This window comes from Myotis lucifugus, unplaced genomic scaffold, assembly GCF_000147115.1.
Source record: "Myotis lucifugus unplaced genomic scaffold, Myoluc2.0 scaffold_153, whole genome shotgun sequence".
NCBI classification, from domain to species: domain Eukaryota; kingdom Metazoa; phylum Chordata; class Mammalia; order Chiroptera; family Vespertilionidae; genus Myotis; species Myotis lucifugus.
The window spans coordinates 199,152-318,440 of NW_005871201.1; the positions used below are offsets into that span (position 1 = coordinate 199,152).

Below are 119,289 nucleotides of genomic sequence, written 5' to 3' on the forward strand. Positions count from 1 at the left end.
CCGGCGCGCCCGCGCCCCGCTCGCGAGGGGGCAGCCGCGGCCCCGCTTGGCCCGGGGCGTCCGTGCCGCCGCCGCGGGGCCGGCTCGGGGACAGGCGCTTACCCGGCGGCCGGGCCCAGGCCGTGCGGCTCGGAGGGAAGCGGGAGGCCGACGGTTGAGGCCGCGAAAATAAAAACGCGGGGGGAGGGGGCGAGGGGCCGGCACTGGCGCTCGCGGACGCGCACCTTCGTGGGCGCGCAGGTGAGCCGGGCCCGCACCCGCACCCGCACCCGCACCCGCACCCGCACCCGCGGCTCCCGGTGGGAACCCCCTGGAGGAAGCGCTGCCACCTGCTCCGTTAGCGCCGGGCGGGAGCAGAGTCTGTCTACGCCCCCGCCTTTCGTTCACTGCAGCCCTGGGACCATGCTCAGTCGCTTCCCTTCCCCACCCCCCGGAAATTTTAAGGAAATACCCTACTTTTCAATGAAACGCCCCTCTTTTTCATGTACCAGGGCTGTGCAGTAAGCATATAGTGCGAGTCACAAAGGCAAGTCACTTAGGAAATTACACGTTTTCTGGAAGCCACATGAAAGGAGTAAGAAGAAACGGGTGGAATGAATTTTAATGTATTTAACCCGCTATCTCCAAAATGGTATTTCAACATGAAATCAATGTAAAATATGAATGAGATGTTTTCTTTTTTTCATGCTAATCAAAATCCAATGTGTATTTTACACTTTCTGCATATCTCAGTTGTGATTAGGCATGCTACGTGATCGATAGCTGCATGTGGCTAGTGGCTACCGGGTTGCACAGAAAATTTCTGTAGACATCATGTGTAAATTAGTGTTTTTGTCAGGCCTGACAGTGCCAAAGTCAAGTAAGGATGAATATTTGTAATGAAAAGGAGGAAAAAATTATTTCTTTGTTAGATTGCAACATCTCACCAAATTGAGTGTAGCCCTGTATTCTAAGCAGGGCTTAATGTTTCTCAATCTTGTCATCTTGAGAATCATTTTAATTAGGAACAAAAACTCATATTAACCTTTTTCTCTTCTTGCTAATACAGAAAACATTCACATCTTCACCTCAATGATTGAGAAAAATGGCCCTAATGAGGGCAATCATGAGTAAATGATTTATGCTGTTGATGGTTAGTAAAATTAATGAAGTCAGGGAAGAAAGCTAGCAAGTGTGGTTTCTTGGTGTGAGAAAGAATGTAGGATTCAAGGTAAGCCCGAGTATTAATGCTTGTGTGATCTTGGGTAAGTTAGGGATTTAATGTCTGAGCCTCAGTTTCCTCAGCTATAAAATAAGCATGTTGTAGCATCAAGCATATATTAAAGGCAAGACAAGATTACAATATAAAAATTAGATGAGTTAATGCTCATAACATTAAAATCCATCCTTTAATGTAGCTGTCAGTCACTTTTTTTTAAAAAAAACTTCATTGTTGAGATTATTATAGATGTCCTTCTTTTTCTCCCCATTGTCCTCCTCCACCCGGTTCCTGCCCTGCCCCAGGCCTTCGACACCTTATTGTCTATGTCCATAGGTAATGCATATATGTATATATACAGATAAGGTCTTTGTTTAATCTCTTTCCCCTCCATCCCTCTTCCCTGAGAATCGTCAGTCCATTCCATTTCCATGCCTCTGATTCTATTTTATTCACCAGTTTATTCTGTTCATTAGATTTCTTATTTTGATTTTTAGATTCAATTGCTGATAGGTATGTGTTTGTTGCCATTTTGTTGTTCATATTTTTATCTTTTTCTTCTTCCTCTTCTTAAAGAATACCCTTCAACATTCCATATAATACTGGTTTGGTGGTGATGAACTCCTTTAGCTTTTTCTTGTCCATGAAGCTCTTTATCTGACCTTCAGTTCTAAATGATAGCTTTGCTGGGTGAAGTAATCTTGGTTGTAGGTCCTTGCTATTCATCACTTTGACAATTTCTTGCCACTCCCTTCTGGCCTGCATAGTTTCTGTTGAGTAATCAGTTGACAGTCGTATGGGCATTCCCTTGTAGGTAACTAACTGTTTTCTCTTGCTGCTTTTAAGATTCTTTGTCTTTAGCCCTTGGCATTTTAATTATGATGTGTCTTGGTGTGGTCCTCTTTGGTGTCCTCTTGTTTGGGACTCTCTGTGCTTCCTGGACTTGTAAGTCTATTTCTTTCACCAGGTGGGGGAAGTTTTCTGTCATTATTTTTCAAGTAGGTTTTCAATATCTTGCTCTCTCTCTTCTTCTGGCACCCCCATAATGTAATTATTGGTACACTTGTAGTTGTCCCAGAGGCTCCTTACACTATCTTCATATTTTTTTTTTATAATTTGTATAAGAGTTTATTTGAACAGAACTGACAACATATGCTGGGGAACAAGATCTCAAATTATCTTCATATTTTTGGATTCTTATTTCTTTTTGCTCTTCTGGTTGGGTGTTGTTTTTTTGCTTCCTCATATTTCAAATCATTGATTTGATTCTTAGAATCCTCTACTCTACTGTTGAATTCCTGTATATTATTCTTTATTTTAGTCAATGTATGCTTAATTTCTGACTGTTCCTTTTCCATTTTTTTTTGGAGGTTTCTAGAAGACTCTTGAGTAGCCTTATAACTGTGGTTTTGAACTCTATATCCAGTAGTTTGCTTTCTTCCATTTCTTTCATTTGTGACATGTTTCTTTGTCTCTGCATTTTGGCTGCTTCCCGCTGTCTGTTTCTATGTATTGGGTAGAGCTGCTATGTCTCCTTGAGTTGGTAGAGTGGCCTTGTGTAGTAGGTATTTTATAGGGCCCAGTGGCTCAGCCTCCCCAGTCATCTGAGCTTGGAGCTCTAGGTGCATCCCTTTAGGGACTGTGAACATAGTCTTGTTGTAGTTGAGCCTTGATTGTTGTTGGTGTCACTGGGAGGAATTGTTCTCCAAGCCAGTTGGCTGTGAGGACCAGCTGCAACTACAGTGGTAGAGCTGCCATACAAGAGACATCCTTATGGAGCAGGACTTGCTTCAGTGGGCTTTGGTGCTCATTGAGTCAGCCGCTTGAGTATGTCACTTATGGATGTGTAGAGTTGTAATCTGGTATGGTCTGACACTGACCACTGGGGTCTCCAGGAAGGTGCAAAGTCAGCCACTGCCTGGGGCCACCCAACAGGAGCTCCAGAAAGATTTGCAGATTCCTCCTCTTTGTATCAGGATTGGAAGTGCCCAGATGAGGCCCAGCTTTGAAGCAAGGCTGGCTGGTGCTGGTGCCGGGTCTTGGGCCTTTTATTGATAGGTTTGGGGCTCCCTTACCCAGCTGCAGCTTGTTTGAGAGATTTACCCTCAGCAAGGAAAGGCCATTCATATGCAAAAGCCACTGCACACAGCTTGGGTGGGATTGCAAATTGGATGAGGCGGGGTCTTAGGGAATCAATCACCAGGGCGGAGCAAACAAATGGCTGTCAGTCAGCTCTGCGACCGGGGAGGTCCCAGCATAGAAACAATGATCCCTGCGAGCTACCTCTGTCTAGGAGAAAGCTGACCCCAAGTTCCTGCCTTGATGCCAGACAATCCAGTTCCTCCTCATATGGGTCTGTGTCCCCCAACGCCTTGCCCTGGTGCTGGAGCTCAGAGGAAGCAGGACCTTGTAAGTTCAGTTTGTGTGCTGGTCTTTTAAGAGGAACAGCCGGTTTTCCAGCAGCCTCTGTGTCACTGAGCCCCAATCCGCACTGGTTTTTACAGCCCATAGTTCTTACTGCCTGCAGGGACTTCTTTTCCCAGCTCTGGGACCCTGCGCTGGGCTTCTGGTGTGGTGCTGGGACCCCTTGCTCCTCCGCAGAGATGATCTCCCCCCCAATTAAAAAAGCGGCCCATGTGGGTGCCGGACCATCCTGTTCCACGCCCTGCACCTCCTACCAGTCTCAGTGTGCTTTCTTCTTTACTTCTCTAGTTGTAGGACTTCCATTCAGCCAGCTTTCCAGCGGTTCTGGATGATGGTTGTTCTGTATTTTAGTTGTAGTTTTGAGGTGGTTGTGGGAGGCAGTGAGTACAGGCGTTTACCTACGCTGCCATCTTCCAGTGGTTCCCCCCGTCAGTCACTTCTTGCTGGACTTTATATATTTTTTATTGATTTCAGAGGGAGAAAGAGAAACATCAATGATGAGAATCATTGATCAACCCATTCCTATATACCCCCTACTGGGGATTGAGCCCAAAACCCAGACATGTGGCCAGAGGGGGAATCCATCGAACTATGACCTCCTGGTTCATAGTTGCTCAACCACTGAGCCACACCTGCTGGGCTGGACTTTTTTATTATATAGGAAAGACCCACAAACTGTATGCTCATGTAGGGACAGAAAACTTGTCCCTTCTCCCCGTCTAGGTTGTTTGGCTAGTCTGATAACTAAGATGACTAACACAGATCAGCAAGAGAAAAACAAACTTAATTTTGTATGGACAGGAGCCTATAAAATTAGGAAACTCCCTGAAGTGACCAAAGGAGGCAGCTTTTATACCTTTTAGACAAGAAGACAATACATTTGTGAAGAATTGGCAAAATAAAGAGGTTTGGGCTTGAGGTAGCAGATTGGTGAGGACGTAATAATTCTTGCTTACGAAGCCATCTCAACCTTAATTCCCTTTTTCTGGTGATAAGGATGCTTCGAACCTCTTGGTCCAGGGAGGGGACCTTCAGGTGGAGGTTTATTTCCTGCTTTCAGGGGGCAAAGGAGGGTTAGAATGTCCTTCTACTGTCTGTTTCTTAAGTAACTTTAACTCAAAATAATCAATATGCCAAGTGGTGTATTCTCTCTTCACTTGAAAACAGTGAGCTTTTGTTTGCACTCATCACCCCTTTGTTCCCTTAAAACTTTTGTGATAGCACCTTTTGTCCACCTGAGATTTTTAAAAGTATATATTTTATTGATTTTTTACAGAGAGGAAGGGAGAGGGATAGAGGGTTAGAAACATCAATGAGAGAGAAACATTGAACAGCTGCCTCCTGCATACCCCCTACTGGGGAATGTGCCCGCAACCAAGGTTGTGGGCCTTGACTGGAATGGAACCTGGGACCCTTCAGTCTGCAGCCCGATGCTCTATCCACTGAGCCAAACCGGTCAGGGCTCCACCTGAGATTTTTATCTGCATCTTTACAGGCTCGTTTTGTTGATAAGTTAGGTGATTAAGATGTTATCCTTTTTATTCTGATGTAACTGTTTCCCTGTTTATTCTGATGTAACTGTAGGTCTAATAATGTATGAAAGGTCCACTTGGGGATTACATGAATGGGATTGGCTTCACAATAATAACACTAGCTAATATTTATTGTTTATTATGTTGCCGCCACAGTTCCAAGAGCTTTACTTTTATCATTTTATTTAATCCCCATATCCTCTGAAGTAGACATTCCAATCACCCTCATTTTACAACAAAAGGGCGCCAAGATATTTTGAGAGCTCACATTCATCTGGGAACAGTTTTAGGCTAACTGCCAGGTGCTAGGTGTTGCAAAACGCCAAGAGGCCACACACACACACACCCCATTTGGGACTCTGAAAAGAACCATTAAAAATGCTCCTCCTCCACAGTTAAGCCTTTCTTATGGATTTATGATGACATGAGAGGAGGACTCAATTCTGAGAGGTTGCAAAATATGTTGTAATCTGGGGAGAGGCCTGCTGTGAACTATGGGAAAGATCTGTCTCCAGGGAGACCGCCCCCAGCTGGCTAAGCTCCAATTCTCCCTTCGTGGCAGTGGCACTCTGGGAAAACTCTATCTTGGCACTTGTATGCTGGATCGTTAATATTTGGTTTATTCAACTGCCTCCTCCACTAAACTAGCCTGAGGGCAGAGGACACCTTTTATTTTTTATTTTTTTTAAAATAGATTTTTATTGATTTCAGAGAGGAAGGAAGAGGGAGAGATAGAAACATCAATGATGAGAGAGAATCATTGATTGGCTGCCTCCTGCACACCCCTCACTGGGGATTGAGCCCACAACCCAGGCATGTGCCCTTGACCGGAATTGAACCTGGGACCCTTCAGTCTGCAGTCCGATGTTCTATCCACCGAGTCAAACCGGCTAGGGCAACACCTTTTATTTTTATTTTATTTTATTTATTGATGAGAAACACACTACACACACATTGATTTGTTGTTCCACTTATTTATACATTCATTGGTCTGTTCTTGCATGTGCCCTGGCATATTGGGATGACACTCTAACCAACTGAGCTACCCTGCCAGGGCGGCAGAAGACACCTTTTCATCTCTACACTTAGAGATTCTAACCCAGTACTACTTGGCACTTCATAGGCTTGTAAGCCCAGCCGGCGTGGCTCAGTGTTTGAGCATTGACTTATGAACCAGGAGGTCGCAGTTTGATTCCCAGTCAGGGCACATGCCCGGTTTTGGGCTCAATCTTCAGTGTGGGGCATGCAGGAGGCAGCCCATCAATGATTCTCTCTCATCACTGATGTTTGTATCTCTCTCTCCCTCTCTGAAACCAATAAAAATATATTTTAAAAAGTAATAGGACTCACCTACAATCGTCCTGCTTTTCTTTGGATCCCCACTATCGCCGAGACACGTTAGTGAGCCAGGGCAAATGGTAAAGGGAAAATAAGACAGAGTTAAATGGCCATGCAGTGTGCAGCCACCTAGTAAATCCTATCTTCCTTAAACCAAGGACACTGGAGAGTAAATAATTTACACTTCTCCCCAACCAGAAGGTAAATAGCTTAAACCACCCTATCAGGGAGAGGATAGCAATCCAACTAATGACATTTATGTCAACCAGACCCAAGGACAGATGAAGTTAAGAGCATAGATCTCATTTTGGCACATCAGCATAAAGCTGATGAGTAGCCTATTGATTCTCCACTAAGACGTCTCCTAAACTCCCAGCCTTTAAAAACAGCCCTAGCTGGTTTAACTCAGTGGATATTGCAGCTTCCTCGGCCCTGGTCGGGGTGTGTGCAGAAGGCAACCAACTGATGTGTTTCTCTCACATCGACGCTTCTGTCTCTCCTCCCTTCCACTCTCTCTAAAAATCAATGGAAAAATAGCATCGGGTGAGGATTAACCAAAAACAAAACAAAACAAAAACCTCAAAACGAAGGTCCCTGCAAGTGCTCTCCCTCCCAGGAGCATGCTGGTTCCTTCCCCTTCCTCTTTCCCCTCAACAGGCACATATTTGCTAAACTCTATGGTTCTCAACCTTCTGGCCCTTTAAATACAGTTCCTCATGTTGTGACCCAACCATAAAATTATTTTCGTTGCTACTTCATAACTGTAATGTTGCTACTGTTATGAATCGTAATGTAAATATCTGATATGCAGGATGGTCTTAGGCGACCCCTGTGAAAGGATCGTTCGACTGCCAAAGGGGTCAGGACCCACAGGTTGAGAACCGCTGCTCTAAGGGCTCCCATGAGACTTGCAACCTGGGAGCAGCAGCTCATCCAGAGCTAAGCCCCTGAACTCTGACCTTTTTGTGAGCCAACGCAGCCCAGCCCAGGCTTATTTCTCCTCCTGTTGCTTCTATTCTAGGCCCTTTCTTGTTTCATTGTCCCCAGCTTTAATACAGGCTCTCTAAAAATCACCCGATTCACTCTGTGAAATCCTTCCTGCACGAAGTCAGGAAAGAACCCCCACACAACCCACCTTAGTTGTATATTATCAAATTTCTGGATGTGTGTTACAGTTATGCAAGATGTTGGGAGAACTGGGTGAAGGGTAAATGAGATCCCTCCATATTATTTCTTACAGCTGCATGTGTACCTACAATTAGCTCTAAATAAAAAGTTTCAAAAACCAAACACATATAAATACACCTTATTCCTTCCTGTTCCATTACTCCTTCCCTGGTCATTCTGTTCACTTGTCTCTGCCCAAATCATCATAGCAGCTTGCATGTTAATATGGATTAGTGGGGGCATCGTTCAAAGAGAGAAGAGAATTAGAAATAAGAAAGTGGTGCTCAGAACATGAGATATAAGAGTTGAATATTTGAGAGAAAGTTCTGGATGGATAATTACAACAGGCAATATTCTAGTAATTGCACAATTCAACTGATTGAACTGAAGTGCTAGCTGGCCAGCAACAAGGTAATGTAATAGCTGGGAATGCTATTTTCAGAGTCCAAATTGGGCATCTGAAAGACAATCAGGAACATCAATGTTTAATGTATAAATGTCAAGTTATGGTCTTTTGCTATGGGCATGTTCTGTCTCCCTATCTCTCCGGCACAGTACATTCATGCTGTTTGTTGGCATGAGGTCAAACCAGCAGCTTCTTTCTGTTGCAGCACCTCCAGGACACTCACAATGTGTTTCTTCCTTCTAGCAGATAATTGTTGACTACCCAACAAAGCCAGTCTTATAGGTGCTGATGGCATATCAGTAAATAAGATGAAATGTCTATCCTCAAGAACAGTGGTTCTCAACCTTCTGGCCCTTTAAAACAGTTCCTCATGTTGTGACCCCCAACCATAAAATTATTTTCGTTGCTACTTAATAACTGTAATGTTGCTACTGTTATGAATCGTAATGTAAATATCTGATATGCAGGATGGTCTTAGGCGACCCCTGTGAAAGGGTCGTTCGGCCGCCAAAGGGGTCATGACCCACCGGTTGAGAACCGCTGCTCAAGAAGCTTACGCGTGGCAAGCAGACAGGCGATAGTACTACAGAACTTTAAATGTTATAATTATGTCACAATGGGCTCTAATGGGAGGGCACCTCACTCAATCTTGGGTAATCAGGAGAGGCTTCTGTGAGAACGTCCCATCTCCAATGAAATACAGGAGTGATAGGTTAATCCAGGCAAATGAATGGGAGGTGTACACAGGGGGACTCGATGCTCACAGCGGCATCGTTTCTCTCTGAAGGAGCTCTGTCCTCCTTGCTTCCCTTGGTATCTTCATCTCCACAGACCCTAATGGTGTACTACATTCTTCTAAAGCAGCGGTTCTCAACCTGTGGGTCGTGACCCCTTGGGGGTTGAACGACCCTTTCACAGGGGTCGCCTAAGACCATCGGAAAACACATATATAATTACATATTGTTTTTGTGATTCATCACTATGCTTTAATTATGTTCAATTTGTAACAATGACAATACATCCTGCATATCAGATATTTACATTACGATTCATAACAGTAGCAACATTACAGTTATGAAGTAGCAATGAAAATAATTTTATGGTTGGGGGTCACCACAACATGAGGAACTGTATTAAAGGGTCGTGGCATTAGGAAGGTTGAGAACCACTGTTCTAAAGACCTCGTCTTTGTTGCTTTTGATAGATTAGGACTCTAAATATTAAATATAGGTTACACTCTCTTTAAGCATTTGTGGGTATAGAGTCTCCTAAATTTCAGAGGGTTTAAATTTTGAAGTGTACCCTAATTTTGAAGTACATTTAAAATTTAAGTGTCCAATCTTAGAACAGTGTGTAATGAAAACTTGCATTTAGGTGAGCATGACTGTTTGGTGGCTGGGAAAGCCAAGGAGGAAGCAGATATCAAAACGAACAAAGCCCTCACAACCTAGTGGGGGTATGAAATCTTTGCAAAAATTTTATACAAGACAGTGGCTAAGAGTCAGAAGCAACTACCTTACAAACTTTGGGACTTAATCCAATTTTCCTTGGGAATACATTGTACTGACTGTGTAGGAGTTTAAGGTCGGAAACAGACCCTTCCAAATGGCACATGTTTTCACCTGGAGCAATGGCACCCAAATTATGTTGGGGAAATGAGCCGGATGAATTTAAAAAATTACCACACGCTTACTATTTAACAGAATAAGTGAAAAGTTGAACGTCATCTTTGGATTCGTTCTCATATGGTGTAATGTTAAGTAAGTTAAATAACCCACTGAACATTTTTTTAAGCCAGTGTTTCTCAATCTTAGAACTATTTTTTTACAGAGAGGGAAGGAGAGGGATAGAGTTAGAAACATCGATCAGCTGCCTCCTGCACGCCCCCTACTGGGGATGTGCCCGCAACCAAGGTACGTGCCCTTGACTGGAATCGAACCCGGAACCCTTCAGTCCACAGGCTGACGCTCTATCCACTGAGCCAAACCAGTTAGGGCTCAATCTTAGAACTGTTGACGTTTGGGGTCATACTTCTTTGTTGTAAAGGGCTGTCCTGTGTAATGTACAGTTTTGGCAGCATCCCTGGCCTCTACCCACTAGATACCTCCCCTTTTTTTTTTTTTTTTTTTTTTAAATATATTTTATTGATTTTTTACAGAGAGGAAGGGAGAGAGAGAGAGTTAGAAACATTGATGAGAGAGAAACACCGATCAGCTGCCTCCTGCACATCTCCCACTGGGGATGTGCCCGCAACCCAGGTACATGCCCTTGACCGGAATCGAACCTGGGACCCTTGAGTCCGCAGGCCGACGCTCTATCCACTGAGCCAAACCGGTTTCGGCTAGATACCTCCCCTTTACAGCTGTAACCACCAAAATGTCTCCAGACACCCTGGGACAAAACTGTCCTGTTGAGAACCACTGACTTTTAAGCTTTGAAGAGAAAAAAAAGCAAACCCCTAAGACACACACACACACACACACGCACGCATTTTAAAACAAGAGCTTAGTTTTCCCCCTCATTTTATTGAGATATAACTGACATGCAGCACTGTACATGTTTAAATTATGTAGCATAACGTTTTGTCTTACATATCTTGTGAAAGGATCTTAGTTTTAATCCTTATCCATTATTCCTGACTCAATGTACCTGCAGTATCTGGAACCTGTCCCTCGGGTTGCACTAATCATGGCTCATTATGATTTTAAAACACCTGGCTGTGTCTCTTCCTGCGTGTGAACTCTCCTAGGACCCGGCCATGTTTCACAGGGACATGACAGTGAGAGTCCATTAGTTGAATGACCTCTGGGCTAGTTAAACACAAGAGATGTTCTCAAAGTAAGGGTTTCTCTGCGATTTATTTCTTTTTGAGAATATGGAATATATGTTTTAGTTTCATAACTTTTTAGAATATATTTTTATTGATTTCAGAGAGGAAGGAAGAGGGAGAGAGAGATAGAAACACCAATGACGAGAGAGAATCATTGGCTGGCTTCTTCCTGCAGGCCCCCTATGGGGGATCAAGCCTGCAACCCGGCTTGTGACCGGACCTGGAATCAAACTGACGACCTCTTGGTTCATAGGTCGATGCTCAACCTCTGAGCCACACCAGCTGGTCAAGATTCATAATTTTTTCCCCTTCATCTTAGATATGCCAATTAAAGTGAAAAGCAGAGACCTCTCTTACTGAAGCCTCCAGATGATTCAGCTTTAGGGGAAACGAGCCATTTTATCCTCTATATTTCATTCCTCCTACTTTTAATCAGAACACACCTGCAGACTAAGTAACAGACCTGCGTGCAGAGAACAGCTCAGTCGTTATGCTTTGGAGTCCTTGAGCACGTCTGCTCAGCCCAGCCGAGGCCTGGTGGGGACACACTGCCTCCAAGGGCACTGGATTCTGCCGTTAGCACGCGGCTTCCTCTGGCCCAGCCTGTGGAAGGCGCAGATGTGTGTTCATTTTCAGGCCCTCACATCTTTCCCGAGGAACTCAACTCTACTTCTCTGGCCAGAAAGGAAATACAAAACGCCCCCATTCCGCCCTTCCCCGCCCCCTGGCTTCCTTCCCACTCCCTTTTTGGTCCTCTCTGGTTACAGAAATTCTGATTTTTTCCTAGAGAGGTGGAGGAACGGCAGGCACCGGGAGCGGAGTTACATTATCCTCTTCTGTGTCCTGGTGGGACGCTAGGGAGGAAATCACACTTTGTAAGCGGCTCTCCAGGGAGAGGATCAAGTGCAGCCCAGAAAACTCCAGCGCCCGGGTTTGGCTCCAGGTTTGATTGACAAGCAGGGGCCGAGGGAGAGCGCGGAGGCGGGGCGGGGGGCGGCGGGGCGCAGAGACAAAGGAGTTTCGGCTGCACCGAGGACAGTGCAGGGCCCTTGGGGGTACCTGGCCGGGGCGCTCCTGCGGGGCATCTGGTGAGGTCGCTTTGCAGCCCAGATCGCTCGCGGGCGGGGTGGTCGGGCCACTGGAGGGGGCCGGGGCGCGAAGTTTAAAGAGGGAAAGTGTCTCTGTGACCTCACTGAAGTTGGGGGTAGCGCGTCGCCGTCACGTGGCCGCCTCTGCAGGGTTGGGGCTGTTCTTCCGGGTTGGAGCTCAGCAGCGCGGGGCCCCAGCCCGGGTCGGCCAGCGCGGCGTCCCCTCGCGGTCCCCGAGCACCGCCCGCGGAAGCCCGGCCTCCACCCGGAGGTGAGCGGGGTGCGGGCGGCGCGGTGCGCCCAGGGCGCAGCTGGGGAAGGGGCGCAGCTGGGCCGGCGCGCAGGGCTGGCGGCGACGACGATCGGGGTCCCCCGGGAAGGAGACCTGTCAAGGAGAAGGGGGCGGGGTGGGCTGGGACCCGGGCGCCCGCTGGCCGGAGAGTGGGGCCGGGAGGAAGAACCGAGCCTGCAGGGCCTGCTTTCTCATCTCTTGCTGGGGCCGGTGGACTCGGTGGACTCGGGACCTGGGTCCCCGCAGGGAGCAGGGGCGAGGCGGCAGCTGTGCAGATCACAAGTCTTGGGGCGTTGGGGGCGCGGCGGAGGTTGCAGGGGTCGTTTCGGCCCTCCAGATGGGAGGAAGGAGGGAGGTCATAGAGGACTCTCCATAGGGGTGCACCAAGAGAGAGGAGGCAGCTGGACGCCGAAATTGTGCTTGAACCTCGATGGGGCTCGGGGTCGGTGACTGGCTGGAGGAATAGGAGGTGGCGAGGGAAAGTTGTGAGTGTGTGTCGGGGCGGCTGCAGGGGGTCCCACAAACCGCTGGCGCGCGGGGAGTGGGGCCGGGCCGGGGAGCTGGGAGAGGCGCGGGGGGCAGGCGGGGGATTTGAACTCCGGGCGGAATGACATTGTGCAGCCCGCGCCAATGGGCTTCGGGCGAAGGTTATAAATAGCGGCCCCGGGCACACGCCAGCCCGTGGCAGTTTAGGTGGCGGGCAGGGGCGGTAGCGGTAGCGGTGGGTTTGGGCGAGGTCACGCTGCCTGCCACTCTGAGCTCTGCAGGCTGCTGCGTCCTTGGTTGGTATGTCTCCCTTTAAAGGCACGGCTTGTTTACGGGTGCAGGCGTCCTTTATTCGCCCTGTGATGCTGGGCAGTCCTTCTGAGATCTGTTTTAGGGAGTCTCGTAAGGACAGGCTCTATTCGGACAGGTGGGGCTTGCGTGGCTACTTTTATTTTTAAAAATATGTTTTATTGTTTTTTTGCAGAGAGGAAGGGAGAGGGATAGAGAGTTAGAAACATCGATGAGTTGCCTCCTGCACACCCCCTATTGGGGATGTGCCCGCAACCAAGGTACATGCCCTTGACCGGAATCGAACCTGAGACCCTTCAGTCGGCAGGCCGAAGCTCTATCCACTGAGCGAAATCGGTCAGGGCTGCGTGGCTACTTTTATTTAAAATGCACCCCAAGGGGGGTCAAGAGGGAAATGGGAGACATCTATAATACTATCAACAATAAAAATATATATTAAAAATTAAAAAAATTAAAAAAATGCACCCCCTTTCTCCATCGCTCCCCTGTAACTTGCAAACCTTTTCAGCTGTTTTTTAATTTTTTTATTGGATGGGCAGTTTAGGATTACTTATCAGCAAGGGTACCTAGGCTGCTTACCTTTGCTGATGGAATTAGTTTTCTGCAAGGCTACACAGCATATCATTTTCAAACGAAATTTCCTGAAATTCCTTGGAGACCATGTTCCATAGATACCCTGGCTTCATGTTGCCTAGCCCTGGCTAGTCACTCATTCAATCAAAAACTGTTGTTGATTTCCTCTGCATTGTGCAAATCACTGGGCCAGAGTTGTAAGTTTTCCCCGTTGCTTGAAAGCCATAGAAGCACCTGGATAATAAAACAGCGGAGAGCTTTAAAGCAGAGATAGGGGAAAGTGTGACAATTACGATGGGATACTATCTTTGGTAACAAGTAACAGCTGTGATTGCCAAGGCCGCACAGTCAATATATTGTGGACTGAGGGGCTTCTGATCCCCAGTTCACCCTCTTAGCCTCTCTGTCGTCCCCTCTCTCAGGTGCTTAACCTCAAGGATTTTAGCGGAGATAGTTACCCAAACAGCTTACATTAAAGGGGACCATATGAATGCCACACTAGCCCCCCACTTTTTAAAAAAATTTTTGAGTTGTAAGTTTTCCCCGTTGCTTGAAAGCCATAGAAGCACCTGGATAATAAAACAGCAGAGAGCTTTAAAGCAGAGATAGGGGAAAGTGTGACAATTACGATGGGATACTATCTTTGGTAACAAGTAACAGCTGTGATAATGTGGTTCAGCTATTTAGTCTCTGAATCTCTTTCAGGGTCATTTGTATTTGATTTAGGCTTAGTGATAGGGACTGCTCTTGCCAATGAACTACTCATGATCACTGTGCTGTATGTTCATAACATGAATCAAGTGGAGTGCTGGGGAGAAATTGACTTCTGAAGGCTTTGGCCCTATTGACAACTGATGCCAGGGATCTGCTTATCATTAAATTACCATTTTCCAAGTAGGCAGGGCAAAGCTTCTAGACCAGCCGTGGGCAAACTACGGCCCTCGGGCCGGATCCGGCCCGTTTGAAATGAATAAAACTAAAAAAAAAAAGACCGTACCCTTTTATGTAATGATGTTTACTTTGAATTTATATTAGTTCACACAAACACTCCATCCATGCTTTTGTTCCGGCCCTCCGGTCCAGTTTAAGAACCCATTGTGGCCCTCGAGTCAAAAAGTTTGCCCACCCCTGTTCTAGAGTCTAGGCCACGAAGTAGGACTTTAGCTTTAAAATATTGCAAAATCTCATCTAATCATTAGGAGTCTAACAAAGGAGCTTTCCTATGCTCCTTTTATTTATTTATTTATTTATTTATTTTTTAAAAATATATTTTATTGATTTTTTACAGAGAGGAAGGGAGAGGGATAGAGAGTTAGAAACATGGATGAGAGAGATAAACATCGATTAGCTGCCTCCTGCACATCCCTACTGGGTATGTGCCCGCAACCAAGGTACATGCCCTTGGCCGGAATCGAACCAGGGACCCTTGAGTCCGCAGGCCTACGCTCTATCCACTGAGCCAAACCGGTTAGGGCATTTATTTGTTTTTAAAAAAATATTTTTTATTGATTTCAGAGAGGAAGGGAGAGGGAGAGAGAGATAGAAACATCAACGATGAGAGAGAATCATTGATCAGCTGCCTCCTGCACGCCCCCTACTGGGGATTGAGCCCAGAACCCCGGCATGTGCCCTTGACCGGAATCGAACTGAGGACCCTTCAGTCTGCAGGCCGACACTCTGTCCACTGAGCCAAACCGGCTAGGGCTATGTTCCTTTTATAGAGGAGCAGACTGAGGCACAGATTCAGGTCACACAGTGAGTGAGTGGCAGACTTAGGCACCTGCATGGGCTCTATGATTGCTAGCTTTGTGTTTTCGAGGATGAGGTTTGGGCAGGCCCTTGTCAGCCCCAAAAGGACAGAGTTTGTTGGGGATTAGGGTGACTCAATAAGGGAAGGTTAGGAGAGGACTAGAAAAATCTCCCTCAAGACAAAAGGTATCTTTTATATACCGTTGTTTCTCCCTTGGTTCTTGGCATAGATTCAGTGCATGTTTTGAATGAATGAGTGTTTTGATTCATTTGCTCAGCCGTGAATGACACCAGAAGAGACCTATGAGTAAATGAGGAGTGTATTTATGGGATTCAGGAATGCCTTAGGACTGGAATGAAATGACATAATGTGGAAACACTTTGAAAATATAAAACCTATTAAAATGCAAAGGATTATTCTTGTGCATTTTTTATTACATGTCTGAACGCATCTTGCATGCTCCCTCTGCCTTAACTTTTTGTTCACATTACTCTCTCCATCGCAAACACCTTTCCCTTCCTTTAAAAAAATTTATTGATTTTAGAGAGAGAGATTTTCTTTTTAAATTAAATCTTTATTGTTTAAAGTATTACATATGTCCCCCTTTCCCCCCCATTGACCCTTTCTAGCCCTCCCGTCCGCCCCAGGCCTTCACCACCCTATTGCCTGTGTCCATGGGTTATGCATATATGCATACAAGTTCTTTGATCTCTTCCCACTAGAGAGAGAGATTTTATTTATTGGTTTCATTTATTGATTTTGTTGGTCTACTCATTAATGCATTCATTGGTTGACTCTTGAATATGTCCCGACTGGGGATCGAACCTACAACCTTGGTGTTTTGGGATGACACTCTAACCAACTGACCTACCTGGCCAGGGCTTTTCCCTTCTCCTTTTTGAACCCTGTTGGAGGACATGATTTCCTTTGATCCCTCCAAGAACTTTGGACTTGCATTACTCTGCTTTGGAGTGTCATTACTTGTTGATTTTTCTTATCTCCAAGCAAATGACCTGTTCCGCTTTGATTCTTCAGATGCTCCTAATGGCTGTGCCTTTGAGACTCAGCCTTCAGTACATGGTTGTTGAATGGAAGGTCATTTAAGAATCAGCACCACTTGGATTGAGGATTTCCATTCTCAATGTTGCAAGAAGTTGCTTCTGGGAGTTGTGGCAGCAGTTCTGAAATGAAAAATGAGCTAGACCTGCCCCCCCCACCCCCCCCATCCTCTGGAAGCAGGAAGAATGTTTATGGAGTCTGCTGGGATTGGGTTCTGGGCACCTGGGGGCCCATGTGATGGCGCAGAGTGTAAATGGTAGTTGGTGGAATCAGCTGAGCTTGACCGATAGAGTTCCAGGTCCCCTGCTTCTCCCCAATTTTAAAGGAAAAGAAAAGAAGGATGTGGGGACATTGGAAATCCCGGGGATGATGGAGGCTTTCCATGAACCCCTGGGGATCTGCTACGGAGGTAGCCCTCGAAGCCTCGTTCAATAACAGCTGAGGTCAGTGACACTTCCCTCAGCCTGGTTAGAGCTGGCAAAAAGTGGCCGCTTGTGAGGACCACCGACAGAAGAGCTCCTATTCCACCCTAATCTCCAAGCACACACTGGAATTTTTCTCTTTTTTATTGGAGTCATATCCCACCCATGTTTAATTTTCTTGAGATGTGCACCTGGCAGATATGAGTCTTGCATTCATCCAGTCTCAGTTCGAGGGCTTGCACAGGATGAGCATCCTGCCTCACTGAATAGGATGCCGTGTTTTCTGTGCAATGTGGCATCTAAACAAGTGACTACTGCCCAGCCAGCGTGGCGCAGTGGTTGAGCATTGACCTATGAACCAGGAGGTCATGGTTTGATTCCAGGTCAGGGCACATGCCGGGGTTGTGGGCTTAATCCCCAGTGTGGGACATGCAGGAGGCAGCTGATCAATGATTTTCTCTCATCTTTGATGTTTTTATTTCTCTTCCCCTCTCCCTTCCTCTCTGAAATCAATAAAAATATATTTAAAAAAATAAAATAAACAAGCTACTCCTGCACCGCACAGTATTTTAGATAATATAAGGGAAATTCAAGGGTAACTTTGATTATACACAATTTTTTGCTGGACATGCAGACTTAGAAATAACTTTCAGGTAAGAGGAGACTGGACTCTATAGCATTTTTTTTTTTAACTTTCCAGCTATTTTAAGAATCAATTACACGTATGTGATCTAGGCTCTGAATTGAATAGTGAGTTTATAACAGTTTAAGTGGGAAAATGGATTTCCACCCTTAAATACCTGAATTGGAAACAAACCTTTGAAGCACCTTCTGTCAGTAAAAGACTTGGCAAAGAAATTCATTGTAGATGCCCACATAGGACTGTTCTATTCCAAGCTCTTCAGATTAGTCTGTTTTTAATGTGTTTTTTTTTTGATGTTCAAAAAAACAAAGTATGTTTTTCTCAGCACATAAATATTTTATTCTCTTTTCTCTTAGTGATTTACCTTCAAGAAAATTGGGGCTTCAGAAAGTTGGGGACTGCTCTAAACATGGCCAACCTCCTGAAAACAGTGGTGACCAGCTGTTCGTGTCCTTTACTTAGCAACTTGGGGTCCTGTAAGGTTGTGCCTGGGAAGAAGGAGTTTTTACGAACATTTCATACGCATCAGGCACTGTGGTGTAAATCCCCCGCAAAACCAGGTAAAGTCTCACTTCACCGCGTGTGACACGAGCCTTCAAGTCGTAGGAGCACGTAGCTCTCCGAGGATGGAAAAAGGCAGACCATGCAGCTTCCAGCCTGGAGCTTGTGGACAGTCAATTTGCATAAAAAGAGCTAATGAGCACTTTTCTTAGGAGAAGTTCCAGGTTGTCAGGACTAATGGAGAAGAAAAGGTAATAGAAAAAAGAAAAAGGGCGAACCAGCGGAATTGAACCCTGGGAAGTACTGTTCACAGTAACCACTTCTCCTAACATCTCTCTCTCTGTCCTGGTCAGTATTGGAGGATTGTACCATATAAGGCGCAGCTGCGCCCAAGAATTAGGAACTAAGTGCATTACTTCATCTGTAGCAGTGCTTTTCCATGTAGTAAATGGCAGCTTCATCTCAGTTGCTTGGGTTAGAAACCTTGGAGTCTCCCTGGGTCCTCCCAGTAGGTGCAGGTCAGCTCTGCCTTATATGGAGAATCTGTCCTCTCCTCACCGCCACCGCTGTTACATTCTGGTCCGAGCCACCATCAGCTGTCACTAGTCTTCTAAATGACCTCTGTGCTTTCTGCCTCTGTCCCCCTACAGTCTGTTCTGTATATGACAGTGACAATACTCTTTTTAAAATGAAAACGTATCCCTCTTCTACTCAAAATTTGCCATTAGCTCTCTAGCTCATACAGGGTAAGAGCTGAGGCCTTTTTGTGCTGTACAAAGCCCCCCTTCTGTTCAGGGGTGCAGGCCAGGAGGAGGAAAGGTTAGAAGGGGGCCCTTCCACACTGAATCAGATAGGTCCCTGTAAGCACCGTACCCCAAGACCTTCCCAGTACTGGCTACTCCCCCTGGCCAGAACACAGACCAGTGGCCATACGTACTGCAAGGGAGACTTGGGCCTTTCGTCTTGCATCCCAGATGGCGACATTCTCAACCAAAAATGGCATTCTGTCTCTAAGGTGGAGGAACAGAATGGGTATGGGGGGGGGGAGGGGCAACCGGAAGTCTTTGCCATGTGGAATAACACCTCTTAAAGTTAGGTTTGTAGGACTGACGTTGTGCATTGACCCCTAAACTCCGGGACTTTTGGACTTCTCACGTCTGCCTGGAATAGATTGCACAGCCTTTCCTTGTCCTCACACGGCGAGTCACTGTTGGCAGGGTACCTGCCCCTGGGAGTCCTCAACTTTGGCTTCAGATTTTAAAACTGTTTCCTAGAAAGCCAGGTTATCCGGTGCGATACAATCATGTATAAAGTAAAAGTAGATGATTGCACTGCGGACATGACCGTTGTCCTTGTGAGTAAATGCACGGGCTCTGTATTCATGATGTATAAGACTTTGTTTATTTTTTTTGTTTTATTTCTGATTCTGGACTATTTCCTGGGTAATTTACTTTTTATCTTTAAAAGATAAGCATTTTATTTTTTTCCTTAATAAAGCCACAATTTCATTATCACATTGAAAAGCATGAAAAGTAATTCCAGTCACCATTCATATTTCCTCACTTTTTTTCTTAATTTCTTTTCTTTTTTTATAGATGCTTTGTTCAAATAACGAGCCAGACAAGGTCCATATGTTGTATTTCAGTTGCTGTGTCCTTAGGTCTCTTTTGATCTATAGTTCCCTTCCTCTCTTTTTCTTTTTCTTTGTTGAAAAATGTAGCTGTTGCTTGTGGAATTTCTCACATTCTAGGTTTGCCTGATTGCATTCCCTTGGTGTTATGTAACCAGTTTCTCTGCACCTTGTACTTTCTGTAACATTTAGTTGGCAGAGGCCAGACTAGAGTCAGGTTTGATTTATTGGGCAAGAACACTTCCCAGGTGATGCTGTGTGTCATCTATTACATTATATCAAGAAGGTGAACCCATGAGTTTAGATGATGTCAGTGTGATCCATCTATCGTGAACTTCCTGCCTGTTTTTCACTCACATGCTATAGCAGCCATTTGACTGATGATGAACTAAATCCATGATTTCAGGGGTTTTAAATTGGGGATAGTCTATCATTCTATCTTTTTATTTTTTTAAAGGCTGCTGTGCTTTGTACTAGAACCTTTACATATATTTCTCTGTTTTTAAAAAATATGTTTTTATTGATTTTTAGAAAGAGAGGAAGAGAGAGGGATAGAGAGACAAAAACATTGATTGGCTGCCTTTGCATGGCCCTTACCGGGGATTCAGCCCAAAGCTCTGGCATGTGTCCTGGCCAGGAATTGAACTGGTGATCTCTTGGTTCACGGGTCAACGCTTAACCACTGAGCCACGCTGGCCAGGCTATTTCTCTCTTTTTTTTGGAAAATGTTATTTATTGATTTTAGAGAGAGAGAGGAAGGGAGACAGAGAGAGAAACATCTATTTGTTGTTCCACCCATTCATGCTTTCTGTGGTTGATTCTTGTATGTGTCCTGAAAGGATCAAACCCGCAATCTTGTCACATGGGGATGATGCTCTAACCAACTGCGCTATCTGGCCAGGGCCTATCATTTTATTGTTGTTTATTAGTTAGAATTTTTCTATGAAGAAAAACGTTCCCTCTATTATTTGGTTACCCCGAGATTGTACTGCAAAGGTGGGATAGTGTTTGATTCTTCCCCATTATTTACTGGTTTTGGTGATAATCAGTTGGTTCTCTTATGTATCTATCCCAGATATAACAAATGATTACAATCTTCCTGGCTTCCAATAACACAAATTCATCGTCTTACACTTTTGGAAGCCAGAATCAGAAATGGCCTCACTAGGCTTAAATCAAGGTGTTGGCAGGACTGTGTTCCCTCCAGAGGCTCCGGGGAGAGTCTGTCTTTACCCCTTCTAGTTTTTGGAGAGCGCCCGCATTTCTTAGCTACGGCCACTTCCTCCGTCTTCAAAGCCAGCAGCATAGCCTCGTCAGGTTACTCTTTGACTCTCACTCTTGTGCCCCCTTTTTTCACATTTAAGGACCCTTGTGAGTACATTGGCCCCACCCGGGTAAGCCAGGATCATCGCCCTACTTCAAGGTCACCTGAGTAGCAGCCTGAATTCCATCTGCAGCCTTAATTCTCCTCCGCCAGGGATTGTGACCGTAGTCACAGCTCTGAGGACCAGGACGTGGATTATCTTTGAGGCCATGATTCTGCCTACCACACATTCCTTCCCCCAAAGTAGACCAGTGAAGCTTTTACAAAATATTTATTTTTTTGAGTATCATCATAAACCCCTAGATTTTAATACCCTTAGGTGTAGTTTACTATGTTACAATTACTTATTATTCTTTCTGATGCTCAAATTGTGCCCTATTTGGCCTTCTCATGTTGTTTCCTGAGTCCTTTTGATGTGATTTCAATTGTCTTTGATACCTTCCTTGACTTACGGTAGATAGGGCCTGTATAATCCGAGATTGTTAGATATGTGAATAGTAGATCAATCCAAAATATTTGCCAGTTTTGTATTATTTTTCTCTCCTTCAAGTAGAGTGTAAGAGCCAACATATATTTGCCTTGAGTTTACTACCAATTAGTACTGCTTATGCAGTGTGGGATCTCAGACTGTTCAAATGCAATGTTTAGGTTGACATAAGCTCTCTAACATCTCACTAAGTTACTCTGTAGAGGTAATTGGATTTATTTTTAATTATATACAATCAGAATTTATGTTGCTGGATTTCCTAAACTTTAGTAAAACTTTATATAGAGGCAAATCCTTCTTATTAAAAAAAAACACCTGTCTATGCCCACTTGTGAGTAAAACAACAGAAGAAACTGATGTACTTTAGCTAAAGCTGGTCTGAGCTGTGTATACATGCTTTAAGGCTGTATTACACAGGCTTTTGGGTTGCAAGGAGCAGAATCGCACCAGCTTGTATTTTGTGGAGAGGGCTTACTGTAAGGACTGGGAAGTGTGGGAGCCCAGGCAGCCCCTCATCTCCTTCTTGGAGAAGTGGGGTGGTATTTCATGGCTCTGACTCATCTTCTGTCCTTGCATCTCTACCGCTGTTCCTAGTGCCGTTGCTTGCCCACCTCCCTTCGATTGCCCCACACTGTGCTCACTGCCCGCCGCTGCACTCTTCTGCCCTCTGTGTCCTTCTTTTTTTTTTTTTTTTTTTTTAAATATATTTTATTGATTTTTCACAGAGAGGAAGGGAGAGGGATAGAGAATTAGAAACATCGATGAGGGAGAAACATCGATCAGCTGCCTCCTGCACATCCCCCACCGGGGATGTGCCCGCAACCCAGGTACATGCCCTTGACCGGAATCGAACCTGGGACCCCTCAGTCCGCAGGCCGACGCTCCATCCACTGAGCCAAACCGGCCTCGGCTCTGTGTCCTTTCTGAGGGTCTCCCCTTCAGCTTCCTGAGAGAGAACCTGTTTGGGTTGGTGGTCACTGGCCAACATAGAGTGTGCCCTGGCACAGCTCCAGTGTAAGTCATCTCAGTGGCTTCTAGGTTTTCTCCTGTCTGACTCTTATCTTTGGCCCGGCTGCTGGTCCCCGGTCTAATGAGTTGTGGCTGAGAATGTCAGGTCTCAAGATACAGAACCTGGAAATCTGTGAGGTGTTACCTGTGGCCACATTGCCAGGAAGGTGACTTCGGGTGTCTAGTAGGGGGTGGTCCTTCAAAACAGCTCATGACTCCTCAGCCTTCCGTAAAAGTAAGGACAAGGAGACGGTAAACCCAAGAGGGTTAATTTGAAGAGTGGAGTTAGCATGTTGAGTGGTCTAAGCTAGTCATGTGTCTTGAAGAGAGCCATTTGGTTAAATAAAATATCTAGAGTTTTCAGGAGAGTGAACCTAAAAACTTACCTATCAAAAAAAAAAAAAGGTCAAAAGGTCTGAATCAGGAACATCATTTTGAACAGTGACTTGTATGTACAGTCTACTTTGAACAGTTTGCCCATATCCATTTCCTGAACTCTGTTATTGAAACATTGTTTACCAGATGTTCTTTTTTTATTTTTATTTTTATTTTGGCTTTGTTTGTAGGAATTCCATATAAGCAACTGACTGTTGGAATCCCCAAGGAAATTTTCCAAAATGAGAAGCGAGTGGCATTGTCTCCTGCAGGCGTTCAGGCCTTGGTCAAGCAGGGCTTCAATGTTGTCGTGGAATCGGGCGCTGGCGAGGCGTCCAAGTTCTCCGATGATCACTACAGAGCAGCAGGTGCTCAGATCCAAGGAACAAAGGAAGTGCTGGCCTCGGATCTGGTGGTCAAAGTAATTATCCTCCAACCCCCCCCCCACCCCGCCCCGTTATGGCATGCGGACTTTTCAAACTCTTTGCATGGAAAAATTAACTGTCTCTGTCCATTGTTAGAGCTTTTCATATTTCAAACGGTGCCTTTTTTTCAAAGAAATGATTGTATGTCGTGAATATTCATGTTCAGGCCGTGTGATCAGGCCACGAAAAGAGAAAAAACGATCTTCCGTTGTACATTGGCTAGGTAGGGACATTTGCACCCCAGGGTTCATACATGTCCCAAATGTGCACAGGTGAGCATCTAACTGCTACTGAAATAGAAGGAAGTCGTGGAGCTCCTCCTGGGACTGAATGTGCAGTGATCTTGGGAGGGAACAGTGTTTTATCTGACGTCAGTGCTATTTTTAGGAAGGGCAGGATTGTCCTGGAGAAAGCAGCATGGGGCCGAGTGGCGAGTAGCCCATTTACTTTAATAGAAAAGCTCTCGGATGTAATAGAAATGGATTGAACTTGAGCAATAAATCTCATATAGGGAAAGGCAGAGAGGCTGTGTTATGAGTCTAGCAGGGATAGATTACTAGAGTTGAACATTAACTTAAGTTCCTAAGCCTTTCTGCAACCAAGGCAGGCAGGGAAGTATGGGTTATATGAGCATGATTATCAGGTTAAAATAAGCTCCTCACTTTCAAGATCAGCTTTTTTTTCCTGTTAATTTCTCAGCAATCAATCTCACACACACACACACACACACACACAGACACAATCCTTTTTTTTTTTTTTACATAAACTCCACTCTCTTGATAGGGTCTTAAGTAGTGGTTCTTGCAGAAGACACAAAACTGTGTGTTTTTTTTTCTATAGAAAATGAGAAGTAAAACGTATGACATGGAGCTAAATTGTAATTTCACTAAAGCTTTTACAGGTGTGCAGATACTTGGTGACATAACTTGGTAGAGTAAAGAAGCTTAGGAAAAATAGAAAAATGGTAACCCATCCAATGTGTATTTTAGGGATGGTAACGTTTTGAGATGTCTCACACAAAAGGCTCCGTGTAGTGCACATACGTTTTGGAAATGCTGTGTTCCTTTTAGGGATTTGCAATGTGTGAGCGTATTGAAGGCACTGGGGATCCTGTGATATGGAGACACTATACTTGCTCTAATAAACTGCTTGACCAGGGGGCTTCTCTTTCTATCCAGCTTGCTAATATCCTGAGGAACCACTGGTCTGAGAGCACATTCAAGGAAACATGCCATTGGCTTCACTCCGATGCCGACAGTCTTAGCCCAGCACTCGATAGGGGCCGGTAGAATCAATGCAAAATTTTCCCCTCATTTTTATTAAATCTATATGATAGATTCTCACTGAGGAGAGACAGACCTTGTCAGAGAGTCTTAGTTAAAGTCCAGAACCCGAAATCATATGCATCCAAGATCAACAACCGAAATGGGAATAACAGACAAAGGTCTCATAGGTCAATTGAGACAAAATGCTGTGAAGTGAAAATATTGACCCAGTATTGGTGGGTGTATTTCCTTTTAACACTTACTCCCAGCGCTGTTTTCTCTATGCTTACCTGCTTGAAAACACTGCTGTGGACTGGGAGCTAAACATTCATTGAAGATTGATTTTAAACTTGGATATAAAACACATTTCAAAACACTTGTAAAATGGAATTTAAAAAATTTGGCTTTAAAACATGGACATTTGGAACCTGCAGGCATGTGGAGTGTGCATTCATTGACGGATCTGATACTTCTTTACAGAACAGACTTTATTGTAGCTTTTTGCTTCAACCCAGTTCAGCAAGGCTACCCCTTTGATTGCATTCATCTATAAATATTCACCTGCGATTTTAAGGCGACATAAATCTATCCATACAGCCAGGAGATTTTAGTTTATAATGTTCTTAACTTCTCAACACCCCAAATGTTTGTGTTTGTCAAAATCAGCAAGAATTGCGTCTTTGAATACACAGCCCAAACTTCCTGTTGATTCGAATGTCTCAATTGTGTCAGAGTGACAGGGTTTGGGAGGACAGGCTGGTTGTAGAACCCGCATATTTTCCCACTGCTCCATAGCTCATTGTCAGACCTGTCGAGGCACTATTTTCAGTCGCATGTGCTCTTTCCTCAGTCCAGGGGAGATGTCATAGATCTCCTTACCTTGTGCAGGAATGTAGTCAGACATTTATTGCTGGAAGATCACTCCTGGAGTATTGTTTCAATCCTGGCACGTTATTTAAATTGTCTTCTTTACTTAAAAGTGTGATAAAGGTATTTGCATTTTTAATCGGTGATTTGGCTTTTTTCTCAGGTGCGGGCCCCCATGCTGAATCCAACATTAAATATTCATGAAGCCGACCTTTTAAAGACCTCGGGAACACTGATTAGCTTCATTTATCCAGCCCAAAATCCAGACTTGCTAGATAAACTTTCCAAAAGGCAAACTACAGTTTTGGCGATGGACCAGGTTCCAAGAGTCACGATTGCTCAGGGGTATGACGCGCTGAGCTCCATGGCCAACATTGCCGGGTAGGTTCCCTTCTGTTTCAGCTGCACAGCAGGACGGCGGTGTCACAGAACGTGCTCATGGTAGCTCTGCTCTCTTGGGTGACTTTACTCGTGAGGATTGTTGGAGAGCGCAGCCTTTGAGAGTGTACTTCAGTTATTTTTAAGGCTTTTAAAATAAATATATATCTTTAATTGATTTCAGAGAGGAAGGGAGAGGGAGAGAGAGATAGAAACATCAATGATGAGAGAGAATTATTGATCGGCTGCCTCCTGCACGCCCCACACTGGGGATCGAGCCCGCCATCTGGGCATGTGTCCTGACTGGGAATCAAACGTGATCTCCTGGTTCATAGGTTGATGTTCACCCGCTGAGCCACGCTGGCTGGGCAAGAGTCTTTTTATTGTTTCCCAGTCATCAGATAGGAAATGGTTCTTCATACTGTACTCGGTTGTGCTCTCCTTTGTAATCTTCCTGGGTAGGAGGCAAGTAGTATTTTCTTGCAGTAAAGGAAATGACTGTCAGATTATTTGTATGAAGAATGGACTGCATTTCATATATGTGCGTATACATGCATAGATTAGGTTGAAATTACTGTTTTTTTTCCAGCTTTACTGAGATATAATTGACATATACTATTGCGTAAGTTTAAGGTATAAACATAATGACTTGATATATATATACTGTGAAGTGATTACCACAATCAGCTTAGTTAACATAAATTGCTGTTTTTATAGGTCAAAAGTGGTTGGATATTGACAGTTTCATGTTTCAGTCTAATATATACACATTAGCAGATTCACCATTTTAATTAGGTTTTACTTCCATACATTCATAAAATACTAGTATTTAATGAATAGGGAAAATGTCTGCACTTGAAGAAGTTCCATCTGGTGTCAAAACCTGTGTTGATAACTGAAGGCTAACTGTGTCCTCTAACCTCTGAGGCAAAGAGGGCAATGAACTTCCTCTGCTGGGAGCACTGATGCATGTGCACCTGTTGCCAGCAGTGCCGTGTGAAGGATCCCAGGGCCCATCCGGCCCAGAGGACTGGCTGTTTGCGCAGTCACGCCTGCCCCAGGGGAGGGACAGGAATAGCTCCCTGAGGGCGGCGTGTTGCTCACTTGGCTGGAGAGGGTGAAAAGTCTGGAAGTCAGATGCTGCTTATGAAATCAGCTCAGCTAAGAAACGAGTTGAATTAGATTTTAAGCATGAAAACTATTAGTGGTGACAATTTGCTAATATGAATGAGGCACCAACAAATGAAAATGTTTTTAAAAAAACAGTGCCTAAAAAAAAAAGAATAACCTGAATAAATTCTGACAGATGAGCTGAAAGTCTTCTTAGGTTTTATATCTTAGGTGTAGCATATCAAATATGCCACAGATTCTACTTTGGGTTCCAACTGTTCACTGTGGATGTAAATGAGACGCAATAAGTAAAAATGACAAGGAAAAACACATGTTGTCCTTCATGTAATATGGCAAATGGATTTTTAAAGACATTCTTGTGTGTGATATAAATGATATACCAAGGAACACAATAAATTTTTGTTATATTTATTTAGTTTGTAGAAGAGTTATGTTATGCAATGAGGGACTTAAATGTTTTATAGAAAATGTACAATGTAAACTTTTAAAAAATAGTTTTTTTTGTTTGTTTTTTTTTAGAGAGAGAGGAAGGGAAAAAAAAGAAAGAGAGAGGAAGGGAGAGGGATAGAGGATAGAAACATCGATGAGAGGGACATCATCAATCAGCTGCCTCCTGCACGCCCCCTACTGGGGATCAAGCTCACAACCTGGGCATGTGCCCTGACTGGGAATTGAACCGTTGACCTCTTGGTTCTTGGGTTGACCTCAACCACTGAGCCACACCAACCAGGCTACAATGTAAACTGTTAAGGGTGCTGTTGATTTTGTCATATGAAATGTACATTTGAGAAAGGTCTTTATCAAAACCAGTAGCTTTAGATCAGTGGATTTTAGCTGTAGAATCTTTTGAGCAAAGGAAATATTATGAGGCAATAGAAGCAATTCCACTAAGAGCAGAGTGGCCTGAGATGAATTGAGGGGTGAGGGGGATCCAGAACATGTCTGTTCTCTATCCCACCCACTGTGGGCTGGCTGCAATTTAAGCCTATGGGGACCCATGGAACACAATTTAAAGAATCACTATGTCCTGAGTTGATACATGCAAAGGGTATAGTTTGAGATGAATTATCTAGTATACTTATCATACAACATGTGATAAGTCATTTTCTAAGTCACATATGGTATACACACATACACACATATGGTTACACTACACTGAAGCCACATTTCTTTCAGTGCATTGATGTTCATTCTGAGTTTTATTATTCTCATCAAAAACAGGCCCACTTAACATTTTTTTCTACCATCAACATTTTCTTGTACATTTCTGTGTAATCAGCTTCATTTTTGTTATTTTTTTTCAGTATAGCAATTGAATCTTTTAAAATACTAACTCCAAAATTAAATTCTTGCAATGGTCTTTGAATGTCTATCATGTTTGCTCTTTGAAAATTTCCATCACTTGGATTCAGAAATAGATGAACACATTATGTAATCTGTAAAATATTATTTCCTGCTTTTAATGTAATTTAACTTAAAATAGTGCATGCTTTTGCACCAATTATTATGTCAAATATTTTATAAAGATATTATTAAGGAAAGGTTTTATTGTCAGGTAGTGGGTGGAGTTTATCATTAAGCAGTTGTATAACAGTCAGATAGCGTGTTTATTACCAAGTGAGAAGGTGCAAAAGTGTAAAATGGCATGAAAATGAAATTAGTGTTATGTGATAAAAATATCCTCTTAAGTAAAAGATGGTATAATTTACTAGTTCTTGTTGCATAGCGTATTTCTTTAGCTAAAAACACTCGTAGTTAGCCAGCGCTTATTGTGACAGGCTGTAGGTAAGTGCTTTGCACGCATTATCTTATTTCGTCTTCATGACAACACTAAGAGAGGCTGTTTTTTGTGTGCCGGCTTTATACGTGGGGAAACCAAGGATGAGTGAATTAAAGAAGGTTGCCCAAGGTCACAGAGCATGTCGGTGGTAGAACTGGACTTGAACTGAGGTCACTGTCTCAAAATCCCATGCTTTCAACCTGTAGAGATCAGGGGAAGTGGTATTTTTGGTGGTCTGAGGCTAGAATTGGAATTTTATTATGTACAAGCATATTGCTAATCTAATCCTTTAATTTTAAAGTTTTCCCTCTGTTCTTATACATACGATGTAGTCACCAAAGAAACTTTGGACACTGTAATAAATAAAACAAAAAGTTTGAAATACCTGTTGTCTCAGCACCCAAAGAAAACCATTGTGAGCGGTTTCTTGTCTTTCCTTCATGTCTAATTTATCACAACAGGCTTTCTGCAGTGTTTGTTAGAAAGAGGCCTGGGAGCGTCATGGATTAGCATATGCCTCCTGGGCAGGATGCTGGGGTTACACTTCTGGCTCTGCCGGTTACTAGCTGAGGGACCTTCGGCAAGTCTCTCTTTTTTAAAAAAAGTATTTTAATTAATTTCAGAGAGGAAGGGAGAGGGAGAGAGATAGAGACGTCAATGATGAGAGAATCATTGATCAGCTGCCTCCTGCATGCCCCCCACTGGGGATTGTGCCCGCAACCCGGGCATGTGCCCTTGACCAGAATTAAACCTGGGACCCTTCAGTCCGCAGGCCGATGCTCTATCTACGAGCCAAACCGGCTGAGGGCTTGGGCCAGTCTCTTCATCTCTGTGTGTCAGTCTCCTCACCTGTGAAGTGAAGAGAATAAGTGAAGAGAATAACCTATCCATACCACGTCATGAAGGTTAAAGGCGTAAGTATATACATAGCACTTGGAACTGTTTTTGACATAGCAGGTGCCATATAAAATGTTAGCTATCATCCTTTGATGATTAGCATGTCATTGGTGACTTATGATGCTATAGGAGGCTCACGTCTTTCATATGATGGAATTGCTCATTTTATGGAATTATTCATGCATTTGTTTCTTTTCTTTTTTTAAGTTACAAGGCCGTTGTACTAGCAGCAAATCACTTTGGACGGTTTTTTACTGGTCAGATCACAGCTGCCGGAAAGGTCCCTCCAGCTAAGGTAGAGAAAACTTTTGATGTTTCTTCATAATACGAATGAATTAAAGGCGAGGGGATGTGTAGTTTGGAAAGACAGCTATTTTCCCATGTTTGTTGCGTGTTAACTTCTCACGGGTGACTTGTGGCAGGTACAGAGAGATGGCGGAGCCTCCGAGCCGCTTAAGATGGCTGGAGAAAAAGCACGTTGATGTTTCCAGATGTTCTAGTCAGTCCTTTTTCTGCTTTTGCCGCACTAACTTGCATTCTTAAAGGGATTTTGGATGACTTGTTCTGTGGAGCCCATTTACTACTATTTTTAAAAACAGTTTCAAGATGCCACTCAGCAAATTCTTTCTTTTTCTCCCCCAGCAAATTCTCAATTTCCCAATGATTGCGACATTTTGGTTCATTGAAAAGATTGTCTTGGTTTCCTCACTTTTTGCCGAATGTTGGGTCATGAGGACAGGAGATGGGAGGTGGTGTAACCGGGATATTTGGCAGGGACACGGGTGCGCTTTCTTTTATCGAGATCGAGAGCAGAGGAGAGGGGCCGAGAGGTGGGCATGGCTGGGTGGAAGAGTGGGTTCCGTGTGACCCCTCAACACTGCGTACACTAACTGAGGGTAAGCAGGTCATTATCCTGACAGAATAATGTGCAGGAGACAGGACCTGACCTGCTGTCATCCACCCGCGGGTGTACCTGTCTGTGGGGTGCTTCCTGCTCTAAAGCACTTTGTCATTATAAACCCGAAGTTCTCACACAAAGTAAATCACCTAGAAGCGTGGTCGGCCAACTGCGGCTCGAGAGCCACATGCGGCTCTTTGGCCCCTTGAGTGTGGCTCTTCCACAAAATACCACGTGCGGGGGCGCATACAGTGCGATTGAAACTTCGTGGCCCATGCCCAGAAGTCGGTTTTCGGCCTGGGCGAGTCTATTTTGAAGAAGTACTGTTGATATTTGGCTCTGTTGACTAATGAGTTTGCCGACCACTGACCTAGAAGAGTGAAAACACACACACACAAAACCACACCGTGAAACAAAAAACAACAAAAAACCCGCCATATCAGCTTTGAGAAATCTAGTTAATTGCTTTAAACAGGCGGGAGGAGAGAATTACAGGTGTTTAGGTGGAGAGAAAGAATACATTCCTTTTCTAAGATTACATCGCTTGATTCTAGTGCTGTTCCCTCTTTTAAATTGTGGAGTGTTCTGTTATTTCTGATTGAGGCTAACTTGGCCTCTCCTGTGATTTTCACTTATTTTATTTCATGTCATTGTTTTAGCAATGACACTCAAAGGCCAACGACCTTCACTGAGAATAGCCTGACAATCAGCGGCTCAGTGGGTACAACTGGGGCGGGCCCTGGAGCCCAGAGCCTGTTTGTTCCTTCTGGTCCCTCTTTGTCACCTTTCCCGTAGAGTCCCCCCCTCTCTCCCCCCGCCCCAACAAACAAACCATCACCGTTAAGAGCAATTTTCATAGGACTTTTGAGACACTGCCCAGGGGGGAGGGCACTGGAGCACAGTTGGAGTATAGTCTTAAAGAGGGGGAAGGACGAGTGGGCATGATGGGTGGGTAGGAACTTATAAACTTCAGTTTCTGTGGGTGGCTTCTCCCTCCTTCCCTCCCTCCCTCCCTCCCTCCCTCCCTCCCTCCCTCCCTCTCTTCCTCCCTCCTTTCTTTCCTTCCTTCCTTCCTTCCTTCCTTCCTTCCTTCCTTCCTTCCTTCCTTCCTTCCTTCCTTCCATAGCAACAAGGAGTTACCTTCCATTGACTGGGAAGCATAATAGGACTTTTCACACCACAGACAGCATTTTCCTTATTTTGTTTCTTAGGAGTCAGGGGAGACTCTAGTTTCTGAGGAATTCTTTGGTTTCCTTGGCTCGGGTCCTCCCAGGGTTAAGGAGATTGATTACATTGCTTTATATTTCAGCTACAATCCATTCAGATTGGTTCAAAATTAGGTGCTTGATCACCTGCTCTTCCTTTCAGAAGCATTTGAGCTCAAATTGGGGTTGGAGTAAGCGGGCTTCCCGAGGTTGTCCCCATCTTTGCAACTTACTTTGATACTTTATGAACATAGTCAGACCTGAGCATTGGCGAGGGGAGGGGTAGCTAGAATGCTGGCTACACTGGGAATGTCAGTGGGAGAAGTTCTGGCGTAGAGTGAAGAACCTGTTAACCTTTTGCACACATACTGTGGATCTTGCTGGCTGTAGCTTTGACACTGAGCTGCTGATTGTCAGGCTATTTTCAGTGAAGGTCGTTGGCCTTTGCCAGCAGTGTTCTTTTGATAAACTTTACGACAGTGGCTTGGGGGGAGGGGGAGGAGGATAGAGGGGGCATTGATGATGATGGAAGGAGACTTGACTTGGGGCAGTGAACGCACAATACAGTGTGCAGATGATGTCTTACAGAATTAATTTTGCACCTGACACCTGTGTAATGTTAACCTGCGTCACCCCAATAAATTCAGTAAAAAGGAAGAAATAAATAAAAAGCGGTGGCCTTCAGTTAGAGTTGTCTATCGTTCAGAACGTTGAGTGAGGGCTGATGGCTGCCACCAGCACCTCCTGGTTTATTTTTGAGCTCTGACTGTGTACCAGACACTGAAGGTACTAGCGGGTGATTTTTCAGAATCCGTTGATAATGGACTTTATTGAAAACACGCCGGTTCTGCCCTCTGTCCTAGATTCTGATAGTTGGTGGTGGCGTTGCTGGGCTTGCCTCTGCAGGTGCAGCCAAGTCCATGGGGGCCATTGTTCGAGGATTCGACACGAGGTGAGTGCTTCACTGGTGACTGCTGTCAAGGTCAAAACCCTTGTTTCAGGTGGATGCTGTGCTGTCCTTAGAGTTTATAAATTTAAGTAGCATGTTGAGAACTGCTCTATAAGCTCTTTAAATATTTCCAGTTTTTCAAAGTGAACTCTAAGTGAAAAAGTATTACTTAGTGGAAGAAAATGTAAGGACCGAGACTCAGTACAGCAGGAATAATTTAAAAAACAAAATAAAACAAAAGACTTGAAAACTAACACCATACTCAGGTTTTTTAAAAAAATATTTTACTTATTGATCTGGGGGGGGGGGGAAGAGAGAGAGAGAGAGAGAGAGAGAGAGAGAGAGAGAGAGAGAATCATCGATTTGTTGTTCCACTTATTTATGCATCCATTGGTTGATTCTTGTATGTACCCTGACCAAGGATTGAACCTGCAACCTTGGTATATTGAGATGATGCTCTAACCAACTGAGCTACCCGGCCTGGGCTGAGATTGGAATTTAATGGGTCTGGGAAGCGGCCTGGGAATTGGAACTGTTAGCAGGTAGCTGCAGCGATTGTTTTCATCAGGGAGGTTTGGGATTCACCGTGGGATGGGTGTTGTTGGGTTAAACACTGTCTATCACAGAGCTGAGATCCGTTGGCTCCGGTTTTCCAACCAGTGCGCAATGCTTGGTCAGCATTTTTTTTTTAAATAACGGAATGTAGTTTTACATAATTTGAATGTGTTGGCTTTTTACATTTGCCATTTATACCACTTACAAGTTGCTTTTTTTCAAACACAATTTAATGAGGACTATGGACAAAAATCACTTCAGTAAAACATGCCCAAGTAAAAGAGTCATTTATTTGGGAAAAGTCCCCACAAGTCAGAACATTTACAGATGAAAACCTCCACTTGAGTGATTTGAATGAAGGCGAATCTTAATGTAGGTCAGAACTCCCATCCTCATTGATAATGGAGCCACAGAGACAATCGATTACTGGAGATGGTAATAGTGACATTCCTTTTGTAATTTGACTAAGGAGTTGGGATTCTCTATAGTTTTTTTTCCCCCTCGAAAAAATATTTATCATAAAAGCATTAACTCCCTTTAGAAAAACATTGAAACAGTCCAATCAGAGACATCAAAAGAAAGTCTCCACTTTTGAATATATACAGTTTTTTCTTTTAAAAAATGTCTGCGTGCATGATCTTGGTTCTGTATTAAGGGCCTAAAATAACCGCTGCTTTCCCTCAACGCTCTCCAGGGCCGCGGCCTTGGAGCAGTTCAAGTCTCTCGGTGCCGAGCCCTTGGAGGTGGACTTGAAGGAGTCGGGCGAGGGCCAAGGCGGGTATGCGAAGGAGATGTCCAAGGAGTTCATCGAGGCTGAAATGAAGCTGTTCGCTCAGCAGTGCAAGGAGGTGGATATTCTCATCAGCACCGCCCTCATCCCAGGTACTTTCACTATGACTTCTTCAGACGAGGGTTGATCACTGTTGAACGAGTGAATTTCTTCAAGTAAAGATTGACTTGCTTCCTAGTAAATGAGAAAGCACATGAGAGGCAGAAAAGACAAAATCACCACAGCCCTAGAGAAAAACAGTCGTTAGTAATTTGGTCTCTTTGCTTCCAGTCTTTTTTCTGTGTATTTTTATCTGTGTTCGTAGATCACAGTCTATGTACAAGATTATATTTGTACATAATTTTCTCTGTTTATACCCTTGGTAAGTTGGTTTTTATTTTATTTCTGTTCTCTTTATTAAGATGCTACCTTTTTATTGTAGGAAATTCAAACGGTACTGAAAATAGGGAGGAAAAAAGTATAGATCGGAAGTTACACCAGAGATGAGACCGTTATTAATATTTTGATGATCATTTTTTCATATGTGGGAGAGAAAGACAGGGGAGCTTTGGCTGTGTGTATATTTATGTATCTTCCAGTATATATATTTTTACTAAAGGATAGGGCACTTTGTCACTTTTAATTATGTCCTTTGACATGTTTGGTCTTTGTAACCAAATTGTGTGCTCTTTGGATATCAGGAATTACTTTCTAGTCCAGTATTACATCCCCTTCTAAAGAGTATTTTTCACTCAATAGATGATGGTGTCCAACTAATAAACACTTATTTACTCAATAAACACTAACTCGATCTAGCAAGATTTGGGAGTGAAGAAACTCTCCACCTTTTATATTCTTAGCTCTTCTCTTGTTTTATATATATAGAAACATCAATGATGAGAGAATAACGAATCAGCTGCCTCCTGCAGGCCCTCACTGGGGATCGAGCCCACAACCTGGGCATGTGCCCTTGACCGGGAATCGAACCATGACCTCCTGGTTCATGGGTTGATGCCCAACCACTGAACCATGCCAGCTGGGCAGCTCTTCTCTTCTTATGTTCTTTCCACGTGTTATTGAATAATGAATACCATGATGAGTCTAATTTTTTTCTTTTCTGAAATCTCATAGGGTTTATGGTTCCTTGTGTTAGAGCCTATTAACGGAACCTCGCTTTCTCTAGGGAACTGGAAAATTAGAAGTTGCTTTGTCCTGAAGTCACAGGAAAGGAGAAGTTCTCTTCTAACACCCTTTCCCCCCAAAATCTGGCTATGATAATCACAAGGGCAAGAATTTGATCATATCCATGAGCTTGTGGGGCATTACGTGCCTCCCAGCTCTTTTTTCTGTCCTCTTGTGTGTCCAGATGAAACCTGATAGGTGGGGTGGTCTTTCCAGACACCCCCATCCCACCTGAGATGGCAGGATAAGCAGCTGGGCAGGGGGCCCCTATGGGCTCAGCCCTCTGAAGAGTCTGTGTGTGTAGAAATGAGGCCTGGAGGTGGGTGCAGAGCAGGCCAGCCAGGGGCCCAGGTGGTGGTTGTGAAATCGTCCAGCAGGACACGACTCGTGAACAGGCAGTGCAGGAGAGCGCTCAGGATTCGTCCTTCTGTGGTAGTGGCGCCTGGCTCAGCTGTTGCACAGGTGGCTTGGGGGAGGGGTGGGTGGCCTTGCTGTGCCATCTGACCTTTGAAAGGCAGCTGCTGACTAGATGCGACAAGTGGCCAGCAGAGGGTGCTAAAACATTTGTTCAGGGAGTAAACGAGGCCCTGAAGCTAGATCTAGTCAAGCCAGACCTTACTAAAGAACAGGATAGTTTGGATACAGTGTATAGAATTATTATTGATCATCAAGCTCGAAGTGAGTGCTAGAACTCAAGACTTCTTTTTAAAGAAAATATATTTTTATTGATTTCAGAGAGGAAGTGAGAGGGAGAGAGAGATAGAAACATCAATGAGAGAATCATTGATCAGCTGCCTCCTGCATACCCCTCCCTCCTCCCCGCAACTGGGGATCGAGCCCACATCCCAGGCATGTGCCCTTGACTGGAAATGAACCCGGGACCCTTCAGTCTGCAGGCTGATACTCTTATCCACTGAGCCAAACCGGCTAGGGCAGTGGTCGGCAAACTCATTAGTCAACAGAGCCAAATATCAACAGTACAACGATTGAAATTTCTTTTGAGAGCCAAATTTTTTAAACTTAAACTATATAGGTAGGTACATTGTTATTAACTTAATTAGGGTACTCCTAAGGCTTAGGAAGAGCCACACTCAAGGGGCCAAAGAGCCGCATGTGGCTCGCGAGCCGCACTTTGCCGACCACGGGGCTAGGGCAACAAGATTTCTCATATAAAACACATACTGACTTTTAGGGCCTGCCCCCCATAATATCTTATTTTTTTTTATAAGTAGTTTATAGTAAGTGTACTTTAGTAGAAAGTCAAATTGTATAACAAGTCTTTTTTTTTTTTAAATCCTTACCTGAGGATATGTTTTTATTGATTTTTAGAGAGAGGGAGCAGGGGGAGGGAGAGAGAGAGAAAGAGAAAAACATCGATTTATTGTTTCACTTGTTTATGTGTTCATTGATTGTTTCTTGTATGTGCTCTGACTGGGGATTGAACCCACAACCTTGAAGTAGCAGGACAACACCCTAACCCATGGAGCTACCCGAGTCTAACAAGTCTGAAAGAAGACTGTTGAAGAAGTTTTTTTACTCTGTTCCTCTTCTGAAGCTACGATCGCCTCAGCACATTAAACGTACAGAGAGGCCAGTGCATTGGTCCAGAGCACACACTCAGAAAGCTGGTCTGAAAAGGACCTTTCTGATATTTTTTTTTCTTTTGAAAACCAAAAAAAAAAAGATCTTTTTAACGATCTTTTATCTCCCTCCAGGACTGAAACCGGAAAGCATGGGTACTAGAAAAAAAGATAGAAAAGATCGTGTAAAGGCACAAATGCCCTTTGAAAAGCAGTGTCCTTGCATGTACCTCTGCATGGGTCACCTGGTGGCATGTCCAACTCCTGAAAGATCCTAGAGCAGAAGTTATTCTAAGGCTTTTCTTGAGTTGGGTCCAGAGGAGATTAAGTTAAATGTCAGAAGTTCTCCGAGTTGAGATTCCTTAGACCAAGTCCTCGTGGCCGTCCTGGAGGCCTGGGTGGGTGAGAGTGCTGAGAGGGACACAGGCGCTCAGGTCGTTTCGGGTTACAACCTAATGGACTCGGGAACTTTTCCTTTCTCCCAGGGGCACATCCGTCAGGGGGCTTGAAAAGACAGTGATCTTGTGCTTGTGTGGGGTGTATGTGGGATGAAATATTTCTGGAGCCAGCTAATTATTGTGCGGCCTGGGATTTTGTACCACATACGCGTTCCATCATCTGGACCCCAGGAGTGGGATGGGCAATCGGTTCAAGGCTGGAATTTCACTTGATTTAGGTGATGTCAGGAGAGGGCCTCGCTGGCTGTCCCATGTTGTGGCACTGTGCACACAGGACAGCTCCCAGCCTTCCTGTCCAGCTCTTGGACCTTCGAGACTACTTAGAAAGTAAGGCAGCCCCGCTCTGGGCATGCTCAGGCTGTGCTCATAATCTTCCTGCTACACCTTTTGAGACACGAGAGCTTTATTGTTGTTGTTGTTGTTATTATTATTAGAGGCCCAGTGCACGAATTCATGCACAGGTGGGGTCCCTTGGCCTGGCCAGCAATTGGGGCCAGTTGGGGCCAACTGGCCAAGGGGAGGGACCACAGGAGGTTGGCCAACCAAGGGTGGTTGGCTGTGGAAGCACACTGACCACCAGGGGGCAGCAGCTCCTGCGTTGAGCGTCTGCCCCCTGGTGGTCTGTGTGTCGTCATAGCGGCCAGTCGAATGGTCATTCGTGCTTAGGTATGTGTGTGTGTGTGTGTGTGTGTGTGTATATATATATATATACATAATGATGATTTTTAGCATTCCTAGTGTCCTGGAACCCTGTTAGCGAGACTTTTCATAGACTTGGACTATTTGACCAGGAAGAGGCTGAATCAGGTTGAAGATCTGATCAGTGAGTTAAGGAGGGGAGAGTGGGAAGGGGTGAGGAGCAAGCGTGGTGCTTTGGCACTGACCGTGTGCAGGCAGATGTCACCTGAATTCCAGGGAGAATGGAGTACTGTGGAGCACAGGCCAAGTCTACCTGCCAGAGACAGTCTTCCATGTAAAGGTTTCCTGAAGGCCACCTCATTGAAAATCATAAGCTTTCCCGCTGCCCCTTCCCCGCCTCAGGTCTGGCCCTCACTGTGTGATTGAGCCGGAATTATTGGAAAGCCTGGGGCTTTGTTTATTAATGATAACTGTGTCTTGGAGCACCGGGTTCCCTGCCTCATTCGGCAAAGGCATCTGAAATGACCAGGATTGGGTCAGGTCACCCCCACACCCCCAACCTTTGCTACCACGTCTGTACTGCTGGGTGGGTATTTATGTAGCTTTCGGGCCTGATTTAGCTTTGGGGCCTCATGTTAAACTAACGTAGTGCTCTCTGGGTCGGATTTCAGTCATGCTGGCCGCGGTGATCTCCTCAAATAGACCAAGGACTTTCGGGCCTTTACACATCGTTCCCTCTCTTTGGAATGTGTCCCGGCTCTGCCCTGCCCCTCGAAAGCCTACTCATTAGTTAACACTTCCTTCCTCCATCTGAGATTTGGTTTCTGCCGCCTCCCGCTGGGTGGTAAGCCCTCCTTCTCCTTCATTCACAGCCCTGTGCCGGTGCCTCAGATCCCAGTGGTTCTCAGCTGCGCTGTGCCCTGTGCTCTCAGCGAGAGTGTTGGCTGTCGCCCGTGGTGGCGTGGTGGCATGTGCTTGGCACACAGCCTGGCACACAATAGTGGCTCAGCAGATGTTGCCACCCTGATGATCCCGGGGGCCTTCCTTAGGTCTTGGTTGGTACAATCCCGTTATTTTTCCAGGGTTATCCAAGGGAAGATGGAGAATGCTCCGTTGGCTCCATTTTGGGTAGGAACACTGCAGAGGGTAACTGAAGACTGAGGAGCTAGCGTTTTCATTTTTCTCCGATACATACCCAGAAGTGGACTTGCTGAGCTGTAAGGTAGTTCTATTTTTAGCCTTTTTAGGAATCTTCGTAATGTTTTCCACAGTGCCTGTACCAATTTGCAGTCCCTCCAACAGTGCACAAGGGTTCCTGTTTCTCCACATCCTTGCCAACTCTTGTTTGTTGATTTATTGATGACAGCCATTCTGCAGGCGAAGTGGTTTTGATGTGAATTTCCCGTGATGTTGAGCATCTTCTCATGTCTGTTGGCTGTCTGTGTATCTTCTTTTGAGACTGTCTTTGTGTTCTTTGCCCATTTTTTAAAATCCTCACCCATTTTTTTTTTAATTTGAGAGAGAGAGAGTGAGTGAGAGAGAGAGAGAGACATCGATCAGTTGCCTCCCGTACTCACCCTGACTGGGAATCAAACCCGCAACCTTTCAGAGTATGGGAGGACACTCCAACCAACAGAGCAACCTGGCCAGGGCTCCTTTGCCCATTTTTGATAGGATTGTTTATTTTTTTGTTATGGAGTTTACGCATTCCTTATATAATTTGGATATTAATTCCTGTTGGCTATGTCACTTGCAAGTATCTTCTCCCATCGGTTGGTTGTGTTTTTGTTTTGTTGATGGTTTCCTTTACTGTGCACAGCTTTTTGATTTGATGAAGTCCTGTTTGTTTATTTTGCTTTTGTTTCCCCTGCCCGAGGGGACACACCCGAAAGATATTACTAAGACTGATGTCAAATAGTTTATTACCTGTGTTTTCTTCTAGGAGTTTTATATTTGCAGGTCTTACATTGAAGTCTTTAGCCTGTTTTGAGTTTGTTTTTGTGTATGGTGTGGGATAGTGGTTTAGTTTCATGGTTTTTATGTATCCACTTTCCCCAGCACCACTGTTGAAGAGATTGTTATTTCTCCATTGTATATTTTTGCCTCCTTTGTTATAGATTAATTGACCTTGTAAGTTGTGATCTCTATTCTGTTCAGTTGATCTATGCATCTGTTTTTGTGCCAGTACCTCATGTTTTGATTATTATAGCTTTGTGTTATAGTTGGAAATCAGGGAGTGTGATATCTCCAACTCCCCACTCCCAGGATTTCTTGGACTATTTGGGAGCTCTCTGAGAGAGCTCTTCTGAAAACCAGCATGGGCTCTCTAGTGATGCGGCCATGTCGTTTACATGGAATAGAAATATAGCACAAAAGAAAAACTTTCCGCACTGATTTTTAAACTTGTTCTTTCAGACGAGAGAAGGATTACAGCGATGCACTCTCCATTTTTGAAATTCCATGAAGATAATTTTGTTTTGATGACTGAGCAAAGTTTCCCCCTAAAGCAGGGGTGGGGAACCTTCTTTCTGCCAATGGCCATTTGGAGATTTATAACATCCTTTGTGGGCCATACAGAATGATCAACCTAACAGTTAGCTTGCTCTATTTGGTCAAACATTTAATTCATTCACCCTTAATGCCTTGGCAGGGCCAGACCAAATGATTTCCAGGGCCCTATATGGCCCTCAGGCTGGACGTTCCCCACCCCTGCCCTAAAGTAAAGGTTCAGATGACTCTGTTCTTTCTTCTGCAAGCATTAGGATCTTCCAGGACAAAACTATATAGAGCAGTGATTTCCAACTTAGTTGAATTATTTAACTTAAAAAAATGATGAGAGAGAGAGAGAGAGAGAGAGAGAGAGAGAGAGACATTGATTTGTTGTTGCACTTATTTAATGTGCCCTGACTGGGAATTGAACATGCAACCGTTGTATCCTGATGACACTTTAACCAACTGAGCTACACCGCCTGGGCCTAACTTTTTTTTTTTTTTTTCTGAGTAATCAGATTCATTTACCATCCTCCTCTTCCTTAAATATATTATTGTATAGAATAGTTGTGTAGAATTTTATAATATTACTTTTACAAAGTTTCCTTGGTTTTGAGAATTGTGAAGGGCAGAGAGAAATACTTACATGTTGCAACATCGTTACCAAGGGTTGGTAATCACCGGCTGTCTACGCACCTCTTGGTAGATTTCAACACCCACAGGGCGACTTGTCATCGAGAGGAGGGTGCCAGAATGGGGAGTTTTCTGTTTCCATTCATCAGTCTTGTCTTCTTAGAGTGTGTTTGAGCACATTTAGTGAGAGACGGGGCTAAATTTAACAAATGTTCTGTTAGGAAAATGTGCGCTACAGAACTGTATTCTGGTTTGGTCTGTTATTTGTCCAAAAGTATGTCGCAACATTGGGAAGCACTGTGCTCCCTGCGGGTAGTCCCCGAGTGGAAAAGGGTGGAAAAGGATGGGGAGGCGGAGGCTGTCTTAGGTGAAGCAGCCCCCGCTAGAGCTAACAGCGAGAACTTCCCACCCTGTGCATTTCTGCATCTCCTGCATCCCCCTTGCCCCATCCTTTCTTGTGCTTAGTAGCAGTTAGCGTGGTCTAGCTGCATAACAACTTAACCCCGAAGTGTGTAATGGCTCAGACATTCTAGAAGTGTACTTCTTGCTGAGTTAACAGTGGTGGATGGTTGACACATTGGTGGGCAGCTCTCCTTCATGTGGTCCCCTGGGGGATTCAGGCGTGACAATGTGGCCATCACCGTCATGAAGCTGTGCAGGTCACTCTGGGCGCTGTCTCTGTTCCAGCCAGCCGAGGACAGGGACGCAGAGGGGTGTGTGTGGGAGGCCTAGTCGTGGCGTGCTGGGGGCTAATTCCAGCAGGTCATAAATGCAAGAAGATCATCAAAAGGTGGGTCAACCTTGAGGCTTCAGCAGGGCTGAAGATTAGTATTATTGCCTGCTGCCAGACAGCTGAGGGCATTCCCCAAACCTGAAAATCTACATGTTATGACCTGCTGCTGGTCAAACAGCTGAACAACTGGATAGTTTACTGCTTACCAGACTTTACCTTTGATATGTGTGTTTGCTTTGCTTTAGGGCAAAAATGTGTGAATACAAAGCCCTGGGTCCGGAGATTCAGAGAGAACTTAGTTACTAAAAGCTAAGCTCCATCTGGCTCTCCCACGTATTCCAAATTTATATTTCATGTCTAGTTTATTTAATTTACATCGCAGCCCCTTCTCCAGATTCCTGAACCCTTCTAGGTGCAGGATATCACCCTGGCAGTGGCGCACACCAGTCCTGCTCACATTTCTTTTGCTAAGAGTTAGTCATGCGGCCAAATCTAACTGTGAGGGAAGCTGGGGATTGTCGCCTAGCTGTGTGCTCGGGAAGAAGAGAACACTTTAGTAGCCTTCCAGGGCTACTAGAACAAAATCCAACTCTACTTAAATTAACACACACAAATTTAAAAACAAAACCATGAATTTTCCAGGGGCACAGTTCAGCCCATAAGAAATGTGAATTTGCTGAGCAGCTGACAGCCTTTTTCCTCCTCCCCACTTTGTCATTTTATCTGGTCGCATTTCATTTGTTCATTGGGGGTCAGATCCTGACTCGGAGACAGATGAGTAGATCGAGATTCCCGGTACCACCGCTTAACACTTGGAGTGCGGGAAACGTCATCTCTGAAAGCGGGTAAAAATTTCTACCTTGCAGAGTTACTTGAGGACTAGATGTAGGAAACACCCACTGTAGGGTCTGGCCTGTAGACTGTTAGCCTAATTCCCTTCTCTTCCATTGGTGACACCTGGTCTTGCAAATTGGTGGATGGAACAAAACCAAAAGACAGAGCCATCTTATATTTTGGCGGGAAATTCACCCCACACCGGAGTGTTAACAGCGAATGTGTCTCTCAGATTCCTCATCTCTGAAAGCGGGTAAAAATTTCTACCTTGCAGAGTTACTTGAGGACTAGATGTAGGAAACACCCACTGTAGGGTCTGGCCTGTAGACTGTTAGCCTAATTCCCTTCTCTTCCATTGGTGACACCTGGTCTTGCAAACCGTACTCGGGACTGAAATGCTCAGCGACGTTAGCAGTAGGAAGTCAGATGTTTTCAAGGACCATGTGGAATGTCGAAGGTGGTCTCTGAGGTTGTCAGGCTCTGGACGTACTCGTGAGGGTGAGGAACCAGCACCCATGGAAGGCGATCTGGCGTGGGTCTCCCTGAGGAGAAACACGGCTGACCTGTGTTTTACCCGAATTTTATGAAGATAACCATTTCATTGAGGCTCTTTCTTTAAAAAAAATATTTTTATTGATTTCAGAGAGGAAGGGAGAGGGAGAGACAGAAACATCAGTGATGAGAGAGAATCATCGATTGGCTGCCTCCTTCATGCCCCCTATTGGGGTTTCTGCCCACAACCCAGGCCTGGGTTCGATTGCCCTGACTGGGAATTAAACCACGACCTCCTGGTTCATAGGTTGACACTCAAACACTGAGCCACGCCGGCTGGACCATTGAGGCCCTTTTATGAATTAGCCTTGTTCTGAGCTAAGTTGAATGGCTTGAGAAATAAACAGTATTATTTCTGTTTTTAAAGATAACCTTTAAATCATTTTGTATTAACTGGTAAAATCAGAATGTGTAATAAATACTCATTGATTAGTTTTTTAGGGATTTTGGTAGCTAATGTACATCTAACATGTATTGGAAGGCACACATGTTATAATTTATATGAGACTATTATACATTTTCTTATTTATGCTATTATTCAAGTGTGAGATTGTTTTGTGAGAATTTCCATAGCTTATAGAGTTGTGGTAAAATTTTGACTTTTAGCTACATGGAAATTTGCTGCTATGAGAGGGAAATTATTAACATAATCAAAGTTTTCTAAATAAGTATGTTCTTTAATTATTAGGTAAAAGATTGTTTTTAGATTTCTTCTTTAATTAGCTCATTAGGGATTTCTCCAATCTGCTAAAATATGCCGTTGACCAATGTGTTTCGTAGGCATTAGTACATTGAGGAGTATCTCCAGGCCTTTGGTTTGTGAAACCCAAGTTTTTGCTGGCCTGGCTTTTTCCGTGGTTCCTTAGACAAGTAATTAATTATTCAGAGAACATTTTCCTCTGGTTCCAGGGGTGGAGCTCACATAGAAAGTACTTAGCTTGAGTCACCATTTGCCCACCAGATAAATTTGTGGGTCTTTTGGGGTTTAACCACCTGTTTTTAGGCAACATGTAAGTATAAATGTATTTGTATAATAAAGGTCATTTGATTTTTTTTTTTTTTTGGATTTCCCATGAAAAAAAAAGTACTCTGCTTGACTTTAGCTTGGGTCAGGATCTCTGCATTTCTGGACACAGCCCTCTTAGCCTTCGCAGTCTTTTTCTACTGAGATGGAGGGGTTGTGTTGGTGCACCACAGGGCTGCCTAAGTCAGCTTCATTAGACCATGCATCCATGGCACTTTCTTGACTCTCCTCAGAGCTATCCTGTGTTAAATTAGGATAGATTAATATAACATGCAGGAATACCTGGTGATGTTTGCTAAAATGATTAGGAAGCTTCTGTTTTGTAACCCATATATTACTATCAAATATTCCCTTGACATTTGTGACTTTCATGAATTGTCCAATTTGGGAGCACATAGTTTCCTTAATAGCTTATTATTATACTTTTTTTTTTAAAAAAAAAAACCCACAAAAACAAAAACAAACCAAGCAAAATGTTTCTCTCTCATGAGTGGTCCTGGAGGTAAACCCTTTGGGAAGAGCAGTGCTGGGATTTCCATGCTGAGCGATTGGCTCCATCCCCGCCCTGGCTTTGCAGCTCACATCCTATGCTTCCTTAAGATTGACCACTCTCACCTGTGGCATGGACTTTAGGGGTCTCTTGCAGGAGTTTAAATTTCAGACGCTGAGTTCCTGAGTGCCCAGAGACGACTGTAATACTCAGAATATAGTTTTAAAAAATGATGATGTAATTTGTACTGTTTTCTTTGGTTTTATTAGGTAAAAAAGCTCCGGTTTTATTTAGTAGAGAAATGATCGAGTCAATGAAGGAAGGTTCAGTTGTTGTGGATTTAGCTGCAGAGGCTGGTGGAAACTTTGAAACCACGAAGCCAGGAGAACTGTATGTTCATAAGGTATCACTCAAAGCTTCCTCTTCTATGAACCAATTCCCACATCTCCAGGGACTTGTGTGAGTGTTTATTCCGTTATGTATTTAGAAAAACCAAAGCCTGAACATTTTAAAAATAAAAAATAGGCACGTTTAAAGCTCCTTTTGAAAGTATATTTGTTTGTGAGGATGTGTATGTATTTATAAAGATACAGAATTTCGAAACGTAGCCTTGCCTATGACTGTGAATTGTCCTGGAAAGAATGGGAGCATACGAATAGGCCTTTCTGACTGCATTTTTGTTCATTCAGGGAGTTACTCATATAGGCTACACAGACCTCCCCAGCCGAATGGCCACACAGGCCAGCACCCTGTACTCCAACAACATCACCAAGCTCCTGAAGGCCATCAGCCCTGACAAAGATAACTTTTACTTTGAAGTGAAAGATGACTTTGACTTTGGTACAATGGGCCACGTCATTAGAGGGACTGTCGTGATGAAGGTGGGTACAGAGATCTGTTCTTTCCTGAGTTTTCATTGCAAACTTGGTTTAGGGTGTCTGTCCACGGAAGAATCCTAGTTTGGAATTGGGACCTATTCTAATAAAGTAGTGATGTGTTGCTTTTTTGCCAATAAAATTGTTTAAAAATGCAGAATGACTTAGCTATTGCAAAGACTTATATACACACATGACACACCTAAAATATGCATAGCTTTTGAAAAACGGAAACAAGCAAAACAAAAAATCAGAATTGAATAAAGTGAAAATGAAATGTTTCTCAAACCTATGTGCTTTTAAGGATTTGATCTGTATTCTTTCATGTGTGTTCTATGCACATACAAATTGTGTATCTATGCATGTATGTGTAACACAAACATATTTACATAAACATGCATTATATATTTATATAAAACTAGAGGCCCGGTGCACGAATTTGTGCACAGGTGGGGTCCCTCGGCCTGTTGCCCAGTCCTGATTGGGGCGATCGGGGCCAGCTGGCGGGGAGGGGAAGGGGGGGGCGGGAGGTTGGCTGTGGGAGCACACTGACCACCAGGGGGCAGCTCTTGCGTTGAGCATCTGCTCTCTGTTGGTCAGTGCGCATCATAGCGACCGGTTGACTGGTTGTTCTGTTGACCAGTCGTAATGGTCACTTAGGCTTTTATCTATCTTATAGAATAATTTATAAATTACTAGTATATGAATTTATTTATTTTTACTTATTTATTTTTTTGTTAATCCTCACCCGAGGATATTTTTAAATTGATTTTTATAGAGAGAGTGGAAGGGGGTGAAATGAGAGAGAGAGAGAAAGAGTGAGAGGAACATTGATGTGAGAGAGACACATCGATTGGTTGCCTCCTGCATACACCTGGACAGGGCCTGATCAAACCTGCAACCCAGATACATGCCCTCAACCGGAAATCAAACCCGCAACCATTTGGTGTACAGGCTGATGCTCGAAGCATTGAGCACACCGGCCAGGGCTGTACAAATTTATTTAAAAGTATTTTTAAAAGAACAGTTTTTTCCCCCTCCAACCTATTTCTAAAACCCTGGATTGACTTAAGAAATGCTTTTTTGCTAATTCCTGTTAGGATGGTGAAGTGATTTTCCCCGCTCCCACACCGAAAAACATTCCTCAAGGCGCCCCAGAGAAGCCGAAGACAGTGGCTGAGCTGGAAGCTGAAAAAGCAGCGACAGTCACGCCCTTCAAGAAAACGATGACCACGGCTTCGGCGTACACCGCGGGTGAGGCCCCTCCCACTCACCAGCGTGTGGTCTTGATGATCTGAATTTGGATAGTCATGTCAGGAGTAGTCAGTGAAATGCTTTTGCCCGTCTTTGGATTCCATTAGGAATTGGGCCCGTAGAAGCAGTTTTCCATAAACATGCTGTCTGTCCCACCCGGTGGAGTTGGAGATTGTGTAGATTTGCTACCCCAGGAGCTAACAGGCACCATGCTATATACTGGAATGAATGTGTGGGAAAGCATACACAGGCGGTGAATACGTTTCCTTTTATAAAAACATTTTAAATATGATTGTTCATATTTTTATCTACGTCAGATATATTGAGTAGTGGTGTACGTCAGATCGTGTTGACGTGAAGTGCGTATAAATGTGGTTGTTTGTTTATTTGGCGGTTTATAAAACATCAGTTCTGATGGTCAGCACAGCTGGGTCAGACTGAGGAACACTGGGGAACCAGATGTTTCCTCGGAAGAGTGGGCAGTACAGGCATAGCCTTGGAACCCATTTGGCCAACATTCTAAATTATCCACCTCGTACAAAAAAATCCAATTTTTAAGCGATTATCTCTTTTCTTTACAATTTAACAGCCAGTCTTTGTTTTTAAATTCATTTTTGTGAAAACACTACAGAGTTATTATCACATAAGGATAAATATTCATTCTGGCTATGAATTGTTGAGTCTGACATGTGGGTATTTGATATTATATTGGTTTCTCTCTCATAGAATAAATTAAAAGTGTTTAGATCTGCTTAGAGCCAAAACCAACCCCAAACAAAAGCAAACTGAAGAATTAAGGACCAGCACCAGGCACAGAGAATTCTTGTAGCCTCAGCATTCCCCTAATTCCCATGTGAGTCCAGATGTTTGAAAGCTAAGTATGTTAACTCTCCTTGAATAAAAAGCAGACCTCAGCAAAATGACTAAGAGAACCTCTAGTTGTGAACGTTGTGAGTAAATGGGCAGTGTCCCTACTTGCACTTGTTTGTTAAAAGAAAGAAGCTGGATTATTGTAATGTACACAGAGAGTACATTTATCAGTAGGATTGTAAATTGCCATTTCTGTTTGAGATTCATGAGAATATATGATGATTTATTTTTCTAGGTTTTTCTTATGTAAAGTTAAAGTTTATTGCATTTTAATAGGTATGACAATGACATATTCCAGTGAACAAAAGGATGGCCCTGTATTTGTTTTTCTTTGCCTTGACCTTCCTCCTTTGTAATGAAAACACGTATTTTTTATTGTGTATGTGTTAGGAATCTATTTGAATCTATTCCCCCCCTTTCTTTGTTCTCTGCCTTTCTCTTCTTTTTCCTGTGTTATACAGACTATAGAAATTGCACATCTGACATTATTACGTGTATTGTAGAAAACACATTAGTTTATTAAATAGTTGATAAGAAAACCTGCAGATGTGATTTCTGTCTTTTTCCACATGAGGACAAAGGTCTAATAATTTTACAGATGAGGATACTATAGCACAGAGAGGTTAAGTGACTTGTCTGAGATCACACAGCTAGCAAGCTGCCGAGTCAGGATTTGATGCAGGCACTCTGGCTCGAGGAAAGTTATTCTTAACCACAGCCCCATGAGGTTCTCTAAAGATTAACTGGAGCACCAGACAATATCCTATCTAACTTTCCCTCTGCACTGGAAATCTTCTATGTGTGTGGGAAAGTAAAAATGAAAACGACGGTCTTATTGAATGAGTTAAGGTAAAATTAATGTCAATGCCTACATGCTCTGTCTGTGCCACTTATAAAGAAATAGTTCGCATCCAGGGAAAAAAGGACCCTCTTCAGGAAAAGTCAACGCCAGCTCCCTGGCCGCCTGCTCTCATTCTGCCTTTCCTGACCACTGGGTCCCCCTTCCTTCTGTTCCCAGCAGCCGTCCACATGTTTGCTGTTAGGAAAGGCGATAATTAAAGATGTGTGTCCAGAGCTGACTGTTTGTATTGTGCACATTCTTAATTTAATTGGCCGTGTTCCCTTGTCTTTGTACAATCCTGTTTGCTGACTTGGTGCTGAGGCTGGCGCTGCCTGCCCGGCCAGCAGTCCAGCGCAGATTCGGGAGCAATTGCAAAACTCCGAGCCGGGTGGGTGGAAGCCATATGTCTGGGAGGTGCCGGAGGCAGTGAAACCCTTCCTACGCGTTTCAAGCCCTCTCCCTCAGCCACATCTGAGATGACATAGACCTGGCCTCACAGGAGCCCTGCCAGAGGAAGGTTGTGTCTTGCCTGAGTAGGAAATGCTTGGGGAGACCTATAGGCCTGTCATTGGGAAGAAAAACACTTGTCTAAACACACGTGACATTGTCAGTGAAACTTAAAACAGGGCAGGGAACAAGCCCCACAAAGGGAAATGTGCACATTGCTATTAAGGTGACTCAACAATTTGAAGAGATTTTACAGTTTATTTTATTTTGGGGGTAGGTGGCCAGGAAGTTGAGCTTTGTTCACAATACCTCGATCCCTCCTCTCTCCCCCTTCCCAACCATGACATGTCTCAGAAATCTGCTCATTACTGGCAAGGGTGTGGAATTGAAAAGCACTGGCTATTCCACGTGTTTGCTTGTCTGTGGGTGTGCATGTGCTTTCAATCTTCCTGAGATAAGTGGCTGTCAGCTCATCCTCTTCCCTCTCCTTCTCCAGGTCTCACCGGGATTCTGGGCTTGGGCCTCTCAGCTCCCAATTTAGCCTTTTCCCAGATGGTGACCACGTTCGGCTTGGCCGGCATTGTGGGCTACCACACCGTCTGGGGAGTGACCCCTGCCCTCCACTCGCCACTGATGTCCGTGACGAATGCCATCTCAGGTTTGTTCCTCTTTCCCCAGCCTCGGGTTTGCATGGGTTTATAGCAGCCGTGGGCAAACTACGGCCCGCGGGCCGGATCCGGCCCGTTTGAAATGAATAAAAATAAAAAAAAAAGAGACCGTACCCTTTTATGTAATGATGTTTACTTTGAATTTATATTAGTTCACACAAACACTCCATCCATGCTTTTGTTCCGGCCCTCCGGTCCAGTTTAAGAACCCACTGTGGCCCTCGAGTCAAAAAGTTTGCCCACCCCTGGTTTATAGAGTGCTTTGCAGGAGGTTTATGAAGTCTGTGTTTGCTAATGGTCTGGCTTGGCGTCAGGGGTTGTGGTTGTGGCGGCCTGGGCTCCCACAGGCACGGGGCTGGGCTGGGCTGCTTCCATCTCCAGCAGTGCAGCCACTGTCATTTCCTTCGGCTGTGACCGCCATGGAAGAAGGGACCCCCCTCCCCCCATAACATTTGGGAAGCAGTGCTCCATAGACTCGTGCTGCAGCCTCCTCTTGGAGCTCTTAGATCCAGCTGAGTGTGCAGCCCAGCAAGTCTGCAGCTGCCACCCCTGATGTCAGGTTCACCTGAAGCTTATGGGGCAGGACCCAGCGGCCAGTAGGGCAGCATCGGCGGCTCCCTGGGGGCGAGTCTTCACAGAGGGCCCTGCTGCAGTCCACACCCTGCCCGGGGGCTGTTCCCTGTGGCCCCCAGTGAGAGCTTGGATCTGAGGAACGAGACCCACATTGGACACACGTGGGAGCTGCCCTGCTTGGACGCCTCCTGGCCGCTGTGGGCGTCTCTTATAACATGGCCATAGGCATGGCTTTCGGGATCTCCGCAGGGATGATGCCCAGTTCCAAGAAGTACCAAACTATGGCTTCACCATCACGTATTCTAGTCCAGGGGCCGTTCCTTCCAGTTCAGTTGCAGCCTATCCCCGGGGGTCCCTTTCCACCATAGCAGCGTTGTCTAACGACCTTTTTGATTTATGTCGTTGGCAGGGGAACGGAGATAGAAAGACTGAGGAAGGTCAGAATCTTATGCAAAAGGGGGAGGGGTGTTGTTAACTCTTTGCCCAAATGGTACCTCAGGGGGAAGGCTGTGTGAGAACTTTCTCCTTCGTGAACCTGTGCCTGTGACGTCCTCCGCTGTGACATTGATTGGCGGTGTCACTGTGGCTGTTTACCATCTTGATGCTTTCTTCGCAGGGTTGACTGCAGTTGGTGGGCTGGCGCTGATGGGCGGGCATTTGTACCCTTCCACCACGGCTCAGAGCCTCGCTGCTCTTGCTACCTTCATATCCTCGGTCAACATCGCAGGTACGATGGCGGCGACAGAAGCCACGGTGCTGTTTGGAACAGGGACATGATAAGCAAATATAAATGAGTATAACATAGACATTCCATTAAAAAGGTTTCACTCAGTTCATAAATGCTTTCTATGGAGGGAAATTAGTTACTTTGCCTGTCTGTAAGTTTTAGAAACTCTTTTGATATAACTTCAAGGTCCCAAAAGAAATAAAACAAATACAAGTTAGCTAGGAAGTTATTACATGCATAGTTGGTCATTAAGTTATGAAGCATGATCACCATAACATCTCTAGATAAGTCTAATTTGAGATAAAAATTTTAGTCTTTTGCCTTAGCCTAGCCTGCGTTTATTTCTAAAAACTGGACGCTTAGTACTTAATTTGTGCACGATATCCATTTGATGCTATTTTGTAGCTAAAAATTCTTTATGGGTCCAAGAAATCCAGTGCCCGTTGATGTGTACTTTTTCTCTTATCATTTATTATAGACTTTAACAAACAGGATAACCTATTAGAAAATAAACCCTGCCTTTGATGGGTTGCATTCCCACGCCGTCTGAATGGCTAGTTACTTGTAGTCATGCGGAAATAGTTGGTTCTGCCTGATAGCAAATTTAGGGTTTTTTCCCCCCTCTTTCAATGGAACTGGCTTGAATAATAAAGTAACATCTAATTTTGACCGTCTGTTACTTAACATGATATTTATCCATAGATGATAAAGGTGCTTAAAATAGAAAAATTGTAGCACGTTAAAACAATGGTGTTGCTCAATGAGGTAACCTCTCTGTTTTATATTTATTTGATAAGGTGGCTTTCTGGTGACTCAGAGGATGCTGGACATGTTTAAGCGTCCCACTGACCCCCCGGAATACAACTACCTGTATCTGCTCCCTGCTGGTACCTTTGTTGGAGGATATTTAGCTGCCCTCTCCAGTGGTTATAACATTGAACAAGTAAGAGGCTCTTCGGAAAGTTGCTATTTTTGCCACTGTTTTTCCCTCAATTGGAGTAACATTCTCATTACTAATATCCACACTTTATCATGCAGATACAACAGTAACTCTAGAAACATCTTGGTCAAATAAAGCATCGGGACCCTGGATTCTAGAGCCAGGTTGACCCACTCCCTGAATGTGCAAATGTGGGTCCCCCTGTTTGTCCCCAAGTTTTTCCACATGTACAAATAGTCAAGAAGGTTATTAGCATCCTCTTTCTTTTTAAAAAAGATATTTTATTGATTTTTACAGAGAGGAAGGGAGAGGGATAGAGAGTCAGAAACATTGATGAGAGAGAAACATCGATCAGCCACCTCCTGCACACCCCCTGCTGGGGATGTGCCCACAACCAAGTTACATGCCCTTGACTGGAATCGAACCTGGGACCCTTCAGTCCACAGGCCAACACTCCATCCGCTGAGCCAAACCGGTCAGGGCCCATCCTCTTTTTGCACCAGGCTGGATTGGTGTAGGGATGCAATGAAATCAGTAATACATTTGAAAAAGTATATTATTAAGTACTATTAGTCCTTTTCTTACTTTCCCCTCTAAAATCTAGTACATCATCTCTTGTTATCAGGAGATGTTATGCCAATTAATTTTAAAAATATAGTTTAAAAATGAATACTCTATAACAAAACAAATAATCTAGTTGAACTTTGAAAGGTCTACATGTAATTATAATACTCAACTTTGAGCTTGGTATTTTCCGTGTCTTCGCAATGACGGTCACTGGATTGCAACCTCCCAGACAGCAGGCAGATCCCGTCTCCCTTGGTTTCTCCTGCTTCCAACATGTAGCATTTGTTGAATGAGCACAGTCTCTTTTTGAGAAGAGCTGGAGCGGTGAGTCAGAGAGACCCATGTCTGACCCAGATTTGCTACTCACCGATCAGCTGACCTTGGAAACATTATGGAACCTCTTCAGGCTTTGGTTTTCTCTTCTGTGAATGAGGCTGAAGATTCTTTCCTCCCGGGGATCTCATGGGACGGAGTTACAACATTCGTGCAGTGTGTGGCCCGGTCCCCTGGCACAGGCAGCGTCAGCGGTCGCCTCCTTTCCAGCATTTGGTTAGATCCCATAATGACATAATTTAGATTTAGGTACTTTCATATGCATTTGTGCATGCCATCAAATCCCGAAGAAGCCAATTTACATGAATGGTATAATTGCAAGTACAATGGAGAGTATTTAGTATCCCTAATGGGTAGGAAAATATACCGAAATATTAAAAGAAGAGCTCATAGTGGTTTCTCTATTGTCTGCATTTAAAGATGTTTTTAGAGAATCACGTTTCCTCACAAGCGGTCTTTCCTGTGTTAATAGACCAAAAGTTTTGATGTTCTCTCTCTCTCTCTCCCCTTCCCCGCCCCCCTCCCCCCCCGCTTCTTCTCCCTCTCCCTCTTCCTCTGGAAAGATCATGTACCTGGGCTCAGGTTTGTGCTGTGTTGGTGCCCTGGCCGGCCTTTCCACCCAGGGAACTGCTCGTCTTGGCAATGCATTGGGCATGATCGGCGTGGCTGGAGGCCTGGCAGCCACCCTTGGAGGCCTGAACCCGAGCCCGGAATTGTTGGCTCAGATGTCGGGAGCCATGGCTTTGGGCGGCACCATTGGTAAGCACTGTGGGCTTCTGCCTTCCTGTGAACCCATGCTCACTTCTCACTTTTGACTCAGTTGATGTACTTACTCTGTAAATGTTTTAGTGTTTGTGTTTGAATGAGAATTATACCAATTGTGATGACTATTCACCAAAAGAAAATAGATAAATTATAGTAGAAACAAAGGTAATAATGCTATCCATACTTTTCTAATTAATTTTTTAGATTTTGTTATTTGGCTCTTGAGGTTGTCCGTGTTTATTGTCTCTGGTAGAAATACTGTCTAATGATGGGCTACTGTTCATCTCTTCCCAACTCCATGTTTAATGACCACTCTGGTGGCTTGACATTGGCCATGGTTTCACTTAACTGTTTTGTTGATTATCCAGACCCGAGAAAGCACTGGAGAAAATGTTGATAACACAGCTTCAACTGAAAAGTGTGTTGTGTCCTTAGCCATTATATTGTGAATAGCACAAAAACTGGGCCAGTATCCTTCTAGTGTGTGCGATCCAGCGAAGTCGTCGCTCACACGGTTGACAGTGAGCCAAGTTCTCACATGCATCTTGCTTCACTTTCGTCTTGTTTGTTACTGTTAACAAAATTACCAACCAGCATTCACGTGGGAACCGCACAAAGGCATCAGCAAACACTAGGTTGGCTGCAGGCACCAGAGTTTGGCAAAAATCAACAAAAGCATTCTGTGAAAATCAATTGGCCGTATGGAATTTACATTAAAGAGAATTGTATACTTTATTATTATTTGAAAACTGTGCGCTCCATTCCACTGATAGGAGTAAAAAGTCGTGTGTGTATTTATACACACAAATGTTTTTATCCTGAGGAGCTGGTGGCTAAATACGTAGTTATCAGTACGTTAGCTTTCAGCCCCATTTTGTCCTGACTGAAAAACCCTGAAGGAAGGTGCCTGTGCTGGGGATTCAGGCAGGAAAACCTTTAGACACTAGAGGCCTGGTGCATGACATTCGTGCACTGGGGTGGGGGTGGGGGTCCCTCAGCCCGGCCTGCATCCTCTCGCAGTCTGGGACCCCTTGGGGAATATCCTAAGCCGGCAGTCAGACATCCCCCCTCGGGGTCCTTAGCGCTGCTGTGGAGGCGGGAGAGGCTTCCGCCATTGCTGCTGTGCTCACCAGCCGTGAGCCCAGCTTCCGCATTGCGCGTCTGCCCCCTGGTGCTCAGTGTGCGTCATAGTGACCGGTCATTCTGCATTCGGTTGATTTGCAATTAGCCTTTTATTATATAGGATAGGATGAGCTCAGCACTTTTATATCACCTGGCCAGAACCGTGCAACTCCTTCAGAATCGCCTGATTTGGACATTGATTACCCAGATATTTGCATTTCATTACCTTTGGACTTGGCCCTGTCCACCCACCTGAAAACCTAGGCCTTCTTCATGTCCAGCTGGTTCTTGTGTGACAGGCTTGGGGTATCCATGCCGGCGGGGAGAGTTTCAGGGGATTTAACTGGAGCTTTCAGGAATCTGAGGATGCGCGAGGCCAGGGCCATCTTTGAAGGTTGTGCAGGGAGGAGGCCCTCTGGAGCTGGGCCTTGGCTAGGTGTGTTGAGAAAACCTGCTATTTTGAAGGAGTGTATGTAGCCAGCGTCCTTACTGCCTATACAGTCCCCTCAGGGCACCGCTAGCCCATGCGAGGAAGCAGATGCTTCTTTACTGGTGACACAGAGGGAGCCCCTTAAGGGTGGCCTTTGTAGCGGTTCCTCCTCCAGGGTCTGTCCCGTTTTAATTTCTCTTTGACCTGCATTTCCCGACAGGATTGACAATTGCCAAACGCATCCAGATTTCGGACTTACCTCAGTTAGTGGCTGCTTTCCACAGTCTGGTGGGCTTGGCGGCGGTGCTGACCTGCGTAGCCGAGTACATTGTGGAGTATCCGCATTTCGCTACAGACGTAGCGGCAAACCTCACCAAGATCGTGGCCTACCTCGGGACTTACATCGGCGGGGTCACCTTCAGCGGCTCCCTTATTGCCTACGGAAAACTGCAGGGTAAGTGAGTCGGCACCACAGGGAGGTGAGTATCTATTGTTTAGGGGGCTGGGAGGGCCCGTTAAAATTTCAGAAAGTAGCTAAACAGTAGAACCCGTTAGGTGAAGCGTTTGTGTAGCACTCAGAATATATACGCCTTTTTCCTCTCCACGAAAGTGCTTCCCTTCATGGATCCTTACAAGTCTTATAAAGTCTTGCAAGGCTCGGGAGCTGTTGCTTCTGCGTGCAGTTAGTGCAGGAAACCAGGACACAGAAATGTGCGCAGAGCGAGTGACTGACGTTGGCTGATACATGTGAACCAAGTGACATCGTCATAATCCTTGGCTTCTGAACAGAGGGGAGCTCATTGCACACGTTTGTGTGATGAGCATACGGCACCTGCCTTGAAAACAAATGCGCATTTCTGGGCTCCAGTTTGGCAACTTTTGCTACTGCTAAAACCACACACGAAAATAGAAGTAAAGAAACCCTCCCACCTAGGCTGCTTCCGGGGTTTTCATGGAAAAAACGAGTCTCGAGAGAAACTAGTTTGTGATTTAAAAATCTGGTCTTGCCTCTCAGTAATGAACTCATTACAATTAAGTGGGACCTTCCATGGAACTTAAACATCACGGGAAGAACTTCCCGCCTAAGACATTCTGTCTTACCCTTCGTCCTCAAACAGCTAGCAGACCAGCCCCTCCGCTCCGGGCTCAGTGGATGGAATCAGGAATGCAGGTGTGCTAGGACGTTGTTCTGAAGTTTTAAAGGAAGAAGACAACGTTTAACTTCTGTGTTGGTCCCACGGGAAAAGTGACTTTTCAGGATTCCGTGACCAGAGTGAAGACGTGTGGTGGGAGCCAGTAGGGGACAGTTATATGAAGGCATACGTTTCCTGCTTCCACTAGTTTTCTGCTAATGGGAAGAACTCGAACTGGCTTTGATGGTTCAGTATCTGGTGATAGGAAGTGATGTTTCGAATACCATGTTTTAATTCTAACGTTGCCTTTTGGTAGTTTAGGGTTAGAGGACGGACACTGTGAGGGAGGGGTTCTTCGGTTCTGACTGCCCTGTGCTTGGTTCCAGGCATCCTGAACTCCGCGCCCCTCCTGCTGCCCGGGAGGCACATGCTCAACGCGGGCCTGCTGACGGCCAGCTTGGGTGGGATCATCCCCTACATGCTGGACCCCAGCTTCGGCACGGGCATCCTCTGCCTGGGCTCCGTGTCGGCGCTCTCTGCGATCATGGTAAGAGCTGGAGAGGAACTCGTATTTTATCAGAGTATAGTCTAGTTATAGTTCTATCTCTTTAAGACCCCCAACGGAATAGATATATTTTATTTAAAAAATATTTTTATTGATTTCAGAGAGAGGAATGGAGGAGGAGAGAGAGATAGAAGCATCAATGATGAGAGAGAATCTTCAATTGGCTGCCTCCTTCACGCTCCCTGCTGGGGATCGAACCCGCAACCCCGGCATATACTCAGACCGGGAATTGAACCGTGACCTCTTATTTCATGGGTGGACGTTCAACCACTGAGCCACACCAGCTGGGCAAAACGAGACCGATTTTTATGTAATCCTAAAAGTTTGGCTGTGATTTCAACACAGAACCTTTAGAACACTAAGTAACTTAAAATTCTATATACAACCACTGATGATCTATTTTTATTTTGACTTATATAGCATGGATTTTTGTTTTATTTTGAACAAAAGAAAAATAGTTTTAACATTTTTTTTATCTAACAGGGCAGAAGAAGTAAAAAAAAAAAAAGGTGCCAAAATCAAACCTGTGCATTGAAATGTAAAACTTCAAAAATTGTTACTTTTGAGGAGAGGTGAATTTGATTAAAAATACTTAATGACTCTATGAGATTGAGTAAAATATTTCATGGCCTAATATAATTGGTTTTCACTTAATTTAGCAATACATGAATATATTCACATTGTAACAAACTCAGAGTATATAGGAATACAGGGAATAAAAAGCAAAAATCTTTCTCTCCACAATCCCTTTTCCTCTCTAGTTTAGTGATTTGGGCTTGCATCCTGGATATCGTGAATGATAGAGACTTTAGAGTCTGTTGTGTTCCTTCAAAGAGTATTGGTTATAATGATTTCCTTATTAGTTTTTGTAGGCAGCTCAGCAGGCTGGATCCAGATTTCAAATTCTGGCTCCCCTTTGGCAGGGGGCAGCTACAATCTTAAAAAAAAAAATTCCAACCGGAGTTTACATTCAGTATGACTTTGTCTTAGTTTCTGGGGTACAGCATAGCGGTTAGACAATCATATACTTCACACAATGCTCCCCCCGATTTTTCAAGTACCCACCTGGCACCATTCATAGTTACTACAATATTATTGACTCTCTTTCCTATGCACAGTTTACATCTCAACAATCTATTGTTATTTCATCTTCAGTAGGATTGTTTGGAGTCTGCCCGCATATGCCTAGTTCAGGAGTCAGCCAGAGATGTGGGCAGAGTTCAAGCACAGAATTCGGGGCTTTCTTTCTCTAGCCTACTCCTGTGCAGAATTTACTTTCTCACTTCCCAGCTGCCTTAGTCGCCCTAAACCCTACCCTCCGATCTTCAAACGAGTGAGACTGTGGGATTGTATTTTGTTCTAGCTGTTTCACTTGGCAGGACAGGGCCTGCCCTTAGGCTAAAGCCATAAAAACTGGGAAATGCACTCAGCGCCGTCCCTGGTTTCCAAGGGTGGACTCCTCTCCAGTTTCTGCCTGCTTTTCATCACTGCCTTTTAGGGATGGGGGGACTTTGGTGGGGGCGGCGGTTCAGTGTTTACGTGTGCTGTATCTGTGGGAGACTCGGCCAGACAGGAGGTGCCTGGTCGTGGCCAGACTGAAACGTGTGTGTAACGATAGTCGTTGGAAAACCGGAATGATGAAGCACCGAGCTGTTCGAGGGCAGAGGCTGTGTTTGTGTTGCATTAATTTTGAGTCGCGCTTTGCTTATCGTCCCAGGGCGTGACCTTGACGGCTGCCATCGGGGGTGCGGACATGCCCGTGGTCATCACTGTGCTGAACAGCTACTCCGGCTGGGCCCTGTGCGCCGAGGGCTTCCTGCTCAACAACAACCTGCTGACCATCGTGGGCGCGCTCATCGGCTCCTCCGGGGCCATCCTGTCCTACATCATGTGTGTGGTAAGAGACACGTGCCTGACAGACCCGGGAATGGTGTTCTGCACCGGAGGGCGCCTCTGTCATTTCTGTTACTTGTGGTAAAGATGACTACCTCAGCTTTCACTCTCTTTCTCAGGAATCCCAGTGTGTAGCATTTGAATCAACTTGCGAGGCTGCTTTTAAAGTACTGAGTGTAGATAATTAGGAAAATGAAAAAATAAAAATCTTCTGACTCCCTCCGCCTGAAAGAACTCCTTCAGGTTTTGGGTTATTTCCTTCTGCTCTTTCTTTGTGAATTACATATCTGTGCATTCCCTTGTCTAATCACCAGGTACACTTTCACATTTAGTTTTTTAAATCTTACAAACTATGTTCTTGCCATTTTCTTATGAAAAATGCTTTCTCAATATTATTTTAAGGGACTTCATCACTAATCTATTACATGGATATATAAAAATATATTTACCTTTTCCCCTAATGCTGTACCTGTTAGGTTGTGTGATTTTTATTTCTCTTTGTATATAAATACATCTTCGGCACTTCTGATTTTTGTCTTAGGATTGATTCGTAGAAGGGAGAGGGTGTGCACATTTTTACGGGCTCTTTCTGAACATTCCCGTGCTGTTCGGGAAAGCTTGCTGCAATTGACACTCCCACTGGTCATCTGCGAGAGTGCCCTCCTGAAGTTTTGTGGTCAGCATGGTTTGTTTGTTTTAAAAGAAAAGAAAGAAAATTAACAAGAAAAATACTTCCTAGCTTCCTTTTTGTTTTTAATTCTCTTCTTGATGGCAAGAAGATATCCTGCAAATAATTAAAGGCTTGACTAGCAACCTTTTTCTGATTATAGTTGCTATTCTCTAAATAATCGTTTCCAATGACTGTGAAAGGACAAGCATGAAACTGAGTGAAATCAGCATGTGAACTTCACACTGATTAATAATTCAGAAAAAGAATACTTAACCCACCTTCATTCTTTTATTACATTATTTAAAAAACCTTATTTAACAATGGAGATTTTCTCTTCTATTTTAATTGAAAAACTCACTGCTAATTGAATGCTGGAGTTGTCTTTTTATAATAAAAAAATAGTTTTCTTTGGTCATATTATAAAACAAAGGATTTGATAGCCCAAGTTTAAAACCAAGTTAAGAGGTTTTGAAATTAAATCCCTCTAGTTGTTGAGGAAATTTTGGAAAGGTGGGAGGTTCTTTGTCTCCTGTTTGAAAAATGTCAGGCTTTGGAGTTTTTTTTTTTTAAACCCAAATGTTTATGAAGAAGAAAACATTTATTCAGTTACATTAGAAATAATTTTTCTAAAAATGAACCTTTTCCCCTTAGTTTGGCTTTGCTTCATGTGGTGAATTTAAATGACCAGCAGGGGGCAGCAGATTTTCACTAATTCGTATGGTTGGTCAAAGCACTGATTTTAAAATTAAACCAGAGATTGGAATTTTAGCACAGCCAGTGGCATTCTGGTACGGGCGGAGGACGGAGGACTTGTACCTAGATCTCGGAGTGTCATCATGGGTACCTTCTTGCCTTTCTCCTTTTCTTCTTATAGGGTTTTCTTCAGCTTCTTAAATGTATCAGCACTATTTGTCCAATTTTGTCTGTCTGTGCCTCTTTTATTTCCTCTCCATTTCCTTTCCTTCTTCATTTAGTTTCTTATTATTTTTGGTTAGAGGACTACAGTAGCTTTGATAGTAGCAGTTCTATAACAGTTACTAGAATAAGGTAAGAAGAGGCAGGAGTTGAAAGTCCTCTTTTCTATGTCTACTTATGTGTTATATCATCTTTTTCTTCATTTTTTAATTTCTTTTTTCTTGATCTGTTTTCTCTATTTATTCTGTTTTCTTTTTTTACGTCCTTTCTATTTCCTCTGCCTCAGGCATGCCATTCACTGCCAGTGTACCGCAGATATTTGTTATTCCTGTACTGTGTATAAGGTTGACAAGCTATTCTTATAGCTGTCTGTGACCACAAGTATCACACTGGGTCAGATTGATGCTCTGTAATAGCAAATTGTAGTCATTTGGGCTCAAGGATGGTTAAAGCTTTAATCTTAAAAATTATTCAGATATAAAAATAAAAGGCATTTATTGTGGGAAATTTGGAAGAAAATAGAAAAGGATGAATAAGAAAATAAAATAATCTCTAATCCCATTACCACCTAACTGTCCACATTTAATATTCTAATTATAGTCTTCTCACATGCATATGTTTGAATGCATTCTATGACACGGCTTTCGAACCATTTCTGGTGTCTGCTAAGATGGTATTACATCATACCCAAGACCATATTATTAGTTGCTTTTGCCTTTTTTCCTGCAGTACATCCTCCTGGTGCATCATTGGTTATTGCCTTTATGTACAGTCACGTGGTCAAGGTGGCTGTTGATATTGATGAAGGGGTCTCCTCAGAGGACTCGTTGCAAGTTCTCCTGGTGGGTGACGCGTAGAGCAGGCGTTTTACTGAACCCTCTGCTCCTCTGTCTCATTACAGAACAGACGACAAAAGCAAGGCTGCCGTAGTTTTCTGTTTTGAAGACAGAAGTGGTCTTCACTTCTACATTTTCCTGGTTTCTGACTTTCCACATTCATCTTCAAGAATTCTTAGCCTGTGCCTGTTCATGATAAATTGTTTCTTCGTGGCTGGTGCCTACTAGCAGCTCAGAGTGGTTCATAATACTAATAAGAAGGAAATATCTGCTCGTTGTTAGGCAGAGCGCAATGTTGCCGGCGCTGCGCTGGGTGCTGTACAAATATTAGCTCATTTACTCCCCACCCGAACTCGAGGTAGGAAATTCTGTTCTCCTTTTACAGGGAAAGTATTTTAAGAGGTCATGTATTATTCGCTTTGGTGTTTATAGAGCCTGACCTAGCACCTGGCACATTCAAAGAAATACAAGAATTGTTAAATAACTATTAGATGAATATTTTATTTGTTAGCTCTTTTCATATTTTGGAATCCTCTCCGGATAGGCTGTAGTAGCAGATATACTATCAAATGTCGATATCTAGTATTATTACCAGCACGTTTACCTTCACTGTTTTATTATTTATTGAAGGAGACGGGCGAGTCCAAACCAGACCAGAATGCTTTTGTTATGCGAGAGGGAATGGAATGCACCCGGAGTGGCTAATTAGCAACCCCTGAAATTGGATTTTGTTCTGACAATCCTTTTGGGTGTCTTCTGAGCCTAATGTCGTGGTTACACAACACCCGGGATTATAAAAACTGAAAAATGTCCACAGTGTCCCAACAACCAGCGCAAATGAACGCTGTGCTTTATATCCAGATGTCGTTAGACATTAGCCTCTTTATGATTTTATAGTCCGTTTACTTGGAAAATGGAACAGCATTTTCAGACCAAATTTTCTGATTTTTGCATTTTGCTGCTTTTTTCCAAATGAAAATAGAATAAAATTAAGTGGATGAAAGCCAAACTAAAAAAATTTCTTTTTTGCTTTGCAGCCCATTAATTAGCACCTACAAAGCATCGAAATGAGAGATGCTAGTCAATGGTATATATATTATTATTGCTTTGGTTTGGTCCATTTTATGACCTTTGTTTTCAGAGTTTTCTTCTTACATTTTGCTTAGAATTACGTGAATTAAGGATCTTTTTACTGTAACATACAATTTTCATTATAGGGCTTAATAACTTAAAAGGCACAGTCTTGGACAGGGTTGCAAATGCTTTGTCTTGGAGCTGGGAGCTCTTCAATCTGGGGTCAGTGGTCACAGGATAGTCTCATTAATCACTTGAGCAAGCCAAAAGGAGAAAAAACAAAACAAAACAAAGCCCTAAACCCTAAACATTTGTTGAAAATATGATGTCGCAATGGTAAGTTCAGAGATGAAGAATATTTAGTTTTTAAGAGACCACATGGAATTAGCTTAATGGTGATATAATTGTGGATACGTGTTTAACAAGTAGATTTTGATTGTTATACTACTGTGTGGTTCCCTGTTTTCCTCCCTAAGATGCCATCCGAAGTGGGTCCATATTAGTTAAATGTCCTCAGATATTCTTTCCTTCTCCTCCACTCAGTTTTATAGGAAATGAAAAATGGTTCCTTCTAAGTCCAGTAAGATGAAAGGGCTCTATCATCTACATCTGTCTCTGCGTCATGTTCCTCTGTCCTCTGTCCCTTCACAGGACTGTGTGATGCAGGGGATGGAGTCTTTTTGTATGTTTGACTTTTTTTTTTAAGTTATCTATGGCCCTACCTGGTTTGGCTCAGTGGATAGAGTGTCAGCCCTCACACTGAAGGGTCCTGGGTTTGATTCTGGTCAAGGGCACGTACCTTGGTTGCAGGTTCCCTGGCCCTGGTCAGGGTGTGTGCAGGAGGCAACCAATCAATGTGTCTCTCTCACATCGCTGTTTCTGTCTCTCCCTCTCCCTTCCACTCTCTCTAAAAATCAATGGAAAATTATCCTTGGGTGAGGATTAAGAACAACAACAAAAAGTTATCTATGACAGAAATATCTCAATGTCTGAAATAGGTCTTTGAATCAGTTTTTAAGGGCAAAAATTTGGTGGAAACTATTTTTGGTCATTTATTTTCAGAATCCTGTAATTCAAAACTAGATAGAATTGATCAAAATCAATAAATATTGAATGTTTGGAAAGTCTCAGGTATGGCTATGTAGATTTTCATTAAACCTTGGATTTAAGTAGAAGAAGTGGTGTTCAGGATTTAAAACTTTGTGTCAGATGGGGACTATGAACGTAAAAGCATTACTTTAATATTTCTCTGCCCTTCTTATCTATTAATAATATACATGAAAACATTCTGGGCTTTATTTTATACGTTACTAGAGGCCCAGTGCACGAATTCGTGCACCATTGGGACTCCTCAGCCTGGCCTGCAGGATCGGGCCAAAGCCAGCTCTCTGACATCCCCTGAGGGGTTCCGGATTGCGAGAGGGTGCAGGACAGGCCGAGGGACTCCACTGGTGCATGATGGGGGCCGGGGAGGGATGCGGGAGGTTGGCCAGCCAGGGAGGGACCGCAGGAGGGCTCCAGGGTGTGTCAGGCTTGTCTTGCTCAGTTCCGATCGATCGGCTGGACCCCAGCAGCAAGCTAACCTACCGGTCGGAGTGTCTGCCCCCTGGTGGTCAGTGCACATCATAGTGAGTGGTTGAGTGGCCTTAGCATATCATTAGCATATTATGCTTTGATTGGTTGAACGGACGACCCAACACTTAGCATATTAGGCTTTTATTATAGAGGATAATCTTAGACAAGTTTACAAGACTTTGAGCTATGTAAAATGTGAATGTTGTACTCATCAGTGAACTTAGGTCAAAAGAACAATTTGAAAAGTTCTGACATTTTGATCTATCATCTTTGCAACTCAGGTTGTTGGCCTGCTGCCCTTTTTCAAGTGTGGCTCTCTGCCCATCTCCTCTGCCCCTTCTTCTCTGTCCCCTCAGCCACTCACGGGCCTGTCCCCGAAGGTGGCAGCCGGTGGGCTGTCCTTGGATGGGCGGTCATGTGCTTCTCTCTGATGTGTTATTTGTCTGCAAATCTCCAGGTGCTTTTTGCTTTTAAATAATCAAGTGTCTTTTTGAAAAAAAGTAATAGATTGATACTCATATAGCTTATAAGTGGCATAAACAGTGGATCAATGATATGTTTATTACAACCCTTAAAATAGGGTTTAATAGTTTCTTGGGAGTTTTTTTTTGAAGTGAGAAATTCTGTGGTGATTATGTGGAGTGACTGCTTTGATCATGTACAGGGATTTGCCGTCTTAAAATGTAGTTGAGCCCTCAGAACATCTGGCTTCTTGTCTTCCCATGCTTCTTCCACCGCCCCGCCTTGAGAGGGCCATACATGAACTGTTTTCAGAACCCGATCAGTTATCGGCACGTTTCCGTGGTGGTGTTCGAATGGCACATTGTTGGGCGATTGTAAAGGAGCAACTAGAAGTGCCTTCCTACTGTTTTTTTTCCCCCCCAAGATAATTTTTTTTCTGGTTAAACGGATGGGTGTCTATTTTACTAAAAAAACGTATAAGCTCACTCATCTATGTTTTTGGAAATGAAATATTTTAGGAGTCTAGTAATGAGTCCAGTCATTTCTACTATAGCTTCACAGAGCTGATTTGGAAAGTCAGACCCTATCAACATCTACATTTATCTTTCTTGACGGCAGAGGGCAGCAGAGTTCTAAATGAGAGGCATCCCTGCCCCTTCCCTCCTGCTTGCTTCTGGACAGCTCGCAGCTGGCAGTGAAACTCACCTGAGAGTCTCTAGTCACCTTGTAAAATTTCACATTCCTGTGCCTGCCTTGTCCTCCTGTGAAATACATGTGAATGTGGAGGTACAACTTGCTCGATCCATGTGTAAGTGATAGTAACCAGGTCTGAGGTTTTCATTAATTTCTTAATGTTACCGGTGACTTTCCATGAAATGCCTTAACAAACTTTACTCTCTTACTGAAGATATATTCGTGTGTACTTGATTTTACAGAGAAAAGGATGTGGTTTCCCAGATATCTTCATTTAAACTCTTGAAATAATTTTCAGAAGTTAGGTCAAATTATGCGGCTAAAATGTTTTAGATGATCAGATATACCTCTTTATGGAATATTTCTGAATATCATATATACAGGTCATTTTCTAAAAGTTATGCGGATTAAACTCTCACCACGAGTAATTTCGCTTTCCAGGCAATGAATCGCTCCCTGGCGAATGTGATTCTTGGAGGCTATGGTACCACTTCAACAGCTGGTGGAAAACCCATGGAGATTTCTGGCACACATACAGAAATCAACCTGGAGAATGCCATCGACATGATTCGAGAAGCTAGTAGCATTATTATTACTCCAGGTACAAAAAAAAGGGCATTGTCATTGATTACACTAACAACTTCCTATAATAGGAAAACATCTAACCGGCACTTGTTTGTTTTTGAAAACATAATGGGAACTTAGAAGCAACCCTATTGTTATATAGTGAAAGGTATTGAGAATTTTCAGCTTGTGTTAATATTTTGGAGATCACATAGAGATTCTATAAATTGATGACGTGGTTCTAGCCATGTCTTCCAGTGATTCTGTACCAATGTTGAATCATTTTCAAGTCTTGGTTGTTTATTCCTCATTGATAATCTTTGGGCCTGTTGTCAGGATAAGTTAGATATAGTATATGAAAGTAGCTCACTCTTAAACCTGCTCAGCAAGTGTTAGTAAATGTTAATCTCTTTCTTTTTAAAAACAAATATTTAAAAAATCATTGCGATTCCTGTGGTTTCCACCAAGGTGAGGTTACGTTGTCTAGTAGAAAGAGCTTGGTCTGGGAGTCATTGCATCTCATTTTGGTTTAATTTTGCTTCTGACAATCGACATGACATTGACCAAGCCATTTGATCTCTTCAGGCCTCAGTTTCTTTTTAAAAAATACGTTTTTATTGATTTCAGAGAGGAAGGGAGAGGGAGAGAGAGATAGAAACATCAGTGATGAGAGAGAATCATGGATCGGCTGCCTCCTGGATGCTCCTATTGGGGATCGAGTCTGCAACCCGGGCATGTGCCCTGACCAGGAATTGAACCGTGACCTCCTGGTTCATGAGTCAATGCTCAAGTATTGAGCCACACTGGCTGGGCAGTTTCCATCTTTTCTGAAGTTGAGTTTAGTTCTTCTTCACTATGAAGATAATGCTGTGGTATTACAGGCAACATACTATTTTCAGATTAAGCTTTTAACTCTGTCATGTTATATCATAGGCATTTTCTGTAAAGCAAATCTGTTGATTTGACATGTGGGTAGTTGGTTGGTTGGTTCTATACTAAGATATAAGTAAACATTAGCATAATTGGGTGTTCAGGTACAAGCCTTCTCACCTGGGCCAGCATCATCTTCTGCAGACATTGGAGACTTGAGTTGGGGTTTGGTTGTCTCAGAGACAGAGCGGCTGCTGTCAGCTCTGTGTGGGAGCAGGCACATTGCATTTGCTAGAATGCCTGGGACATTCCTGCGGAAAGAATCATCTCCCTCACCGTGGGCCTGGTGTCACCTGCTGAGAAGCGGTGCTGGAGTGGAAAGGTGGGAAGATGTGAGGGACTGACAGACAGAGACACAGAGAGAGACAGAGGGAACACAGCGTGTGGGTGGTGTGTGTGGGAGGGGGTGCCCAGCAGTATGAGACCTGCACAAGACTGAGGAGGGACCATTAGAATTTGAAGCTGGAATTTAGGCCAGTATTTAAAAAATTCCATAGTATAAGTTTGCTTTCATTTTTAGTCCTATTCATGGATTGCTTTTTTTGGGCATAAAAATGTTTCCACCCAGAGAGGAATTTCAAAATAAAACCGCATTCTCCCGTGTTCTTGGCGTTCCCTGCAGGCTACGGACTGTGTGCGGCCAAAGCGCAGTACCCCATCGCCGACCTGGTGAAGATGCTCACGGAGCAGGGCAAGAAAGTCAGGTACGTCCCGCGCTCGGCTCGCGGTGTGTGTGCAAGCAACGCCGATGGCTTCCTTGTGGATGACTGTTTCCTTTTTGTTGTCATCTTGCATGCAGTTTCTATTTGACAAGAAAGGAATGTGTGCTTATTGAATAAAATCAGAAAAACACATCTAAGTAGGAAGAAGCAAAAAGTAATCATAGTCCCACCACCTGGAGACAACCCCTCTTTGTGGTTTGGCCGATTTCACCATTCACTTTATGTGGCGGGAACACTTGCTCCGTAGCTGTCAGTTGACGCTTGAACAGCCAGCCCCGTTTCTGCTGCTCCCCATGCTCAGAGAAACTCTTCCATAACGAACTACAGGGGTGACCCCCGGAGGGTCCAGTCTCTCTACCTGTGGGTTTGAATGGTAGGAACAGAAGCATTGGTCCAGCGATGGGCTCAAACACCAAGTTGAGCAGGTCAAAGTCTACACCAGGGGTGGGGAATGGACAGCCTGTGGGTGTATAAGGCCCGTGAAATCATTTGGCCTGGCCCTGCGAAGGCATTAGGAGTAGGTTCATTAAATATTTGACCAAATGTAGTAGGCTAAGTTTTTTTAAAAAAATATTTTATTATTATTTGTAATCCTCACCCTGGGATATTTTTCCATTGATTTTCAGAGAGTGGAAGAGAGAGGGAGAGACAGACAGAAATATCTATGCGAGAGAAACACATCGATTGGTTGCCTCCCACACTCACCCGGACTAGGGCCCAGGCCTGGGAGGAGCCTGCAATCCGGGCACATGCCCTTGACTGGAATCGAACCCGGGACCCTTTGGTCTGCAGGCCAACACTCTATCTACTGAGGCAAACCAGCTAGGGCAGCAGGCTAATTTTAAGTTGATAATTCTGTATGGCCTGAGGATGATGTTATAAATATCCAGATAGCCCCTGGCAGAAAAAGGTTCCCCCTCCCTGGTCTAGACCAACCCTGTGCAGTAGACCTTTCTGTGGAAATGGAATGTTCTGGATCTGCACCCTTCCAGAACGGTGGCCATTTGATGGGCTTCGCCTAAGAAATTGACTTAAACATTTTTTTAAAAAGTAAAAAGAAAATTTTTCAATGACAGTTGACATTCAGTATTTTATTACTATCAGGTGTAGAGCACAGTGGTGAGACACGACTGTTTCTTAAAGTGGAGTTTTGCTCATGTAATCTTAGGGAAAGAAATTAAGTGGCAAAACCCCCTGTTCTCATAACCGTAGTCTTCCTACCTAGTTTTTGCTGTTTCTGTCTAATAGCATCAAACCTAAAAATAGGTTCAGGTGACAGAGGGAAATTTTATTATATGGGATTCCAGGGTAATTATTAACAGGGAAAACCAGAAGTCCCGTCTCTCTGACCTTGGGTCCCGTCATCCAGGTGACCTTGCTTGACCAAACACGCCTGAAAGGAGAGGTCAGTGAAGAGGCAGACCCCGTGGGAACCTGTGGGCTGGTTAACGGTGGACTCATGTAGCTCACCCCCTCAGGGTGGAAAAGACTGCTGGGGCTCCCCTTGTTATAAACCATCCACTCTCTGAAATATGCATTAGTGCAACCACTGCTGCGGCCACTTGCCATTTGGGCAGAGGCCTTTGCTCCTGGGAGGGCAGCAGGTGGGTGGTAAGTGGAGCACTGCATTTCCAGATCTTTCCATGGCCCTGGACGGAGGGTGTGAGGGATGGAACAATGGGGAGGTAAGGGATGACCCTCGCAGCCCTTTGGGTCTGCCCTGTGCACCCTGGCTCCGTAGTCTGGAGCTGAGCTACGAGGAGGCTGTGCAGGGCCCTGCATGTCTCGGAAGGGAAATGCCGTGTCCCGGGGAAGCCACCCTCTAGCAGTGGCGTTGACTTGAGAGAGGAGGTAACGCTATAATTAAGGAAAATTGTTAATGAAAGTTCCTTGCAGATGCCAGTCTTTCACTCTTTTCTGGGGCAGATGATAAGAAAACAGGCCCAAGAGCGTGCCTAGAGCCGGGCAGGGTTCCTGCCAGACTGCGCGCAGAGTCCGGGTTTTCGCCTGAATGTCACACTGTTAACTAACAGTGGTAAAAGGGGCTCAGGTGGTTAAACCAGAGGGTTATCTAAAATGTTTGAGCGTCGGCTGCATAGTCTTTCTCTCTTTCTCCCCATCCTTCCTTCTTTCACTCCTTCCTCCTATCTCTACTTTCTGGCCATCTAAAGTCTGTGTTTTTTTAAAATGTGAAGAGTTAAAATATTACTTTGTGGTAGGACCAGCATTCCTGGGATGTAGTGGTTCCCACATGTAGGATCATCTTCGGTGAATTGCAGATTGACGATGAGAAAAGTCATTGACGTTGTTTCTTTATTTTCACACTAGAGGCCCGGTGCGCGGATTCGTGCATGGGGTGGGGGTGGGGGGAGGGGGGGTCCCTCAGCCTGGCCTGTGCCCTCTCACAATCCGGGACCCCTTGGGGGATATAACAGTGCGCCAAGCGGCAGGTGGCCAGGGAGGAGCCCAAGCTGGGGCCTGGTGACCCGCCACGCTCATCCCAGCCTGCTGCACCTGCCTGCCGCGGCCGCTTGGTAGCACTGCCGTGGAGTGGGGAGAGGCTCCTGCCACCGCAGCCACGCTCACCAGCTGTGAGCACGGTTTCTGGCTGAGCGGTGCTCCTCCTGTGGGAGTGCACTGACCACCAGGGGGCAGCCCCTGTGTTGAGCGTCTGCTCCCTGGTGGTCAGTGCACATCATAACAACTGGCAACCGGTCGTTATGATAAGAAGTCTCATTTCGGTAACTCACTCCTACATTCACATAGGGTACGAAACTCTGCTTCTGTGTGGTCACAGTCGCTCCGGAAAGCGTTTGCAGACCTACCAGTGAAAAGGATGTGTTACAGAATCTTTAATCATTTTCCTAAAAGAAAGTGTTTTTCTGTACTCAGTCCGCTTGTAAAATCACATGTAGTATAACGCCTGCTGTCACCATGTAGATGTTTAGGAGACGAGTGGCCAATCTAATAAAACAGAGGAAGATGGCTTCCAGGCCTCCGTTATCCTTAGGGAAGGGCATGATTCATTTCATGCTGTTCTCTGCGTGCCCACTGACCAGCTTACGGTGGCCAGCCGTCCTGGGAACTCAGCCCAGTGTTAGAGGGGTGGGCGCAGAGCTGGGAGCATCAACGACTGCTGGCAGGACGTGAAAGAAAAAGAATAAGAGGAAGGAAAAAATGCTCTGTAAAGAAAAGGGAGAAGACAAATGGATGCTCGTTTCTGATCTCATTAAAATTTGCATTTTTGTCCACGGGGACATAATAGAAACTGTTTTGGGATGACATTTGTCACACGGCTTGGGAAAAGTGATTATTTGATTTAAGATTAATGGGAGATATATAATTATGTGTTAGTGTGTTATAGTTTTTCTTTTTTTTTAAAACTGTAGTAGGTTGAATTTTCAACACACTGGCTTTGTAACAAGTTATGCAAATCTTGCATTTGCTTTAAACGGAAGAGAACGATACTTGCTAACACGATGACAGTGGATTATCATCGTTTTTCCTTTCTCGCTTCTGTGTGAAGATTTCTTATTTATTTAAAGGGAATCACAGGAACTTTGTTGACTTTGTCTCGGGTGTCGTCATCTTTTCACAGGAGACAGGCACGTTTTCTTTACAAGGTTAGGACTGTGCAAATCCGTAGATGCTGGCTTCCTCTTACAGAGGCGGGCGGCTGTCTGAACGGGAGGCTGCTGCCGTGGTTACCTGGCCCTTTAAAGGGAGAAACCTGTATTTGCAGTCGAGGTACCTCAGTCCTTTCATCACTGGGCGTTCCCATGGGCTCCTGGAGCACAGCTGCGGGCCTCTGGCTTAGGAGCTCTGAGCCTCAGGACCCCCTCACGCCCAGCATCCAGATGTGGTGACATACTCGCACACAGCCCTCATGGAATCGGGCCAGTGTGGACATATGACTGTCATCAATGAGTGATGCCCAAGTGGCGCCAAGAAAAATTGCATCTGTCACCCAGCCTGTCTGTGTGACTTCATGGCCCGTGATGGATGCAGAGATACTGCCGTCTTCCTCCTGGGCCGTAGTCAGAACACGCTCACCGGGGCCCGAGGCGTTTCAGGACAGGGCTCGTTGGGAACATCGGGAAAGCGAACATCGGGAAAGCCCACTGACTTAGATTTTCTTTACTGGCCACGGTGTTGTCACTTTCCAGTGACTCAGAACACCTTTGATTTCTGCAAGCTTTTTATGGAAAATCTTACAAGAGCACAGGCATCTCTTCTTGTTATTTCCCAGTCTTTGCATTGCTATGATCGCTTTTCATTATAAAGCAGAGATAGTGTTGCCAATGAATAATTCTTAGGAAGAGTTGTAATTTTTTTTTTTTTTTACAATTAATCACTGCTTAATTTTCTTTAAAATAACGTTTTTATTGATTTCAGCGAGGAAGGGAGAGGGAGAGAGAGATAGAAACATCAATGATGAGAGAAAATCATGGATTGGCTGCCTTCTGCATGCCCCCTACTGGGGATCAAGCCCGAAACCTGGGCACGTGCCCTGACTGGGAATCAAACCAAAGCAAGTCTGTGTCTTCATTCACATCTGAGTTCAACCTACGTGCAGAGTCGCCAAGAACCTCTCAGATCGAAGGCATCTGTTGTGCTCCTAGGACAGTGATGGCGAACTTATGACACGTGTGTCAGAGTGACATACGAACTCATTTTTTTGTCCCCTGCATGTTGGTGTGGAGCAGCGGTTCTCAACCTGTGGGTCGCGACCCCTTTGGCGGTCGAACGACCCTTTCACAGGGGTCGCCTAAGACCATCCTGCATATCAGATATTTACATAAGATTCATAACAGTAGCAACATTACAGTTATGAAGTAGCAATGAAAATAATTTTATGGTTGGGTCACAACATGAGGAACTATATTTAAAGGGCCAGAAGGTTGAGAACCACTGGTGTGGAGGGAAGCACAGATGGCTGTGTTAGAAGCCTGTGACTTCGGTGTCTCGTAAAGCCGTGCATTCTAGACTCATCCCTTGGAAACCCTTGTGGTCTGAGGGAAAAACTCACAGCCGATGAAACCAGGGCCTCTGACCATCAGGGTGACTTTGGGTTCTTAGTCCTAGTATTAGTGAGAAGAAACTCTCTGAGCTGATTCTCTTCCATAAGGTTCAAGTAAACATAAACAAAAGGCCTCTTCTCATTTCAGGTCCAAATTCTTCCGTATCTCGCTTATAGTGTGCATTTTGGGCTGCTCACTAGCATGCACTTCAAGAGCCACTCAGCAGCATCATTACTAGTAGTTCTTCTGACAGGAAGATGAAATTCGGTACAGTTTCTACTAAATCTCTGCACTGTGTCAGAATATAGTATTCTAGAACATTAGTGGCAGACTAGATGTTTCATGTTTTCTCTGATATCATTCTCCATCGCCTCATTGGCTGTTTTGAAATAAAATTGCTTCATAGTCCTGTTTCCCTTCTGGTGATGGAAGAGCCAGATGTGGGCCCAATCTGTAGTAATCTCCTCCACGTGCACAAGGTCGTGTTGTGACACGGTCAGTGTTTGCATGAGATCGCCCGATTGGACCCTGTTTGGAAGACTTCCTGTTCTTTGTGTGGCTTCTGTGGCACAGGCCACATGTGCCCGTGGGAAATGTGACCGCCGCCCTTTGTCATAAAACAGGTCCTATTATTCTGTCCTAGAAAAATGGAGCCCCTGAGACCTATTTGTAAGCTCGTTAACAAATTCATGATTTTCTTCCTGAAGAAAGGCAGGCCATGGACGAACACCAGATTTCAGATCAGAGTAGCAGCTCGGCCCTTATTTGCCTTCAAAAAAAAAAAAAAAAGAAAAGAAAAGAAAGGTACATAATGTTCTCTCGTTCTGGCTGTTGGAAAGCGCTAGGAAATTAAACGAACATTTTCTTTTCATTTGGAATCGTATGAGTGAGTTCGTCTGGGCCACTGCTGGTCGGAAGGACTTTCACAATTTTAGAAAGCTGGGTGTCTGTCCTTTAGCCTAAGAAGCTTTGCCAGAAAGTTGATTCTGTAGCTTTCCTCATTAATCAGTTTGTGTCGACACGGTCTGCCTCGTCAGGCAGTTTTTCCACTCGTTAGCAGGTTCCTCCTCAAATGGATGGGCTAACCCCACCCAGCTGGTCCCCGCCTTTTCATCAGCAAGGATTAATTTATGTCCCATTTAATGTCCCCTGCTTCACATTTTATAACGTTTTCTTCTACATTTACTACAAAATAGCTTTTTCTTGTACTTTGAATAAGTGACCTGTAACTGTCAATCAGAAATTCTGATCAGAATGTAATAAACCAAAGAAACCTGCCTTTTTCAGATCCCATCATATTTTTCACAGGTGAAATGCACAATTAGTAAAAAATATTGAAAGTAGTAACAGATCTTTTTATTACTTCAATGGACCCTTCTCAGGTTGGAGCATTGCACAAGCAAACATACAGTCGTGTGTAGCACATACCAGGGACTCTATGGCCTCAAAGGGGAACGACAGCCTGTTTTGTGACTCAACAATTTGTACACGTTTACTTGCTATAATTCTGAATAAAGGAGTCCTACCTTAGGAAGTGGTTGGATTGGAAAATCTTTTTTAAAAAAATATATTTTTATTGATTTCAGAGAGGAAGGGAGTGGGGGAGAGAGATAGAAACATCAATGATGAGAGAGAATCATTGATCCACTGCCTCCTGCACATCCCACTCTGGGGGTCGAGCCCACAACTCGGGCATGTGCCCTGACTGGGAATTGAACCCATGACCTCCTGGTTCATAGGTTGACACTCAATCACTGAACCACACCGGCTGGGCAGGAAACAATACTTTTTGCCTAATAGTATCTGTGGAAGGGTTGAAGATGGCCTTTTGAAATTTGACTCTATTAAAGTAAATCTGTATTCTAATATTAGTTATGACCAAATTCCCACTGAGTTTAGTGTTCACAATTGTTTGCCTCAGTCTCTATTGTTAGCCTCGGTCTCTGTTGACTATCATTTCTCTAGTCTTTTGATGTAGTTGTGAGTACAAACAATTTCTGGCTTTTGTTGAATTACATTGGTATTTACTAGGATTTCAAGTTAAAAATTAGAAAACCAACTTAGAACATGTTGGCATCAAACCAACATTTGTCTTAATGTAAAAATGTGTGTTTCTTTTTATATAAGTGACCATTAAAATGTGGATGTATTTGAAAGACACAGATGAACATTTAAATTACCAAAATGTATTTGAGTATAATTTACAGGTTACATTTACTGAAGGTTTATGTGTGCCAGGCGGTTGGTGTAATTGTCTCACTTAAATCTCACAGTCCTTCCCCGAAGAGGTTTTATCATCACTCCCATTGTTCACATGGGGAAAGGGCGGCACAAGGAAGTTAATTGTCCAAATGTCTTGAACCCAGGCCGTGGATCTCTAGAGCGTTTCACTGCTACTCTATGCTGTTTCCAAAAATTCTTTTTTTAAAAAAAATATATTTTATTGATTTTTTACAGAGAGAAAGGGAGAGGGATAGGGAGTTAGAAACATCTATCAGCTGCCTCCTGCACACCTCCTACTGGGGATGTGCCCACAACCAAGGTACATGCCCTTGACCGGAACCAAACCTGGGACCCTTCAGTCCGCAGACCAACGCTCTATCCACTGAGCCAAACCGGCTAGGGCTCCCCAAATTCTTTCTCTAAAAGGAGATGCGGGAGGTTTATGAGTAAGCCTACCTTACGGGGCACACCTTTCATTGAGCACGAGAATCGAGTGCCAGGTACTGATAAATGAGCGTGGTTCCTGTAAAGGAGCTCTTGGCCTGGAGAGCGCAGCCATGGGGAGGAGGAGCTGCATAAGGAAAGAGTGTGGCGGCTGCAAGATCTCTCTGATCTCATTTAGTAGTTCTTTCCCTTCTGTAGAATCTTGTTGTGGTCAGGGACAGCCGGCTCTGTTTTGTTAAGCATGTACACAATAAAAATAATTTTTTTCTAGTTCAAAGGGAAGAACCAAGAGGCTAGTAGGCTTTGCAGTTCAGAATTCTGGATATTCTTCATGTGATGATGGGACATTGATGAGCTTTGGCCGTAGGTTCCTGGAAATTGCCGGTCTTGGCCAACCGATGTCTGATACAATTAACTTTAATACATACTTTGGAGATCAGCCAGTTCCACGGGCCAGAATTGTTATAAACTCCCATTGCCTCATCAACATGCACATACATATTTCTACAAATGTAGCGTGTTCTGTTGTTTCTCTCAAAACATTGGCATTCTCTTATAATAGTCTTGCGTGTGTTTGTCTCCAATCTTAGCATCTTAAAAGTTTAGTATAATAAATTATTATACAAATAGATAGAAAGTGATCTGCCCTTTGGGATGTTCGGCATAACATGTTGGTTAGCTTTGCGGTTATTTACCCTTTGCAACTAGCTCAAAAGAAACATCATCTTTATGAAGTCTGCAGCTAGTCACATATTACAATAATAACTCATACATTTAGAGGTTTTTGATTTCTAATTTGGTCCATGACACCTCAGTGAAAGCATAAAGATGATAGCCAGTCGATTAATTTAAGGATAAGCAAAGGTAGTATTAAAATCAAATAAACAAATTAAAATTAAACAAAAATATTGGAATCAAAGAGGAATACAAAATCAAAATCCAAAAGTAAATCACAAAGTGTATATTGGTTTACTCAGCTAAAATAGAAACTCTAGTTCATGGAATTTTAGGACTGGAAAGGGAGTTTGTGGCAGACCCCCAAGTATGTTCACCTCCTAATCCTTAAAATCTGTGAATGGGTTGCCTTCCATGGCAAATGGCAAAAGGAACTTTTGTAGATTTGAGGTGAGGATTTTGAGATAGGGAGATATCCTGGATTATTCAGGTGGGCCCGTGTAGTCACTAGGGTCAGACTCAGAGAAGTGACAATGGAAAGAGAGGTCACAGTGATGCAGCCACAAGCCAAGGAATGGGGGCAGCCTCCTGAGGCTGGAAAAGGCAAGCAATGGATTCCTAGTCCTACCAGCACATGATTTCAGTGCAGAGAAATGGACTTTGGACTCTGACCTCCAGAACTGTAAGATCATCATCAATTTGTGTTGCTGTAAGCTCCTAAATTTGTGGCAATTTGTTACAGCAGCAATAGGAAACTAATTCACACCTTGAGTGTCATGTAGTATGACTCTCAGTCTTTCTTTAAGTCTCACCAATCAGGTTTGGGAAGAGGAGAGGACCTGGGGAAGCAAGAAATACTTCTTGGTGATCAGAGGGCTGAGAGATTAAGAGAAAGTTTTTGGTGTTCAAGACTACTATGAACATCGCAGAAGAGCTCAGATGAGTCCTTGGTGGCAGTTAGTACTATAGGAGTGGGGTAGAGGAATATCTTACATTATTCTGGAAGTCCCGAGTCCACCTAAGCTGGTCCTCTCTTATGGGTAGTTCAGACCATTGAGGATCCCCTGCCTCCTCCCATACCTGGAAGGCTGTCCCAGCTGCTGTAGCTGTCTTGATCATGTCCAAAGCCAACCAACCATCCTTCGCATTTGCATGGGAAATGCTCTTGACTCCAAGTGCATCAGCTCAGATGAATGAGCTTCTCTCTCCCTGATCCACAGAGAAGAAGCCTGAAGCATCCCCTAATTAGGCCATTTGTTTTAAATTAACAGAAAGTAGTCTTTTTTTTTTTTCTGAAATTTTAAGTCCAATTCTTCCTTTTGCATTTGAAGATCATTTTATTTTATTCTGTGTAAAGAAAATGAGGACTATTTGGTCAACTTCTGTTTTGTTTGGTCTGCTTGAAAATAGTTTTGCCATTTTTCTAGCCAGCTGATCTTCTTTCACTTAGAGCGTGTTATTTTCTAAGTCGTTGGATGCTCTGTGTTTCTCCTGAACCTCTGATGCTTTTGAGCAACAGCTCCCTGAACGGAATCTAGTTATTTAGTTGTGTCATTGGGTCTAGTCGGTGACAGAGGTAAGACCACCTGTGGGTGAATCTGGGAAAGCAACCCTGTGCTCATTTGGAATGTTGACCTGAAATGGACACAGTTGAAATGCAAATGGGCATTAACTTTGAATGAAAATTAGCTGATTAATAATGTGTTTAAACCTTTGTAAAGTGAAAAGAGCTTTTCAAACTAAAAAATTTTTTTTTTCATTTCTAATAGGTGAGTGGACATGGTCACCATTTCTTTTTTTAAAATATATTTTTATTGATTTCACAGAGGAAAGGAGAGAGAGAGAGAGAGAGAGAGAGAGAGAGAGAGACAGAGAGAGAGGGAGAGAAACATCAATGTTGAGAGAGAATCGTTGATCAGCTGCCTCCTGCATGCCCCTTGCTGGGGATCAAGCCCGCAACCCTGGCATGTGCCCTTGACAGGAATCGAACCCGGGACCCTTCAGTCCGCAGGCCAATGCTCTATCCACTGAGCCAAACCAGCTAGGGCCAAACTAAAATTTTTGATTTTAAGATGCTCTTTTGAAAATTATTTTTTCCCATCATTGTAAAAAAAGACAAAAAAAAAAAAAAGACACATCAGGCCCCTGAAATGTAATTAATTATAGGATTTCTGCCTTCGTTGGAGGACATTCTCTGGGCCTTTGGTTCTCCCACACAATATTTAGAAAAATGGTGAGTTAGTAGCCATTTAGTAAACCAAACACTGCATTGAAATGCATAAGAAATTACAGTTTCAGTTTAAGTTCTTCTTGGCTGAGATTTGGTTTGTTAATCTTGGTAATGTATTTTGTTAGGTACAGTATTTACAAGGAACTATTAGCTGGGAGAAAGAGAAATATGGACTCTGTTTACTCAAATGCCCATTGAGCAAAAAGTATAGATGGTTATTATTTCTAACAACTACTCATTCTTATTATGGATCAATTTCAGTAAAATAGCTCTGAGAGAGAACACTGAAAGCCCTTAATTTTTTTTCTTTTTCTCTTGAGGTAAGAATAAGGGATAGAGGCAGACTGCTTTGAGCTCTCTTTAAGACCTTGCAGACTGACCGGTGTGGCTCAGTTAATGAGTGTTGTCCCATGCATCGAAAAGTTGCCAGTCCGATTCCCAGTCAGGGCATATACCCAGGTTGCGGGTTTAACCCTTTGAGTGCCAACCAATATCCTAGGAACTATGCTAAAATTGCCAAGGCATTTTTGCTGATTTTACAGCAGTTTAGGGAAAAAATTATGTATTGCAAGTAAATGAAGTTACATATTCAAAGACTTAAGGAAACCTTTATTACATTGACATATTTAGCAATATCATCATCACTAATAAAAGCAGACTTAGAACTGGACGCCATTTCGAAGCTTTGATAGCGCTCCCGGCACTTTTGGCGAAAGACAGGAGGAGCGAGATCACGCTCCCTGGCACTCTAGGGGTTAATCCCTGGTTGGGGTGTGTACAGGAGGCATCTGATCAATGTTTCTCTCCTTCTCCCTTCTTCCCCCTCTAAAAAATAAATAAAAACATTTTTAAAAAGACCTTGCAAGTGTCCTGTTCCACATAAAATTTTACTCCCTGCATTGAACACATGCTGATGGTTTTTATCTGAACCAATTTTATTATGATGGTTGCAAAATGGTGGTTTTATAACCCACCACACTTATCAGTTGATGGCCTACCACTTAGAGTGTGCCTCCCTCCCTCCTCCTTCCTTCCTTCCTCCCTCCCTCCCTTCCTCCCTCCTTCCTTTCCTCCCTCCCTCCCTTCCCTCCCTCCTTCCCTCCCTCCCTCCCCCCTTCCTTCCTTCCTTCCTTCCTTCCTTCCTTCCTTCCTTCCTTCTTGACTTATGGGTCTGTTATCAGTCTTGACTCATGAATTCTTATGTTCCCCAGTGGTTTATAACCTATTACTATCCCTTATTTATTTTGACATTCAAATTACTTTTTTATTTTTACACTAGAGGCCCAGTGCATGAAATTTGTGCATGGGTGGGGAGGGGTCCCCCTCAGCCCGGCCTGCACCCTCTCGCAATCCGGGACCCCCTGGGGGATGTCCGACTGCCCTCTCGCAATCCGGGACCGCTGGCTCCTAACCGCTAGCCTGCCTGCCTGATCGCCTCTAACCACTCACCTGCCTGCCTGATCGCCCCTAACTGCTCGCCTGCCTGCCTGATCACCCCTAACCACTCTGCATGCCTGCCTGATTGCCCCTAACTGCTTGCCTGCCTGCCTGATTGCCCCTAACCGCCTCTGCCTCGGCCCCTGCCACCGCGGCTTCATCCGGAAGGACGTCCAGAATGATGTTTGGAAGGTTGTTTGGCTGTCTCGTCTAATTAGCATATTACTCTTTTATTATTATGGACTAGAGGCCCGGTGCACAAAAATTTGTGCACACGGGGGTGGGGGGAATCCCTCAGCCTGGCCTGTGCCCTCTCGCAGTCTGGGACCCCTTGGGGGTGACCACTTGCAGGCTTAGGCCTGCTCCCCGGGGGATTGGGCCTAAGATGGCAATCAGACATCCCTCTGGCAGCCCGGCAGCCCTCGGGGGATGTCCATTTGCCAGTGGGGAGCAGACCTAAGCTGCAGTCAGACATCCTTAGCGCTGCTGAGGAGGTGGGAGAGGCTCCCACCACCACTGCTGTACTGGCAGTCATCAGCCTGGCTTGTGGCTGAGCAGAGCTGCCCCCTGTGAGAGCGCACTGACCACCAGAGGGCAGCTCCTGCATTGAGCGTCTGCCCTCTGGTGGTCAGTGTGTGTCATAGTGACCAGTCATTCCAAGTATTTCTGCTGTTAGGGTCAGTTTGCATATTACCCTTTTACTATATAGGATAGAGGCCTGGTGCACGGGTGGGGACTGGCTGGTTTGCCCTGAAGGGTGATCCGGATCAGGGTGGGGGTCCCGCTTGGGTGCCTGGCCAACCTGGATGATGGGCTGATGGCTGTTTGTAGCTGGTCACACCCCCTTCAGGGTGGGGGTCCCCACTGGGGTGCCTGGCCAGCCTGGATGAGGGGCTGAGGGCTGTTTTCAGGCTGGTGGGCAACTGAAGCTCCCAGCCTCTTTTTTTTCTTTTTGCTTTTCTTCTGGGATTTATTTACCTTCTATAGCTGTCACTGGAGCTGAGAGCCCGCTCCAGCTCTGAGGCCGTTGCCGGCTGAAAGCAGGTATCTGGGTTTGTTTAGCTTCTATAATTGAAACTCTGTTGCCATCACTGGCCGCTCTAAGCTCTGAGGCCCCGCTGGCTGAAAGCAGGTACCTGGGGTTTGTTTAGCTTCTATAATTGCAACATTGTTGCATCCGGAGCTCAGAGCTGGGCCGCGGCAGGCGGGGAAACCTTGGCTTCCTCCATCACTGGAGCAAGCAAGCCTCATGTTTGCTTCAGCTGCATGGCTGCCGGCCGCCATCTTGGCTGGCAGTTAATTTGCATATCCTGCTGATTAGCCAATGGGAAGGGTAGTGAAGTTACGGTTAATTACCATGTTTGTCTATTATTAGATAGGATACTTTCGTGTCATGCGTGCCTTTAAAGTCACATGTCCAAGTCACTCTCTTGTGTGCATTCATTTGGCTTTGTGCTCTGCCTTCTTTCTCACTTTATGCAAGGATTACACAAATCCAGCCTTTCCTCTTTTTAAAAATTTGAATTATTATACGTATGTGGACCCACCTTCTCTGAACTTGATTTTGTGTTTTTCCTACTGCTGCTGTCGTTGCCCATGAACCTGATGGGTTAAGGCTTGGAGTCCTGAACTTTATAAAGACTGAGAGTCTTGTTCACAAGGTCAAGCACCTTTGAAACCTCCATTCACCGTGTCTTTTCCTTTCCCAAATTCATTGCAGTAAGCAGGCTTAAAAGTACATTTTGGTGATTTTATTATTTATTATTTTACTTTTTAAAATACATTTTTGTTGATTTCAGAGAAGAAGAGAGAGAAACATCAATGATGAGAGAGAATCATTGATTAGCTGCCTCTGGCACTCCTCCTACTGGGGATCGAGCCCACAACCTGGGCATGTGCCCTTGACTGGAATCAAACCTGGGACCCTTCAATCCGCAAGCCGATGCTCTATCCACTGAGCCAAACCAGTGAGGGCCATTTTGGTGATTTTAATATGTGCATCTTCTTTCCAAGTCTATTTTTTAATATTCATGCTTAAAATATTGTATTATTAAAATATTAAAATGGCATGTTCAGATTTGAAGTTTAGTAATAATAACTCATTTAATGAGTATATACTTTGGTACCTGGAGAAATTTTTTCAAATGTTTTATTGCTACTGTACAGTTTTAAAGAGATATCTTAATCCAAGAGTCTGCATAACACTTTGGAAATGTTTTCTCTGCGACCGTTTGAAAACGGCTGTGGTCGTGCTGACTGTAGCTTGCACTTCTACAGGGAGAGCGTGAACATCAATTGTCAGTATTTTGCCTAATTTCCTTCGTTTTCAGGAGTGATTGAAAGCTCTGGTATGGAAAAGAGAATGACATTAACATTTAAATGTTTAGTAAAAAAAATGCAATATTTCTTTTTAGAGAACATTGTAAATTTTTACTCAAGTGTTGAACTGTTACATTCCCCAAAATGACAGGAGAGAAACTATGGTTGAAGAACTTAAAAGCTGCCCAGTTGGTGTAGCTCAGGGGTTGAGTGTTGACCCAGAAACCAAAAGGTTAAAGGATGGATTGCTGGTCAGGGCACAAGCCTGGATTGTGGGCTTGATCCCCAGTAGGGGGTGTACAGGAGGCAGCCGATAGATGATGTTTCTCTCTCCTAGATATTTCTATCTCTGTATCCTTCTCCTTCCCCATCTCTCTAAAAATGAAAAAAGAAAAAGAGAGAACTTGAAAGCTGATGAGACGGTGAGGTTGGGGAGCACTGTTTGAAGTAAACTGTTGACTGTCTTTAATTTTATTCTCATTAAAATCGGACTGCAGACAGCCCACTGAAGGAAGAGGGGAGGAATTCCTTTTAAATGAATCATAAAATATTAATAGTTTATTTTATCCAGTTCATTTCTACCTCCCACCTCTAGTAATTTTTTCAAAATCTACTTCCCCAGCACTTAAGGGATACTGGTCAATGTTTTGCATTGTTGTAGCACTTTGCATACTAAGAGAGTTTTTTTTCTCCTATGTCTGTTTGTCCATGCAAATATTTAATTAATTGTTTATAGCTTGTAGAATTGTTGAACAATTCTTGGCTCTCAGCTTTTCTCAGAGCACACTAGAAATTGGATTCTTGGACCACCCATTCAAGCAGAGATAAATAGGTATTTCTCAGACCTCTTCTACTGAGAGTTTTTATAGCCTTAGGCATCATGTGGGCACATAATAACAGCTGGTTACTACTCTAGGGGGAAACTGAGACGGAGAGAGAGTCATTAAGTGACTTGCCCAACATCACACAGCTGGTTAACCTGAACTGTTAACTAAACAAAATCGTCTCTTAAATTGCTTGACTCGACTGACTATATCGTTTAGTAGTTAAAAGTTCAGACTATTGAATCCCAGTATGACCATTTTCCTAAGAAAGTTGTGCATACCACATAGTACATTCTAAAGAGTGAATATTAGCCATTATGTCAGCATACATGCCAGCCCCTCTTGTATCCGTTCTTGCTCATTCCTTTTAGATAAAGGAATGCAGCTCTAAAACCCACTTTTTATAATTAAGTACTAGATCTGAATCAGCTGCCCTAAATTCTAATTCTTGATGGAGACTGTTTGGGCCAGAATGAGATAGTACATGAGAAATCACTTATACATTATATCACAACATAAAAGCATGGAGTGTTAATTATTTTATATGGAGTTAATTTAGACTGTACATTCTCATAGAAAAATATTAAAAACACGAGAAAAAAGCCACCATCTGTTGTACAACCACCTAGAGATAACTGTTGTTTTTTTTTTCCCTTTCGGTCTGAGTTTCTGTTTTTTTTTAAACCTAAGTTGGTCATTGAGGAACATTCAGTGGTCCCAGAAGGAAGATTATGCAAAGGGGAATCTGGTAAAGAGAACACCCTCACTTGATGTCTTTCTTTTTCCCCAGTGATAAGCCTTCCAATAATCCAGGCTCGTCATGATCAGTTTTAAAGGTGTAGGAAACCATTTATCAGTTATCTGGGTGATAAAAATGGCCGTTTTATAGCTCTTTGCAGGTCTGCTTGGTGAGGGGTCAATTCTTATGCTTTAATCTGTTCCTGACAGGACCGTGTTGGGAGTGGGGAGGGAGGCCTGGCTTGGCAGCAGTTCCTGTGAAAGTAACAGCATCTTCAATGACCACACATTTTGTCAGAGGCAGCCATGGGCTGTGCTGGCTGTCGATGCTCATGCAGTCTCAGGCTTCATCAGTGGGGGGATCTGAGGATGTGATTTGCTTGCTGGGCCTTCTGCATCTAGATCACATCCAGCAATGTTGTGTTCTCTTTGAGGGGCTGGGGTTTGAGCTGGGCATTGACAGCAGAGGTAGGAACAGGGAGCTAGGACATCCTGCAGATCGTTGAATAGTTGGAAGACTCGAGGATGTTTTGCTTAGTAGGCACCCTAGGATGGCTGACAGGGACCCGCGTTGGGAAGAGGGTGTAGACTCATGGCTGCAGGTGGCAAAGCTACAGACCTTGGAGAGCAGCGAGATGGGGGTTCTCCCCGGCTTACTGTAACGAGTGTGTGCATGTGTTAGATGTAATTATCAGGACTGTCTAGTAATGCAACAGACCTTAGGAAGGAGTAAGTTTCTGGTCACTGAAGGTATTTAAGCTGAGACTGGATGGATCCCTGCCACAAGATTCTATAAAATGCATTTCTTCCCTGGATTTGCTTTTTATTGAGCTCTTCTTATGTCAGGGACTGCGCCCAATGCTGAGGAGACAGAGGTCAGTACGATGGGCAAGAGCAGTGGTTCTCAACCTTCTGGCCCTTTAAATACAGTTCCTCATGTTGTGACCCCCCAACCATAAAATTATTTTCGTTGCTACTTCATAACTGTAATTTTGCTGCTGTTATGAATCGTAATGTAAATATCTGATATGCAGGATGGTCTTAGGCGACCCCTGTGAAAGGATTGTTCGACCCCCAAAGGGGTCGCGACCCACAGGTTGAGAACCGCTGGGCAAGAGGCTGGGTTACATGACTTTAAAGATCCCCTTATGGCCGGGGCTGGAAGAAGTTGCTTGTTGCTTCAGTTTCCTTGATAAAGCCTGGAGTTCTGATCTGTATATTCCTCTGCCTTGTGGACACTGCAGTGTGTTCCTGTCATATTTCTTCTATGACATAGAGTAATGCTTCATCACTCCCTGAAAGACTGTAGGCCATGCACTCATGTACAGGACAATATTTTATTTTCCCACTTTTGAACATAGAGGTTAAAGCTGACTGAAGAGTTGATTTTTCATGGCAAATGTTTAATTCCATGCTGACTTACATATGTTTTCTTAAAGACTCAAGATATGTCAAAAAGTATAATGAAAGCAGAATGCTTTTTGAATGTAAGGTGATATTACATAGGAATGTTGTTGGAAGTTCATTGTACTTCAAACGTATATGGAGGATTCAGGCTCTAACGTTATGCTTATTTTTCTGAGGGGAGTCCTAGTGTGTGTATACCGAGATACCCAATCTCCAACTTCAATATTTGCAAATTGACCACATATCGGTGCTGATTCTACTTCTGCCTGCAGAGATGAGGCAGTACCAGGAGGAGCAGAGGGGCCAAGAACAAACTGTGCCGATTGGGAGGTGATCTTGGGGTCTCTGTACATTTTGGCCCATCAAGTAAGGCCAGCTGTTGGTTTGCTTCACATCTAGGTTTGGAATTCACCCAGTTGCAGGCCGGATGCCTGGCCAGCTTAATGTGCTGCTGGCTGAAGCTGGGGTGCCATATGATATTGTGTTGGAAATGGACGAGATCAATGAGGATTTCCCAGGTAAGCGATGGGGCCGATGGTGACACTGACTTGTTCTTAGTGTGACTAAAGCAATGCCAGTCCAGGACAGAAACTGTGGGATCACGGGAGACCTGCTCGTCAGATGGGGGGCAACCTGCTCCTGGTGGGGATGCAGTCACAATGACATAAACAAAACAGTGCTGAATGGTTCACCCGGGTTGTAAGCAGCACAGGTAACTCTGCTCCCGGGAGGAGCGCTGAGGGATGGAGCAGGCCCTGGGAGGCGATGCAGGGAGGGGGGCTGCCCAGCGAAACACACCTGGCTTTGGAATCCAGGCCCTGACTCTCTCTCTCTCATGACCTTGAACTAGTTACTCAAGCTCAGGTTCCTCATTTATAAAATTGCTGTGTCTGATTTCTGCAGTGTTTACTGGTTTCTAGTTGTACCAACTCATGATCAGAATAGTAGTTTTCTGTCCCCTTTAAAGTAGTAGACTTCACTGGACAAGGTACTGTCCTGTGTGGCTGTCATGGGTCTTGGTTGAGTGCTGATGACATTTGGCCCAAGATCATGCTTGTTAAAATTAAACCAGTTCCCTCTGGCAAGTGTCCACTGTTAACACAAAAAGCAAACAAACTGTTTGTTAGAGAAAAATAATGAAATCGTGTGTATGTCTCGATTCACATGGCATTTTGGCAGAGTTCTAAGGTCGTTCACATTATAATGCTTAACGAGGGAATTTAGGCCATTTTCATTTTATGCCTCCTTTCAGATTTCACTGTTGCTAAAATATGTGTGAAACCTGCCAGTTCCAGGAATTACGGACACAGCTTAAATATAGTACAGACTCATAGACCATTTTCTTTTAGACATCAAGTTGCATTTATGGGGTCATCTTAGACGTTGAAAATGGAACACAGATATTATAAAATATCGTAATTGGCAAGATCACTTTGGGATAATGAAAGAACTATATAAAGTCACATTAGGGCAGGGGTCCTCAAACTACGGCCTGCGGGCCACATGCAAATACAAATATTGTATTTGTTCCCGTTTTGTTTTTTTACTTCAAAATAGGATATGTGCAGTGTGCATAGGAATTTGTTCATAGTTTTTTTTTAAACTATAGTCCGGCCCTCCAATGGTCTGAGGGACAGTGAACTGGCCCCCTGTTTAAAAAGTTTGAGGACCCCTGCATTAGGGGAAGGGAAGCATAATAATGCAATCTCCAGCCAGGATGCTCAGGTTAGATGCAGGCCTATTGCTTTTTAGCTGTGTGACATTGGCTAAGTCACTGAACCTCTCTGATAAAGCCCTTGGTACGGTGCCTGGCACAAGCGTGGGTCTTACAGATGTTAGCTTTTGTTATTATCATTATAAAGCCACATCACTCTCATTTTCCTGGAAAGAAGTGAAAGTGACTGCCCTGAGTTTCATATTTTCTCTTTTTTCTTTCATGATGTAGACACTGATTTGGTCCTTGTCATCGGAGCTAATGACACTGTCAATTCAGCAGCTCAGGAAGACCCCAACTCTATTATTGCAGGCATGCCGGTTCTCGAGGTCTGGAAGTCAAAGCAGGTAAGTTCCCGGCTCATGCTTCATCCTAGTTACACACACGCAGAGCTTTGCTTGGTCACTTGATGAGAAGTGACGAAGGCTTGTGGAGGCCCAGGAGTTGGAGTAGGATTAGGGTCCAGTTCTCCTGGTGCAGCTTCTGTGCTCTGTGGCCACCGGAGAATCTGAGTGAATGCCTCGATCACAGCAGAACCAGAGGGGATTGTGCAGCTGGATTCATGGAATCTGTAACTGCAGCTGAACAAGGGCTTTCGGAATGAGTCTGGCCGAGTTCCAGGTCGAGTCCCGTGGAGCAGATGGCTTCTCTCTGGGACAGTGAGTCAGCTCCTCGCCTTCATATATGAAGACGAGCACATTTTTTCATTTAATGTTATCGAAAGGGAGTTTGTATGTCGTTATGGGGTGTCTGGGAGGAAGGTGATTTGGAAATCGGACAGCAGCGTGGCATGAGGAAGCAGGCTCTGCACGCGCACACACTCCGGAAGGGCGGGCTGCTAGATCGTGGGGAGCTGGGCGCTTGCCAGGCGTCCTCTGCCCAGCCGTGGGCACGTTTCTTTACCACCCCTAAGTCAGATCTGCATTTTCAGAACCCTGGTTACAAAATGTACATTTTCCGCTTTCATTTTGTTTCTCTTTACTGTACACATGAGTTTAAAACTTAGTGTTTGTGATACGTGAGCAGATATGCCAGGTACTGGTTCATGGGATATGAGAAATTATTGCATTGGTCATTAATATTTGAGAGTTTGCAGAGCCCTCGGCAGTGTGGCTTAGCAGTTAGAGTGCTGGTCTGTGCATGAGGGGTCATAGTCTCAATTCATGGTCAAGGGCACATACCTGGGTTGCAGGTTCAATCTCTGGCCCCTGCCCCAGTCCGGGCACATGCGGGAGTCAACCAGTTCATGTGTCTCTCTCACATTGATGTTTCTCTTTCTCTCTCTTTCCCTCTTCCCCTTCACTCCCCTCCCTTCCACTCTCCCTAAAAATCAATGGAAAAAATATCCTTGGGTGAGGATTAACAAAACAAAGCAAAGAAAAACAAAACAAAACAAAAGAGTTTGCAGAGTACACTGCTGTACTAATGCTATTCGAAGCGTGAACGCATTTGTACTGCTTCCCTTCTGGGATAGATGGCATGTCCTAGACTATGGGGAGGCTTGTCTTTTCATTGAGAACTGACTTGCTATTCAGCAGGACAGCACCAGCCGTCATCTGTGTAATTGTGAATGTCTGTAGCACATCAGCATCAGAGACGGACTTCCCTTCCATCCTGCTATTAGTTATTAGCCTCTCCTGGTGACAGCTAGGGTGCTCTTTGGGCTTCTGTGTTAGAACTTTCCGATATATTTTTCCCTTAAAGTGATGGAACAGGACTGATACCATTTTCCCACTCAACTACCTTTATTTTAAAATGTGTAGTAGAAGCTTAATCACTGTGTTTGTTCTCTTTAGCCCATTCATAGAAAGATGCATATTTTTCTGACTAGAAAATGTCATACATAGTCTTTGTGGACAAAAGCACTAAGAAGAAAGTCACAGTCTGCTCACGCAGAGATAAATTATTGTTCACATGGCCTTTTCTCTCATTGGTATAAAAGTATGGGCACATTTTAAAAATTAACGTGAATACAATGTAAATATGCATTAAACATACTCCTTGTGCCTGGCTGGTGTGACTCAGTGGTTGAGCATTGACTATGAACCAGGAGGTCACTGGTTTGATTCCTGGTCAGGGCACATGCCCAGGTAGTGGGCTCCATCCCCAGTAGGGGCGTGCAAGAGGCAGCCGATCAATGATTCTCTCATCATTGATGTTTCCATCTCTCTCTCCCTTTCTCTTCCTCTCTGTGGTCAATAAAAATATATTAAAAAAATACTCCTTGTATATTTTAAGAGTCTCTGAACTAAAGAACTGGTAGAGTGGCACATGCCTGTTCAGAGTGAGGGCAGGGCAATGTTTGTGTGCCTAGCACCCAGCCCAGGCTGTTACATGCACTCTCTCCCTTCATCTTCGGTTCCTAGGTCATTGTTATGAAGAGATCCCTGGGCGTTGGCTATGCAGCAGTGGACAATCCAATCTTCTACAAACCCAACACGGCCATGCTGCTTGGCGATGCCAAGAAGACCTGTGACGCACTGCAGGCGAAAGTTCGAGAATCCTACCAGAAGTAAACTTCAAGTTGCTGTCTAGCAGCAGGGGAACTTGTGGGAACAGGCAACGGAAGTATCAATGTAGACAGACAGCCGATGCACATCTGTAGCAAACAAAGCTCCTGCACGGAAAGGAAGACCCTGAAGAAAGCAAAGCAGTTGCCGGGAGATTTTTCAAGAGCATATTTAAAAAAGGATTGAAGAAATTCTACATGTCTTTCTGTGCATTTCTTTTTGGTGTTATAAATCAAAAGTATTTTATAAAAGGAGAAAGAACAGCCTCATTTTCAATGTGATCCTTTTGGATTTTTTAAAATTCCTGCTCAGTAGCCAGTAACGTTTTAAGAAATTAAGCCTAGGATTTGAAGACTTAACCAAACACAGATCTGAAAAATCTGACGCAGTGTAAACATTTCAGGCACCTGCGTCGATGGTTTTTCCAAAAAATGTGATTAATTTGAAACTTTCATCAACTCCGGAGCTGACCTCTGACCTTCAACTGTCATCTGAATCAACCATATCAAATTGGGTTTGGTTTTTCAGACTGTAATTTCAATTGTAGATTTCAGGGGTGTATTTTCTCACTTCTATTTTAATATGTTAAAAGACTAGGTAACCTTCCACAGATGCTGGAAACAGTTAAGCCATTTGCTTTGTATGTTTCATTAGGACACCAATGAAACATAATGTGAAATCAGTATTAGTTGTATTTTTTAAAACCCCATTTCTAATCGGAGATCTCTTTAATTTCAATCAATTTATAATGTGTAGTACTGTACTAAGTGCACTTGAATGGAATTCAACTATTTGCCTAATAAAATGAGTTCATTATGTTTGCACATTGATGTAGCAATTGTCTCTGGCGACAAAATGCTAACATTGAATAGCTCTGCTTGTTAGTAATATCCGGGGAAGACTTGCTACTATAAAGTAGATGAAATTAATCTCTCTTAAGGTTCACAAGAAATCCTTTTTTTTCCACCCACAAATCAGAGTGTGCTTTGAGGTCTTACGTAACTGATCACATTTGGGAGAAATGGTGGCACGTTTTTTTCCCCTTTAGCTACTAGTGCTTTGTTTAAGCGCTAGGAAAGATCATGTCTTTTTGCAGTAAAAGTATATATGTCCTTTGTGATGTTGCTACATTGCCAAAAGCGCTATAGAGGATGAATGTGTGATGAGTTTCTTGAAACAATTATTAACACCTAAAAATGATTTCTAAACCAGAAAAATAAGTGACTGGTGTGAAATTTTTTACTGTGATGCTCATGTTTATTGAGTTTACAACTCACAATATTTGTTGGTTTGGTAATCAATTTCTGTTTTGCTGTGCTTGCAATTAAGATCGTGTGTGTGTGTGTGTGTGTGTGTGTGTGCACGTGCGCGCACGTGTTTTAAAGCAGAAAGGATTCCTTTTTAATTTTTGAGGGATAAATGCAATTTGTTAATAGGACTCAGGTTATAAGTAACCCCAAGAGTGAATTATATCATTAAAGTCCTATTAGAAGCAAGTAGATCGTATCTGTATGCCCTTTTCCTTTTCTAGTTGTAGATATACCTGGAAAGCAGTGACTTGGATTTTTTTTTTTTGAGAAAATTCCTTCATTCAGTTTAAATAAAAAAATAATTATACTTAGATTTTACATTTATTTTTATAACCTATAGTAAGTACTTTTAAAATTTAGGGTGCTCTCATTCTTTGATACTCAGTAATTCTTTGTCATTCGTGTTAATTGAATTGAAAATTTATGATGTAGTTGGTTTTATTTTATTTTTTGATTAGGATATTGAAATTTTTTTGAAACATAATTTCTTAAATCAATACTCTAAAAGGTTGGTGGTCTTAGATTATTAATTACAGTGAAGTCTTAAATCAACAAAGATAATTTTCACCCATTCAATTTATCATCCCTCCTTTTCTGATCAGTCACGCACTGAGAATAAATGACAATTTTATTCTTGTATTGTTCACTATATCTTTTTGATATTCAAATATAAATACATTTTTTATTCCATTGTACCCTATTGTCTGGTATCAAAAAATAGGCATTTCACTTAGGCAGTGAAATGCTATTGCAGATTTGTCTTTTAGGCCTTACTAATCGTCCTTTATTTTTTCTGGTTTATTTTTTGTTAAATTGAGAATTTGTGTTTAAGTTGCTCATCTAAGGAAAGAGCATATGTAAGTCAATGTATAAGTTTTTATGCATTATACATACGTTTCTGTCTGTCAACCTATTTATGTCACTTTGGACAGTTTCTGGTATATAAATCTTATCATGCTGTAACTCTTTTTTTTCTAGGAATTGGAATAGAAAGGACTAAGAGAGAGGAAGAATCTCTTCCTGTAGGGGGCGCTCAGGCCTTCACCGAGTCGGGGGGATAGCAGTTAAGTTTGTGGTAATGGATGTGGAAAGTGGGCCTTGGCCTTGTGGATTCTATCTGAGTCATGACCACCCCGACTTTCAGATTTTGCTGTTTTCTCGTCCAAAGCAAATATGGGAAATATTATGCACCAGTCAGCTTTAGGGCTTAGCTCAATTTATGTAATCCCATAGACTTTTCTGTATAATTAATAACTCATAACCCATGTGTTCATCTGACTTAGAGGCACATTTTCTAGTCCCCGAAGACATGAGTCTTGCGAATGAAAGCATTTTAGTACTGGAAAGTTGGATAGCTCTGTCGTGCAACTAGGGAGAATAGTTCAAATATCTAATTTATAGCTCTTGCCAGTTTTGGAGAGTCTTTGCCAACAAATGTTATTGGGTCAGAATGGTAAAAACAACAACCCCAAACTCTTCACTCCAGTGGCAGCAACTTGCATAATCCAGCTGCTCTTTAGATTCTGAAAAGAAAGAAGAATTAAGTTAATTAACGAAGAGAAAAGAATACTTTTGTAAGTGAAACTTTTAAAGTGTTCATTTAGTAAAGCAGCAGAAATGGTAACCTTTGAATTTCAAAGCACTCAAGATTGCTGTTCTTAAACTCTTATCTCTTAGAAGTTACATATTGGGCTAAGGAATTGAACTGTTTTTGTTTTTTCCCCCACTACTTAAGGGGTTATAGATATTTAACATGGTGTATACTGTAATTCTGGATGGAAATCTTTTGGATGCTGGTAAAAGAATGATGTAGGTGATGAGACAGCAATTAGATATGTGAAACTCTTACATATAATGATTAAGATAGTGGTAGGAAAAAAGTTAGGTCATAGTAGATAATTTCTTTGGGGGGAAGAGTAGAAAATCATATTGGATAGGTAGAGGAAGGCCAGTTTATGATTATGGAGAACTTGAAAAGCTAGGGCCCTAACTCATGGGCAGATACTACATCTCTGTCATGTTGACGTCAAAGCATTGTTCTGTATAAAATACTTGCACTTCATATTCTTGCCAAAGATCGCAACCTTGAACTTTGCTTTCCAGTTCTTTCCGAAGCCTATTTGTGAAGAATAATACTAATGGAAAGGTTGCTGCGAGGATGCGGAGTCCGGCTTACCCCTGGATAGTTCACATTCACCCACAGACCAAGCCAGACCTTCAGGGAGCCGGGTATGTGGGCGGGGTTGCTGGGGTCATTGTGAATAGCGAAGACACGGAGGGACAGGCATGGAGAGGTAAAGTGACACAGCCACGCAAGGCGCCTGACTTCAGGGGCAAGTACACATGTGGCAATAGGATGGCGCAGAGCAGAAGTGGTTGCCTTGGGCTTTGAGAACTGAGGAGGGGATGTGGATTTGGAGTATGCAGGTCACCTGGGATGATGGTGGCTAGTTCCCAACCACCATAGTGGAGGTAAGTGAAAAGGGACGTGAGAGATCAGAGAAGGGAGTCCGAGGTGCTCCTAGTCCCTCTGTTGTAAAGGTGGCATATGAAGAGCTACCTTTTTCTTCCCCCTTCCTGTTGCGTTTGGGGAGATGAAGACCACACAGCAGCACTGGGATGTGGTGTAGGGAATAGCAACAACCCATGGGAAGGGACCATTTAGACACTGAAGTAGGCCATTGTTTTCGATCCTCCTTTTTCTTGATTTGGGAAAGCAGAACTTGGGAGCTTCTCCCATAAGGGGACAACTAGATTTAGCCAGGGAACTTCTGTCTAAACCAGCCCTTTTCAGGAACTGCTTTTCCAAAGCCAGTGAGTGGCTGTCAGCCAGCCTTGTTTCCCCTTCTTTCTCCCAGGGAGGGAGTGCACCTCCCACAAGAGCAGGGAGCTCACACGAAGGCAGCAGGTCTTGTGGTTGGTTAATTCCCTTCAGACCCTGCGAGTCTGGTCCCCTGCCACACACACAGGGAGAAGTGAGCAGTCACATCTAAAACTCCAGAGAACTGGGAGGAAGAATCAGAAGGGAGCTGATTTTCTCCCCACGGCATGAAACAATGTCACGGTTTTATCTTTAGAACTAGAGGCCCGGTGCATGAAATTCGTGCAGGGGGGAAATCTCTCAGCCCGGCCTGCAACGATGCCAGCATCCTGTGCCCCCGTCTCTGGCCAGAGGTCCACCCTCTGAGCGGCTGGGGTGCGGGACACTGGGCTCGTTGCCGGGGGTGACTGCAAGCCCAGCGTCCCGCACCCCGGCCTCTGGCCAGAGGCCCCTCCCTCCGTGCGGCTGTGGCGCAGAATGCTGGGCTCACGTCGCCAGGGTGCTGCTGCCAGCATCCCCCCCATCCTCCTATGGGCGCCGCCATCTTTGTTGCGGAGTGACAGTTAATTTGAATATTCCTCTTTTATTAGATAGGATCTTTTGTCACTACAGTCATCCCCCCTTATCTGCAGTTCCGTTTTCCATGGATTTAGTTATTTGCATTCAATTGTGGTCTGAAAATATTAAATGGAAAAATCCAGAAATAAACAGTTTATCAGTTTTAAATTGTGTGCTGTTCTGAGTAGCCTGTTGTTGAATTCTCACAGGTCCCACTCTGTCCCCCCCGAATGTGAATCATCCCTTTGTCCAGCGTGTACACACTTTACACACTGTGGATGTTGTGGTTATCAGATTGACATTGTGTTCAGGTAACTCTTATTTTCCTTAATAATGGCCCCAGAGCCCAAGAGTAGTGATGCTGGCAATTCAAATATTTCAAAGAAAAGGTGTAAAGTCCTTCTTTTGAGTGAAAAGGTGTGCATGTATAGGATAAAACAATATATAAGGTTCGGTAATATACATGGTTTCAGGCATCCACTGCAGGTCTGGGATATATCCTTCTTGGATTAGCGGAGACTACACTCTCCGAGTTTACTGGAATACTATGTGTCAGAAATTACTCCTGGAAAAGGCCTTTGAAAGCTTTTAGGGCTTTACTGATTCATGGAAAATTTTGTTCTTGCAAATGGTAGCCAGCTAGCTGTGTGGTTTTGTCCCATTGGGTATAAATGGACATGGACATTTAGATACATTACAGGTCCACCCTGAATGGGGACAACTGCTTCATTAGTGTTGGGTATAAATGTAGTAATTTGGAAACATGGTCTTTTAGTGGTTAGAGTCATCATTGTAAATGAGACCAATAGAACGTTCAACGGCTATAACAGAAAATCCTATGAGGATGCTGTACGTGTAAGAAGTTCAGAGTACCTCCACGGGTTTTGGTCTTTGCTGTGATTCATCTTACCCAGAACACTGCATAGGCAGAACCAAAGCGTGGATTTTAGAGATGAGCCCACGATGAGTAATTGGATGAAGGTGCTGCTGGCTTCTACATCTTGAATCACTGTTGGTTACACATTTCTACAGTGTATATCTCCCTTTTGATAAAATAAGCACAACGGCATGTTCATAAATATGTTGCCATACAGGGTGGGGGAAGGGGAATGCATTATTATGTGTGTTCCACATTGACCTATTGTAGGCAGTTCTCATCACTAACTGAAAGTTTACCTTAGCTTTCAAAAAATTCAACATAGAAAGACTGCCCCCATTCATGTTAGTAGCTCAATGGGTGGGGAATAGTAACAGTAGCTCCTAGTTAATGAGTACTAATCCTGTGCTAAACAACATCTTGTCCACACATCAGTGGAAAATAGCAGAGCGAGACAAAGTCCGATACTGGCTGCTAGCAAGGTCCACTTTCCACTTTTTGACATCTGTTAAAAATAGGGAAGGAAAGGATGTCATTCATGGAAGGGAAGAGCCATATTATACCAAACTATTTGAATATATATACAATGGGGCCTTGACTTACGAGTGTCCCTACTAACGAGTTTTTTGAGATACCAGCTGTCTCTCAGCCGATTTTTTGCATTGAGTTGACAGAGTAATTTGAGTTAACGAGCTCCTTAATGAGCTCCTTAACGAGCTCGGTCTGGGAACGAATTAAACTCGTAAGTCAAGGCCCCACTGTATATATATTTTTTCCCCTCTTTTTAAAATTTATCTCTATTGTTTAAAGTATTACAGATATCCCCCTTTTTTCCTATTGACTCTCCCTCCCCAGTCTTGTCCCCTCCTGAGGCCTTCACTCCACTATTGTCTGTGCCCATGGGTTATGCCTACTAGTATATGCATATATAGGCTCTTTGGTTAATCTTCACCCCTCCCCCCAACTCCTTCCCTCTGAGATTCTGCAGTCTGTTCTATGCTTCTATGTCTTTGGATCTATTTATTAATCAGTTTATTTTATTCATTAGATTCCAAATATAAGTGAGATCATGTGGTACTTGTCTTTCTCTGACTGACTTATTTCACTTAGCGTGATACTCTTCAGGTCCCTCCATGCTGTCTCAAAGGGAAAGAGATCCTTCTTTTTTACTGCTGCATAGTATCCCATTGTGTAAATGTACCACAACTTATTTTACCCACTCATCTACTGATGGGCACTTGGGCTACTTCCAGATCTTAGCTATTGTAAATTGCAGTGCTATGAACATAGGGGTGCATATATTCTTTCTGATTGGTGTTTCTGGTTTCTTAGGATATATTCCAGAAGTGGGATCACTGGGTCAAATGGCAGTTCCATTTTTAATTTTTTGAGGAAACTCCATACATACTGTTTTCTATAGTGGCTGCACCAGTCTGCATTCACACCAGCAGTGTACTAGGGTTCCCTTATCTCCATATCCTCCCCAGCACTTGTTTGTTGATTTATTGATGGTAGCCATTTTGACAGGTATGAGGTGATACCTCATTGTCATTTTAATTTGCATCTCTCTAATGATTAGTGACATTGAACATTTTTTTATATGTCTCTTGGCCATTTGTACTAGTATGTCCACTTTGGAGAAGTGTCTATTTAGGTCTTCGGCCCATTTTTTGAATATATATATTTTTAACCCAGTTAAAATTCTAGTAGGAGGATGCCAACCCCTTACAAAATGATAGGAAGGAACATCCACACCTTCATAGTCTGTAACACTACCGAAGTTGCTCGTTATTCCACCATTCTCTCTTTAAGCAGCTGCTGCCAGTTTTGCCACAAACACAAAAGCCTAAATCCTGAGGATGCTTTTTCTACTTAGAAGCAGAATAGAGATGGCTTTGCAGCAGATCCCCAGCCTTTCTGGTTTTGCTTCCTAGGACCGTACCTGCTCAACCTTCTCACCTGCTGTGACATCTGACACCTTCCCGTCTGACAGCCAAAGCTGTTTGCTATGAATTTTCATCTCCCAGGTCACAAACTCAAATGTGCTAACATATGACTTGATTTTTCTATAACTGAACCTAATTCCTCTCATGAGCTCCCATTTTCTTGGGTGATGGAAACTTGACCTTCATTCAGGCTGTTTCATTCTCCTCATCCTGCTCCTGGAGACACATCTTTATTCAGAGGCAAAGTGGAGTAGAGAGCATGGTGAATTACACAACATCAAAGGGTGAGTGGAGTGGTCAGGTGCTTGGTCTTTACCTGTCCAGGCTGACATCCTTTGAGATGTATATTGTCCTATCTGGTAACCAGTGTATATTGGTTACTATCTTTGCACATTGACATCCTCATATTCTTCTTTGGCCTTAATGGAACAAGAAGTTACAGGATGTTTAGAGCAATAAGGTAGAGGATATGGCAGTTTCACTATATAAAACATCCCACTACCACTATCTATACTTAGGATGAAACTTTTTAAAGGTTTTTAGGTGAGAATAGAATATTAATGTTATTTCCACAAAGAAAGTAGTAGGTGCTCTATTACTTAAGTAACTTGAAATGAATTGAGCCAAATACTTTTAGTCAAAGCATTTGAAAGAGCCATTTATTCTCCTGAGACTAACTGAATTGCTTCAGATATCTGTATTTTTAAAAATTTAGCGAGACATTGAGTTGTTTTGGTAAGAGTTTTTTTTCCTTGCCCCTTTCCCTGTGAGGAATATAAAATGCTCTAATGTCCAATTTCTACTAGTTTATCAGCAGTGCTTTGGTATTAAATCTATAGCGAGAAGTTGAAAAGAACCATTCATTCATAGTTGGAGCACATCTGAAACAAAGACAAAAAAAGTCTAAGCACAGCACTTTTGATAATTATTGTCTTTTTAAGCACACAAGTTAGTGTTTCTAGCCCATCTAATATTTTTGTACTAATGCAATATATATTAAAAATACTAATCTCTGTATATGTTATTAATTGTACTTTTCACTGGAGAATTTGGAGCACGAACAAATATTACAATCTTCCCATAATTACCCTGTGGCAGATGGAACAACAAGAACCATATTTTCTGCCAATTAATTATATTCCTTTCTTAAATTACAAGTGCTTGGTCATTTCAAAAAATGTCATGGTTCCTATTTTATGCGTAAGCTTTTTGCTCCTTTGGAGTAATATTTTTTTTCCTCCCACAGAAATAAAGGAAGTTGAGTAAAATGGAACAAAGAAGATAAACATGTTTCTAACGGCCATGATTTAATATTTTCAGGCCATTACCTGAGCATGAAATTGAATTGATTGCAAGGGAGAATGTGGGCAGTAAGGTAGAGCTTAGCATAATAGGTGCTCCCAATGCATGAGCCTGTGCGATGAGGGGCCCCGTCAAGGTGGAGAAGTGTGCTGAGCATGGGGACATTCACTCCCCATGGGTTGGGGTGGGGCAAGGCCCTGGGGAAAGAGAGAGCGTTCATGAGATGGGTGAAACCCAAACCACCTTAATTTTTTCAGATTCCAAATGGACATAGGGGATGCCCAAGGGGCGAGGAACCAGAGATCATTGGCATGCGATTTTTAGGAGGAATGTGGAGTGAGGAGTTGTAATTCAAATGCGAAGAAGCCACCAAAAAGCCAATGGTAGCAATAAGTGACATTTTTTTAGATCATAAGGTGATGTGAGAAATCACTTAAACTTGAAATGTTTTGAATTCTGTTCCCCCCACCATTGTCTTGGTTTGGTCTCCCAGCTATAAAATACATGATGGAGTGGCCTTGAGAAGCCCAACCGTTCATTATTCATTGGGTGCCATGTGCTGTGCCAGGTAACAGATACCTGTGACATGGTCCCTTGAACTATAGTATGGGATCATATAAGGGTAATACAGTTCTGTTTTGGTGTAAGTGCAAGAATGAATAATTTGTGAGTTATGGTGGTAGCTTGTAGAGGATACTGATTATTATTGTCTAGGGTAAGAGTAGGGAATTCTGGGGAGATTTTGCAGAGGAGGGTTCTGGAAGATGAGCAAGAGATGGTTAGTCAGACAAGGCAGAAGCAGACATTTAAATGCAGGAGAAAACGTGAAAATTCACCAAATCAAGAAATTTCAAAGGCAGTACTTCTCTTCAAATATGTAGCACAGTGTTGATGTTCAATGAATAGTTTTTAATGTTTTAAATAAAATTCTCTTGCTATGGGACTACCATTTTTAATGTTACTGTGAGGAGCAGGTTTGAGGTCATAACCCTTGGAATAAGTCACATTTCAAAAAATGCCTTTCAATGGTCATTTGTCAATTTTAGTACTGACCAGTCTTCCTTTTCTCATGCTGCTCTCAAGCAATAGTAAAATAAAAAATAACATTTCTAGTCACGTTCACAGTTTGGTCCTTCCCCCAGTTTTCTTAGAGCATGAGTGAAGGAGGAACTCTATTCTTTGCATTTCAGAGGCTCAGGTTACCAAGGAAACAGAGTCAACTGACACTGGGCAGCAGCCACTCAGTGGTACGTTTTCCTAAAGCCTGAGGTTTTCTTCAAGCTTCTGGGTGGATCTCAGGTCAGTCCAACAGGTGAGAAGCATATAAATGCTGGAGAAGCATGTGAAAATTCCCCGATGGGTGAGTTTCTCAGAGGTGGTGAGCACATGATTGGCGTTTTGTGTCCACTCAGCTCAGCTGGAGGTACATCTCTCAGAACTTTCTTCCTGTCTGATTTCAGGGTAGCCCTGGAGACCCGGAGTGAGCTGTGGAAGGTGGGGTGAAGCTGTCTGAGCCTGTGCTCTCCTGGCTAACCTCGGGCCCACTGTTGGCTTTGCCCACGCGCTGGGACACCAGCTCTTCCGCTCCCCCTGGATCTCGGTCTTTGGCTTCTCACACCCTGGGCTGGGCAGTGTACAGCTCCGTGGGGAAGGACAGCAGCTGCTGCAGGTCCCCTGTGTGGCTGAGTGTGCGACAGACACAGTTCCAGCTTGCCTTCGCTCTCCCCCACTTCATGTCGGGGTGTCAGTCCTGCTGGCCTAGTCCCTGCACATAGCGGAGCCCATAGCTTTCTTCCCCAGCACTCACAATCCTGTGAAGCTGATCCCTAGCATCGCTTTTTTCCTTTCACACACAGCAGTTCTGCCTCCTGGATTGAACCTTAGCTGGCACAGTTCCCTGATCACACGTCATGAATTCCAGCACAGCCCATTTGCGATAAGGAACTGGGATGGCATGAATCATTGAAATCACAGGCGATTAAACCTCTTATTCAATAATTTCAAGCATTTCTCCTCACAAATGGCAAAATTGGGTGACTCCCATTTCACCCCCTTTTACAAATGAATCCAGTGATACATTGACTTGGTGATTCTCCCATGTAAATGATTGTGTTTTTTTTTAAAGAGCACAGTTAAATGCCACGAGGGACTTAAAAACCCTGTAAAATTTGTCTTCTTTGCGGCAGGGAGTGGGTGTGTGTGTGGAGAACATTTGCAGATATGATAGAAGGAGAAGGCTAAACCTTTTTAATGACGCTGTGGCAAGAGTATATGTACACATGCGGAAAAAGACACCGTTTTGGAGTTCTTGTTCTTGCATCTGTGAATCAATCCTTCTTTAACTCTGGGCTTGTGCTTTGCTCTGGCCGATGGGGCATTAGCAAGTGACATGCAGCCTGAGGCTCGATTAGTGCTGTGCATTGGGGCGGGGCCTTTTGGAAAGTTTCCTCTTGGGAGCCGTTGCCATTGTATAATGAAGCTTGGACCCAATCATGAGAGGCAACCTGGAGAGTCTTGTAGGATTAGAGTTTGTCTTGGACTTCCCAGCTGAAGGTAGCTGCACCCGAGGACAGGAGAACCCTCGCTGAGCCTTGCTGGAATCCTAACAACCAGAATTCTGAGAAGTAAATTGTTGTTAGGGGCGGTTTGTTACACAGTAGAGGAAGTCTAAAACAAGCTATGACAGAGGATTAATAACAAACTTTGTTTCATCTTTTTTTTTTTAAACACAACTATGCATTAACTTAGTTCCACCTCTTTCTTAGATTCCTTCTTCCTTCTTTCCATTGTCTCCACTTCCCCTTTTCCCATGGGAGCAAGGAAGGTCATTCTTCCAGGCAGCATTAGTTGGGAGCCCCTGGGAGCCCTGCTTACTCCAGAATAGCTTCCTTATCAGCCTGTCCTAGTACTTAAAGCTTCAACATTATTTAAATTATAACCCCCCTCCTCCCCCTCCACTCCCAAGCTAAGATTCTCCATCTTCAAGAATGAAAATGCAACTATCCCTGGACACATGGCATTATTTTTTGTCATTCACCATTGAGTCAGGGTTAGCTTGTCAGTTTACTTTCCCAAGAAATGGCTGAGAGGGATGGGCACCAGGCCCTTGCTTACCAGGGTCTTGCCCACCTGTGGGCTTCCCCCTCTTTTGTCATCCATTTAATGACTGTTCTTCCTTTAGTTCCTGATTCCATTAATGCTTTCTTAGGGAGGTGTCCTGGGTCCCTCTGATTAAGTCAATTTTTCTATTATAGGTGCTCATAGAACCAAATATCTCTTCTTCAGAGCAATTTCATTTCAATCTTTTTAATATGTAACTAGAAGCCCAGTGCACGAAATCGCACGGCCCCACCCACCCGCACGCCTCACTGCGCACACAGCCTCCTGGTGACCGGTCTTTGGTTGTTATGGCGTCACAACCACTGGGTTTTTATTATATAGATTATATCATATATATACCCTCTGGGATTAGATGCTCCAAAGGGATAGAAATCTTATCTATTTTTGTTTACTGTAGTATTCAAATACTTAGCATATATTCTAGCACATGGAATGTGTGAAACAGGTATTTGTTGAATGAATGAATAAATTGAGATTCTGAATAATTAAATTCTCTCTTCTTATGTTAGAAATTTTTGTGCCCAGACCAATTGTTTTATTATCATTGTGGGCAGGAAAAAAGACACATGGCATTCTAAAACATCTATGAGATGTTTCAAAAAGGGAAATTAAAGCTAAGAGAGTTGTGTTGAAACAACGACTTATTAGAGCAACGTGGGCCCCCTTGCTACATCTGATCCATTTAAATTCTAACCCATAGATAAAAAACATTACCAGAAGCAAGAAAACTAGTAAGAGCTAGCATGAGTACTAGAATGCATTGTAAAAACTTCACTGAGCTGCCATAAATATTACCTGTTTTTTCATGCAATAATAGTTAAAAGCTTCCCTTTCTTTTAAAATGAAACAATTTTGGATTTATTAAGGAAGAACTATAATGCATCAATGCACTTTAGAGTTCTCAGATTTATCTTCATTAAAGCCCATAAAAATTAAACAGAAAAATTATGTATAGTGGATTTACTACAATGAGCAGAGAAAAGGAAATGTTGGAGTTTTATGTTTTGTTTTAACATTGCTGTTCTGACTTTGGATGGGTTGAGCAAGAATAGCAATCATGATTTAACCAATATTCAAATTATGGGTAGCATTTTCACAATTCTCTGAGGCTTGTGAGTCAAAGCCTTCACTTTTATTTCCTTAGGCATAACTGCTGTTCGTTCTTTAACTGAGAATACCTGGGAAGCAACTGACCTGTGGAAGCGCTTCCCCAATGTGGCGCTAATGGCAGGTAAGAGGAAGTTGGGTTTGATGGTCACAAAAGTTTAGAAAATGCTGAGTTAAATAATATTCAACAGTATTTCTCTTTTTTTTGTAATCCTCGCCTGAGGATATTTTTCCATTGATTTTTAGAGAGAATGGAAGAGAGAGGGAAAGACAGAGAGAAATATCAATGTGAGAAAAACACATCGATTGGTTGCCTCCTGCACACACATCAACCAGGGCCCGGGTCAGGGAAGAGCCTGCAACCGAGGTACATGCCCTTGACTGGAATCAAACCCGGGACCCTTAGGTCTGCAGGCTGATGCTCTATCCACTGAGCCCAACCAGCTAGGGCAGTATTTTTCTCTTTTTAATCTCAGGACTGATACCATACACTGTAACTCTCCAAGAGGAAAGGATATAATAGACAACATTCCCCATTGTCATCGGACTACTGAATTTTTAAATTTAATTAAGCATTTAAATTTATTTATTTATTTTTGCTTAACGTGCTCTTTGGAATGTAAATGTGTTTTGCTAAACACTTTGGGAAATGTAACCTAGGGAGGAGTCTCCCCTTATGCATAGGGAGAGGTAGAGACATTTTACCAAACCCCTAGGGACACATTTCTCTCTCATCCTTTTCCGTAACTGCAGTCCCTCTGATCCCCCTGCTGTAGGACCTAGTTACTGTGTTCCTGTTCCTGTACGTGTGCTAATGATAACAATAGTCAACAAGCTTGAATACTCTCTATACGCCAGGCATGAGTCTAAGAACTTTCAATGTCATTAATCCCAACAAAACAATGCTTTGAGTAGGTGTCTCATTCTATAGCCGTGGAAGCTGGAGTCCAATTAATTAAGTAGGTGGTGGGGTCTGGATTTGAACCTGGGCGGCCTGCCTCCACTCTGAACCACAACACGATGCTGTCACAGAACTGATTTGCCAATGAACTTTTAGAAAAAACAACTTCTTGGTAAGTTGGGACTACTTGTAATTTGTGAACTCTTCGGGTTGCTAAACAAAGAAGCAAAGAAGTACAGCTTAATGTACCAATTTGACATTTGCTTAACTTCATGCATGTGTTTGGCAGAGTCAGTTTTTCCAAGAGATTTCTTCACCTTTTAGAAATACAGAATTTGTCATATTGGGGAGGTGCCATGAGAAGAGTCATGTGCTTCATTCTAGGATGAACTACTCATTTTCAAGTGCAGGCTGCTCTTGAGTTTTCCTTTTCTTCTCTTTTTTCTTTTTTAATGGCATAGCTATAGACCTTATTGTCCTTAAGCATACAGATCCATGTAACAAGCTAGAAATAATTCCACTACAAAACCACATCATGGTCCAGCCAGTGTGGCTCAGTAGTTGAGTGTCAACCTATGAACCAGGAGGTCACTGGTTCCATTCCCAGTCAAGGGCACATGCCCGGGTTGCCGGCTCTATCCCCAGTAGGGGGTGTGCAGTAGGCAGCCGATTGATGATTCTCTCTCATCACTGATGTTTCTATCTCTCTTTCCTTCTCCCTTCCTTTCTGAAATCAATAAAAATATATTAAAAATTTATTTTTAAAAAATCAGTCTCGCCGTAACCAGTTTGGCTCAGTGGATAGAGCGTCAGCCTGTGGACTGAAGGGTCCCAGGTTCGATTCTGGTCAAGGGCATGTACCTTGGTTGTGGGCACATCCCCAGTAGGAGGCGTGCAGGAGGCAGCTGATCGATGTTTCTCTCTCATCGATGTTTCTAGCTCTCTATCCCTCTCCCTTCCTCTCTGTAAAAAATCAATAAAATATATTTAAAAAAAAAATAAAAAAATAAAAAAATAAAAAATCAGTCTCATTTTAATGCTAAATCTTGTGTTTCTGAAGCCAGCACCAGTAAACATCATGGTTCTGGTGTTGCTTGCCACTCCTTTCTACTAGCCAGTTACAGAGTCTGTAGTCCAGGCTGGTTGGGGCAGCATCTTCATCCTGCCTCTATTTCTGATCCTGCTCTTTGTTATTATCTGGGTTCTTCATCATTGTCTGACTTTCTCCTTGGTTTAACATTGGTCCATGTTCCCTGTAGAGGTTGCTTCTCTACAGTAGAGTTGATTGAGGTTTTGCAGAAAATTATCTTTCTGTCTGTAATTGTTCATAATTTAGACCCCTCTCAAAGTCCTTTTACTAGCCCAGTAATTCTGCTCTATATTCTAGGTCTTCTATATTACTCCAGAGCTAGTCTCTTTGGTATGCTTATTTGAATAATAAATGTAGAAGTAATATAAAATACAAAAAATTGTTATTAGAGGCAATTCCACAGTTCCAGCTTGCCTTCGCTCTCCCCCACTTCATGAAGCTGGACAATAGTCTACTCTAAGGACACTACACAGAGGGCTCTTGAGTTTTAATTATAGTTTTTGCTCTTAATTGCATGAAATTATCCAAGTTTTCTAAAACAGGAGAACTTAACATTAATTCAATATTACTTTATCTTCTCTATTTAAAGGCTATTTTTTTCTTTACCAATCAAAAGTCTCAAATGGGTAGTTTATTTTTGCTCACACTCTCTACATTCCTCAAAAGCCTTTGTTGTTGGATGCTGACCTACTTACTTAGCTGAAATCACTCTCTTGAAAGTCAACAATGACTTCCTTATCACCAGATGTAAACCTCAGAACTCACTTTCTTGGGCATCTCCATAACATTTGACACCACTGACCAGCCACTATGGAAAATGTGTCTTCTCTAGGGTACTGCTACTGTAATTAATACAGTCTACGAGCATATTATCTCTTTGATGCTGTTCCTAAAATTAAAAAAAAGAATTAAGATCCTTAACTCTTTTCCCACACATACTGCTGATAATGTCTGTCCCACTTATTCACTATAGTTTTCTTTATTATTATTTTTTTTAACCTTGACTCATTTGGTCCCATGTTCTGTCCTTTGGGATCAGATACTGAGTCTGCCATCTAATGGGTTGACTAGTCCTAACTTTGTGTCACCTGCAAGTATGGCATCAATTTCCTTACTGAATTCATCGAGGAAAAAAAATGTCCTTATTATTTTGGGCTCAGGACAAAACAGGGCAACCCACGCTACAGACTGTTCTCCAGGGCTGACTCTGATCTTTTGTTATTCGGGCACAAACAGCAATTTCTTCACTTTTTGTCCAGAAGGATATCTTTAAAAGCTTTGTCAAATGTCTTCTAAACATACACAGAAATAGGAAACTGACTAACCTAATAAACATACAAAAACAAATGAGTTCGTTTTGGTAGGACTTGTTTCCTATGAACTAATCATGATTCACACCCAACACTGTTCCCTTTTTAAATGTTTGTAGCCTGTGATTTTAATACTTTGTTCAGAATGAGGCTGAGAATGGTAAGCATATTTTCTAGTCCATCATGTGCAATATATACTTCTTGCCCTTTTTGGAAGGTCACTATCACTCTGTTAGCATTTCTCCTGCTTGTCTCGATTCCTCAAAAAGAGCTGACAGCTTTGGCCACCTCAGGGCACATCTTGGAGTTGCACTCGGAAACTGCACGTACAAATCACATTTGGAGGATTTGGAGGTTCTTATAAAGTCCTCTCTTCTACCTTTTCCAGATCAAGTTCATTCTGCGAAGAAGAAAAGAAAATAAGGATTTGAGGAAATCAGCCTTCTCTCTGCTTCTTGTTATTATGCCAATGCTTTCCAAAGGCCAAAGACTTGTACCTCTCATGAGCTCATTTTTCCTAAATACAATTTAAAGAGCCCAGTTTATTGTTCTATTTTTCCACAGTCTTGAGCTCATTTTGTACTTTTGCTTTCTTTGGCACATTTCTTCTACCTCTATGCCTTTTTAAGATTATTCTTGGTAATGAATCCTTTTGTCATCTTTTTCCCCCACTTCCTTTTAAAGTTTGAGATCCTAGCGACGCTGTGCATTGTCTTGCTTGCATAAAACATACATATAAGTATCAGCTAAGATTTCTAGTTTAAAAAAAATAAAAAATCAGAGCAAGAATCTAAAAACATCTTTAAATCAAACTGAATGCAGACTCCTTCCAGATTTTTATGATTTCTCCCCAATCTTCTGTATTTAATTTGAGACTGATTTTTGAACTTATATTTGATCAACTGATACAGTATTTACTTAAATTATGTAATTAATATGGTGTAACTGCAACTTAAACTGGCATGTATGTATGTATTTGGGAACAAAATCCAATTGCCTCTCGTTAAGCATTCCACTCAGCTGGTAGGAACAGAAGTTCCCGAATGTTTTAGAGTAGCCCGCTAGGCCTCAGTAGTCAGTGTGCCATGGGCATGGGGAGGGGATGGTGAGCTCTGGTTAATGTGGCGGGTTGGTTAAATGGAGGTTGACTAGGAGAGCTCCTGCTATAGAAAAAGATGTGGCCCTTGCCCTCCAAAGAAATTACAAAGTGGTAGCCATTCTTCCTGACCCTTAGAATGGACTAATTCTACTCTACACTGTCCTCTGTTGTAACACCTGTAATACTTTATTTCCCTAAAGTCTATGTCTACTGGATTGTGCGCTTCTTGAGGGAAGAGATTGTCTTTGATCAATGATTAGGTGAATATATTTTAAAAATTTGTGTGATAAATGAAAAGGAGGAGAAAGAAAGCAGAGTTTGGGCTGATACAGAAAAACAAATTAAAAAAACGCACACTCTAGATATTGGTACAGTGAAATGTGCCATTTAATATATATATATATTTTATTGCTTAAATTATTACAAAGAGTATTACATATTTTTCCTTTTTTCCCCCCACCCTTGACAATCCCCTGGCGAAATGTGCCATTTAAAATGCTGTCTGTGGCCCTGTCCAGTATGGCTCAGTTGGTTGAGTGTCCTCTGTGCACCAAATGGTCACCGGTTCAATTTCTGGTCAGGGCACATGCTCAGGTTGTGGGCTTGTTCCCCAGTAGGGGGCATGCAGGAGGCAGCTGATCGATGATTTTCTCCCACTCCTTTCCTCTCTTTAAAAATCAATAAAAACATATTTAAAAAAATAAATGAAATGCTTTCTGTGCACCCACAATCATTGGTAGTAGAAAGGCCAATGGGAGTGGGAAAAAGAAAGCAAGCTAATTCTCAATTTCTAAAAATTTAAAACAATAACAGAACTTCAAGCATATTTTATTTTTAACCGTGTCCACATTGCTTGCATTTAACAAATCTCATTCTGTTTTAGAACAGTGGTATAATGGGGCATGTTTAGGCTTGTATTTGGTACAGATTAAGTCGTGATCACCAGTAGGAATTGTTCTGTAATTATTCTGTTTCTTCACTAGATGGTGCTTGTGAACCAATTAGAAAACAGATTGAATTTATGCTTTATTCACTTCAGGGGAAGCAAGGGAAATTTGTGAATTAAATAGAATAAGGCAATGAAAAATCAGAAAATTTTAAGACAGCCCTTTATAGTTGTTAGACTACTTGGAGAAAATTTCATCTTTCTTTCCAGTAAAAATGTTAGACACTTGGAATAAAAAAACACCTCATTAAGATCATTACAGTTACCAAATCCTGAATGATTTGTAGAGTCACTGTCTAAGCCCAGTGAATTAACAAATCTCTTTCTTCTCCTTAAAATACAGTATTAGTCTTTGGCAGGAAGCAAAGCCATTTAAATTGTTTTATGAGGATAGCATCATTTCATTTCATAATGTTATTTACTGAAATGGATTGCTGTATAGATTTTGAATGGTGTCCGATAGGCAATGTTTTCTTACTTTTATTCAGAGGCATTAAAGTGTGGAAATTCAAAGGGAATGCTCTGGACTCATAACGTTTGAGTTGAGACCCCGGGTCTGCCACTTACTGGCCATCTTATCTTGATACATCTCTCTAACCCATTTTCTTAGCTTGCCAAATGTGGGTGCCATAGTTTCCATCTCATAAGATTGTTGTGACAATATATATAAAAGATTAAAACAGTGCCAGGCACATATTGAGCCTTCAAAAATATGTTAACTTTCATGTCATTTCTTATTAGGTTTCACTTACTAATGAACTCTGATACATTCATAGTCACAGATCAGTCCCAAGAAATGCCTATTTAATTAAATTCATGCTTCTTGCCTTCCTCTCACTGTAATATTCTAACCTATTCCCCTCAGTGCCTCATCTATGAAACTGACTAATATTTTACCAAGCATTTCTTTTTAAAAATATATTTATTCATTTCAGAGAGGAAGGGAGAGGGAAAGAGAGAGAAACATCAATGATGAGAGAGAATCATTGATTGGTTCCCTCTTGGGGATTGAGCCACAACCCCGGCATGTGCCTTGACTAGAATTGAACCTGGGACCCTTCAGTCTGCAGGCTGACTCTGTTGCCACTGAGCCAAACCAGCTAGGGCCCAAGCATTTCTTTAAGGAGCAAACTTTCCCTTAAAGTTCAGTTGAGGTATGGTGTTTGAGATAGTAGTTTAGCTTCTGAATTTTAGGAAAAGATGGCTTTGTTTTCTCGTGATAGTCACTGACATTGAACCATTGCACTGACCGATACAAACTTCTCCCAGTGGAACTTCAGTTGCCAACACATATCTGCAGGTGCCACAATGGTTGCCCAATATCATGGCAAAGAAAGAAAAGTGTACGAGGTAGAAATGATTCAAAATAAACATTCTTTTCTTCTCAAAATGGTGGCAATATGGATGTGGAAAAGAACATAGAAGGAGAAATGTTTGAGAAGACATATCAAAACGTAAGAAGGGCTATGTCCACGTCTAGGAAGAATCATAAATTCATGAGTCACAGTTCTAGCTTATAGTTCTCTCTACATGTGCCCCTGTGCCCCATTCACAGTTATCTACATGGGATATGATTGACAGGACTTCTGTCCTCTGCTCTCAAGTGATTTCTTTGATGGACACCAATAGCACAATTTAACAAAGAGTAACCCTGCGCTGGGTGCGGTGGTTGGAATTCTGAAATATCACATTTAATCTTCACAATGAAATAGCCATTACTATCATCCTCTTTCTAGCATCGAGAAAATATTACATGTCCCATGAACTGCGGAGCTGGTCTTCAAACCCTGTTCTGTCTGGCTCCAGAGCCTCAATATTTATCCATCACCCCAAGACGTCAGTTCAAACAGGGACGCTGTTTGAGTGGATTCTGGTAGTATAGGCAGCACCCTAAATGACACATTTCCTAATTGGTCCTCCCTGCTGAGACATTAACTTGTCAACATCGGGCATTCTCCTTCATTAGTTTCTCTCACGCCTGGGTAGTTAAAGACTCAAACTGTCTTTCATAATTTGAAGATGATACCACTGCATGCGAAGCTGTGGCTGAGAAAAACCAACATCTGACAAGCAGTTCTTTCCACATCATGTATACATGCAGATTGCTTCTGGGTTTGTGGCTCAAGCCTCTGTGGGCACAGACTCGCTTCTGTATTTTGTTCTGCCAAAGTGTGGTTAGCTGGAGCTAACCCTGCACTCATCGGGCACCCTCCGCTCTCGTCGCAGCCATTCCTAGCCCTTGGATTGGGGGATCGTCGGAAGTATTTGGGCTTCTCAGGTTTTATAGGCAAGACCTGTTTGGACCGTGTGCTGTGATCCTTTTTAAAATACAGATCTGGTCCATGAGACCTAAGCTGTGATGATTCACTATATCAAGGCTCGTGGATCGAGTGAACTGCCAACCATAGTTACCAGATCTTGCTATTGGTTGTTCTCAGGCCTGAGAGACTTGTTTACGGGACGGGAGATGGTGGCTGTGTGTGAGAGGTACCAGGAGGTTTGGTGACTCCTTGTGTTAAAGAACTTCATTGTGGGCAGGTGCTTGACTGCTCTTCTAGGCTCATTACTCTGTAATTCTCATCTTGGCGCCCTATGACCAATTGTCCACGTAGAAAGACAGCTGGCTCTGGGATTAGAGGGTGCACCGATGACAGCAGGTCTTGATGGCTTGACATTCCCCATAACATGAAGTAGCTGCAATGAACTCATCTCCTTTGTCCGGCAGCATCCATCTTCCTTCCTCTGCCTCTTCCTCCTCCTCTCTTTCTGGGTAGCATTTTTTGACTGAACACTATAAGCTAAGCATTAGGCTAAGTTAGAGTTTCTCAAGCTCAGCACCTTTGATAAATAACCTTGTTGTGGGGGGTTGTGCTGTGCATTGTAGGGTATTAGGCAGTATCCCTGACCTTTTTCTGCTATTGCCAGTAGCAAACTCTTTCCCCGACTTGAGTCATGACAATCAACAATATCTCCAGACATTACTAAATGTCCCCAGGGGGCCAAATGACCCACAGTCAAGAACCACTGGTCAAGGATACTGTCTAATTTAACCCTCGTAATAACTCTATGAAATAGGTAGAATTATGTACTATTTCCCATTTGGCAAGTTGGGAAGTGAAGGCGTATGATGTTAAGTCATTTGCCCTGGGTCATACAAAGAATAATTTTTGAAGCTGAGGTAATAGCACAAATCTGACTCTAAATTCTGATGTCTTTGACCTCTATGCCATACTATTTATTACTGTGTGAGTTTTGGGTTCTGTTATTTAAGCAGGAGCTGAGTCCTCTGATAACCTACTTTTTAAATTGAAATCATCACTTCCCAGACTGTATTTAAGTAGTTTCAGTCCCTGAATATGTTTTATTTTTTCATGATTCTACACCATTGCACATGCTGTTCCTTCTGCCTAGATGAACTTTGCTTATTGGTCCGTATGGAGAAAGCCAATGCATCTGAATTCTCACACCGCTTCTTCCATGGCACTAGATCTGGCCACTGCTCACATACCTACCCACTCCTGCTCCAACAGATTTCCATAGTATTATGAATTTATAGCCAGAACACATGTAACAGTGAATGACCTTCTAAATATATGAAAAAGAAAGAAATAACATTGTATTCTGAGAGGTAAAATGTGTAATAAATACAGACTGTACCAGATTAGAGATTTATAAAGTTACTTTGAAGATACCAAATTGTTTCCTGGTTGAAAAGATTTGACTATTTCTTCATGAAAGGATTTCCATAGTGAAAGAAAAAGGATTTGACCATTAGAAAAGGGCTTGGAAGCATAGAAATAATATGAGAAACAACTGTTGATGATATCCATCCTGGCCCTGTCCAGGCATAAAGTGGATCCTGTCCGATCCATGGAAGCATCCAGCTAGTCTGCTGGTTACATATACTGATGAGATTAAGACACCACGGCAGCCCTAGCTGGTTTGGCTCAGTGGATAGGGCGTTGGCCTGTGGACTGAAGGGTCCCAGGTTCAATTCCGGCCAAGGGCACATGCTCTCTCATTGATGTTTCTATCTCTATATCCCTCTCCCTTCCTCTCTGAAATCAATAAAGATATATTTAAAAAGAAATAAATATAAAATATAAATATAAATTAAAAAAAAAAAGACACCAGGGCAGTAGCTGATTCTGTTTAGGTGTTTGACCATCCCAGCCGTACCAGCCATAAAGGATGGAGCACATACCACAGAGCATAAACAAGATGATGAAGGTGATACATACACATCATTAAATAATGTTAACTCATGGTGAGGATGTGATGTACTTACAGCCTTCTAGAAGATGTTCTGATACATCAAGCAGAAAATTCCATTTCGGAGCCAGTATGTCTTTATTAATTTATTATTTAAAAATATTTTTATTCATTTCAGAGAGGAAGGGAGAGGGAGATAGAAACAACAAATGATGAGAGAGAATCATTGATTGACTGCCTCCTGCACATCCCACATTGGGGATCCAGCCTACAACCAGGAATGTTCCCTGACCTGGAATCGAACCGTGATCTCCTGGTTCATAGGTCGGTGTTCAAGCACTGAGCCACACTGCCCAGGCAAGTAGCCTGTCTTTAATGCCTAACACTCACTAGCTCCCTGTTAATCATATACTTGAGATCACTTGGCAGAATCAGAGATAGAGAACAGAAGAGGTCTTAGTACTCCAACATTTAAAGTTTTGGAAGATAAGGAGAAATCAGGAAAGGAGACTGAGTAAGAAGAGCAGTCCCTGAAGTAGGAAAAGAACGAAGAGGGAGTGATGTCTCATAAGCAAGAAATGTTTCAAGAAAAAGAAAAGTTATACTATAAAGAATGGACGAGCAAGTATTTGCAAAGAAAATGGTAAATGCCTTTCAGAGATGAGATAATGGGTGAGCACTCAAAGTGGCATAGTCACAGGATTTGTACATCAGGCTGAGCCAGAATCAAAGTGATGTGGGAAATGGACCAGTGGACATTTCATGAGAGGCAGCAGGAAATAGGACTGACATTTCCACTGACCAACTGTCCTCCTCACCTAAGGCATTTCAGTCACGCAATCTTGGCCTCTGTATGTAGAGTTAGGGATCTGTTCCTACCACATTGGGGGGGTGGGGGAGGGGGAGGGAGGAGATGTGTATTCAGCATTGTTAAGTGATTCATAAGGTACTCATGTTTTGTTATGCATCTGAAGTAGTCTTTAAATGCTTTGTTGATTTTTTTCTAATTTTGTAGCAAGGTAGTTTTAGAGCCTCTCATCTCAAATGACTAGAACATTTTGTCAATCCAACTCATCTATATATATATATGTAAAGCTCTCGCTGGTGCCAATCGCACATGTGTTTCCATCTGTCATTGTCAATCGTTAATTTGGTTGACACTTCTATTATAGAGAAAAGGGAATAACAATATTAAAATATTTCTTCTAATTTCCTTTCAATGTGCATGAATTCGTGCACTGGGCCTATAGTATATTTATAATTATCAAAACTTGGAAGCAACCAAGTAAGTGGGCAAACTATGGTATATCCAGACAATGGAATATTATTTGGCATATATGTAACTTATAAATATGATGGATAAATCTATATGTATATACATATCCTATATAATAAAAGCCTAATATGAAAATTGTTCCCTTGATTGGGATTTTGACCGGGAGTTCGACCAGGAGGGGGGGCCAGCCAGCCAACCACCCGTGGCCCCTCCCCCGGCCAGCCCCGCCCCGGCTGGCATCGACAGCAGGCAGCTAGGGGAAGGGAGGCTCTGGCTGGCAGCCAGCAGCCACTAGGGACCCTACCTGTGCACAAATCTCATGCACAGGGCCTCTAGTTTAACTATAATACTTATTATTTAGTCCTCATTATGTATTTTACTAAACATTTGCGTGTGTGTGTAAACTTTCTTTACTCCTTACAACAGCCTTGTTAAATAGTCATTTTCATACCCAGTTGACAAATGAAGAAGGTGAAGCTCAGAGAACGTAAGCAACCTGCCCATGGAATACACACTTGGGCGAGTGATGGAACTAGGATTCGAATGCAGCTGGCCTGAGTCCAAGATCTGTGTTTTCTATGACAGTATATTTTTGGATGTTTACTTTTTATCATTTAAAATGGTAAAACAGTGTTCTTACAAATAATCTTAGTGTCACAATTTTATTTTTTCAACAGCACCAAGTTTTTCATAAAGGGTTTAAGATATCATTTGGGGGTTATTTGGTAGTGCTGTTTGCACATGTAGCCCACTAGCCCCGAAGCGTCAGAGGACAGCAAAGTCATCACATGACCCTGTCTGTGTACTGTATTTCTAATGCGATCCTTCTGTGATGTGGTCCATAGAGAAAGCAGTGGTGTTAGAAGGGGGTTGTAAGTCCAGTTTATGAATCTTGGGAAAGTTTCATTTTTCATTTACCTTTGAGATCTGAATATTGTCATTGTTCTGGAACATCTGCATTAAGGGCCCTGACAAATACACCTTCTCATACGACAAAGTGGAACCCAATATTACCTAACCAGGCTGGCCTTCACCAGGTGCTTTTGCGATGTCACTAGCTTGTGGAACCAGCTGATGCACTTTGTCTGCTGTTTTTTAGGAATGTATTAAATCCCTTATATTTTGGACTGCAGGTGATGTAGAATAGGGACATTCAATGAGTAAGGAGGATCATGTGAGTGTGTCAGTACATGAGGTATGTTTCTTAGACATGTCAGGGAAGACCAGTTAGGTTCTGGGAGGAGCTGTTGATAATTGACAGTGACAGTGTCATACTTGAACTTGATCAAATGTTTTAAAAATCTTTTTATGAAGGAACTTTTCAAACACCCATAAAACCAAAGGTAATTAGTATACTGAACTCCAGTATATCCATCCTTCAGATGGTCAGCAATTTTATTTGATATCTGCCTCATGCCTCAGCTTGCTTCCCTTTTCCACTGGGAGAAAACCCCAGACTATATATTATTTTACCTATAAGCACTTCATTAGGTATTGCTAACAGAAGGGCTTACAAGTACAATCACAATACTATTATTATACCCAATAAAAATAACACCATTTCCTTAATATAATCTAAAATCTAAGGCCATTTAAAAATTTCCCAATTTTTTTCCAGTTGGCTTATTGGAAGCAAAATTCAAATAAGGACTAGATTTGTATTTAATTGATGTCTCAAATTTTCATCAATCTGTAACAGGTTTTTTCCCCCCTTTTTCCTTAATGGAATTACTTTGTTGAAGAAACCAAGTCATTGGTGCTATTGAATGCCCCTCACTCTGGGTTTGGCTGACTGCATCTTCATGGCATCATTTAATTGTTCCTTTATCTCAAACCCTTCCCCTAAATTCATTGTTAAATTTAGAGACAATTATATTAAAATTTAATTTTTTTGAGACTCCCTCATAGGTGTGTGTACTTCTATTTGATTCACACAGGAGGCATCTGACGTCAAGCTGGTTCACACTTAATGATGTTGACGCTGATTAGTGGGTTCAGGGGTTTTCAGCTTGATCCCTATTATAAAGCTTCCCAATAACCTTTACCTAATGGTGTTAGCAGCCATTAATGATTGCATAGTTCTATTATGCCTTCCATTTTAGAGTCACAATTCCTCTTACCCTCATCAATAATCTTGTTGCCCTCAAGTAGTTTGTGCAGAAAAACAGGATAGATAGTTAATTATTTCCCTTTATTATCAGTTTATTATTTCAGAATAATGAGTTGGTACTCTAGATGTTCAGTGGTGAACAAAGAGGTGGTGATTGTGGGTGTTTTCAGTATTGATAAACTCATGGACTTTTATATATTTGATGTGTTATTTATTTATTGAGTTTTTTTTTTAATGTTAAGTATTTCTTTGCTCTGTGAGAGCCCTCTTCAGCCAGCAAGCTCAGGTAAGTTAGCTTCTGTGTCCTTACAGCATGACCGCGGTAGTCTTAGGACATTCTCTTGATTTCTGCATGACAAGTTATCCAGCTCATTTTGTTTATTACTTGCCCAGCAAGTGGTGTTTGGAGACCTGAGTGTTAGGTGTGCTCATGTGAACTGAGTTGTAATAGTTCCCAGGCCCTTTTAGTGGTCAGAGAAACTTAATAGGTATCTGTGTTTTAGCTAGAAAATGAAATCATGAATATACTGTGATGTTTCATATTCAAATATAAGATTAAAGTTTTTTTATTTAATCACTATAATTTTACAGGTATGCCTCATACACTGAATCTTGATTCCTGATGACTTTAACATATTATTTATTTACTATATATAATGTTGGAGTTATGTATTATATATATTATTGAAGTTATATATAATACTGGAGTTGCATATTACATATATAATATTGGAGTTATATATAGCATTGGAGTTATATATAATAATTTCAAAATAACAATGATATGATCACTACTAACAATAAGACATTTAAATGAAGTTTGTTTTATTTGTGTTACTTTGTGTCCTTAGGATATATTCCACTATTGATCTATAATACAAATACTGTATTTAAAAATATTGAAATAATTTTCTACGTGGTTGTGCCTTCACCTTATATTCAGTTAGGCTTATTTATTTTTAAATTTGGGGGATTGCTTTAAAGAATTGTTGTTTCTTAATGATGTGAAACATTAACATGTCAAAAATCAAACCCTAAAACAAGGTCCATGTAGGTAAGTCTGGCATCCATCCTTTACCCTTTCCCTTCTCCTCCCCACCCTCCACAGGTAATTTTTTTTTAGTTTGTTATTCTATTGTTTCTTTAAAAAATGTAAATACATACAAATATACATTTGTATTCCCTCCTTTTTTGGATAAAAGGTAGCATACTTTAAACACTTTTCTGTACCAATTTCCCCATAGCCTCGTGAAAAGATTTTTTTTTTCCAGTCAAGTTTTAGATTGTATTCAATATTAGACATGGTAAATGGTATGCTGTAGTTTTTTTTTTTTAATCCTTACCCGAGGATATTTTTCCATTGATTTTTAGAGAGAGTGGAAGGGAGGGGGAGAGACAGAGAGAGAGAGAAACATTGATGTAAGAGAGACACATGGATTGGTTCCTGGGGCCAGGGATCAAGCCTGCAACTGAGGTATGTGCCCTTGGCGGGAATCTTCCGGACCCTTCAATCTGAGGGCCAATGCTCTATCCACTGGGTCAAACCGGCTAGAGTGGTAGGTTGTAGTTTTGGTTTACGTTTTTTCGTACTATGGGTGGATTGAGCAGATGACCTTATGTTCAAGGGTCAATTGCATTTCATTTTCTGAAACTATTGGTCCTCAATTGCAGGCGATTTCACTCCCAGACAACATTTGGCAGCATCTGGACACATTTTTGATTGTCACCACTGGAGGGTAGAGTTGCTCAGATCTCAGGATAGATTTGAGATGCTGCCTTCTGCACCCTTACAGGGGATCAAGCTCGACTGGGAGTCTGGCCGGTCACCTTTTGGTGCATGGGACGATGCTCAACCAACTGAGCCACACTAGCCAGGGCTATACTTCTTTTATATTAAAGATGTTAACCCTTTGCCCTAACCAGTTTGGCTCAGTGGATAGAATGTCAGCCTGTGGACTCAAGGGTCCCAGGTTCGATTCCAGTCAAGGGCATGTACCTTGGTTGCAGGCACATCCCCAGTAGGGAGTGTGCAGGAGGCAGCTGATCAATGTTTCTCTCTCATTGATGTTTCTAACTCTCTATCCCTCTCCCTTCCCCTCTGTAAAAAATCAATAAAATATATTAAAAAAAAGATGTTAACCCTTTGTGATAGAAATTTCAAATAATCTTCCCAGTTTATTGGTTGTGGTTTACTTTGCTCATGGATTGTGTTGGCATGCAAAAATTACAGTAGATCCTCCTTATCCATGGTTTCACTTTCGGAGGTCTCAGTCATCTGCCATCAACTGTGGTCCAAAAATATTAGCTGGAACATTCCAGAGATAAACAACTCATACGACCCTAGCCGGTTTGGCTCAGTGGAGCATCGGCCTGAAAACCAAAGCGTCCTGGGTTTGATTCCAGTCAAGGGCATGTACCTCGGTGGCAGGCTCCTCCCTGGCCCGGGCCCTGGTCGGGGCTCATGCAGGAGGCAACCAATTGATGTGTTTCTCTCACATCGATGTTTCTCTCTGTCTTTCCCTCTCTCTCTAAAATTCAATGGAAAAATATCCTGGAGTGAGGATTAAAACAAACAAATAAACAAACAAACACAACTCATACGTTTTAAATGTAGGCCGTTCTGAGTCGCGCGATGAAATCTCGCGAGTCCTCCTGGTCCACGAGACATCCCTTCCTCTGCGTGGCCACTGTGCGCGCTCAGACTCTGTAGTCTGGGTGCTGGCGGTCAAGTCCCCCTCATTTTACTTGATGATCGCTCCAGAGCACCAGAGTAGTGATGCTGGCAGCTCCCCTAAGCCACAGACAAGCTGTGAGTGCTTCCTTCACGTGACAAGGTGAACGTTCTCGACTTGATAAGGAAGAAAATCAACTGTATGCTGCAGCTGCTAAAAACCGGTAAGAACCAATCTTCTATCTTTGAATTCTGAAGAAGGAAAAAGAAAGCTGTCCTGGTTTGCTGAGACAGCTCATTCACGTGTATTAGATACTATTACTCTCTTACTGTGCCTCATCTATAAGTTAAACTTCATCATAGGCATGCATGGATGGGAAAAAACATAACTCTGAGGTTTCAGGCATCCATGGGGGGTACTGGAATGTCTCCCTCATGGAAAAGGGAGACAATTGTATTATTATTTTTAAATTTGTAAAACATGTACTCAAATCTCTCCGTCTTTTACCTTACTGCTTCTGCGGTTTCAGTCATGGTTAGGAAAGTTTTCCTCACTCCCAGTTTATGCAGAAAGTCAGCCATGCTTTCATCTAGTACTTTTATGTTTTTGTTTTACATTTGTATCCCTAACTCACTTGGTGTGAGAGCTGGGTATGTTCCCCATCCCCCCCCCCCCCCCGCCCCAACAACACTTATTAAGAACTCATTTCCCCAGATTATTTGTGATATGTTAAATTTTTATATGTCTGTTGGTCTATTTCTGGATTTTCTATGTCACTGGTCTGTTTATTCATGAACCAGTATCACACAGTTTTAATTATAGGGGTTTAAAATATATTTAATTTATGTAAGACGCTTGTTCTCATTGCCCTTGTTTTAAGATTAATGCTTACTGTTGTAGCTCTTCTTCCAAAGTTTATAACATACTTGTCTAGTTTTTAAAAAAATTTCTGAGAGCTATGTTTATTTGGATTTCATAATTTACAAATAAATATAGGGAGAAATGACATGTATATGATGTGATGTTCTCTTCAAGAACATGGTATGTCTTCCATTTGTTCTGCTTTTGTGAGTTTCAGAGAATTTTATAATTTTTCTCAAGTAGGTTTTGAACATTTCTTCTAACCTGCTTTGGACTATTGCTGTTTTGATAAGGCAGAAAATATTTCTTACAATTTTTTTTTAATTAGTGGAAATTCTGAGATCTTCCTCTATCACAAGCTGGTCACAACACCCTAGACTCTCCACTGATTCATCTGTGGCCAAATTTTCCCGGTTGGAATAAAGAGAGCAGGTTTTGTTTGAAATCGCAGACTGTGGGATGAGAGGAACTATAACATGCAAGCTAGGGGGATGATATTCTTGAACTCATCATTTTTAGTTTACATTTTTCTAAACAGTTTCTCCTTAACATTTTCCTCTCTCAAATCACATAATCTCTGTTTCAATTCCTGCCTCATATCACACGCCATGAGACAAATGCCCCACAGCACAGAACATTTTGAAAAATTGCTACAAAATAATATTAGATATAATAGTAAAAGCGAACTTATATATTGTTAATTACATGCAATTCAAATGCATGTACATCACAAACCTAGCCTAATTTTGTTTGTACAAATTGGGGCTAAATGCAACCTAGAAGAATTAGCCACAGATTACAAGGCTTATCAGTGGGCGTTCCTGTGAAATCGAACTTCTTTCTGGAACAGGCTTTTAAAGGATCAGTGGAAGTGAAATTACCATTGGCAAGTAGTTGTGGTGGAGCCTCAAGCCAGGGCATTAAGTATGGATACTTTACCCCCTTTTTTCCCCCCTTCAAATACAGAGTTTCCTCCTCAAGCTGGGTCTTGCTGAAGTAGTAGATACCCTTTAAAACAGAAAACAGTGGTTGCTTTTGGTTGCTATTCCGATTTTAAATGAACAGTTCTCACACATAGCTTTTTTGATTAAAAAAAAGTCGTGGATGAGATTTTGCTCAGAGGCAAGTGGTGTGCAAGGCAGCGCAGTTGTGGGTGTAACGCAGTGGACCCTGGAGTCACACTGCTAGGGTCCATTCCTGGGTCTGCTA

At 43.0% G+C, this 119,289-nt stretch overlaps 1 protein-coding gene across 4 annotated transcripts; it reads left to right on the top strand.

Annotated features, from left to right (window-relative positions):
• The first annotated feature begins 11,662 nt into the window (after positions 1 to 11,662).
• On the top strand, positions 11,663 to 89,388 carry NNT (nicotinamide nucleotide transhydrogenase). 4 transcript variants are annotated; one of them, XM_006095382.3, is made up of 22 exons: positions 11,663 to 11,838; positions 17,874 to 18,077; positions 23,034 to 23,263; positions 25,563 to 25,780; positions 29,793 to 29,880; positions 32,552 to 32,640; positions 33,887 to 34,074; positions 44,846 to 44,979; positions 45,266 to 45,457; positions 46,552 to 46,705; positions 49,360 to 49,521; positions 50,721 to 50,831; positions 51,629 to 51,774; positions 53,235 to 53,430; positions 55,209 to 55,442; positions 56,508 to 56,668; positions 58,404 to 58,583; positions 65,246 to 65,405; positions 66,921 to 67,002; positions 84,738 to 84,856; positions 86,284 to 86,399; positions 88,419 to 89,037. In XM_006095382.3, the coding sequence occupies exons 2-22, from the start codon at positions 17,927 to 17,929 to the stop codon at positions 88,566 to 88,568; spliced, it is 3,261 nt and encodes a 1,086-aa protein (XP_006095444.1). In that variant the 5' UTR covers positions 11,663 to 11,838; positions 17,874 to 17,926; the 3' UTR covers positions 88,569 to 89,037. The 4 variants fall into 4 exon arrangements, with proteins under 4 accessions (XP_006095444.1, XP_014316911.1, XP_014316909.1 ...); XM_014461425.2 differs by lacking the exon at positions 11,663 to 11,838 and adding an exon at positions 11,917 to 11,983; XM_014461423.2 differs by lacking the exon at positions 11,663 to 11,838 and adding an exon at positions 12,170 to 12,254.
• Positions 89,389 to 119,289: the final 29,901 nt, after the last annotated feature.

Excerpts from the sequence above, each read along its gene's own strand:
- NNT (XM_006095382.3), top strand. The coding sequence starts at position 17,927 with ATGGCCAACCTCCTGAAAACAGTGGTGACCAGCTGTTCGTGTCCTTTA. Across the intron at positions 53,431-55,208 it reads GGCTTTGGGCGGCACCATTG|GATTGACAATTGCCAAACGC; the intron begins GTAAGCACTGTG and ends ATTTCCCGACAG. Across the intron at positions 67,003-84,737 it reads GAGCAGGGCAAGAAAGTCAG|GTTTGGAATTCACCCAGTTG; the intron begins GTACGTCCCGCG and ends CTTCACATCTAG.